The 114,927-nt window shown below is 42.7% G+C and overlaps 1 protein-coding gene and 1 non-coding gene across 2 annotated transcripts; both read right to left on the bottom strand.

Annotated features, from left to right (window-relative positions):
- Positions 1-53,689: 53,689 nt before the first annotated feature.
- ETV5 (ETS variant transcription factor 5) lies at positions 53,690-114,552 on the bottom strand. The gene is made up of 13 exons (XM_045502672.1): positions 114,256-114,552; positions 111,025-111,143; positions 110,800-110,887; positions 110,595-110,642; positions 110,450-110,500; positions 86,051-86,180; positions 84,847-85,134; positions 72,743-73,002; positions 70,648-70,707; positions 66,034-66,102; positions 65,701-65,870; positions 61,251-61,352; positions 53,690-56,240 (listed from the first exon to the last, which is right to left on the bottom strand). The coding sequence occupies exons 1-13, from the start codon at positions 114,473-114,475 to the stop codon at positions 56,019-56,021; spliced, it is 1,827 nt and encodes a 608-aa protein (XP_045358628.1). The 5' UTR covers positions 114,476-114,552; the 3' UTR covers positions 53,690-56,018.
- Positions 92,787-92,889, bottom strand: LOC123576222. The gene has a single exon (XR_006701243.1). It is a non-coding gene; the product is annotated as a U6 spliceosomal RNA (small nuclear RNA).
- Positions 114,553-114,927: the final 375 nt, after the last annotated feature.

Here is a 114,927-nt window from a genome sequence, read left to right as displayed (position 1 = left end):
TAAGAAAAAGAGGGGGTGAAAAAGAGGGGGTAAGAAAAAGAGAGGACCCAGCACCCATCCTCTTGTCTCTATGCAACTCTATATAAAAAATTTACCTTTGTCCCTTAGGAAAAGCTGATGGCAGAGGCTGCCAAATGCCTGGGTCTGAAGCATGTGATACGGTGGCCTGGAGATTGTCAACTGCCTGAGTATGTGGCAGGTTGGAGATACCACACACTGATGGGAAGGGAAAGGTAGAGGAGTATTTCTGGTCCATTGGTGTCCCCATGACACTGGTCCCCACGACCAGCATCTGCATGCAGCCTCTTTGAAAACTTTCTCACCACGTGGAAGCCCATGATTACTACACCTTGGGCAAATGGAAGGTTGTAGTGTAAGTTACCCCTTCTCTCCTCCCTCTTTCCTCGGCTTCCTCTCTTCAGTGGACACATGTCATTTGAATGCCTTCCATGTGCTTAGCTCTATGTGAATTTCAGAGGGACACCAGGTTGTCCTGGACTTCACAGAGAACGGGATCTTGGACTGGAAACACAAGGGGTTACACTTCTTACTGATGCTTCTTATATAAGTAGTCAACTTTGTGACCTCAAGCCTTAGATTTTTCATGTCTAATGGGAAAGTTGGACAAGATGACTTCTCCTCCTAGCTCATCCACCTGACCTTCTGTGGCAGCAGGGAATGCATTCTCCTCTTGACCTGGGTCCCATGGTCAGAATCCCTCAAGGGATGCTGAATCCTCAGGGACAGGTTCCCAGTCCTGCCTCCAGAGCCTGATTCAATCCATCTGGGCTGGGGCCCCAAAGACTGTAGTTTAATGAGGACTTCTGGTAATTCCAGTGCTGCCAGTCACTGACCAGCATCCCCCTACCCTTTGGGAGACATTTTCTTTGTCCACAGTCCTAAGTGGCTCTGGCACAGAGAGAATACCACACTGTAGTATCAGTGCAACAACGCAGTCTTTCTTTCTTGTCACATACTGGGGACACTTCAGAGGCATAACTAGCAGCAGGCAAAGTAGACTGGAGCTAGAGCCAGGAGCACCTCCCTGAACCATAGACAACTCAGGTGATAGTTCAACAAATGACTAGATAAATGTGTAAATGTGGCCCATCCCTTCACCTCCGTTTCTTCCCATGCCTCCTCTACCAGCTTTCAGAACCCAGCTTATGCAGCACTTCCCAGATCGACCCTCGGTGAAAAGATGATGCCTTTAACTTCTGATGGTACCCAGTCCCATTAGGGGCCCCAAAGTCTGTAAAACACAGCCTCATGTATCCCCAAATCTCATCTTCCACTATAGGAATAACTGACATTTACTAATGTAAATGTAATGACACTTACTAGGTACCTGACGCTGTGCTAATTGCCTCCATTTTACAGATAAGGAAACTGAGGGACAGATACACTAAGTAACTTTCCCAAGAACCAGGACTAAGGCAGAACCAGGGCCTGAACCCAGGCACTTTGGCTCCAGAGCCATATTCTTTACCACTGTAAATATAGCTGCTTTTGTTTTTATTAAAGTTTGTTTATTTTTGAGAGAGAGAGAGCAAGTGAGAGAGAGAAAGTGGGGGAAGGGCAGAGAGAGAGAGAGGCAGAGAAAGAGGGAGAGAGAGAATCCCAAGCAGGCTCTGTGCTGTCATTGCAGAGCCCCACCTGCAGCTTGAACTCAGGAACCATGAGATCATGACCTAAGTGGAAATCAAGAGTCAGATCCTTAATGAACTGAGCCATCCAGGCCAGAGCCATATTCTTTACCACTGTCCCACAGCTGCTTTTAAACTCAGCCCAAGAACATCAATTCTGAAGTAAAAACAAACCTCAAAGTCAGAACAGACTTGACTCTGAGTGCCTCAAATAGAGAGACTTTACAAATAGAAAATTTAATTTAATCTAAGGAATAAGCAGACGTTTTGCCTATAAGATATTCAGTCAGGAAGCTAATTTTGTTACAAAAGACAAAATATGGTATTTAGTCCCTGGCCGCTAAACCTGAAGTCACTTTTACGCTGGAATGACATTCGGAGGCCTTGATTCTTGCTTGAGCCGGCTGCCTTCTGGCTGTGAGGCATTGGGCAAGTTAATAGATTTAGTTTCTTCATTTAAAAAATAAGCATGCTAGGGGCGCCTGGGTGGCGCAGTCGGTTAAGCATCCGACTTCAGCTCAGGTCACGATCTCACGGTCCGTGAGTTCGAGCCCCGCGTCGGGCTCTGGGCTGATGGCTCAGGGCCTGGAGCCTGCTTCCGATTCTGTGTCTCCTTCTCTCTCTGCCCCTCCCCCCTTCATGCTCTGTCTCTCTCTGTCTCAAAAATAAATAAAAACGTTAAAAAATAAATTAAAAAAAATAAATAAAAAATAAGCATCCTGGGTTAGGTCATGTCTACGCTGGGTTCTGGCCTGGGATTCTGGGAATCTATGAGAAACCATATCACCCCAGAAGCAGGGCACAGGCTTTGGAGTGACAGATGAGGGTGTGAATCTCCTTCTGCTGCTTGCTGGCTGAGTAACCTCAGGTAAGTACCTAATATTCCTGTGTTTCAAGGTTGTCTTGAGGATTAAACCAGCCAATATGTTTGTCTGTTCGTTCATTCATTCATTCATTCATTCAATAAATATTTGAGGGCCTATTTGCTAATCACTCATTGGGGAATCAGCAATAAAGAGTTCAAGACAGACAAAGCGCTGCCCTCATGAAGCTCATATTCTGGTGCAGGAGACAGATAATAAACATAAAACAGGTAAGTAAAATATATTGTACATTAGAAGGTGATAGTGCTATAGAAAAACCAGGGCGGGGAAAGTATCTGTGAAGAGAGAGCAGTAAGGATGGGATGTAAGGTTTAAAGATGACTGGCAAGCCTCCTCAAGAAGGTGACATCTAAGGGGTGCCTGGGTGGCTCAGTTGGTTAAGCGTGCTAAGACAGTTGGTTAAGCGTCCGACTTCAGCTCAGGTCATGATCTCACAGTTTGTGGGTTCGAGCCCTGCAATGGGCTCTGTGCTGACAGCTCAGAGCCTGGAGCCTGCTTCAGATTCTGTGTCTCCCTCTCTCTCTCTGCCCCCCCCCCCACTCACACTCTGTCTCTGTCTCTGTGTGTCTCTCTCTCTCAAAAATAAATAAACATTAAAAAACATTAAAAAAAAAAGAAGGTGGCATCTAAGCACCTTCTGATGGAGGTAAATAATGAGCTCTGTGAATATTCAGGGCAAGGAGAACAGTCAGTGTCGTTGGAACAGAGCAAGTGTGGGGGGAAGTAGGAGGCGAGGACAGAGCTAACAGAGGGTCTGGTCCTGTAAGCCACTGGTTTTTCTTCTGAGAGACACAGAGAACCATTGCCAGTATGGACAGACATGACATGAGCCGACTTCGGTTTTTACAGAATCATTCTGACTTTTGTGTGGGAAAGAGACTATGGAAGGCAAGAGTGAAAACAAGGAGACCAACTTTGTAATAATTCAAGTCAGAGAGAATGGTGGCTTGGACCAGTGTGGTAGCAATGAAGAAGGTGAAGAGTGTCTGGCATGCAATAAATATGTATCATGTCCTTATTATGTCCTGGGGGTTTCTTTGAGCAATTTACAGCAGAGGTGGGGTAAAAATCCTAATGCAGATGAAGTCACCATGATCAATACAAAACAGGATGCCATCGGTTGTGTTGGCCACACTATCTGTGCTACAGGTGACCAAAGAAGGGTAGGAGAAGGCTTCATGGAGAAGTGGCCTTGAGGTGGTCCTTGAGGGTGGGCAAGACTGTGTATGGGTGGAGGGAGTGACGTGCTGGTCTGGCTAAAATCTAGAATCAACATGAATGAACCAGAGGCTCTTTGGGGGAAGTAAGGAAATCCTGGTTCTCCCCTCATCTATCCGTGGAATTTTGGCAAGTTATGTAACCTCTCCAGCCTCAGTTTATTCATATGTTTAAAAAGGTTGTCACATCCCTCTCCTGAGACTGTTGCACGGATGAAATGAGTTACGCATGGGAGGTGCCTGGCACTGGGTGTGGCATTTAGTGAGCCCTCAGTAGCTGATCAGGCTGGAATGGCCTGGACGAGGGTGTGGCTAGCACAGAGCTTTTACAGACCAGCAAGAGGAGCTGATAACATTAAGCACCACCAGCCATTTCTCCAAGGAAAGGGAAAGAGAACAGAGTTTCTCAGAAGGAAGTGTGTGTTTGTGGGTGCCTCACACAGAGTCTGTCAGAGCTGAAAGGAGGGCCCATGACTTCTCTCAAGCTGGCAGGCGTTAACTAATGCGCTCTTTGCCTCTCTTGGCTGCAGTTCTCCCAGCTGTGAAAAGAGTGTTTTCTCATGATTTCTAAGGTCCTATCCAGCACCACGGTCTCTCCAGAGTAGGGGGTCCCTTCTTCTTTACAGAGTTCAGGGCTGCTTTTGTAAATACCGATTTATTGGAACACAGACACACCATTGTTTATGTATTGCCTGTGGCTGTGTTCATGATACAATGCCAGAGCTGAATATTTAGAGACCATATGGCCCACAAAGACTAAAATATTTATATCTAGCCCTTTAAGAAAAAGCTTGCTGATCCCTGTGGTAGAATGTTGCCTAGAGTTGGGGATAGAAGGTTGGTTTTGTTTTGATCTGTAACTCTTGGTCCAAGTGAGTCTTGAGGGGGTATCAATATTCCCAATTCTGCCTCAGGTACTGGAAATATAAGGAGACCAAGACATTTTTTTTTTTTGAGGTGGGGAGCTATTACAGCTGTCGATCCAGCTACAAAACCACGTCTGGGAATCTCACTAAAAACCACACACAGTTTCGTGGAGAAAATATGTTACTCCCTGACCCATGCAAAAAAAAAAAAAAAAAAAAAAAAGGACTTCTGAGAAGGTCTGCCAAGTCACTTATTTGTACCTGGGTACAAATTTGCTTCTCAGTGACTGACCCCATTCCCAAGGTATTTGCATTTGGGTATTATACTCATTTTGTCTTGTGGGGTTTGAATTCCTCAAGGGAGAAGGGGAGAAAAGTGAAGGAGTGTGAGCGTATGTGTGTGTGTGTGTGTGTGTGTGTGTGTGTGTGTGTGTGTGTTCATTCTCAGAGGACTGGCTAGACATTATTTTGGATGGCTCAGAACCTTCCAAGCATCTTTCAATCGTATACCTGGTCCCTGACTATTCTTAGCACATCAGGTTGTTTTAGAATGCAGCAGAAACTTCCCTGATACCGAAAGTTTGAGGGCATTAGAGGCTGGGAGTTCTACAGCGTGGTTAATGCCGTTCTTAGTTATATGTCAGACTTGATGCTCTCCACTGTCTGGCTAGAGTGGGGAAGCCCTTCTGCACCACGCTACTCTGGGAAAGGATGCGTGTGGCCACAAGGTGGAGCTCCAGCCCTGGAAGTCTGCCTTTCCCCCAGTCGGGTCGGAAGGAGGCTGTTTGCTTCATAATTTCAGTGAATGCACACTCCAAAGTAAACTCCCGTCAGCAACTCTGGTCTGGCTGAAATGGTCTAATCCCAAAAGAAACATTGTTCTCTCAGAAAGTGAGACACAATAGAACAAATCTCTTTCCTTCAAAAATCTACAGAAAATAATCTTTTATGTGACTGAAGGATGTTAATCAAAATTGCAGGATAGGAGGATGACCCGGGGAGACAGAAGTTATCTTTCATGCCTCTCTTGAAGTGTTCTATTTTCAAACTCACTAAAAATTTAATTTTTTTCTGATTTCAAAAATAACAAATGCTCTACTGTAGACAACTCAGAAAATTATAAGAAAGAAAATAACGATCACGTAATGCAATTTTTCAGAGATAGTAACTGTTAAGATTTGGCACATTTTCTTCTAATGTTGTTTTTAGGGTATTTATGTAATGAAATTAAAATAACACTATATGTACCATTATGTATCTGGCTTTTTCACTAAAAGTATGCATTTTTCTGTTTTGTTACATTTCTTCAAAAACTTTAATTGTAATAGTTGCACAATATCCTTAGAGTAAATGTATCAAAATTTATTTTACCATTCCTTTGTTTTTGGACACGTAATTTGTGTTTGATTTTTCATTATTATAAATGGCACTTGACAATCACTGTTTCAAAGAAGTTGCTTGTGTTGGTCACATTTTTTTTTTTTAATTTTTTTTTTTCAACGTTTATTTATTTTTGGGACAGAGAGAGACAGAGCATGAATGGGGGAGGGGCAGAGAGAGAGGGAGACACAGAATCGGAAACAGGCTCCAGGCTCTGAGCCATCAGCCCAGAGCCTGACATGGGGCTCGAACTCACGGACCGCGAGATCGTGACCTGGCTGAAGTCGGACGCTTAACCGACTGCGCCACCCAGGCGCCCCTGTTGGTCACATTTTTTAAAGCCAAGTGGAATTGCAAGGTTAGAGTTTATCTTTGGGGACTAAAGACAGATTACACTGGATCCAATAGCTAGAAATGGTCTTTGGTGACTTAGATGGGGCAACTACTGGTCTAGTTAGTGTCAGAAGGGACTCAGGGAGTGGATTTTGTGGAAGGTGACAGTTAGTGTGTGATCAGCAGCATTTGTTTGGGCCTGGTCTTGGCAGAGGCTGGGATGGTCAAAATGCCCATTTATAACCAAGAAGGGGAGTGATGATGGAAGAAACATCGGCCAGAAAGGAAGGATAGAGAGCCCAGTGGCAGAGTGAGAGAGCCTAGATGCTGCATGGAGAGATGAATGGGTAGAATACCGCAGAGGGCGGCCTGATGAAGGCCATGAGGAAATGTAGCTGGAAGGTGGGGAGGTGAAGGCGGGTGGGTACAGATCCACAGTACCTTATCCAGTACCTTGGTCCCCCTTGGCCCCCCCTTCTCTGGGGCCAGAAAAGATTTAGCTTTCAGAATCTTCCTGCTTTTAGATAGGTTATGGTCTACACGTATTATGTAACATCACCAGCAGGGGCTGGGGCAGGAACCTGTAATCAACACGTCAACATCTCCGCAGAAAAATAGGTGACTATTTCTATTAAATGGGATAACTGAACACCATAAATAGCTTCACATAAGTTCAGATCAGGTTTTGCCACCAAATTAGCTCAGAGAAGTCAGCGGGCTGCAAAGTTGCTTATAAAAAAATGTTCAGACTTTCTTGAGTTTTCAAGTTAGGCTAAAGAGTTGTGGACCTATATCATCACTAAGGTGAATACTTCCTTTTCAAACTATTTTAAATGTGGGCTATGGCATTCCCCGTCTTTTAACTTGTTCTTAAAAGATCACCCCAGAAGCTTGAGGGAAGCCGGGGTTTCCTGAATATGAGGAAATGGCCAACATGTGTCATTTCTATCAAATGAAGCCAGATTGTGATGTCAAGCTGACTGACCGATTAAATAAGTCCAAAGCTTCAGCCAGTTTATCTCGGAGAACCAGGGAGCCTTGAGGGGCATTTAAACTGTTCAGACAGGCCCCAGACCACACAACCCCCTTTCTTCCGGATCCTGGTTCTCTTTACCACACAACATCCACATTTACAGAACAGATGTGTTAGAACCAATTGTTGGAAGGCCAAAGGTTCCCCTGATGCTCTCTTCTCACTAGAACACTGCAGTGGTGACCTGACATAGTAATTTGACTCACACACAACCTTCCAGCTAGCATTCAGGGTGGTACCCCTGTTTGGTTAAGCGAGAAGCCCCAAACCTACACCCTTTGTAGCTCTCCCTCCCTCGTAGTCAAATTTGCCTCAAAAGGCTCTAGCCTGAGGAATTTGAAGCTTCTTCCCTAACATGAGTTGGGGGCCATTCAGCATTCTTGTTTGCCTGCATAACTGACCCTGAACCCTGGTTTTGAAACTCCTCCATGCAGCTCCAGTGTTTCCAAGTGCATTGTCACATTCCCAATAGACTTTTAAGTAATTTTAATTTCTTTTAAAAAATGTTTTTAATGTTTGTTTATTTTTGGAAGAGACAGACAGATCCTGAGCGGAGGAGGGGTAGAGAGAGAGAGAGCGAGGGAGGCAGAGAATCCGATGCAGGTTCTAGGCTCTGAGCTGTCAGCACAGAGCCTGATGTGGGGCTCAAACTTGTGAACTGCAAGATCATGACCTGAGCTGAAGTCGGACGCTTAACTGACTGAGCCACCCAGGTACCCCAGTAATCTTAATTTCTTAAATTAAAAATCTTTGTACAGGATTTTCTCAGGAACATGGTGTTCAATGAGCAAACACAAATGTTGGAAACTCTAAAGTTCAGTTTTGCTTCAAGGATGGAAGTGCATTCTCTGATTCATTCATCAAATCATCTATTGAATCATTCAATTATTCATCTGTTCACTCATCTACCCTTTATTTATGCGTCCACAAGCTTTATTTTTAGCACCAGCACTGATGAAACATTTGTGGACTTCTCTCGTCTCCTATGTGTTTTCCTATTGGGGTGGTGCGCACTCCAAAGGCTGCCATTGCTCCTTTCCTCTTTGTGGTTGGGTTTGTGTCATGCCAGGGCAATGGGTGCCATCTAACCATTTAACTAAAGTGAACCCCAGAAGCTCTGTAGTAGGTGAAAGCAAGGAGCTTGAGGTGGGGCCTGGGCAAAGGTAGGAAAGTGGAAAGAGAAGATGAGGGAAGGGACTCCATAATATCTTTGTATATTTCTGGCTTAGCATATCCTATGCCATGCTGTAATTGTCTTACTTACTAGTTTCCTCTTGGCTGTGAGAGACTTGCACTCATCTTTATCCCGGCGTCTGACACGTGTTAGGTGATCAATAAGTAGTGATTGACTAAATGAGTGAATAAAGGTAATTGGTGACATCATTATAAGAAAAGGGAAATAAACATGTGCATAGTTGGAGAGTGGTAAGAACCAGCAAGTGGTGCTTAGTGGATGAGAAGTTGTCCACTTCTCGGAGAGGTGAGGCAGGATGGCACGAGTGCCTGTGTGAGAGCCTGCAGTGGCCTAGGATTTGACCCGGAGGAGAAAGAGCCAGGGCAGTGCTGAACAGCAGCCGTTTTTGTCTCTTAAGGCATCAAGTGGCAAGTATTTATTATGATGCAGGAGTTATTGCAATGAATGAATGATATTGAAGTTACTGCAGATACTTTTGGCTCTTGGGGGGAAGTCACAGTGCATCTGAGGACCACTCTCCTTTTCAAAGGGCACTTTCCTTATCCCCTGAGCAATAAACTCAATGCAGCTCAAACTCTCAACCCTGGGAAATGGGTCTGGATAAATTTCTAAAAAGGGAAAAGAAAAACAAAACCTTAAACTAAAAATAGGCAGTTTATTACTCATCTGGGTGGGCCGGGCAGGAAAAATGGCTGTTCTTTCCTAAATAAACCTCAACATCCCCTACATGGGGAGTGTCTGCAGGCTGGTGTATTCCCTGGCCGCCTTGTGTATTCACTGGGGTGGCAGGTGGGTCCTTTCAGCCCGTGGGACAAAGGTAGCCCTGGGGCAGCCCCGCCATTGTTCTTAGAAGGCACATGAAGCCCTTTTTGGGCTTTGAAGCAAACTTTACAGAGGCTCATCTGAAATGGGACTGTTTCTTTAAGGGCTAGTTTGCGTCTTCGTCTCCCATAACCAGTAAGGGAAAAGGACTGTGACAGAAAGTCTACAATATTTTAATATTTGTTGACAGTAGACACGGGAGTCCACTACCACCTTGTCCTCCCCCTCAACAATCTCCAGGCTTAGGGAGAGGATAGCTTCCCTTTGGAGCTGCTCAGAGTAGAGACATGGGGACCCAAGAGAGGCATGGAAGGTGGAAGCGGGGCTATGTACCACAGTGAACAAAACCATTCTCCGTTGTCCAGGGAGTGGGTTGGGTGAGGGTGGGGCTGGGGGTGATGAAACAGAAGGCGGGCAGGAGATCTCTCTGTGATTTTAGAAAGGTCCCTAGAAACCCGAACTATCAAGTCAGATGATGGTGTATTTAATTCCTGCCTGTGGCACTGACTAGTGTGGGAAGTTGGGCAAGTCACTTGACTTCTCTGGGCTTTAGTTCCCATCCTCACAAGGGCCCACTGGGAGGACCAAAAGATTGAAAGCACGAAGAGCACTTGGACAGTCTTTGGCAGACAGTAAGTGCTCAATAAACAGTAGCTGTAAATATTTTTGGGAATAATTCCTGCCCTTGCCTCCTTCCTATGGCACGCTGAGTTCTGTTGGTGCCCACGGGGTGCTCTGGGTCTCCCCACCCACTGGTGGGCTGCTCCCAGATTGCAGGTTCATTGTACCCAATTGCCATCTATGGGGGTCTTGTCCCTGCCCAGCTCCCTTTGCCCACCACTAGATGGCAGGATGAGTCCTCTGTTTAGAAAGGGTGACACCAGCCTTGCCCCACATGAATTCCTTCAGGGGCTTTCTCTGAGGACAAGGCTCCAGCGGACAGTTATATGGTGTGTATGACAGCCCTTTGGTCTCTCTCTGTTAGGCTCTCTCAGTCCCCCTCCAAGGTCATTTCAACAAACATGTGCTGGATACTGTCTCTGCACCTGGCGCTGTGGGATTAAGTGCCTTCTCTGTGCCTAGTTTAGGATTAAGGAAAGGAAGAGCCAGGGTATTATCTGAAGGCTCCCGCACTGGCCTGACCCGCCACGGAGAGAGGCTCTTGGGTGGAGGGGGAACCTACCATGGATAGAGGGCCCTGAGGCCCCTGCCCCAGGAGCATGGAACACTGCTCTCCAGCCCAGTAGTGAGGGGGCAGAGCCCGGGTATGGGTGCTCCTGGAGCTGGCCTCAGTGTTATTCTGTCTCCTGCCCACAGGACACTTCCAGCTCTGAAGTCCTACCAAAACCGTACAAGGAGGAGAGACACTTCCCCCAATGGAATTCAGGGCATTGTTAGGAAAAGGAAGTGCTTGCCAGGCAGACCCCAAACAAACACCATGTACTCTCCAAAGTAACTGTCCCCTGGCAATAGAGTCAACTCCTGGGCTCGGTGCAGGAGTGAATAGAACAGCAACAGCATGAATTTTAAAACACTCCAGAGAATAAGTTGTAATAGAATTTCTGAAGGAAATGCTCAGCTGGCTCTTGCAAGAGGATTAGAAATGTGCAATCCTTTGACTTGGCAGTATTATTGCTAGGAAGCTGTTTTAAGTAAATAAACACCAATATAGACAAAAATAAAGTTTGCAGGATTTTATAGGGAGGTGTTGTTCATGACAGTAAAAAAAAAAAAAAGTGGAAATCATCTGAATGCTCAGCACGAAAGGAATGGGTAAATAAATTATTGAATTGTGAAAAAATGTCCTTGAATTTAAAATTCTTTAAAACTGGCATTCGTGAAGAACTTTTACTGACAAAAAGCTTATTATGTGTTAAGTGGAAAATGTTGGATGCGAAATCACATTATAGTTAGCTGAATTCCAACGATGTAAAACATGGACATAGTAAAATACTGAGAGGAAAAATCACCAAGATGGTATAATAGTGGTTTTCATTGAATAGTGCAATTTTGGTTGATTTCTATTTTCTCCTCTTTAGGTTTCTCCTTTCCCCTAGTTTTCCATGGTAAAAATATGTTAATTATATGTTGAGATTTTATGTAAAAAAAAAAAGTTTACTTTAAAATTTTAACAATCTAAAAAACAAAACAAACGCGCAAGCAAAACAAAACAGAAACAGACTCATAAATACACAGAATTGGTGGTTGCTGGGGTGGGGTGGGGGTGGGGGTGGGAATTGGTGAAATAGGTGAAAGGGATCAAGAGGTACAAACTTCGAGTTATAAACTAAATAAGTCACAGGGATGCAAAGTGCAGCATAGGGATCACAGTCAATGGCGTCATAATGACTACGTACGGCGACAGATGGTAATTACACTTATCGTGGGGGATCATTTTGTAAGACATAGAAATGTCAAATCACTATGTTGCACACCTAAAACTAATAGAACATTGTATGTCAATTATACTTTAATAAAAAATGAGTAAACGATTAAATGTAATGAACAGCATTGATCAACCTAATTCTTCCTTACGTTATGGCAAACTGTAATAAATTGCTATTTATGAGTGTTTACTTGGTATTGTCACTATGCTCTGAGCTATGTATACATATTTTCATTAAATGTTTGTACCAACACTCTAAACAAGACTATCTCCTAACGCTTTCGCCCAGATGCACACCCAGGAAAATAATGAAACCAATGCTAAGGAGGACAAGGCAGTACTTGGGGAGGTCAAAAGGAGGGCATCCCCGAAGCCACGTATGGATACAGAAAGAGAAAGCAGAGCCAAGGAGTGACTCAGGGTACAGGCAAAACCCACGAGGTCTGAATGGCTGACTGGCAATGCTTCCAAGAAAAGGGTGCTGGGGTTGAGAGTGGAAGCCCCGCAAGGAGACCTAGGGAGCCCCCAGGAGGTTTTGGGGGGAGGGTATCAAATCCAAACGTTTCCAAGAACCACAGAGGTAAATGCATGAAGCCGGCCGGTTGTAATCCACAGGAAATAGTGGGGACCACGGCAAGGAGAGACTATGTGACCTACCTACAGGCGTTAATAAAATTTAACAGAAACCCGGTAATGCTAAACGTAACTTACCTCAACTGTTCCTTAAGAGATGGCTTTCTGACCCTGAGTTTAACTGCCGAAATTTCAGATTTTGTGGAAGGGTAGGGACCTGCTGAAGCTGTAAGGACTGGGCTTGAAAATGAGGGGAAGGAGCAAGAACAAGATTTCAGGGTGCCCTGCTTTGGCAATAGGGAATATCGGACGGGGGCGGCGGGGATCCTGAGCCTGTTGACAGCAGCTGCTCCTATTTGTGCGTCATTACAAATGAAGCATTCTCTCATTGCTTCTAGCAAAAGTTTGGCCGTGGGGAAAGAGAAAGAGGGAAGGAAACAACATGTCTTGAAAGCTGCACTGTTTCATAGTCATTATTTCACTTAACCCTGTTATTGCCCTGAAAAGTTGGTGTATGTGGCAAAGACTAGGTAGATGTTTACCAAACATCTGTTTCCTCATCTTCCTGGGCACACACCTGGACCTTAGTTCTAAGTGTTCTTTGCAATTAATTGCAGCCTCACGCCTGTGATACAGACCCTAGCCCGTGAGTGGAAGTGCTGTGTGATGTTTCTAGGCTTAGTAGAAAACTTTTCCACTTGCCACAGTCCTCCATCACCTTCCTCCTGTTGGATTGACATCTATAAGCCTGATGACCTTGGGAGCCATGTTTAGAAAATGGCGAAGCCAGACAGAGAAAGGACCCAGCATGTAACTCCCCTCTTGGAGGAGGGCAGCCGGCAGATTAGAGACACCTGTTCTGGACTTTATGCGAATCAGAAATGAACTTCCACAACGTTAGAGCCAATTAACTTTTTTTGGTGTGTGTTTATTACAGCAGCTAGCATTGCTTTAACCAATATGGTGTTTTTAGATCCATGTTATTGAGAGGCAAACTGAGGCTCAGAGAGGTCAAGTAATTTTCCCAAGGTCACACAACTGAAACTAAATGAATTTGAACCCAGGATTATCCAGCTCCCAAGCCCAGGCTCTTTCTGTAACAATCGTACTGCTTCCAAGGTAACCGGTAAATTCTGTAGTGCCTAATTTGTGATTTCTCATTCTGTTTTAACCCACCCACCCACCCCCAAATTTGATGGGTGCCTCCAAAATGCAAGCAAGTGGGAAGCAAAACAGGGGCTGGGGGAGGGCTGAATCTCCACCTCCCTCTATTATGTAGTTGCAGAGGGGGAAGAGCACAGGCAGCTCCCGTGTCTTTCTCCTGAGAGCCGGGAGGGGCCGCTGATGGCGCAGAGTGTGGCCTGATAATCCTGGGGAAGGTTTTTGATTCCCAGTGGCACTCTTGCTTGGTCCCCTTGTTCATTAACATCTGTGTCCCTCCAATTTGGGCTCTCGCTTGAACTCTGTGAACTGCTCAAAGAGGCTCTTGCTACCTCTTTGTTCAAACAGACAATGGTTGCAATCACAAAGAGGAAAATCAGATGCAGGTGAAAGTTTATTTTTAACATTTCCAAGGCCAAATGGGGATTTAACATGAAAATCAGAGCCCTCACTTCCGCCTGCCCTGTCCAAAAGTGGCTTGGGTGCTTTTGGCTGGCCAGGACTCCAACACATTTGGACCCCTTCCAAGCAAGTGCACCACTCGATGAAGTAGATAGTTCAGGCTTTCTAGGGCCTTCTTTTGGCCAGAAATAGATGTTTTCTCTGGAGGTGGTGTCAAACTTGGGCCCGCAGAGCGCGAGAAGCTTAGGAAGCGTGCTGCTCTAGCTACCCCAAATTTGTGAGGTCTCTTTATATTTTAGTCAAATTAGGATGAAGTCTGAAAAAAATGTGTCATAAAGTGACAATTCTTGGAAACCACCAGGTAGAAGAGTGTGCCCCTAAGCTTGTGCCTCCTATGTGGCTCCACGGGCAGCTGGCAGATAGCAGAGCCTAGGAGGTTCGTGTGAGAAGCAGCAGGGACCGCGGGGCCAGTGTTCCGGGAGCCCCTGTGCCGGGAAAAGGACCTGACCACGTTGTGCCACGATCATATCCTCTCCAGAGGGCAGAGTCATTCTTGCTGTGTTTGATCAGTGAGGAACCGGCAGTTTGAAAGATGAGTCAGCCCACCAGTGACAGAGCATACCTGAGAATATTTGATTCCAGAGTCTGTTTTTTCCCCGATTGTCCCATAGTGCAGACAAGCATTAGCTTTCTTTACTTGGATTTTCCACCTACCACGGGGAGGCAGAAACGTGCAGAAATGGCTCTGTGCTTTCTCTCTCCTGAGGCCACAGCGCTGCAGTTTTCCTGCAGAAATGAAGAAATGAGAAGTTGTGGGTTCACAGCAGCCACGGTCAGAATACAATGTTTCAAGAAAACAGAACAAAAGTGAAATTCTTTCTGTACTTACTTGAAGCTAAATTGCTTTTCTGACATAGATGGCTTTCCTTTCTGATTCAGTTCTTCCATCGGCAGGGTCTTGGGCAAGTGTGGATGGAGGAGAAAAGAAAGAGGGGAGTAAGTGGTCGCAAGAGCTAAGCACTGCCTTTATTTAGGACACTTGGTGAATGTGCCTTCCTCTTGCCTGTATTTTATGCTTTTTCTTAGCAAATCAGAGAAAAGATGGGGTGACTGCTGGAGGGAAGGGAAGAGTGGAGAAGGCCAGGGTGAGGAGGTAGAGTGAAATAGGATGTCTGCGCAGGGCCAAGGGTTGGCTTTAAAGCCAGCTCCACCAGGTGGATTGGGGGTGTCTGAGGCAAAAATGAGGCAATACAGGCTGCAAATGATGGTCCTATCGTTCCATCCAATTTTCCTTGTCATCTGCCTGTTTCCTCTCTGCTCTAGCCTCTTTAGACTTGGCAAGTCCCTACCCACTCCTGCTGCCGTCCCTTTCCTAGAAGAAGAGGCACTCATTGAAGATTACTGAACAGGTTCTTCCCAACCCCCATCCCCAGCCAGTACCTCTTATCCCACACTGCCCTATATTACTCCATTTGCATCACCAGCAACTTCTATGAAGCTCAACAAAGGCAAAGTTATGGCCAGATCTTCTCTCACAAGCCAACGCCTCCTTCTTCCTTCCCATTTTTGAAGGGTCATTGCCAGTGTCCAGGACCTTGGGGCTGGAGTCACCTTTGATCTTCCTTTTCCCATGAACTCCCATAGTCCATCACTCATAAAGACCTATCTGTGCTTTCTTTCGCATGCCTCTTGCATTTCTTATTTTTTTCTAACTCCCTCTCCCATCCTAACCCAGTCTTGCATCTGCCTCTTGCACCTGCTTCTTGGCTGGTCTCCATATAGATTCTTTCCTCTCCAAACTGTCGTTCCATTCCATCCATTTATTATTTGTTCATCAGAAGGGTATTCACTGAGTACCCGGTAGGTGCCAGACGATGTACTAGGCACCAGATGCACCAGTGAGGAAGACCAACATGGTCCAGTTGGGGAGGCAGGCAATTATCGGGCACTTACAGTGCCTTGGGGTGAATGGGGGTGATGGAAGGAGCACAGGCAGCTTAGGAAGCCTGCAGGTGGGGTCCTGGTCCAGATGGGGAAAAGTGACAGGGGACGCCTGTGTACGCGGGCCAGACGCATCATCCTCCAACAATGCTCTTATCCTGTTTTAACTAAGATCGCCCTCCTATTTATTACTTTTGCTTCTTCAGGTTTGCAATGAGCTGAATGTGTTCCACCAAAAGCCGTATGTTGAAACCCTAAACCCTAATGTGATGTTATTAGGTGGTGGGAGCTTTTGAGAGGTGATGAGGTCATGGGGGTGGAGCCCTCAGTCATGGGATTAGTGCCCTTGTAGAAGGTACCCCAGACAGCTCTCTCACCCTCTTTCTGCCATGTGAGAACACAATGAGAAGTCAGCAGTCTGCAACCCAGAAGATGATCCTCACCAGAACCCGACCGTGCCAGCACCCTGATCCCAGACTTCTAGTCTCCAGAAGCGTGAGGAGTACATTTCTGTTGTTTATAAGCCACTCAGTCTGTGCTGCCTTGTTATAGCTGCCTGAACAGGCTAAGACGAGGTTCAAACTTTGCCACCTGAGATTCCAACCTTTCTCTCTTCAGGCCAGGCTCATCCCCAGGACTCACCCATGGTAGTAGTAGTGGTAATAACGATAACAGTGGCAATAATAGCAAAACTGCATTAAGATTATACATGCCCCAGGCCCTCTACTCGGTGCTTCTCTCCTGCTCACTCTTCACAACATTCTCTATGAAGGATGGACTGTTACTGTCAGCACTGACAGATGAGGAAACTGAGGCAGGGGGGCTAAATGGCAGGATCTGTGTTCAAATCCTGGTGGCGTGGATCCAGGCCTGACACATAGGACCACAACACCAGTGAACATCAGTGTAACCTGGCCGTGTGGACCTTAGACTCCATATCAAACACCTAAGTCTCCCCGAGGGCCTTTTCCCCCCTGTCCTCTCTCTCTTGGGAATGCTTCTCTCCTTCTTATCACACCCTAGGTCTTTTACAGAGCCTCCCTCTTTGGAAGAGGAACTGGGTCTGGACTCAGTTCTGTGTTCAACTCTGTTCAACTGACCTTCTCCCTGACCCTCAGTTCCCCCATCTCTACAATGGGAATATCACTGTCCTCCTCACAGGGTCTTGCCGAGCGTGACATGAGAACAATGTATGTGAGTACACTCTGCTAGCCCTGGAGTGGTACCCAAAGGTAAGGGAGTCAACGTAATTTTTCCCCTTTTGTTTCCCAAAGTCAGAACATTTCTTTACAGTCCGTACTTGACCATGATGGAGTTTGCTTACACGCTGCCTTGCGCACACAACTCTATCTTTCTAAACCTCAGCTCTGTCATCTGTGAAATGGGCATAAAACCATCTGCCATGTAGAGCGATTTGTGGGGATTAAACGTCATAGTATTTCTAAAGGATTATGCGCATAATAGACACACAGAATGTGCATTGGATGCCTCCCAAACCTTGACTTTTTTCTCAAGCGGCCGGGGATGAATCTTTTTTGTTTCTCCTGAGAAGGTCATCTAGAATCGTGCCTTCTCTGCCTCCATTCTTTTAATAAATGAATCACACCTGTCTTGTTAGAGCCTCTGCTGTAACTCGGCATCAACAGTGGAACATTTACTTACCAAAGAAAAGTATTTTTCATGCTCCTTTTGACCGTGTGACACCATGGACCCCACCACCAGCCGCCCATGGCCTGTTCTACGGCGGCAGGACATTTTGTGAGCACAGCAGCACTCTGTGGCGCTCGGAGTGCTTGTTCAGCTGGAATTACTTGCGTCTGGCACAGACCTTCTCTTTTGATTTTGGCAGAACTTCAGGGAGTGAAAAAGCTGGGTTAGTGTGAGGGCTGGGATTAGAATTTGAGACTCAACAGATCATACTGTTAACACTTCTTCTCTTTGCTAACTTTATGAAGTTCAAGAAAAGCTTTCTGGGGAACGGCACCAATTTATTTGCCAAAAGCTGAGATGGGCCAAGGAAGATGTAGTCAGCATTTGGAATCTCCTCGCCTTAGAATGTAACAGCCAAGGAGGGAAGAAGGATATGCTAGGGAGCCGGGGAGCTGGGGGGCTGTGGGGGTAGGTGTGTGTAAAAGGGATTTGGAAGGATTCACAACGCTGAACAGGCTTGGCTTCTTGGGATTCCACCCCCACAACATCTCTCAAGCCGTCCCTTCCTGTCCTTCCCTAGTACAACCCCCTGTCCTGGTCCTCGTCATCCTCACCAATGACAGCGATACTTTCTGATATGCCTTCCTGTCCCTCTTGTTCTTCCTAAAAGCTGCTGTCAGTTTTTATTCCTCTGCTTAAAAACAGCCAAGGCTCCCCAGTACTTATCAGATAAAAGCCTCACCTTTAGTACAGTGTTCAGGTGACCCTAAACTACCATCTGTCCGCACCTCCTCCCTCCCTTCCTCTCCATCAACCTCGCACACCTCCAGGTAGGTACGTGCTATCACACAGGTGGGACGGTATGCCTGGTCTGTGAGCCTTTGCCCAGGCTGGTCCTTCTACCTGGATTGCTCTCACCTGGTTCCCAACTTTGCCGGTGGGATTCCTCCTTATCCTCGAGGACCCAGTCCAAATATGGTTCATTCTGAGAAGACTTCCTCCCCTCCTCCAGGCAAAGCTGATGCCACCTCATTTCTGCTCCATGGGACCGTGTCCTGCATTTGTTTGTGTGTGCCACTGGTGACGTTGGGGACAGGACTAAGCTTTATTTTGTCTTCCCCATTCCCACCTGGTGCCTTGTCCAGAGTATGTTTATTTGAACCTTTGAAAGCTGATGGGACAAACTCCCATGATGCTAGGGAGGAGCCAGAGCAGTAGACTGAGTTTTTGTCTGGGTCGGGCTCACTGATTCCGCCTTCCCTAATCTCCAGAGAAGTGCAGCACACTGGGTAAATGCCTCCTCGTTTACCACGGGTAACTGCTCCCTGAGAATGTGTCTGTCTCTGAAGAGGTGTTCCAACTGGCAGGCGTTCTCTGGGGGTGGGGTTGGGGGTGGGATCCTACTATGTCTGCATCTACTCCTATGATGGTTTTCAAAGTGTGGTCCCCAGACTAGCAGTATATGCATCCCAGGAAAATTGCCAGAAATGCACATTTTTAGACCCCACCCCAGATCTCCTGAATCAGAAACCCTGAGGGTGAGACCCAGTAATGACCACCAGGTGTTCTGATGCACAATGAAGTTTGGGAACTACTGGGCCACATTCATACAAGAATGAAAAAGAAATGCCATGGTGGCTCAAAGAAGAAGCAATAATGTTTGATCAGAAGATGAGGAAAGCCCTAAGAGAAGAAGTCTTTCAAGAAATAACAAGTGTTGAAAATGTGGAGAAAAGGAAACGCTTGTGCACTATTGGTGGGAATGCAGTGTCTTGGGGCATTTGGGTGGCTCAGTTGGTTAAGCAACCGACTTTGGCTCAGGTCATGATCTCACAGTTCGTGGGTTTTAGTCCCGCATCGGGCTCTGTGCTGACAGATCAGAGCCTGGAGCCTGCTTCAGATTTTGTGTCTCCCTCCCTCTCTGCCCCTTCCTCTCTCTCTCTCTCTCTCTCTCTCTCTCTCTCTCTCTCAAAAATAAACATTAAAAAAAAAAAAAGAAAATGAAAACACAAATTCAAAAAGATAAATGTACCCCTATGTTTATTGTAGCATTAGTTACACTGACCAAAATATGGAAGCAAACTAAGTGTCCATCAATAGATAAATGGATAAAGAAGAGGTGGTTTATATCTACAATGGAATATTATTCAGCCATAGAAAATAAGGAAATCTGACCATCTGTGACAACATGGATGAACCAAGAAGGTATTATGCTAAGTGAAATATAGTAGACAGAGAGAGTATGATATGATTTCACTTATATGTGGAATCTAAAAAACAAAAGAAGCAAACAAGCAAAAAAAAAAAAAAAGCAGAAACAGACTCATAAATACAGAGAACAAACTGGTGGTTGCCAGAGAGAAAGTGGGTGGGGGGATGGGCAATTTAGATGAAGGGGATTAAGAGGTACAAATTTCCATTTATAAAATAAACAAGTCACAGAGATGAGATCAGGAATAGGAAATGTAGTCAATATATAGTTAACAGTGTAGGGAATATGGTCAATAATATTGTAATAACATTGTATGGTGACAGATGGTGCCTATACTTATTGTGGTGAGCACTGTGTAATGTACAGAATCGCCAAATTACTATGCTGTATGCCTGTAACTAATATAGCATTTCATGCCAATTATACTTCAATAATAAAAAAAAGAAGGGGGCACCTGGGTGGCTCAGTTGGTTAAGCATCCGACTCTTGATTTCTGCTCAGATCATGATCTCATGGTTCATGAGATGGAGCCCCACATGGAGCTCTGCACTGACAGCACAGAGCCTGCTTGGGATTCTTTCTCTCCCTCTCTGCCCCTCCCCTGCTCAAGCTGGCTCTCCTTCTCTCTCTCAAAATAAATAAATGAACTTAGAAAAAAACCTTTAGAAACGATCTATGGACTCATCACTGTAACCCAATCATCACGACCATTTCCTTCTTGTCTTTCTTCTGTGGCCATTGCTTACCCAAGCGGGATGAAAGCAGAGATGTGTTCTCCACAGACACTTCACACTCCAGCACAAGCGTTCTTCATTACTGAGCAGCTCCATTCTGCACAAGAGGCCAGCAAATCAATGTCTCATGACTTATTCAACCCATCTCCTACTATTGAACATTCTGGCTGTTTCCAGGTTCTGCTGTGATAAACATCTTTGTGTATGAAATGCTTCCTTCCACATTTTGAGTTATTTCCTTAGAATAGATTTCCAGAAGTGGAATTACAGGGTCACAGGAACAAACTCTTTTATGGTTCTTGATTTGTCTTGCCAAACTTCTTCCAAAAAGGTTTGTACCAATTTACATTGCCACCAGCAACGTGTGACAGTGCCAGTTTTCCCATATCCTTGGCAGTTTGGGCATTTTAATTAAAAAAATTTTTTTTTGCCAATTTAACAGGGGAAGAGCTTTACCTTGTTTTAATTTGCATTTTTATTACTTTACCTAACATTACTTAATAAATATTTTTCCATGTTGTTTTAGTGTTCTTAATATGCACTTTTATGGTTGCAATGTCTTTTTTATGGTTTAGATTTGATGAGTGTGGGCATTCCAGTTTAGAGACCACCATGAGCCATAAGGCAGAGTCAGGAAGTTCAAATACAGCCTATCAGGAATTGGACTCATTGTTTTCAGCACCCTCCTCCTTCTGAGCTCCCCATCTTAGTAACTGGCACCACTAGCCATGTAGTCGTTCTAGCCAAAGCCTGGTGTCATTGGTGACTTCTCCTTGCTCTTCATCACATACATTCGATCAATAACCAAGTGCTCTAAATTTCTCTGAAACCCTACTGCTACTATGTGAGTTCAGACCATATCATCTCTTTCCAAAATTATTGAAGAAGCCTCCCAATGAGTCTTTTTCCCCTCTCGACCATACTCCACATTGCAGGCAAACACATTGTTCTCATATCCAAATACAACTCAAGTTTAACGACTTCCCATTACTTTCAGGATTAACAACTTCCCATTACTTCCCAATATTTCTTAGTTCATTTGCATGGCCTCCATGATCTGGACCCTGCCCTACTCTTTTCCAAGTGGTGCAGTTAGAAGGTGGTCTACATCTTTTTCCTGCTGAGCTGTGCAGAGACCATGCCCCAGACCTTTAAGGACCACAGCCACATTCTCAAAATGGATGGCTGGACTGGGAACAAAAGGTGGGAAGCATTACCTGGTTCATATGAGCAGACTCACTCTCATACCCTGTATCTAGACCAACCACCTGGATTGTGCTTTATCTGGAGCTTCTCAAAGTAGCCCCACAATTTGTTCATGAAGTGTGTTGCTGGCTCACAATGGGGTGAGGACAGGAACAGAAAATAGGTAGTTAACAACTGTTATAGCAATTTGATAGAGTAATTTTATGTTTAGAATCTAATAATAACAAAATAGTTGTATTTTGTGAGTCTTTTAAAAATTCGATTGGATTTTATTGTATTTTACAAATTATTGGTCTCTCATAAGATTAGTTCGAAATTTTAATTTTTTGTAATGTTTATTTTTGAGAGAGAGAGAGAGAGTGGGGGAGGGGCCGAGAGAGAGGGGGACAGAAGATCCCAAGCGGGCTCTGTGCTGACAGCAGAGAACCCAATGCGGGGCTCAAACTCACAAACTGTGAGATCATGACCTGAGCTGAAGTCAGACGCTTAACCTACTGAGCCACCCAGGCGCCTTGTTAGAAATTTTAAAATAAAAGCTCTTGACCACAGATGGTTTGACTTGAATTCTCCTGCAAAGTTTAGTCTGAAACAATCTTCCCATAAGTGTGGAAATACACTTTCTGGAGTAAAGAGATGTTTGAATGTCCCACAGGGAAAGTGTATTTCAAAGATTGAAGAAAATCACAAAGAGAAACCACAACTTTAATTTGTATCTTAACTTCATGAGTTTCTTTTCTTTAAAATTTTTATTTATTTATTTTGAGACAGAGAGAGAGAGAGAGAGAACGCATGTGTGTGCCTGAGCAGGAAAGGGGCAGAGAGAGAGGGAGGGAGAGAATACCAAGCAAGCCCGCTTGCTGGTAGCATGCTGCCAGCATGGAGTCTGACTCTGGGCTGGAACTCAAGAACTGTGAGATCATAACCTGAGCCAAAATCAAGAGTTGGATGCTTAACCCACTGAGCCACCCAAGCGCCCCAAACTCATGATTTTCATGGAGAAACTGGTTAAAATAGAAAGCTCTTGTTTCTGACATCAAGACGTAACAGTACTTGATGTATTGAATGGGACAGTAACTGGGAACACCTATGAAGGGAAATTGGTTCAGTAATTCCTAGTTTTCCTGGCCTATTAAAATGAAGGGGTGGGATGAAAAAACTTCAGATATTCCTTTCTGCTCTAAGACCATGTGATTTGATAATTCTATGCCTGCCTATTTAGTACAACAAAATTTAAAACTTTTCTAATAAAGGTATGTAACGTGGAATAACGAGAGCTTGAAAAAAGACACAGAGAATCATTATTCTTACTCAAAATTTTTCTTTTCCTTTCTACAAATTCAACAACTTTTTAAAAAAAAATTTTTTTTCAACGTTTATTTATTTTTGGGACAGAGAGAGACAGAGCATGAACGGGGGAGGGGCAGAGAGAGAGGGAGACACAGAATCGGAAACAGGCTCCAGGCTCTGAGCCATCAGCCCAGAGCCCGATGCGGGGCTCGAACTCACGGACCGCGAGATCGTGACCTGGCTGAAGTCGGACGCTTAACCGACTGCGCCACCCAGGCGCCCAACAACTTTTTAATGGAAGAAGCTGCCAAACATTTATCATTTATCAGAGACCTGGGTTCCCCACCACTAACCAGCTGTGTGATTGAGGACAGATGCCTTCTGCTGTGGAATTAGAAGATTGGACTGTTGCCAGCACCCCTGAAGTGTCGAGGGGTCTCACAGAGGGGGTAAGGGAGGAGGATAGAGAGTAGAAGATTGAGTACTTCTTGGGGTTTTCCCCACTCTCAGCCAGATCAGCTTCTCTTTGTATTTAGAGATCAGTCCTTGTGTAAGATTTCATTAGAGGAAATACTCCACTGCTATAAAAAGTTGGGAAAAACTATCTGTCTACATGATTGCCAATTTTAGATTTAGGTCTACCTGTTGGCATTGTACCACTTAGTGGCAGATGCCTGACTTACAGTCATGGTTCTAGGTGGAGGGGTTGAAAATTCAGGTGTATAGGAGACAAGCAAGCAATGAAGAAGGCTGGATGTAAGTCTGATAGGGAGCAAAGAGGATTGTGGGGAAGCAGGAAGTGCATGCCTTATCTAAAGAGAACCTCAGAAATTCATTTCCTGCCCATAGTTGCCAAGTGGTGATGTGGACACTCCTCTAGGGCCTGTGCATCCAATATGCACCCTGGAAGCAAAATGTGACTCATTTGCCTTCAGACTGTGGCCACCTGAAATTCTTAGAATTTTTGATGCTAAATAACTAGCCCACATGAAGTAGCGGTCTAGTAGGTAGTGGGCCTGATCATCTTCCTATCTGTTTAGCACTGTAACTGGCACATGGTAAACGGATGCTATCATTATCATCATCATCTTTTCTTACCTAATAATGATGAAGAAGACTTGTATCTGTTAATAATTGCAACTGAATTATAACATAATTATACAATTTTGTGCTATTCGAGTTTAATTCCTTTAAGAGTCATATCATAAAACGAACATTTTGGAGAATTACTGACAAGAGGAGGAAGGAAATAAAGGATCCCTCACTCTGAACTTGAGTCATGTCCAAGGTAGGCCCTATGCTGTTCTGCCAAGTGTGGTCCTTCAGATGCATCATGGCTCACAATGAAAAATGTGTGGGAGACCAGCATTATTAAATACTTGGAAGTACCTGCTCTGTGTGTGTTTTAAAGTCAGACCTATTCCAGTAGTAATAACACAGTCACACTCAGTTAAGGGTGTGGGTTGTTGGCTTCTCTCTCACTCACATATAGATTTAAAAGAAGTTATAATATCTATAGAATAAGGCCCTCTTTCTTACTTTTTTTCAAAAACGTCTTGGCTTGTCTATAAATTTATTTTTATAAATTACTTTTCCAGATAAACTTGCTTACTCATATGGGACATAAATACCCAAAGCCTGATTTCAGATAGCACAGTGAAATCCTGTCTGGGCATTTAAGATTCAACCTTAAAAAAAAAATTGTAAAATAAAACATAAAAGAAAAACATTAAAAAAAAATGTACTCTCAGTTTCAGCAGCCTACTACGATTATTGTCATTTCCCTGTATTCCCTCTCATCACATACTTGTACATTGTCAAGTAAATTAAAGAATCATGACTTTATTGAGTTTGTGAGTGGCTGGTAAAGAGGGTAGGTGATTACAAAAATGAGTAGGATATAATTTCTACCTCAAAGGAAGGGAGATAAAGAGGTAAAAAAATCTTAAGATAGAATAAATAAAGCAAAGGATGGCAAGGTTGGGAGGTGGCTAGGGAGAAGGAAGCATAAAGGAGAAGAGCTGATTAACTCTGCCTATGGAATTATCTAGCCTAACGTTTGCCAAATTACTCTGAAACCTGCTCTAGCTGAAGATTTCTGATGCTGAAGTCCCACCTGGATCCAGGGACTAGAGTTATATTTATTATTATGTACAGTTTTGTGTTTTCCTCTTATTAAATTTTATATTAAGAAGTAAATCATTTCTCATATTGCTACACAGACTTTCTAATTATTTTTGTAATCTACTGAAACATCCCTTTGTATTAGGTATGTATGTCACAATCAATTTATCACTAATATAAATAACAGTGACAGTCATATATAATAATAATATAAATAACAGTGACAAATATCTTTATACATTTGGTTTTTTCTTCATTATAATTATTTCCTTAAGATAAATTCTGTGGAATTGGGATCTTGGGTTCAGAAAGATAACTATTGCTTTGAATTGTGTCATATTGCCCAATTGCCTTCCTAGAGGCTTGTATAAATTTACATTACTAATGGATTAAGAGGGTTGTTGTTTTTTTCTGTAGACTCCTGGGGATTTGATTTTATAAATTTTTGTTTTCATTGTTTTAACTTTTGTGTCTTTGAAGACCAGTAAAATAGAGGATCTTTGAAAACCTCTTGTTTGTTATTCTTTCTTCTTGTACTCATACTCCATGTCCCTCACCATTTGTCTAATGGGATTGAGGTGACGTTCTTGTATATATTTTTCCCACTTTCTCTCCCTCTCTCTCTCTCTCTTTTTTAAAGTAGGCTTCATGCCCAGTGTGGAACCCAGCTTGGGGCCTGAACTCACAACCCTGAGATCAAGACCTGAGCTGAGATCAAGAGTCGGATGCTCAACCAACTGAGCTACCGAGGCTCCCCTTTACCCGCTTTTATATGGATAAATAATAGCTCTTTGATAATTATTTTTACAAATAGTTATACTTTTTAAATCTTAGTTTGACTGATCTTGTGCCAAATACATCCCGGGCTTACATGTCCTTTGTTTCTGTCTCATCAGGTTGTGCTACAATTATTGGTTTACATCTCTCTCTCTCCTAGTGAGCCACAAGTTCCTTTCTATATGCCCACTGTACATAGAATCTGGCACATAATAAATAGTTGCTCAAAATTACTTGTTCGGTTTGGAAGAAAAAGAACACTTGATTGAAAGAAGTAAATGGGGAATGCTTTGCAGTGATACTACCATTTTGAATTTCTAGAACTACAAGGAGACCCGGGTTTTCTTCCTTTGGTCAGGAAGATGAAAGGAAAACGCTGGCTGACCCTGTGGGGAGGGCTAGTGGTTGGAGAGCAAGTCTTCCTCTCTCCCCTGGGGCCTCACCCAAGACTCAGGTCTTGCTTGGAGAGTCCCTGGGGGGTCCGGGTGGGCAGCTGCTTTCCTTTGGCGCCACTTTCTGGGCAAAAGGTTCCAGTGTTTGGATTTTATTAGCCAGTAAAATTAAGGGAAAATGCTGGAAAAAAAATCACAGCATACTGTTGTTACTTTTGTGAATGAATAACATAACTCGCAACTAGACTATTAATGTCTAAATGGATTTTCTGTGCTCCAAGCCAAAACACATTTCATAAAGTTGCACAGAGATGGACGGTGTCCCAGTTAATAAAAACACTTGTGGGCGAAGGATGCGTGGTCTGATGGAAGGGAAGCTGATTGATGCTAGGTTGCGGGGATTGTTTCATTTCACAGGGATTTTATTTATTTTTAAATAAAAAATAAACTTTATTAAATAGTTGAACTTAAACACTGTTACCAAAACTTAACTCAAAAACGTGAATTTACTGAGCAAGTGTTTGGAGATATAAATACGTAGATGAGATTTTATGAGTTATCTTGAATAATTTTCAACATTGCATGATCAACCACTTTAATCCAATCCTAGTTTGTTTCTAGTCATAAGAAGGGATATTTCTTTTAAATTTACATTTAATTCATTTGTTGGAATAATATCCCTTCCAGAATTGATGTGTAACTCCGGAATTTTAGTCTATATTTAAAAATTAAAATAAACAGAGGCACTGGGTGGCTCAGTCCGTTAAACTTCCAACTTTGGCTCAGGTCATCATCTCTTGGTTCGTGAGTTCAAGCCCCTCCTTGGGCTCTGTGCTGACAGCTTACAGCCTGGAACCTGCTTTGGATTCTGTGTCTCCTTCTCTTTTTGCCCCTCCCCCGCTCACATTCTGTCTCTGTCTCTGTCTCTCAAAAATAAATAAACATTAAAAAAATAAATAATGCTACAGATTCTGACAGCTACAGATATCTTAGCTCAAATAATTATTTTTGTGATTATCTTTCTTTACAATCTATTGTGATAATATATTTCAGAGTGTGATTTCCTTAGAGCCTCCTTTAGTCCGCTAAAGAAGAAAAGAAAGAATGCAAGTCACTGTACAGAAAGCCTAAAAACCCCAGGACTTCCATCTGAAAAGGTAACTTTTCATTCTAAGAAAACTTCCCCATTCCAGTGGATCTCTGTGGTAATTGGTGGCTGGTGGCTGGCTATCACCTCAAATTGCAATGGCTTCTTCCAACATAGCTATTTGTAATATGGCTAATTTTACAATTAGTATGTGGTATCGAGGTATGGGTATGGGTGTGTGGTATGGGAGACTGAGTAGACAGAATCATATAAGTATATTATTATATATAAATATACATTTATATTTATATACAATATACATTATTTTCCTTTTTAATATTTATGAGATAAACGTAAAAAAGTGATAGAATATAAAAAAATAAAATGAGGCATATGTGGATATGCACCAAATGTGAACAGTGGGTTACTTCTGTGTCATGGAATTACGAGTGATAGTTATTGCTTGTTTGTATTTTTTTCTGCATTAAGGCTGCAGTTCTTGTATTATGGAAAAGGGAGCTATTTTTCCTTTTCTTTAATTTTGGAAAAATTTAAGTAAATATAAAAACAGCAAGACTAGATGAATAAAGCTAGACTATCACCTAGATTTGTGCACTGGATTTCAGACTTGCTTGGGACCCATGGCCCCTTTTTGCCTTCCTCTTTTTCCCTTTTGGACTGGGACTACCTACCCCATGCATGTCCTACCATTGTATTTTGGAAACAGATAAATTGTTTTCCAGTTTCACAGGTCCTCACATAGAGCAGAATTTTGTGTCAGGATGTACCATATCTCAAATCTCACCCCATAAAATGACTTAGATAATGAAATTTGGGCCTTTTGGAGTGGATGATATTTATTTATTTTAAATTTCATTATTATTTTTTTAATTTTTAAATATAAATTATTATCAAATTGGTTTCCATACAACACCTAGTGCTCATCCCAACAAGTGCCCCCTCAATACCCATCACCCACTTTCCCCTCTCCCCCACCCCCTATCAACCCTCAGTTTATTCTCAGTATCCAAGAGTCTCTTATGGTTTGCCTCCCTCCCTCTCTGTAACTTTTTTTTTCCCCCTTCCCCTCCCTCATGGTCTTCTGTTAAGTTTCTCTGGTGAATGGATAAAGAAGATGTGGTTTATTTTTTATTTGAGAGAGAGAGAGCATATGTACAAGGGGAGGAGAGAGAGAGAGAGAGAGAGAGAGAGAGAGAGAGAATTCCAAGTAGGCTCTGTGATGACAGCGCAGAGATGGGGCTTGATTCCACAGCCTTGGGATCATGATCTGATCTGAAATCAATTGTTGGACACTCAACTAACTGAGCCAACCAGGTGCCCCTGGAGTTGATGATATTTAGATGAGATTTTGGATGTAGAGCTGATGCTGGAATAACTTAAAACTTTTGGGGATGTTGGGCTCAGGTGAATATATTTTGTACATGGGACAGATGTGAATTTTGGGGGGGTCAGAAGGCAGACTATATTAGGTTGGCTAGTGTCCCCCTGAATTCATGTCCTTCCCTGGAACCACAGAATCTGACCTTATTTGGAAATAGGGTCATTGCAGATGTCGTTAAGATGTAAGTTAAGATAAAGTTATGTTCGAGCAGGGTGGGCCCATAATCCAATTATGTTTGGTGTCCTGATAAGAAGGGAATATGCATATAGAGAGACACAGGGAGAAGGCCACATGACAAGGGGCAGAAAAAGTAACTTCAAGGACTGCCATTAATACCAGAAGCCAAGACAATGGCGGTGGAACCGATTCTCCCCCAGAGCCTTTGTAGAGAGAGATCTTGCCCACACCTTGCCCTCAGACTTCCAACCTTCAGAACTGTGAGACAATCGATTTCTGTGATTTTTAAGCCATTCAGTAAGTGGTACTTTGTCACTATAGCCCTAAGAAATGAATATAATTTGTTCATAGGCTCCTGTATTGGTATATTATGCACATTCCAAAACATACACAGAAACAGATATTGAAAAATGTATAAAGATGAAAAAGCTAACATTTAAAAAATAATTTAAGCTTATTTATTGTTTGCAAAGAGTTTCGTCTAAGAGAGCAATGGTACTGAATATTTGCCATGTTTAAATAAACTTACCTTGGAATAATTCTGCATGTACAGAAAAGTTGCAAAGACAGTACAGAGAATTTGCCAGAGACTTTCCTGGTGTGGATGGGGGTGGGGGCAGCAGACAGTGCCTGTGACACAATAGGCAGCTGTGATACTTAGGAGAGAGCCCTGACTTTGGTGGAGGAGACCACCGTGAAAGCCTCACTCTGCCACCCACTATCTTCCTGCTTGCCTCAGTTTCCTCACTGGGGAACGAGGACGATAAAGCTACCTCATAGAGTTGTGAAGGTGAAGTAAATTCTCACTCTGCCCTGTGCTAGCTAAATGAGCCTAGAGAAGATATTTGACTCTAAGCTCTGTAAAGTTGGGAGGGTCCTGTCTTCTCTATCAGGTTGGAAGGGGGTGAGGGGTTGTTCAACTCTACGCCACCAGGTCATCCGTTCTCCCTTTCTTAGGGCCTCTTCCATGTTTTCTAGGCTTTTCCTTAAACAGAGTTCTTGGTTGTGTTTGCAAAAAATGCCAAAAGGCAGCCCAAATATCTGCATGGAATGTTCAGACGCACCATGAAAACTTGCTCTGAAACATACAGCGTGTGGCACTAACATGATTGAAATGTTGGGGGGGCGGGGAAGGGGGTGGACCTTCCAGTCTCAGGATTCTTTGTATCAAGAGAAGCAGAATCTAGGCTTGGTGCTTTTATGCTGGGAGTAGTCCTCAGCTCTGTCTGGAAAATTCCAGGAGGAGGCTTCTTCAGTACATATGTCGGAGAAGAGCTGATTTGTTCTAAAACTAGCAAGTGCGTGGGTTGCTACGCACCACTGCTCCTCAGCACCCGCCCCTCGCCCCCACTTCTGCGACGCCCGCCTTGCCCTCCGCGGAGGAACCTCTGCCACCCCCGCTCCTTTCTCCCCAGACTCCCTCAGGGAGAGGGGGCACTCTCCGGGGTCTGGACTTCAGCCCTTTTCTCCTCTTTCCCCTTGATGGCAAAGATCACGGAACAGGGATTTTAGAGCAAGTTGCTCTTTGATCATGTAGCCTCTGTTTCTCAATCCTGGCTTCTCTTTAGAATCTCTTGGTGGAGATTTTAAAGCATACAGATTCCTGGGTCCCACCCTCAGAGATTCTGAGGAGAAGCCCAGATACTGGTATTTTTTACAAAGCTTCTCAGATGATGGGGCACCTGGCTGGCTCTGTTGGTGGAGCGTGTGACTCTTGATCTTGGGATTGTGGGTTCCAGCCCTACTTTGGGTGTAAAGATTACTTAAAAGTAAAATCTTAAAAAAAAAAAAAAAAAACAAAAAAAACAATAATAAAATGCTTCTCAGGTGATTCCAAAGTCCAGCCAGGATTGAGAGCCAATCCAGGGTTTTCCAACCACCTCTTTCTGAAAGCAGAGATCTTGTCTCTCTTGCATTCTACCAGCACAAATATTTGTTGAATGAATGAATGAAACATATTCCTCAGAGCTGTGGGCAGTTTCTTGGATGCCCCAGAGTGTTGGGGACAGGAAGGCCAGTCTGTTAGGCTCCAGGCCTCCATCCTTACTTCAACTGGACCCCTCACATTTATCTGTTAATTTTTTGGTATATACTTCCAGGTAAGACATGGAAACCCTTCATTTACTGATAAATTGTTCTAGATAAAAGAACAGAGAAAATTTCTCCTGATGCAACAAAATGGCCTAAGAACAAGTGTTCTCATGATAAAACTGCAATCCATGTTCATTAACAAGTTTTGTAATTTAGGAATAATTTAAGAACACATTTGTGGAGTTCAATACAAACTTATACCCATTTTTCCTAACAGACTTGAGGTTTTAGAACAGTTTTAGATTTACAGAAAAGTTGTGGAGACAGTACAGAGTTCCCATATACCCTGTACCCACTTTTCCCTTACTACTAATATGTTAGTAATGTACATTTGTTACAATTAATGAACAAACATTGATACATTATCATTAACTAAGGCTCATACTTTATTCTGATTTCCTTGGTATTTACCAACGTCCTTTATCTGTTTCAGGATCCCATCCAGGATACCACCCTGCCCTTAGTTATCGTGCCTCCTTACACTTTGTCTCGGTTGTGACAATTTCTCAAATTTTCCAGTTTTGGAAGATTCTGACCAGTTTGAGGACCAATGCTGGTCGGGTTTTTTAGAGTAGCCCTCTATTGGGATTTGTCTGTTTTCCTCATGGTTACATTGGGGTTATAGGTTTAGGGGAGGAAGGCCACAGAGGTAGAGTGCCATTCTGATTTCATCATATCATGGGTACATACTCTCAACATGACTTATCACTGTTGATGTTGACCTCCATCACCTGGTGGACATGGTGTTTGTCCAGCTTCTCCACTTAATTATTCTTCCTATCCCTGCCCTTTCTCCACTGTTTTCTTTGGAAGGAAATCATTTTGTGCAGCCCACACTTGAGGGGTGGGGAGTTACGTAACCCTCCTTGAGGGGGCAGTATCTACATAAATTATTTGGAATTCTACTTGGGAGATTTCTCTTTTTCTTTTCATGCTTCCTTTCTTTTTATTCGATCATTTATCTATATCAGTGTAGATTCTGGATATTTACTTTATATTCTGGATTATAATGAAATACTTTTTAAATTTTGTGTCTCAAAATGTTCCAGCTTTGGCCATTGGGAGCTCTTTCAGTTGGCTGTAGTGTCCCTCTGACATATGACCATCAGTTGTTTTTTTTTTTCAAGACTTCCTTACTTTCTGGCACTACAACATGCTACAGGCTCATCGTGCATATATCCTGCCCTAGAATGTAGCCATTTAAAAATGTATTAATATTGTTCTGTGTACTCGTTAATTTCAGACAAATGTATATTTAAAAAAAAATTTTTTTTAGCATTTATTTATTTTTGAGAGACAGAGAGACACAGAGCATGAGCAGAGGAGGGGGAGAGAGAGGGAGACACAGAATCCAAAGCGGGCTCCAGGCTCTGAGCTGTCTGTTAGCACAGAGCCCGATGTGGGGCTTGAACTCACCAACTGCGAGACCATGACCTGAGCCGAAGTTGGACGCTCAACTGACTGAGCCACCCAGGCGCCCCGAGACTAATGTATATTTTTATCAGAATTGAAAAATTTAAAAAGTATTAGACAAGTGTGTCAGGCTGTGAGGGATTTTACAACATTGGTCAGCTTTTAAATTTTGTAATTTGCTATGATTTCTTTTCTTGGTCAAAATTAATATTATTTTTATACCTAATTCAGTATTCATGATTTTGTTTTTCTTTAAAACAATTTTTTTAATGTTTATTTATATTTGAGAGAGAGAGAGAGAGAGATAGTGCAAGCGGGGGAGGAGCAGAGAGAGATGGAGACAGAATCTGAAGCAGGCTCCAGGCTCCAAGCTGTCAGCACAGAGCCTGACATGGGGCTCACTCGAACTCACGAGCTGTGAGATCATGACCTGAGCCCAAGTTGGACGCTTCACCAACTGAGCCACCCCAGTGCTCCAGAGTTTTCTTTAAAAAATCCCTCCAATTATAAAAGTTTTAGGCCCTAGTGAGCCCTTTTATGCCCCTTGCTTGTTCAAGTGAGCCAAGACATTTAGGAATGAAGTCTAATTCTTCAATAGTCAGGGTCAAAAGAGAGAATGACAGAATAGGAACACGGGAAAAACTGGCCCAGCCCATGGGCCAGGCCAGCTGAGGCTCCTTTCAACTGGTTGTTGACCATGGGCCTTTGCTAAGAGCACTTCTTTGCCAGTAATGTAACTTCAGTTGTTATTTTACTAAGCACATGGTACCGGTGACTCATTCAGTAAGTGCTCAGTGAGAACGTCTATGTGTTAGGCATCTTTCTGGGCTTAGTTGGAGATAATGATAAGACAAAGTCTCCAACTCCAATGTACAGTGCAGAGAAAGAGAAAAGATGGAAGGAATATGAATAATTACAAATGCAGTGTGACAGGTGCCATGAAATTCTCCAGGAGAGACTTATTCTATCTTGAGGGGCTAGGGAAGGCTCCATAGAGCAAGGGATATTTGGATTGGGTCTTGACTAATAGATGGAAGTTTGCCAGGCAAAGAAAGGGTCATTTCAGGTTAGGGAGTAGGGTAGCTGCACAAATAAGACTTAGGGCTGTGGAAGGGCCTGCCAGGCACACTAGGAACCTTAGGGAGTCTAGTGAGCCCAAGGGGTAATGAATGATTCTTTTAGTATCCTTTCCTAGATTGACAGTTCCTGTGCCAGATTCATCTTTGTTGTTGTTGGGTTTTTTAGATAATTTTTTAAAGATTTAATTAACTAATTAATTAAAATGTTTATTTATTTTTGAGAGACAGAGGGCAGCGAGACAGAGAGTATCCTAAGCAGGCTCTGCAACACAGGGCTCGAACCCACGAACCGTGAGATCATGACCTGAGCTGAATCCAAGAGTCAGACACTTAACTGACTGAGCTACCCAGGTGCCCCTAAATGCATCTTTATAACTCTAACACCTAGATGGTTCATGGTGAAGTGTAGGTGCTCAAGAGCAGTTGTTTAATGCATAAAAGAAAACATACAGCATTCGTTCAAAATTGACTTCTTTAATGTATGTGAGTATTTGGCTATAAAGATGTCCAGTATAGCATTATATATAATATTAAAAATCTCAAAAGAACTCAGATTTCCAACAAAAGTGGATTGGCTAGACCAAGTATGGTATATTCACTAATGCAATAAAATTCTATATAACCATTAATAACAATAAAGATAATATTTGTGAATATGGAACAGGATTTATACTATATTGTTGAGTGGGAATAGGAGATTACAAAAACAAAATAAACAATATGAACCCAGTTTTGTAAATTATATGTGTGTGTATATGTGTGTGCACGTGCGTCAACACACATATATGTGTATAATATGAAAGCTGGGCAAGGAGTTTTGCAAATTATAGATTATTTCAATTTCCCCCTTTTTGTTTATTCACTCTTCCTAATTTCTCTATAATGCATAGATGTTAAATATGTAACAAGAAAAATGTTTTCAGAAGACTCAAATTTTGAGAAAAAAGTGTTTATTGAGAAACCATAAAGCAGTAACCAAAAAGAATTCTTGTCAAATTGCAAATACTTGAGAAGCACCTGCGTGGCTCAGTCAGTTAAGCGTGGGACTTCAGCTCAGGTCACGACCTCATGTTTCGTGGTTCAATCCTTGCACTGGGCTCTCCGCTGTCAGGGCAGACCCTGCTTTGGGTTCTCTGTCTCCTTCTGTCTCTGTCCCTCCCCTGCTCGCTTGCTCTCTCTCAAAAATAAATAAACATTAAAAAAATGCAAATACTTGTGTGTGCATGGATGGATGGATGCTTGTATACATGGTGTAGCTGTATCAATATTTTAACACCTTGTTGCCCCACAATGAATGGTCTTTTCCTAACCACTGTCTCATTTGATCTTTACTGCAGTCCTGGGTTAGAGAGGCCAGGTTGGCATTACTGTGGATGAGAAGATGTAGATATTTCAAACTGACTCTCACAGCCTAAGTCCTGCCTGCGGGCACACAGCTGGTAACAAACTGGCTGAGTTGAAACTCATTCATAGGCCTTTTGACGCCAGGGGCTAAAGCATTCTTCTTTCCTTGTCCAGACATTATCTGATTGGGAGAGGGACAAAACCTAGGCATATTAGTACCCTAGAGCTTTTTCCTGACATCAATACCCTTTAAAAATCATACCAGAGGGGCTCCTGGGTAGCTTGGTCAGTTGAGCGTCCGACTTCAGCTCAGGTCATGATCTCCTGGTTCATGAGTTTGAGCCCCACGTCCGGCTGTGTGCTGACAGCTCAGAGCCTGGAACCTGTTTTGGATTCTGTGTCTCCCTCTCTCTCTCTCTCTGTTTCTTCCCTGCTCGGGCTCTGTCTCTCTCTGTCTCTCAAAAATGAATAAACATTTAAAAAAATTTTTAAATATCATACCATAGACGGGCACCTTGGTGGCTCAGTTAAGTGTCTGACATAGGCTCACGTCATGATCTCGCGTTTGTGGGTTCAGGCCCCCCTTGGGCTCTGTGCTGACAGCTCAAAACCTGGAGCCTGCTTCCGTGTCTCCTGATCTCTCTCTCTGCCCCTCCCCCACTCATGCTCTGTCTCTCTCACTCTCAAAAATAAACATAAAAAAAATTAAAAACCATACCATAGACTCTTTGATCATATACAAACAGGTCCGTAAAACATTCTTGAGTGATGAAGCTACTTACAAAAGTGTGATCCCATTTTAGTAAGTGTTTGCATAAACACAGGAAAAAATCTGAACTATGATATATTATCAAGAGCAAAAAGTTAGATGCACTATATGTGGTAGGCTGCCTCTTGTAGTTTGAGCCCCACGTTGGGTAAGGAATGTGTCAAACACGAAGTTTTGTTTGTACTTGTAATTTGCATTAAGGAGTGCTACAAGGATACACAAACAACCAAAAAGATTTCACCTAACAGGATGGGAGTGGGTGGGAAACAGATAGATGGAGGTGGGGTGGGGACAACACTCTCAAGGAATATCTTTTCAATACTACTTTGTTTTGAACCATTCAAAAAAACTAAAAATCACGTTAAAAAAAATTGAGTAGACATACCAAAATGCTTATTTTGGGTGGTGGAGAAACATGCCATGTTTATTTCCTTCTTTTAGTGCATCTGCATTTTCTCAATGTTTTACACGTGTAAGAAAAGGAGTTGTTTTAAAACCCTTTTTCTAAACTTATTAAAGTCTTTGTACCCTTTGTTGAAAGAGATGTTGAACGAGATTTCTAACGGATTTTGGGGAAAAGTGGTTCTGTCAGATACTGTAAACGTGGATCCTTCTTTCACCTGAAGCTTTTATTACTTCAGGCTGCCAGGTTGCAAGGGAACATTCTGGACCTGGTTTCCATTGTAAGAAGAGCAGTAGTCCCCAGAATTCTCTCTGCAATTGCATTTAAAATCCCGCTCTGGCTAAAAGATGAAATGCAGATTTCCCACTACAGGCCAGTCCTTCCCACTCTCCGCCCTCAAACGTTGATTCAGATAATACTTTAAAAAGAATCTCACACCACTTACTTTCAGGGAAATGGAAGAAGTCTAGTCCAGAGGCATTCTCTGGGCCTTTAGCATTTTTGATTGATTGTGAATTCAATATATTTTTAACTCAATTCAAGTGCTTCTCTCTCAAGAGACTGCTCCTCTTTTTCTTGTCTGTGTTGCCTGAGTGGTAGTCGGTGAAGTTTGGCTGCGTGTTTGTTGACACATTTTCTGGGCAAGGCTATTTGAGAAATACTGACATTTCCTCTGACTTTCTCTTTAGGCACCAACCCAGTTTGTCTCCCCATCCCTGTTGGGGCTCCAGTTTCTTTCTTGGAAGAGAAGAGTCCGCTTTCGTTTTCACAATTGCTTTCAGATTTTTTTTTCTCTTTCTTTCTTTCCTTCTTCAGACTTGTCTCTATTCCACAGCCTGGGCCTCTGCCCAGCCGGCTTCCGAACCATGCTGTCTTCCTAAGCACGGAGTCCTCTGCTCTCAAATTTGGAAGGGACCTCAGAGATCTTTTTAACTTGCACATTAGGAATCTCCTCTACTACATCTTTGCCAGGTAGTCATTCAGTGTCTTCTTAAACACCCCTAGTGACAGAGAGCTCACTACCTTTCAGACCAGTTGGCTGTCTATTGTTGGTGTTAGGAAGTTGTTTCCTCAGGAAGCTGAGAGCAAGTCTGGGGTTATCTTTCCTGCTCTTTGGTTGATTTCTGATCCTAGCAAAAAGAATGGCCTAAAACAGGAGGGTGGGGGAGAGAGGAGATTATTGCCCAGCCTTGACCAAAGGGACCAGAAGACTGGCATTTGTCCCGAGGGCAATGGTGGGAGTAGGGGTGGGAAGGAGGGGGTCCGAACTTGGCCTCAGAAGACAGGATTTCATCCCTGCTCCATCTTTCACTTACTGACCCGTTATCTAGGGAAGTCATTTTTACTCTGAATCTAATTTCTCTCCTTTATAAAATTGGAGCTGTAATAACTTCTTCCCTGGGCTAATGGAACGACTGAATGAAATAATCCAGGTGAAAATACTTTGTAACTGTGGAGTTTTACAGAAAGCACAGTTATCATCTAAATTCCAGATGTCTAGCTTAGGAAGTCTGTGAACCAGCCCAGCCCAAGGAGGTTACAAAGTGGAGGCTTTGGGGATTTACTCGGCCGACACCTGTGTATCATTGGCAGAATCAGCCTGGTCTCCTCTGAGGGGCTGTTGGTCTCCTCTGAGGGGCCCACCCAATGTGATGACAGAATCTGGGCATGTCAGAGGCTGAAGGATGTGAGTTCCCATTTGGAACAAAATGCTCATTTTCAAGATGAATGAGAAGAATTGGTGCCTTGCCCAGTCACATGGCTCAGTAATGGTGGGCTGGTTGACTGTAGACCCCAGAAGACTGATTTTTAGGCACAGTTTTTCTGACAAAGGTGCAGTGGTATTTTGGATAGTACCATCTTCATTGTGTAGGACTTCTTGGATCACGGTAACAAGTTTAACATTTCAGCTCCCCATCCACTAAATGGCAGTAGTATTCCCTTGTCTTACGATGATCAAAAAGGATCTCCCACATCTGCCATTGCTTCTGGGGGCAGAGCCTCCCCTGGCTGACAACTATTGGGGGCTTTCCTCTAAAGTGGAAAGAGCACTGGGTGGGGAATTAGAAAGTGATGTTTGCCCTCAACCAGTTCCGTAATCTAAAGGAGAGAATTTGTGTCTCTGAGCCTTAGTTCCCGCATCTATGAAATGAGAGCCCTGTGCCTCCTTCTGGCCTGCCTGTGCCAAAACAAGTCCATCAGTGAGCCTTCGTGTTAGGTCTTGTTATGATGAGTGATTTGTGTTCTTTTATACATACCTTTCCATGTTTACCACATTTTCAGCTTTGAATATTTATTCTTTTTTATGGTCTCAAGCATTTCCTCATCTTCTGTTCTCTCACTCGTTTGCTCTTCCTCTCTCTCATGAACACTCTCTCCCCGTTTACCATGTGCTTCCCACTACTGCTATCTTTATTTAAGTATGCTCAAGTTTCTCTCATTGAAAATACCCCAGGGGCACCTGGCTGGCTCAATCTGTGGAGCAAGATGACTCTTGATCTCGGGGTTGTGAGTTCAAGGCTCATGTTCGGTGTAGAGCTTACTTAAAATTTTAAAAAGTCTTACAAGAATACCCCAAACCCTCCAAACGTTTGACCAACTTCTCTCTCCTTCCTTATCATAATCAAGGCTGTTTAAGAAGCAATACAAAGAATTCCCACATAGGTTTTGCCAAGATTTCCCAAATGTTTCCAGCTTACCACCTTTGCTTTCTCCCTATCAATCTAATTTCATTTAAACAAATAAATATATGTTTATATTTATATATTTTATTATTTTCCCTTAATTTATTCATTATGCTTTGATTTATTCTTTTTTTTTAAGTTTATTTGTTTTAAGAATGAGAGAGAGAGTAGTGGAGGGGCAGAGAGAGACGATCCTAAGCAGGCCCCGTGCTGTCAGCACAGAGTCCAATGTGGGGCTTGAACTCACAAACCTTGAGATCATGACCTGAGCTGAAACCAAGAATCAGATGTTTAACTGACTGAGCCACCCAGGCACCCCTATTTGATTTATTCTTAATTCTACTATTTTTCTGTTTTCTTTTTTTTTTTTAATTTTTTTTTTCCAACGTTTATTTATTTTTGGGACAGAGAGAGACAGAGCATGAACGGGGGAGGGGCAGAGAGAGAGGGAGACACAGAATCGGAAACAGGCTCCAGGCTCAGAGCCATCAGCCCAGAGTCTGACGCGGGGCTCGAACTCACGGGACTGCGAGATCGTGACCTGGCTGAAGGACGCTTAACCGACTGTGCCACCCAGGCGCCCCTGTTTTCTAACACATTGATTTATTCTTATACATTTTTTCCTGAACCGCTGCACACAGGATGCTACTTTACCCCTATATACTTCAGTATATATTTTGTATAAGCGTAAGTCAATGATAAAAATCAGGAAGTTAACATTAATATGTTATCTGATCTATTAGACCTTATTCAGATCTATCCATTGTCCCAATAATGTCCTTCATAGCAAAGGAAAATTTTGGATTGTTTTGGATTCGTCATGTTTTTTTAGGTTGTTGTTGTTGTTTATCTGAACATATTTCCTCAGCTTTTTCTTTCTGTTTCACGATACTGACGTTTTTAAAGAATAGAGACTGTTTTTTTAGTAGAAAGTCCCTTAGTTTAAGTTTGTCTTATGTTTCCTCATGATTAGGATAAGGTTCTACTGCTGTGAAGGAATACTACTGAAGGGATGCTGTGTTTTTTCATTGTGTCATATCACGGGGTGCTGATTTGTCTTGTTATTGGTGACATTAACTTTCACCGCTTGACAGTGTTAACCATCTGTTAACAGATGGTTTTCCTCTGTAAGGTTACTATGTTTTCCATTGCAATTAATAAATATCTTTGGGGAGATACTCTGAGACTATGCAAATATCCTGTTAGTCCTCAAACTTTTCACCTACTAATTTCAGCATCCACCCATGGTTCTTAGCTTGCATCAAATATATTATTGTAATGGTTGCTGAATTATGAGTTTCTAATTCCTTGACTCCTTGTATATTTATTAGTGACTTAAATGCATGCTCTTTAAATTTTGTCAAATGCCTTTTCAGTGTCTGTGGGAACGGTCATATTCTTTTTCTTCCTAGATCTGGTAATATGAATTATACTGGTTGATTTTCTAGTATTGAACCATCCATGCATTCATAGTCTATTCTCATGTAGTCTTTTTTTCTTAATTCTGTTGTGGTCTGTTAATATTTCACTTAGGATTTTTGTATCTATATTTATAAATTTGATTGACCTGTAGCTTTTGTGTATGTAATCTTTGTTATTTATCTGTATTGGTGTTAATTCTCACTATAAAAAAACATTTATAAGGTTTTAATTTTTTTCTGAAGCTGTGGAACAGTTTAGATAACATTGACATTGTCAACTCTCAAGAAGTCTGGTAAAAAAATTCCCTGTGGGGGTGTGTGTGTGGGCGGTGGGGGGGACTCCCTGTGAAATTCTCTGAGTTTGCTGCTTTTGGAGGGAGTAGCTCTCTGATACATTTCTCACCTCCTTTTATGGAAATTGGTCTACTTTTCTTTTCTACCTGTTCTGGGGTTGATTTTAGGGATTTATATTTTCCTACAAGTTTATCAATTTCATTCAGTTTTTCAAAGTTATTTGCATTGATTTAGCAAATTAGCCTCCTGATTTTTAAATTTCCTCTAATTCTAAGGTATAGTTCTGCCCTGTCAGTTTTTGTTTGTGAAGTTGAACTTCCTCATTGTTTTTTAGTTTTCTTTTGTTGCTGTAACAAATTACCACAAGCATAGTGGCCTATTATCTCACATTTCAGTAGGTAGGAAGTCTGACTTGGGTACCACCAGGTTAAAATGAGGTTGTTGACAGGGCTTTGTTCCTTTCTGGAGGCTCTAGGAGAGAAACCCTTTCTCTGTCTTTTCCAGTTTCCATAGATCACCTGCATTCCTTGGCTTATGGTCTCCTATTTCCATCTTCAAGCCAGTAATAGCATACCAAATTCTCTCATACATCTCTCTGACCCTTCACCCATTGTTACATCCCTCAACAGGGAAAGGTTCTCTGATTTTAAGGGCTCATAGGATTAGGTTGAACCCACTTGGATAATCCAGGATACTCCTTCCATCTCAAGGTCTTTCACCTTAATCACATCTGCAAAGTCCCTTTTGCCATGTAAAGTAAAATATTCATAGGTCCTGGGGATTAGAGTGTAGACATCTTTGGTTGGGCCATTATTCTGCCTACCGTACCTGCTTTTTTACTTAATAGATTGGCAAATTTAATCTATTTTATTATTTTCCCCTTAATTTATTCATTATGTCTTAATTCATTCTTATTTCTATTATTTTTTCTCTTTTCCAACATTGATTTCTTTTTCTTTCTAGTTTCCTATAGTTTCTGTTGTTCTTTTTCTAATTTTGAAATCAGATGCTCAATTGTTTTTTTCTGTCTTCTTTATCAGTATAAACAAAGTTATGGAATTTTCACTGAACACTGCTTTAAATCTAGCCCATAGGTTCTGGTATGTTGTTTTCATTATTGCTGCTTCTAGATAGACTAGAAATTCAGTTGTCATTTTCCCTTAAGCCCAAGAAATGTTTAAGACAGAATTTTAACATTAAAAAAAAAATTCTGAAGGTGGAAGAGTCTTTTTATCTTCTGACTATATTATTACGGGTATTTTTTTACATCGGTCTGAGAATGCTTTCTGATGGTCCAATACCTGATCAAGTTTCATGAATGTTTCATGGACCCTTGGGGGAAGGGGAATGTATTCTTTATTTTCAGGGTACAGAGTTGAAATTTTATCTATCAGAACTTCTTTACTAATAATTATATATGTAAGGTCTTATCTATCATTGCTCATCTATCATCATTTATCCACTTGAACTGTCATGGACTAAGAGAGGTGAATTAAAGTCTCCTTCTAATGTATTTGTGTTTATTTCTTCTTGTATCTTTTCTAACTTATGCTACATGATGGTCATTATTACATTTCTTGGTGTATAGATTTTCAAACTATTATATCTTCATTGCAGATCTTCCTTACCTCACTCAGTGTGGTATTTCTGATGTACAAAAGCTTTTAAGGCTTTATGTACTCAACTTTTATCAATATTATCCTTTTTGATTTCTGTGTTTTGTGTCATGCCTAAACAGTCTATCTCTATTCCCAACATTTAAAATTATTCAGTCATGCTTTCTTCCAGTCCTTTTGTGGTTTTGTTTTTTACATAAAGAATTTTAAAATCATTTGGAATTTGTTTTGATGTGAAGAGTGAATAGGTGCCTTGCTTTACTCCCTATTCCCCCACGTTGGTCTTTTCAGATGGCTTATCAGATGTCTAAACATCTTTATTGAATAATCAGTTATAGGAGACATCTGTTGTTTCTGCCTCCTGCCCAGCACCCTTTGCCTCTCCCTTTAATAACAGCCCCTCTGTTTTCCTTGGGGAACCACCTCTCAGTCCATATGGTCTGTTTGGAACTGAGACACTAGCTCCTGCTCCAGGACTGGGTATGTAAATCAAATGATGTCATCACCCTGGCCACAGGCATTGGCTCAGAGATGGGGTATGACCCAAGCTAAGACAATCAGAGTCAAGAAGACTTCGCTCTAAGACTTTTATTGGTATTATTTCAGAAGAGGTAGTCTTTTTCTATTGGACTTGAAGCTGTAAAGTGTAAGCCTGGGCTTTCAGGGACCACCATGATGTGTAACCCATGAATGAAACCAACAAAATGAAAAGCAGAGCCTTGTGTGGTAGAAAGAGACTAGGTGCTGGGGAAATTATCTGAGCTTCTGGATTCAACTATGTGTTACCCCTGGATTTTTCTGTGATATGAGCCAAGAGGTCTACTTACCTTTCAAGATATACCAGGAAATTGACATTGGACAACATCCAATGTGTATACTTATTTACTCAGGCAAGATCATCAGAGGATGATAAAATCATCAGGCAAAATTTAATTGGGGAATGGGCTACTTGTTAATCACATAGGGGAAAGAGTAATTTTATAATAGAAAGAACTGGCATCATCACCTTAATCAAGCGATCAGATTCAGTGTCAGTATTATCAGGGCAAACTGACATCATGTGCCTCTCGAGGTGATGTGATAGGCAGTACACTAACACTTAAGTAGTATTCCTGCCAAGAATGTCTAACCTGAATCTAATTATGAGAAAATGTCAGACGAATCCAGCTTGTGACACATTTTCCTAGACAATAGGCTTGGTATAGTCCTTGCAGCTCAGGAGCTTTCATTTTATATACCTTTATGAAAAGGTAGAAGGTTAGATGAATTTAATTGAAATGTTTACCAGTGTTTATTGTATTATTCTTCCCACTTTTCATAGGTTTGAGATAAAAAAAAAGAAATTTGCAAACAAAGTATCCTTCATGCAAGCACACAAAATAGGTGCTATATAAAAATCTTATGTGTTTCAAATTTGCTATGCCTAGTTCAATAAAATAGTTCAAACCTATTTTGTCAAATCATATTATGAAATGTGCATTGCAATTATAGCCAATACTCATCTTATTTCAGCTTATAATAAGATTTTCCAGCTCTTATTAACAAAAAATAAGATTATATGGTAGCTGCTGGACCAATTAGTTTTAGCAATATATACCTTTCTTTTTCATTAAATACATGTGAAATTTAATCATAATGTCTAATGAAATTAATGGAGCTATTTTGGCCTTTATAATGCATCATTTTATTGCATTATCCCCAGAAGCTGTCCACCAGGGTTCAGTACCCACATGGATATACACTTACTGAAGGAGTACCTTGCCTTCAGTAATTCTCATCACATTAATAATAACTGGTAGCTTTAGTCACATATCATGCTGAATAATTATAAAGTAATGAGTACTACCCTTATCATCTTGTTCTGGTAACTTAGATGTGATCAATTATATTAGATATGCATCCATTTAATTTTGACGTGACTGCTTTTAGTAATCTATCTTACCATATGTGCTATAGAATGTATTATTCCAAGTTGTTATGTTATTTCTTAAATTTCAGATTAACAAACTTATTTGAACTGAAAAATGACACCTGACCTTTTCTGACAGAAAGTAAGTCATAGTCAGGGTTGGCTGATTGGATTGACCATGAGGCCCAGCTTTGCAAAGATTATTCTAGTCAATATTTTTCAGAATGTTTATTATTGAATGACCTAAACGGTACCTCAGAAGTTTGGTAAAATAGAGTTAAAGCATGTGATGAAACAAAGGCACTTAAACAAAAAGTACTGAGTGATGTAGCAGACAGGCGATCCCTACTTCCTGGTATTCTTGCCCCCATGTAATATCCTCCCCTTCAGTGTGGGTGCAACCTAGAATTTGCTTTTAAGTAAGAGAATAGGGCAAAGGTGATGGGATGTTTATATGATTTTGTTACATGAAAGTGTGACTCCAGTTTTGTTAGGAGAGACTGCCTTGCTGGTTTTGTAAGGCAAATGGCCATATTAGGAAGACCTCAAAGTGGCAAGGAGCTGAGGGTGGTCTCTAGCTGGTAGACAGAAGAGAACTGCTCCAACAATGATGTGAATTTAGAAGCAGATCCTATCCCAGCTGTGCCTCTGATGAGACTGCCGTCCCAGCTGGCACTTTGCAGCCATATGAGACGCTGAAGGAGGGGACCCGGTTAAGTCATGCCTGGACTCCTGAACTACAGAAATCGGGAGACAATAAATAGGTGTTGTTTGAAGCCACCAAGTTTGTGGTAACATTGTTATGCACTAACAGATAACTAATACAAGTGGCAAAGATATGTTAAAATGAATATTTCAATATTTGAATGCTTTTGGAAACTATCAGATTACATACAAGTCCAGGAGAAAGAATCACAGGTATAGCATATGGTAGGGATTCTTAAACTTCAGCAACAGAATCGCTGAGAGAGCTTGTTTGGTAAAACACAGACTACTGGTTTCATCCCCAGAATTTCCGATTCAGTAGGTCTGGGTGGGGCCTAAAAATATGCATTTCTAACCAGTTGCCAGATGATACTGATGCACTTGTCTGGAATCCACACTTGGAGAACAATTGATGTAGAAGCATTTGGTAGCTAAGTCTTGTTAAGAACTTTTTTGGTATACTTATCAGAAATTGAGGAAATGATTAGATTCTAGTGACTGGTAACTTCTGGTTTTATAAGTTAAATTGATTCTAATCTTTTGTTTTCAATGAAGTTGAAGGAGGACCTAATAGAATTGTCAATTGGTAGGTCATTTAAAATAATTTCTGATGAATAACAGTATGTGAAATTTTGGCATGTAACATGGGAGGACTTCTAATAATGGAGTGATATTTCTACTAAAAACACACAAAGCTTGGACTTCTAGGTGGCTCAGTCACTTAAGCATCTGACTCTTCAGTTTGGCTCAGGTCGTGGTCTCATAGTTCATGGGATTGAGACCCACATCAGGCTCTGCGCTGACAGTGTGGAACCTGCTTGGGATTCTCTCTCTCCTGATCTCTCTGTGCCCCACCCGTCCCCCACTCATGCTTGCATGTGCACGATCTCTCTCACTCTCACAATAAATAAAAATTTTTAAATATTTTATATTTGAGAGAGAAAGAGAGAGACAGACAGAGCATGCGAGAGGGAGGGGCAGAGAGAGAGGGAGACACAGAATCCAAAGCAGGCTCCAGGCTCTGAGCTGTCAGCATGGGCCTGGATGTGGGGTTTGAAGCCACGAACCCGTGAGATCATGACTTAAGCCAAAGTCAGATGCTTAAGTGACTGAGCCACCCAGGTGCCCTTCAATATAAATAAATAAACATTAAAAACAAAGAAACAAAAGCATTCTCAGCTTATTCCATTCCTAAGTACTTGTTTAAATGAACAAGGCATATTAGTTAGGGTAAGTTAAGCTGCTGTTACAAATAGATTTAAACATGGTTCAAACATAACCAGTGTGAGTTTAGACAAGTTTTAAAAGTCCCCTAAGCTTTGGGACACCTAAGTGGCTCAGTCAGTTAGGCGTCTGACTTTGGCTTAGGTCACGATCTCATGGTTTGTGGGTCTGAGCCCCGCATTGGGCTCTGTGCTGACAGCTCAGAGCCTGGAGCCTGCTTCGGATTCTGTGCCTCCCTCTCTTTCTCTGTCCCTCCCCTGCTTGTGCTTCGTCTCTCTCTCTCAAAAATAAATAAATGCTTTAAAAATTTTTAAATAAATAAATAAATAAATAAAATCTAAAAAAAAAAGAAACTTTGATTATGTTTGAATCATCTTTAAATCTATTTGTCAGATTTGGACATATATTTATGTTGTTTTGATAAATTGTGAACTATTAATTTAGTAATCACTCAATACAGAATAATTTTTAACATCTAAAGCCTTATTGCCAAAGGAAATTATTTAAAACAATTTGTTGTAATAGGTATGATAGAGTAAGATTAAAAGGCGGATAAAAACTTCCAAGCATAGGGGCGCCTGGGTGACTCAGTCAGTTAAGTGTCTGACTTCGGTTCAGGTCATGATCTCACAGCTTGTGGGTTCGAGCCCCACGTCGGGCCCTGTGCTGACAGCTCAGAGCCTGGAGCCTGCTTCAGATTCTGTGTCCTCCTCTCCCTCTCTCTGCCCCTCCCCCACTCACACTCTGTCTCTCTCTCAAAAAATAAATAAACATTAAAAAACAACAACAACAACTTCCAAACATAAAAATATATTGTATCAGGATAAAATTCTTTTGGGGGGGTACATGGAAATATGGATTTAAGGATAAAAAAGAATGACATGGGATGCCTGGGTGGCTTAGTTGGTTAAGCCTCTGACTTCAGCTCAGGTCATGATTTTGTGGTTCGTGAGTTCGAGCCCACATAGGGCTCTGTGCTGACAGCTCAGAGCCTGGAGCCTACTTTGGATTCTGTGTCTCCCTCTCTCTCTGCCCCTCCCCTGCTCATACTCTGTCTCTTTCTCTCTCTCAAAAATAAGTAAACATTAAAAAATTTATATGAGTAAATAAATAAACAAATAAAAGAATGACATAATAGTCTGTGAAAGAAGAGATTGTGTAATTTGGTGATAATGAATGATGAAAATTTAGTGATGGTGGTAATTAAATTGCTAGCATATATAGAATCCATTGTTAAATTGGAATAATAATATTATAAAATGTAAGAATTTACAATAAATTAGAGATTATATCCTTTTCAACCTTTCATAATATAATAGAAAGTATTAAATGAGTTATTAATTTTAGCCATTCTAATCAGTGTGAGGTGGTATCTCATTGTGGTTTTGATTTGTATTTCCCTGATAATGAGTCATGTTGAGCTTCTCTTCATGCGTCTGTTGGCCATCTGGATGTCTTCTTTGGAAAAGTCCACAACCTGTTTTTCCCATCTTCTCTTCATGGACATTTGTGTTGCTTTTGGTGGCTGTTGCGAATAAAGCTTCTCTAAATGTTCTCACAGAGGTCTTTTTATGAATACATGTCTATATCTCTCTTGAGTAAATACCTAAGACTAAAATTGCTAGATCACAAAGTGGATGTATGTTTACCTTTACAAGAAACCACCAGTTTTCTGAAGGAGTCATACCATTTTACACACCCTCCTCAGTGTATTCTTGCCAACATTTGGTGGTGGTAGTCTTTTTAAATTTTAGGTGTTCTAGTAGGTGTCATTGAAAAGGCTTAAATGAAGGAATGGCTTGGGCTTACAAATCATCACTCTGACTAGAGTAAGGAGAAGGGTCGGAGGAGGTAAGCATGGATGTGGTGAGATGTGTTAGTTGGTGATGGTAATAGTCTGTGAGTGGTGATTGCGGATGAGTTATGACAGGTGACAGAGCTGGATTTGAGAGATATCTAGAAGGTAAAATTAGTACTTAGTTATTAATTGGGAACACAAGAAAAAGCCCCAATTCTTATTTTTTGTTTGTTTGTTTGATTTTTGAGGATGGAGAACACTTGGATTGGTTTTGGATGTATGTTTATGGTACCTTAATTCCCAGCAAAGGGGACTGCTCAAAAATGCTGTAATACTTATGTACTATGGAACACCATGCAGGCATTAAAAATGATTAAATACTCCCAGATTTGGAAAGATGTTCAAACTACAGTGTGGAAAAATAAGTGACAAAACTGTGTTCACTGTATAGCATGACCTTATTTTTATAATTAAATAACAGTACCGAGAAAAGCCATGTGGAAAGATGTACAATAAAGTTTTAACTGTGATTTCTAGGTGGAGTTCTCAGAATAGTTTTAAATTTGGGCTAAGGTCTTTTTTTTCTGTTTTTCTACAAAGAACATATGCTAATTGTGTAATATGAAAAAAAGGTTATTTAAAAACAGTTAACATTTCAAAAAAAGAAATTTAAGAGCACAAAACAAGAATAGGGTCCCATAGGGATGGTAAAAATGGTGGTAACAGCATAGTAATCTTTCCTCCTTTATCCTTGAATGGCTTACCCAGGACCTTCTGGTCAAGACACCTGAGAGGGATGCCCACCCAGGGCTCTTTCAGACTTTGAGAGTCAAGGAATGGAAAGAAAGACTAGGGAGAGAGGCTGAGCTGAACTCAAGCCCAGGATTCTGAATCCATGGAGACTTCTCTGATCTCTGCCTCCAACCGAGAATAAACTTAACCCCCCTTGTATTATTGTATTATTCAGTTCTGTCTCTTTCTTTCACTCTGCGGAAATGCACAAGTAACCTATGACCTCCAGGTTGCCAATTCAGTCCCCGTCCTCACCCTACTGACACATCAGAAGCATCAGCCATGTTAATTTCTTTTTTCTCCTGGAAATACCGTTCTGATCATCACTATTTGACTAGTCACGTTTTTCCCTTCTCCTCTGATGGTTCTTTTTCATCGCCTCAGCCTCTTCATCCTGAACTTTTCTTGTGAATTTTTCTTTTTCTTTTAATCTAGGTATATTCCCTTAGTGATCTCATCAGCTCAGCTTTATATACTCTCTTACACACTGATGACTCTTTCCCTAGTTTGGATCTCTCTTCTGAACTTTAGACTCGTATTTCCAAACCAATGGTCCCATCTGGATTTCTAATAGGCACCTCAAAGTTAATATGTTCAAAACAGGATACCTGTTCTTCCCCCCACTCCCACCCCCGATTTCTCCTCCTCTATCTCAATAAATAGCTGTAAATGGCAACCTCACACTTCCTTAATGCTCGGACCAAGAAACTTTGAAGCCATAACCGACTCCTCTTTTTCTCCCACTCTATACATCTAAAACCTATTGGCTCTACGTGAAAAATATATCTAGACTATGGCCTCTTTGTGCCCTGGACCAAATCACCATGTCACCTCATCTGGATTACTGTCTAGCCTACTACTTGGCTGTTCTTCCTCCCCTGTTCTCCTACCATCTATTTTCAACTCAGCAGCCAGAGCGAGCCTTTAAAACAGAAGTCCGATTATGTCAAGGCTCTGCTCAAAACCTCTAACAGCTAAACACGAATAGAGCAAATGTCAGAGTCCTTAAAAAGCCTACATGGCCTGGGGCGCCTGGGTGGCGCAGTGGGTTGGGCGTCCGACTTCAGCCAGGTCACGATCTCGCGGTCCGTGAGTTCGAGCCCCGCGTCAGGCTCTGGGCTGATGGCTCAGAGCCTGGAGCCTGTTTCCGATTCTGTGTCTCCCTCTCTCTCTGCCCCTCCCCTGTTCATGCTCTGTCTCTCTCTGTCCCAAAAATAAATAAACATTGAAAAAAAATTAAAAAAAAAAAAAAAGCCTACATGGCCCTTGATAATACAACCACAATTTATTCTTGCTGCCTTTGTTTCTTTTTTTTTTTTTAACGTTTATTTATTTTTGAGACAGAGAGAGAGCATGAATGGGGGAGGGTCAGAGAGAGGAAGACACAGAATCTGAAACAGGCTCCAGGCTCCGAGCTGTCAGCACAGAGCCCGACGCAGGGCTCGAACTCACGGACCGCGAGATCATGACCTGAGCTGAAGTCGGCCGTTTACCCGACTGAGCCACCCAGGTGCCCCTTGCTGCCTTTGTTTCTTACTATACACCCCATCACTGTGACTCTGATCTGGAGTCACAGGCCTTGCTATTTTCCATAAATATTCCACGTATATTCAAGTTTCAAGTCCTTTCACTTGCTCTTCCCTCTGTCTACAAGCTTTTGCTTCAGATGTGCATCTGGCTACTTTACTTTTCTCAAGTCTTTGCTCAACTGTGAGGTCTTCCCTGATATCTCTATAAGCGCAACCCATGCACCTTACCATTCACTATTTCCCTCTCACGCTTTATTTTTTTCCATAGTACTTACCACTGTCTAATGCATGTCATCACTTACTTGCTTCATTTGTTTTTACCCTCTTCCCCAAATGTAAGATCCCTGAGAGCAGAGACTTGTCCCTATTTTTTTCCTTCCACTAGTCCTAGAGTGATGCCTGGCATAGAATAGGCACTATTTATTGGATGAGTAATAGTAACTTATAACTTGTATTCTAGTTTCATGTAGAAAAATGTTTTCCCCATTTGCCTGTGAGCCGTTTAAGGGGAGGGTGGGTTTCACTGTGGGACCCCCACCCCCACCTCAAAGCGTCTATTGCAGTATACAAAAAAGATGCTTGATATATGCTTGTTAACGGAATGATGAAAGCAAAGAATCACTCACCTTCAGTATGGAGACAAAGAAACAAGGTCATCCAGGAGAGTCCTGCTAATGTGGAAGATAGGTATAGCAACCATCACGACACCTGCTTCAGGTCCCCGCAGCCCACCTGCATTACTGCATCTGCGAACAGCTCCCAGCTCATTGACATCTGGGCTTACCCTCTTCTCTTCCTGGTAGGAGGTACACCAAGGACTTAACATCCCTGGGAACAACCCTCCACCAGCAGTGGCAGTAGATAAATGCCCAACCTCAGCCTCTGGTCAATGTGGTCAGAGTAAGATGGTGTCAGTTGTGTTTAAGTATGAGCAGCTGTGAGCTGGTGAGTAGGGCATTTAAGGAGTCATTGCATGTATCATCGTTGTCAAGAACAGGGCTTTATATAAAAATGCCACCTTCAGTCATTTATTTTCAGTATCCAGCAGTGCCTGGCATCTAGTAGGTATTCAGTGGATGCCTGGGAAATGAACAAACATATACCTTTAATGGTGGACTCAGCAGTCTTCAGAGCTTCCTTAATGACTGGAGAATGTCTTTAACTGTTAAACCTGTGCACCTGTGTTTCCCAGGCATCCTTTGGCCTTGAATTCCCAAAGGAACTCCTTCTCCCATATCTCCTAAGAGCTCTGGAAGTAGCAGCTCATCAGTGCCCTCCCTGACCTGGGAGGTTAGGCCAGGATGCCCCTGAGATCATCTGGTTAATCCAGCCAATCCCAGAACTGGGGCCAGAACCCCTGTGTGTAGCCCTCTTCCCACAGTAGCCACTGTGGACAATCCAAGAAAGTACTTGGGGAGGCTAACAGCCGTATTTTCAGATTCAATTTCAACAAAGCGTTACCATTTAGGAAAGCCTGCCAAAAAGATAATGGGGATGAAAGAGTGCTCTGTAAACTGTAAAGTGCCATTCAAAGGTTAGCTATCTGAGGTTCACTGCCAAGGTCAATAAACCAAGGCCTGGGTGTAGAGCCAGGTTTTAAACTGGAGGAGCTAAAGAAAGGCTGGTCGGTCGCTCACTGACCAGTGTATGGGACAGGAGTGTATCTGCTGGGACGGGGACACAGTGGCTTGTCTGTATGCCACGCCCACCCCCACCACCTATTTTAAGTACAGTGCGCTTAGGCTAAATAAAACCAATGCTTCCATATATATGTATTATTAAAACTGATGATTTTTATGGCTTTTTTTCCTTTTGCTTGTGTTTCAGAGGCTGCACACTGAGCTCCAGCCACCTGCACCACTGGGCAACGGATTGTCTAAGGTTTCCAACCGTCTGGGTACATGAGTGTTTTTCCTCCACATTAGTTTACATTTGTCCCAGCTGCATTAGAATTTAGATTCTGCACATACTCTGGCTCCCATAACCACATTCTTTTGCCCTCACACTACCTCTTTGTCATCTAACGACTGAGTGAGCATTGTTTGCCTGGCTTGGCTCATGAAAGGGGACCTCGACGAAGAGTAAACTTCACATTTTCTGGGCTTCCTTATCCTCGCGCTCGACACTGGAAGGGCGGCCCAGTGTTTGGTGACCTCCCACATTAGGTTAACGATCTGGGTCTGGGCCCGGGCTGGATAATGAGCCCGTGAATAACGGGGAGCTGATCGTCAGAGCCTTATCTTGGTGAAGCTGAGAGGCAGAGCTCCCTTTGTCCTGGGCTCCCCTGCCTTCTCCCCAAGCATCTTTTCTTAATCTGTCGAAGCTAATGGGTTTATGTGGCAGGCATTCATTCCTCACAAGCTCCGATTCAAGCGGCTATGCACCGATTCAGTCTCAGATGTTTCTCCGCTTAAGGGCTTGTAAAACAGTGGAAGAAAGATAGTAGATAAACTTACAGAAAGGCTTCTGTTATAGGCCTGGAAAAAGGCTCTACTTATTCCTCTACGGTAACAGGAGTCTTGAAAAGCCCACATGAAGGTACAGAAAAGAGAGGGAAACAAGAACACCACGGGGCCTAGCACTGCACACAGTCTGCAGACTCTATTTTTCTTCCACACTTTCCCCAAGCGATATATGCCCACAAGAAGGAGACAAACTTGGAAGAAAAATTCTTACTGCTGCACGGCTAAAAACAAACAATAACAGAAAAAAAAAAAAAAAAAAAAAAAACAGGCTAGAAAAAAACTTCCTAAGTTTTTGTTGTAATTTTCAAGGGAACAGCCTGATTTTAAAATTAGGAACAATTTCACTTCTTAAGATCAAAGCTTGTTGGGGGAAAATTAGTATGTAAGAACTTCTTAGGTTCTTACTGTTTTTTCAAGTATGTATCCAAGGGGCTGAGCTAGAATCACTCTGGAACCCCTAGTCCTAGTCCAAACATGAGCTACACTTTAAAAAATTGTTACTAAGAGGGGTGTCTGGGTGGCTCAGTCAGGTAAGCGTCCGACTTGCGCTCAGGTCATGACCTCATGGTTTGTGGGTTCAAGCCCCGTGCAGGCTCTGTGCGGACAGCTCGGAGCCTGGAGCCTGCTTCGGATTCTGTGTCTCCCTCTCTCTGTGCCCCTCTCCCAGTCACACTCTGTCTGTCTCTCTCTCAAAAGTAAATAAACATTAAAAAAAATTGTTACTAAGAGTTGGCAGGTAGGTGGGCTTGAGGGGGTGGGGTGGTCTCAGCTCACCACTGGCTGGGAAGAGGACTTCTCTACCTCCTACTCCTTCAGCTCGAATTTTTAGCCACAGTTTAAGAGGGGAGGTGAGGCCAAAGAGCACTGTGCACTAGTTCCAGGTAACTGTTCCTTTAATTCCTCTCTAAATATCTGAGGGGGGGGGTAATGGATGGAAGAGAGAGGGGGCGGGGGGAGAGAGAGAGAGAGAGAGAGAGAGAGAAAGAGAGGAAGCCAGGTGGCTTCTGCTTGCTTTAAAACTAGAAGACTGAGGGGCACCTGGGTGGCCCAGTCGGTTCAGAATCCAACTCTTGGTTTTGGCTCAGGTCATGATCTCCCAGTTCTCGTGTTTGAGTCCTATGTCAGGCTCAGTGCTGCTGGTGTGGAGCCTGCTTGGGATTCTCTCTCTACCCCTTCACTGAACTCTCAAAATAAGTAAATGAACTTAAAAAAAAAAAAAAAATTAGACCACCGAGGGCAAGAAAGAGGCAGGTTTCAGGCACTCGGTAAACTGAAAGCAAACTTCTTTATTGTACACAGTACAGAATATAACGCAGCTTGGCAGGATGCATACGGCCCTGCGCAGGGGAAAGTATTTCAAATCAACTGGCAGGTTAAAGCCTTTCTGCACTGTAGACTTTCCACACTCTGGAAAAGAAGCAAAAATAAAACAACAAAACAAATAAAAAAACCAAAACCATCCGGGAGGTGCATGAGTCCGATGGGAATGCAACGGTGATGCCGCCATCCTAGGTCCCGTGACAGCACAGGCCACGCAGTTACAGCCGGGGAGAGGGGAGCTCGGGCTACAGAGGGTTATTTTCATACTTGCTAAGACAGCGTAAATTCATCAAAAAAAGAAAACCCAAACCAGGATAAGTAAAGAAAGAAAAAAACAAATCCTATACAGCATTTACAACAAATAAATCTCTAGCCAGCTGGGGGTAAAATATGCATCTATATATAGACTATGTGGAGGTTAGAGAGCTATAAATATGGTTTGGAAAGAGTCCTTTGATTAGAGTACAATGCTAATTAAGGCCCAAGCTAGAGGTTCAATACCTTTGTGGGCTAATTAGCTTCCAATAGAGGAAAACCTCCTGTTTTCAGAGCTGTAAAACGCACCCCCTTATCCCTAGGACCCTCTTCACAGACATGCTGCTGGTCTTAAGGGGGACTGTTTGAGACGGTAGCGCACCCCATTTGTAGGAAAACAAATCAAAGCCCGTTTCTTCCGCTCACCGTGTCGGCACGGTCTTCCCCGTATGAAGAACAGCAGTCGTTCCTGACGTGCTGAGTGCCGCGGGGAGCACGGAATCCTACCAGCAGGGCAGGTAGCAAGGTACCACCACCTCCTAAGAACTTTTCCTCTACTTCGAGGCCAACTTTCACATAGCTTTAGCTGGGTTGTTTAAAACTTTTCCAATATAATACAGCAATCAGAATAGCTTTTTTTTTTTTTTTTTGAAGGTGGCAAGAAACTAAAACGCTAGCACTGTTTTTACCTGTCAGTGTCACACGTACATCTGAAACCCTATTGAATCATATGCAGGGTTTAAAGTCCAAGGATTAAAGGAAAAAAAAAAAAAAGAAGGAAACAAAACAGACGAATGAAATGGAAATTGTCATCAGTCACGCCCAGGGAGAAACCCCCCAGGGTTCCCACCAGGTGGCCAGGTTTCAAATGGACATGATATGTATTATGTACATATGCTTTCCAGAGAGGGCGTGTTAGAGAACGCGGGGAACTATACACATAGAATCTCAGCGGGGTGTCCAGGCTGCCCTGCACACCTCAAAAATGTACAACTCAGGTGCAAATGTTCTGTCAGGCTGTCTGGTGCAGAAAGCACAAAGCAGGCAATAAAGTGGGCTTGGACACTGCTAAGGGCAAGCCCCCAGCAAAGCCCCTTTCAAGCTGCAGCGTCTTCATCGGTCGGCACCGCCCTGCTAAAGGACGCAGTGCGCAGTTACCAAAAGGTTTGTTTTTTTTTTTTGCTTTAAATACCAAAACTACAAAAATCAGTTTATAAACTGTTTTTCCAAAACAACCACCAAAACAAAACAATCCCCCGAATCAAAGCAAAACAAAATACTGTCAAAAGTGTAAATCACCCTTCTGAAATGAAAGCCATCCACACACGGCCGTGTGACTGGGAAGAGAAAGGGGGCTTGTTCTACTTGGTGACCACATGGCTAGAAGGTTCCCAAGAGTAGCAATGGTTTATTATTTGAGAACCATGGAGTGGGTAACAGCTGTTCTGACTTCCCCCCCACCCCCATCCTTCTTTCTAGACCAAGGGGGAAACATTTCAGATTGAGCTAGAAGAACTCTCCAGATTTTAAGATTTTTAACCCTTCATGGTTTGAGCCTCCCTGACTTCGTAGCCTACCTACTCTTCTACAGGTTTGTCATTTCTTGTTCAATAAATTGTGCAAATCAGAGCCCTTCTACGTAAAGGCAATTAGTAGTCCGTGATCAATGCAGATTGTCACACACTCCGTCCTGGTTTGTGGGCACTAACCTGAACAAGGTATTGCTTTGCATATATTGTCCATGGGAAGGAGGCTCCATTTCAATCTCTTCCCAGAAACCTTGTCAGGGTCAGAGCTGAGGCACCAGCCTTTTGGTGGTTTCTCTGCCCGTCCCTGTCCCCACTCCCCAGCCAAGGTATCGGTCTTTAAGGGTGCCAATCCAGAGACAGCTTGAGTTCTCCAGATAATACTCAAAGGGCAAGCTTTAGGAACAGCCAAAAACACAAACAAAACCACTGCCCTCATTTGCCTGAATGGGAACTGCTAGCTCTAGGGTTTGGCCGCTTAGCCGCTCAGAAACTTAGTAAGCAAAGCCCTCGGCATAGGGGAGGCTGCTGCAGCGATCCACGTCCAGGAGGTAAGCCGGGTTGTCTTCAAAGTGGGTCAGTGGCAGGGTATCCTCCTCGTTGAGGTGACACTCAGACTCTGCCTTCAGGAACGGACGCTGGTTGTCAGGGAAGGCCATGGAGAAAAGGGCATCCGGGTCACAGACAAATTTATAGACGTATCGCTCCCCAGCCACCTGAGAGAGAAAACATGCTTTATAAGGCCCAGCTGGAACAGGGCGTGGGGCGGGGTGGGGAGGATGGGAACCAAGGGTAGGATAATGAGATAATTGAATGTCATCAAGTTCTTAAGGAGCCAGGGACCAAAGGAGGCTCATTAGTAGTTGATTGTCCAAATCATTCAGATTTACTTTGATAAATCTTGGGGACCTGTTAGCTGCCAAGCGGGGTTGACACCACAGCTCGGAACTTGAAAAAGAACGTATCCGAATTTCAAGATCACGCTAGATAGGCTATTTTATTTATTTGATAGGCTCTTTTATTTTAATTTTTTAAATGCTTTTTAATTTGTTTTTGAGAGAGGGAGAGGGAGAGAGAGAATCCCAAGCAGGCTCTGCACTGCAGAGCCTGGTGTGAGGCTGGATCCCATGAACCTGTGAGATCATGACCCGAGCCGAAATCCAGAGTCGGATGCTTAACTGAGCCACCCAGGAACCCCAAGGCTTTTATTTAAACAATTTTTAAAGTTTATTTATTTATTTTAAGAGAGAGGGAGACACTGAGTGTGTGTGAGTTGGGAAGGGACAGAGAGAGAATCCCAAGTGGGCTCCATGCTGTTGTGCAGAGCCGGACATGAGGCTCTAAATCAGGAACCATGATATCGAGACCTGAGCCAAAATCAAGAGTCGGACGCTTAACTGACGCAGCCACCTAGGCTCCCCTAGATAAGTTCTTTTAGAGAACTCTCACTGTGTTCTACTCATTACCTAGGAAGAAAGCTTACGATGAGGCTGGTGCTTAGTGTTACAAGGGGGATTGAAAGGTTAAATGCAGCACAGGGACCACGTTTTCCGTTACCTCCAAGGCTCACAGTCTTCACCCTACAGCTTTGTTATTCTGAAGGGCTAGGAATTTGATCAGAGAGCCTTCGTGGGAACTTAAATTTGTCCTAAAGCCAAGTAGAGTTGCTTTTTGGCTTACCTGTGGTTTTTACATTATGCATTCCATGGTTCTGCTACACTGAAGAACTGCTAAACTACCTTTTAATGAATTTTATGCATGATAAGATTATTAGAACCAAAAGGTCTTGATTCAAAGGCCTCACAATGCAGTTCGAGGAGCCATCTAGGTCAATGGGATCACCTGTTCTCTGCTGGTTGTTTAGCATCAGCACAAGAAGACACATACCACTCAAAATCAAACCTGATAATGCGCTTCACTTCGGTAATGCAAAGGGGCAAGGGAAGGCAGCTAAAATTACTGATAAAATAAACATTTTAGGCTCAAAAATTCAAAAGATTGAGTTTAACCCTGCCCTTCAGTCATTCTGTTGTGATTGTAAAATCTTTTTTTGAATTTTTTAAAATCTTTATTTATTTTTGAGAGAGTGGAGGAAGGGCAGAGAGAGGGGAGACACAGAATCCGAAGCAGGCATTAGGCTTTAACCTGTCAGCACAGAGCCCAGTGTGGGGCTGGAACCCATGAACTGTGAGATCGTGACCTGAGCCGAAGTCGGACGCTTAACCAACTAAGCCACCAGGCGCCCCATAAAATCTCTTTTTAATTGCAGAGATATGCCTTTGCTTCCAAATCTTGGGTTTAACAAATCTGTGGCTACAGAGGCAGGTTGTAGAGGTAATAGAATTATCCTAATAGGTCTCGGGTGCCTGGGTGGCTCAGGTGGTAAAGTGTCCGACTCTTGATTCTGGCTTAGGTCACGAGCTCACGGTTGTGAGATCGAGCCCTGCATTGAGCCACACGTTGGGCTCAACGCTGGGCATGGAACCTGCCTAAGATTCTCTCTTTCCCTTTCTGTCTCTCCCACACTCACGCTGTCTCTCTTTCTTACTGAAAATAAATAAATAAAACTAAAAAAAAAAAAAAAGAATTATCCTAATAAGGCCTAAAAGCTTATTTTATGGTGATACTTCTGTCTAGTCACCAGAACATGGCCGTCTGCACCAACGTTCTTTGGAACTTAAACACTAGGAGTTAGGGGCTATGTATGAAACTGGACAGTTAGGATCTTCACCAAAGCAAGACTTAAGGGTGGCAGATGTACACAATTAATCATCCCTATTTAGATTTTTTAAGCTATAGATTTACACTAAATCTTGGATTCCCTCCCTCAAAAGCCAGTACATGTATGTAGAAGAGTGAGGCAGGAGGGCATAGTGGAAACAACATAATATCAGGGGCCAGGACTTGATAGCTTCCTATCCTGGTTCAGTTACTAATGAGTCTTAACCTCTGTGAACCTCAATTTTCCCTTTCAAAAATTGAGGGTATGGGACTATAGCTTTTTAAAATTTCTCCCCACATGGGCATGCTATCATTCATCTTTAATTAGTTCTCATTTACTCATGGGTCATGTGACCAATACAACAAAAATCCCTTACACTGACTGGATAGTGCATTACCATCTCTGGAACATTTTCCCATAAATTACCCTGTGAAATTGCTGCAACATTTTTCATCTCCATTTTTATTGGGAATAGAGTCTTTGGGAGGTTAATACAAAGCATACAACTAATAAATGGGAGTGTTAGGATCTGAACCCATCCAAGTTCATTCCTGTGCCTTCCTTTACTCTTTGCCTGTTTTATTCTCAGAAATGAAGTTCTCTTCTACTTCCTTAAAAAACAAGGACCTAGTCATAGGGACAACTAGTTCAAGTTCCAGATTGGATCTGGAGTTGGAAACAGCAAAGGAATAACAGCTCTTCTTCCTGAATTTAGGATTCCACCTAATAGTATTAACATTAAAATGGTGGCGGGGGAGAGGAGTATGTGTATGTGTAAAGTTTGGGGGAAAGCGGAAAGTGATTGCTAATGGGTTTAGGGTTTCTTTCTGGGGTGATAAAATGTTCTAAAATTGATTGTGGTGATGGTTGCACAACTGTGAATATATTAAAAAACCACTGAATTGCACACTTTACAAAAAGGGGAAGTAGAATAGAGTGATTGCCCATCCTAGAGTCTCTATCAACGCTGTGCCAAGCACTGAAGTGAAACCCTCAGCCCTGTCCCAAAGGAGCTTGCACTCCTGTGAGGGATACTGACAAGTAATGAGTAACTTACAAAAGAGAGACAAGGGCCATGATAGAGATACATGTAGGTGCTACTGGAAGCAGGAAAGGGACCCAACCCGAGGACTTCAGATTCTTGGAGTGTTAAGGTGATTATTGGCTGGCCAGGCAATGAAGGGACTAGGAATGTTCTAATTCTTAAATAGGATGATAGTTTAATGTGGTTTTTTTTCATTTTTAATATGTTTGATGACTTACATGCATGTGATCTGTATTCTTTGGTAAACAAATACTACATTAATTAAAAGAAGATGTCTGTGCAAGTGACAGAGGTCAAATGCAGGTAAGGAAACAGATGTTAGGTGATGGTGCCCAGACTGGGAATAGCCTTATAGTCTATATGAAGCACTAAAATACCGTAAGACTTTATTTTTATCTTTACCTTACGTCTTTATCCAGAAGACAATGAAAAGCTGTTTAATATTTGTTAAGCTGGTGAGAGGAATATGGAGTCACATTACCACCTGCCCATGAGAAAGATAAACCTGGCTTCAGCATAGCCAGGTTCTCAACAGCAATGGCCATATGCTTCTGCCAAGTGCATCTTATCGGCCACCACCAGACTGCCGCAATGTGTAAGTGTTAGAGTCTGGGTTATAGCACAGCATAAAATATGGTGGCTACGAATGATGAACCAGTGATCTGCCATTGCCATCTTCTGCCTATCCACAGGATTTTCAGACTGTGGTCCTCTCACCGGCCACCCCAGTAAGTATTTTGTGCTGGCTTCCTCAAATTACACTTCATCCTTTATTCTGCAAACAACCTGCTACCAGGTGATTCTGCTGCCATTTTATAAACCTTGGGTTTTTAACTTGAGTTCCAGTTTCTATAGGTTCGGAGAGAGAAACAGGATTTCCTTATTCCTCTAACACTATTGAGAATATTAAACCTGCAGCTGCTCTGGAAAACAGTGTGGAGGTTCCTCAAAAAATTAAAAATAGAACTACCCTATGATCCAGCAATAGCAATGCTAGGATTTTACCCAAGGGATACAGGAGTGCTGATGCATAGGGGCACATGTACCCCAATGTTTACAGCAGCGCTTTCAACAATATCCAAATTATGGAAAGAGCCTAAATGTCCATCAATTGATGAATGGATAAAGAAGATGTGGTTTATATTACAACAGAATACTACTTGGCAAAGAGAAAAAATGAAATCATGCCATTGGCAGCAATGTGGATGGAACTGGAAGGTAGTATGCTGAGTGAAATCAGTCAGAGAAAGACAGATACCATATGTTTTCATTCATATGTGGATCTTGAGAAACTTAACAGAAGACCATGGGGGAGGGGAAGGGGAAGGGGAAAAAGAGAGTTACAAACAGAGAGGGAGGGAGGGAGGCAAATCACAAGAGACTCTTAAATACAGAGAACAAACTGAAGGTCAATGGGGGAGTGGGGGAGAGAGGAAAATGAGTGATGGGCATTGAGGAGGGCACTTGTTGGGATGAGCACTGGGTGTTGTATGTAAGCCAATTTGACAATAAATTATATTAAAAAAAGAATTAAATCAAGATCTTTAGAAGTCTAGGTGTTTTGACAACTAAAGATTTCAACTCAGCACTTATGGGAGTAAAGACCTTCAAGTTGATTCCCTGATGTACTCATGTACTATGGATGTAATAGTTGGCCTAAGTTTCTGGACATTTTTGTAATTAGAGGCAGTTTAAATAAAGCAGAGGAGCCTAATTTTCCCATAGTGTGCTCCACATGCAACCTCTGATTTCTGTGTACCCAAGAGCATTAAGAGTGCTCTTTATATCTCATTTGACTCTCATCTTAAGTTTGTTTTTCCAAGATTTTTTTCCTACAGCAGAATCACTTATGAGGCTGACATTTTCTCCCAGCCATTATAAACAGTCTTATTATGGAAGCCCTTGGCATTTTCTTTGAAAGTGGTCAGAGCGGTCTAGGTGTCTCTCATCATTGCTCACCTTCTGCATGATGCCCTTTTCGTAGTAATAGCGTAGAGAACGGCTGAGCTTGTCATAGTTCATGGCTGGCCGGTTCTTCTGGATGCCCCAACGCCGAGCAACCTAAAGAGACAGGAAGACAGAGAGCAATGGAAACTCATTCCCTGGGCCTGGTGGTTTTCTCCCAATCCCAGGAGAGCCAGTTCTGTAATCTGACTGCTTTGGTCAATGATCCATTTCCCTGACCTGGAAGCAAAATCACCTAATTCCCTCAAGACCAGATGTTCAACAAAGGTGATGATTTAGTCACAACTGCTAAGAGGTGAGATCTAGAGGTGGAAGAATCCTAGCACTTTAAGATTGCAGAGGGCTTGGCTAAGGTCCCAGAGGAAGCAGGCTCTCTAGTGTTTCTCCACATATGAATTATTGACCAATACCCATAGACCATTAACATGTTGCCATTAAGTGCTATGGCTTCTGTAGCAGTCAATAAGGAATAATTAGAGTGGTCATTCTTGAAACATTAGAAACACACTAGTGAGTTGCTAATGGGCCAGCAGAGCAAAAGTTCAATTCTAATAAGATTGGCGAGGGGCTGGGAGCTGTTTACTTACTGCAGCTCATGGAGTAAGGGGGAACCGGATCATTCCAGCCCACTGCCATCCAATCCCCTGCTCCCAGCAGACTTACAGAATGGACATTAAGACATGCAGCACCATTATCCACTTAATGAAAAATTAACAGGGCTTCCCAAACAGTTATGAAGTGCATTATACCCAACCCAGGCCACCTGAGGTGCAGTGATGGGGATGTAACCAGAGCTTTGGGCGAAGAAGCCTTACAGCAAGAAAACTTCCTAGTAGGCTTTCCCAATCATCAGGACAGCCAAGCAACTTCTGTTCTCAAGTATCTCAACATCCAAACCCTACCTGTAAGGATGACTGTCCAAGGAGAAGAATAACTCCAGAAACATGAGTCTCCTCAGAGGTCTTTAAGTGTATGTAAACCAGGGGTTCATGTTTTGAAAATCTGAGATTGCTTTTGGAAACTTAAAAAAACAAACAAACAAAATAACTGTATTCCTTTGATCTTTAAAAAACCAGATGTTACACACAAAATGGGAAGTAGGAAGACTGCGAACAAGCTGCTTTTCACTTAAAGTTATTTCCTTAAAGTATTTGGGCAGAATGAAAGCAACATCTTCTGAAGTCAGGATTCTAAGCTGACCTTTAAAAAAATATCAGAAATGATCTGATAAGCAAGGAAGAATGCGTCTGTCCTAATTACATTAGAATAATTCAATAGCCATGATTCCCCTCTGCCTTGCAACAGACCATGTGAAAGTTAACTTTCCATTTGTTTGCCTCACGCCCCTATGGCAAACACGATGTCCCTGGCTCTCCCTTCCCCATACTGCACCCATTCAACTCCATCTTTGAAATAGCCAAAAAGGCACAATTAAGCAAAAATCCATCCCTTGGTTAGAGAAGATACAACATTTTAAGCCGGAAGAAATAGTGGTAAAAGGGAAACCTGCTAAACCAATTCAGGTCTTTCTACCCTGTTCAAAAGCAATGACACCATAAAGCTGTCCTTGAAGTACTATGAGCCGTCAAGTGACACAGGGGGCCTTACAAAAGAAGCCCAGCCTCAACGTCTTACTGTATTCGGTGGTGGAAACCAACTCTTGAACATTCTCCAACTTCAGCCTTGGCCTCTCCTTGCAGTCACTTGCATATGCAATAGCTTACTGGAGAGAGGTTGTGCATATGCGCTGACTTTGAAGCAGCTCTGGTAGCCATAGTTACTGACTCATCCTCTTGGGCCAGGGCCCTGTGATTCAATAGCCCTCCCCAGGGCTGCTCCTTCCACAGTAAGGCATGATACGGCACACTGAAGGCTGCTGGAAATGAGGGCTGCCCCATTTCTGGGGGAAGGGGAGCAGGCAATAGCTTGTCAGCAGCTCTTTCTTTCATTTTTTCCATTCATTACTTCGATAACATGCCTCTTGAGGACGGAGGCTGAAAGAGTTAAAAGACTCACATTTCTTTTCCTCCCTTTTCAAGAGAGAGCAAGCCACAGCACAAGGAGCGGCTCTTTCTAGCAGCCCATCCTTTTAAACCTCCCCATGGCATCAGTTATCTGCCACATGTTCAACAAACAACCCTACCCCCCAAAATATTCATTAATGCAGATTCACAGTTAAAATGGCTCCAGATTAAAGCCGAGTCAGTCATAATTGAGAGGGTGCTAAGCTGGATGACTATCAAAAGACATTTGATTAGGGGGCCTGCCAAAACGCAGTTCTAAAACCACAATTTCCATGCACAGTGTAATGGATATTATGGATAATTACCCAGAGTGCACTACTCAGCCACACAGCTGCCTACAATTACGTCCCAAACAGCTTCCTCCTCCGCTTCACCCTTCAAGCTCCCCCCATGACAACGTCTTACATGCCTTTTCGAGGAGTTGGTATCTTCCTGACTTTAACAAAGAGTAGGGATGGCCAAAGTTATACAACCAGTAGGTTAAGAAAACCAAGGCTGCAGGCTGTGTGTCCTGAGGCCCAGTGCACACACAGAACAGAATCGGTCCCAGAACATCAGAGAATAGAACATTCAGAGTTCAGGGAATGCTGGGGGATTTCTAGGTGGAGTGGAAGGAAGTACTTCCTGAAGAAACAAAGCTGTCCAGTCAGCCGAGGGAGGCTCAAGGCCACCACAGGCCTCTGGTGCGACCTGGCTACTTGACATTTATGAGCATTTTGGATTAATATTAGTTTCTCTATTAAGTACGAAAGCAGGGGCCCTTTACCATCTGTTCATCGTTGTCTTTACCACTGGTAGGAGAGCAGAAGATTCAATAACAGCTTTATAAAGGGTCATAACCAGGTTTACCTGCAGCTGCACAGCCTGTGCTTAGGCCTGAGGCAGTGGCAATAAAGTAATAAAAGCTCCTGCTTGTGAAATGAGATAAATCAATAAGGGCTGCCCACATGACAGATTTGCTTTCGAAAAGCCTCAGTGAGTCTAGGCAACATGCTTTCCTCAAGCGTCATATAAACCTGGCTGTGATATCAGGAAAAGGATGTGGGGTGGGGGGCTCTCCAGTAGGGCTCCATTTGTACATGACTTAGCCCAGAAGAAACCTTAGAAAAACACAGTAGTACTAAACTCTGGCTTTGAAGGGAGACTGAGTCTTAACCGAAACTGTTTACGATAGATGTCAACGCATTTCCATTTTCATGAATGATACAAGACAGGGAACGCCGTACAGCTTCTTTTTATAACTGCCTTCAATGAGGCCTTTCTTATCAGTCCTATCAGACAGGATTCTTTATAAATTCCCAATCCACATAGTCTCCTTTTCTCATCTTAACTTTCAGATCATTTTCTTTTTCTAAACCAAGTGCCAAGTGGTTACTTCCTGCTGTTAACTCCCAGACCAACTATCCCCTTGGTGTGCTGAGTGAGCCTTGGTGTTAATCAAACAACATCTAAAACTGTAGTTTTTGCTCAAATACCTTCCAATAGGACTGTTCCCATTTCGATTAAACCCAACCCAAAGACAACTTCTGCTCTGCTGGTTTAATACATAATGCCTAGGTATATGCTACCAAAAGAAGCATATGTCAAGATCTTCAGGGCAGGGTATTTTTCCCCCCATTTATGATCTCTTTAGATTTTAAATCAAATAGAAATTTAAAATCAGCTCTTTTGGAATATGCCAAACTGAAACCATGATTTAATTCACTTTGTTATGTGATATTCAGGAAAGGCATCTTGTGTATTTTCTCCATTGAAGAAATGGTATTGGTATTATCTGTAGGCCTATCTGTCAACAGTTCTGGGCAAAGGACAGTAATAATGTTTCTTTGTCTATTAAAATAATGAAGGTTTGGGGTCACCTCTCAACTATTGTGATGCCACGTGATAAGCTTAAAAAAAAAACTAAGCTCATAAGACTGACCCATTTCTGATCACTTTATTTGTCTAGGTTAGAGCCATTTGAAATATGCTGTGGGGAAGTTGCATCTTATGTTACCAAAATGTCACACAGTGTGTCCGCGTAGCCTCAAATGTAGCCTGACACATACGAGGACCAACACCAAAACAAGCTGGTATCACGAGACAACACTTGAGAAAGACTTTCCAAGACGGAAAACAGACGTTATCTAAATGCAAGTCTTTGTGGCCTCACTCTATAGATTATGCAGATATTTAACTAATACTTTTTGTGTTTTCTCCAGTGGAGAACCCTGCGTGTCCCTGAACTGTAAATTGTCCTATCGATAGGAAAAGAACTGCCGAGCCCATTGGCCAGGTCAGAGCGTGAATGAGAAGGAAGAGTGTATTTCATACAGTGAAAAGCCTCAATGGAGAACTAAACGAGCACCCGTCACCATCACCATCATCTTCATCATCATCATCAGTGGGTCAAGTATTACCCAAGTCTAGCCAGTGCTTACCTCCTCAGGTTCAATCAGCTTAAACTCCATGCCACGACCCGTCCAGGCAATGAAGTGGGCATTGGCTGGGTCATCAAGCAGGGTAACCAGGAACTGCCACAGCTGAAGGGAACCTCGTCTCTGATAAGGGGGCCCCTCCCGATACATGGTGGGCTCTTGTTTGACTTTGCCTATTTGGGACAAGGATATACACGCAATACTTTAGTCTTAAGTTTCTCAGGCGTCTCAGGCATGAAGGAGTTGTTCTTGCCGACTCGGTGTTAACAACACTGACTGAGGCGCTCTGACATCTCCAACACTCTGGCTTAGCAACAAACTGGAGAGGCTACTTACCTTCCAGTCTCTCAGGAACAACACAAGTGTCGTCAAAGTACAACCGGGGATCTTTTTCATATGAAAAGCCTGAAGGAAAAGTTAAAAAGAAAAACCATGTTGCTTGACAAACTCTATCTGTATTCTACTAACACTCTGGATTTAAGGACTAAAACGGAATTCTACTATTTCAGGTCCGAAGGCGTATTAATTGCGGTATGCGTGCGAGTCTGAATTTGGGGGGCTTCAAAAGGACTTAGGCATTTGTGTTCTGATGTCTTAGTCAGAGAGGCATCGATTCCTGCTATTCGAGCTAAGACTGCAGGGAAGCGCTGAGTCACGGGTGAGTTCCTTCACATCTTGTTATGAGGTCGGTGTGGGTCATTGTTGCTGTGGCTAAGCTTTTATATCTGAAAAGGCATCTCATCTATTTCCATTGGCCTAGCTGGGAGGATTTGGTTGATCTGCACGTAGTCTTGTCATTTTCCTTCTAGCAAATATTAATTTCAACCTTTCCTACGAATCGTCAAGGCTGCCACTGTACCCCATTCAATTATGAAGGAGCTTAGAGGGTAGACAATGTTGCCAAAATGAGTGAAGACATGGGCCTGGGGAGGACTGTGACCAGCAATAAGTTTAAAAGCAAGTTGGCGGTATTATCACCAGACAGAATGGAGGAAATCCGAAGAGATTTCTTCTAGCAAGAAAACTTATTCATTGTCTAGACAATAAAACAGAGGTCAAAAAAGGGGAGCTGATGGGCTCAACACATGGAAATGGAAATGAAAGGAAGGTAGGGCAAAAAATGAAAGGGGTCAAGGAGAAGGAAGGATAGCCAGCATTCTCAGTCCACAAACCCTTAATAGGCACTCGGTGCTGACCACCACGTCACATCACCAGGCACCCTGACAAGATCAGTGTTCAGTTCAAAGCCGGTTAATAGACAGGCTTGATGGGGACCACATCCTTCCCTGTGGCCTAGCCTGGGTCTGACGTGTAAGCATTCCCGCGCACTGTCCTCTACCAGCACACCCCTCAGGAGAGAGCCCTAGCAGCTCCTGTGTGCTAAACCATGCGCCCCGTTCCATTCATCTGGCTGCAGGGTACAGGCTATGTGTGTTGGGTATGTCATGGGGAGAGGCCGGGGGAGCTGCTCTGCAGTGAAGGACTGGCATTAGATGCTGAGAGGGATTTGCTAGGACTTGAAAAACCCGGGGGGAAAGACGCCAAGAAATAAATAATCTGCTGTTCTTTAAGATCAAGTTCTCGGCAGGACCAGCACCATTTTTAAGAGGCCTGGGACGGGAAAGCACTGCCCAGCTTGGAGGAAACTGAGATTATTTTGAGGTTTGTATTATTCTCAGCCCCAAGCGCTATTTCTGTTTATTTAACAACATCAAAGGAAGCATATTTTATTAGCATTTATTTATTATTTAATCCAATAAATATTTATGCCAGGCACTGTGCTAGAAGGGGGTAGATAAGAAGAATACAGACTCGGTGCTTGCTCTCATGGAGCTTGTATCCCGACTGGGGGACACACACCAAAAAGGCGGGGGGAAAAGTGAGACACAGGGTAGTGTGGAGCATTAAGGAGTGTGGGCCCTGGAGCCAGACTGATGGACCTAGATTAGCTGCATGACCTCTCTGTGCTTGTTTCCTTATCTGCTGACAGGGGAAGATAGCCATTCCTACAGTGTTGTGTGAGAATACAATGAGTCAATATATATTCTGTTACATTGATCTGTTTTATCTTTACGCCAGGGTGCCAAGAGTAGTTCCTGGCACATAAATGTACAATAAGTGATAGTTTAAAAAAATGAAGAGAGTAGTTGTACATTGTGATAAGTACTATTAAGAAATTAATTGGATAATGTGAGAGCTTTCTTTTATAATTCTCTGTCATGGATTCTAAATTCCTTGAGGATAAGGACCATGTCCTGAATATCTTAGTATCCTCATATCACCTTGTATATAAGTGCTCAACAAATCTTTGAATAAGTATGAAAGAATCCATTACAAAAAGATTTAAAAATACAATACTAACTTTTTTGAGAGTGAGAAAGAGCGCACACATGCTCGTGACAGTGGGAAAGGGGCAGAGGGAGAGGGGCAGCATATTAAGCAGGCTCGATGCTCAGCCCTCCATGCAGGGCTCGATCCAACAACCCCGGGATCATGACCTGAGCTGAAATTAACAGTCGGACGCTCAACAAACTGAGCCACCCAGGCGCCCCTACAATGTTAACTTTTAAGTCAGGGATTCAGTGACTCCTATGATATATTTATTTTCCAATCTGGTACTAGGAAACTGACTTTATGACAAACTGTTATACTTTATATTAGCAACAAGAATTACATAACCCCTCATGTTTCTTTCTTCTTTTTTTTTTTTTTTTTTTTTTTTTTTTTTGGCCTTGGCTGCTAGGAAGCTATATATTTCCTGACTTTCCACATGGATTTTAACACTCCAGTGATGTCTTAATGGCCTTTATTGTCAAGTCATCATGAATAAACTCCTTCAACGTTTACACATCTGTCAAACTTGCCATGCTATTTTTGGCACTCTTCTTCCTCTAGGTAAGGATACTACATTCACAGAAAACAGGGAAAAAAAAAATGTACATCTAGATGAAATCCTAGGTTTGGCTTTCAAACCAATCAGATGAAGGTCTGCCGGTGAGAGTCGTTTTGGTGTCTCTGTGGTCACTAGTCCCTGCCACGCGAGGTTCTCTAAAACATCTGCAAGATGCTCTTGATTTAAGTGAAATTTAAGTCCGTTAAATTTGCACCAGCAGTTACATCAGTTGTGGCCACAACCACCAACCACTCCACTGAAGGTGGCAGGAAGGAAGGACCTGTGTGAAGAGCCAAGTGGAAATGAAAGATTCACGCGCTCTGCAGAGATTCCAGGTGAACGCTAAGGCGGGCTGGCTATCTTAGTAATCACAGATGCCAATCAGAAACACTTGTTCCACTAACTGGCGCCTGTGGTCAAGCATATATAAATAAGGAGGAGAAAAAAACCCACGTCACAGTAATTTAGAGCAATTAAGAATGCAGGTCTCTTTGCAAGTAGCTTCCCCGATGTGTGTGGGGTCAGGGAAAGGAACGGGAAAGAGGAGGGGGAAAACACATAAACTCGCCAGATATTCTGTGTGTAGTAAGCAGCCCAAAGCTTTACTAAAAATATTTCCTTTAAGAGCATGCTCCTTCCTAAATGTTGTAATTATGCAAAATGTTTTCCTCCCTCTCTTCCCCCACTCCCTCCCAGTCTGCCTGCTGCAGACATCAATTGCTGCTGCAGAAACATTCGGGAACCTGGAAGAGAGCCCCACACAGCTGTGCCGGTCGCAGTCAGAGGTCCGGTAGACAGCCCTTCCTTCCCAGGGCTGGACACGCACTCAGAATATTCTCAGGCACCCAATGCAACCACACTGGGTCTTCTCTCTCACCAGGACAGTGGGAAGCAGCTACCCATAGAAATCATGCTTGTAAACCGGTAGCTTACAAAAATGAGCAGATGCTTCCTAGTGCTGTTTTATTAGCTTTTTCAAACCTCCTCAAAACCTCTAGAGAACAGTGGTTGTCAACCTTGGATACACATTGGAGTCACCTGGAGAACTTTAAAAACTAATGCCTAAGCTCCACCCCAGAATTTCTGAGTTACTTGTTCTGGGTGAAGCCTGAACACCAAAAGTTTTAAAAGCTCCCTAGCTGGGGGGCACCTGGGTGGCTCAGTTGGTTAAACGTCTGATTTTTGGCTCAGGTCATGATCTTGCAGTTCGTGGGTTCGAGCCCCGTGTTGGGCTCTGTGCTGACAGCTCAGAGCCCGATTTGGATTCTGTGTCTCCTTGGCTCTCTGCCCCTCCCCCAGGTGGGCATGCGTGTGTGTGCTCTCTCTCTTTCTCAAAAGTAAATAAACATTAAAAAAAATTTTAAAAGCTCCCTAGCTGATTCTGACATGCAGCCAAAGCTGCAACTCATGACACTATAGTAGTTCTAAAACTTGAGAGCCCATCAGGATCACCAGGAGGGCCTGTCACAACACAGACTCCTGGACTCCAGCCCTGAAGCCTCTGATTCCATTTTGGGAGGGAGGGGGGAGCAGGTCCTGAGAACCTGCATTTCTAACAAATCCCAGGTGAAGCTCATGCTATGGGTTTGGGGAATCACACTGCTCTAGGTATTTGAAGACAGATATATATGACAAAAAACAAGACAAACTTCTGTGGAAAATGTTCTAAGAAAAAAACCCATTTCCTGTTTAAGTGTCCAGAGAAGAAGTCCTAAACCCACCATCTCAAGTTGTGATGTAGTTCTCCAGTTCCAGTTTAGGCCAATAATGTTATATACAGCCATATAAAACCTCCTTGAATGGAAACGTGGAAACCAGCTTGGTTTACTTTTTCTTCATGTTATTCCATAAACTCTTAAAAGTTAGAGTCCTTACTATTGAAACTGATGGTGGCGCTCACTGTGTTCAGGAGCGTGCCTCAAGATAACTGAAGATTACCATCAATTAGCTCCCATTTTCATGACTTAAGAAAGGCTTAACCTCTGATCTCACATCTGAGCCTGGAAGCTGAGCATGTTAAGCTTCCTTGAATATTATTTTAAAAAAGCATTACTTGCCTTCATGGTTGCTGGAGAAATACCCCCCTCTGATATAGGACGACTGGCAGTTAGGCACTTCTGAAAGAGAAACAGACACACACGTTGTCAATAGTTTCTGCAGGTGAATCAGCATATGGGTTGAACTGCAGCTCTCCAGTAAGGCCCCCTAAAGCTTCCCCTACCCCAAGGTCATGTCTTTCTGGTCCTGTCCTAGGAAAGAGGTACCACCCTAATAAGTAACATGGGGAACACTGTCACCCACCATTTGAAAGTAGGACTCTTGACTCCTAATCAAGAGAACTAGGAGGGAAAAACGATGCTTCATTCTCATAACATTTTGGAAATTTGCTAACACAGTTAATGGTAGAAAAAGAAACTGGCTTTCAAAAGGCCAAGCTTGGCCTTCTGTTTCTAACTGACTTGGGAGCTTTGGGGTTTGGAGAGGGAGGAGGGGTGCTTTAGATCTTCCCCAATTTGCCCCCCCCCCCCCCCCCCCCCCCCGCTTTACAGCGGATGGTCACATTCAATTCTACTCTAATGGGTGAAGGTGCTTTTTAGGCCCAAGAGATGAGGGGATTTGAGGTTAGGAAGCTAGGACAAGAGCTGGCAGGAGGGAGGGGATTGTTGTTTGCAAGTACATTTCCCCATGTTGGAGCTGGTAGAATCAAACCCATGCTCAAGTGAACTCTTCTTCAAGCATTACATTATCAAGGTGTCTATGGAGAGGAAAGCTGGTGAGCTGAGTTGTGCCCAGTTGGGACACACAAATTACAGATAGGGTAACATCTGCTGAATGTCTTGAATTCAGGGATAGTCTGGGGTGAAAAACTCATCAGGACAGATTCAAATGTCAATCCCAAAGGAAAAATGTTGCTGGTCATGCCTGCTCCTGAGAAAAATACATCAAAGCCTTCAGAAGGAAAGCCCAGTGGGAATTTTATAAGCTATCAATACCTATACACTTGATTTTTTTTTATCATAAAGCAACAGATGTCTGCCTTCTGTCTACCTCCCCAGGCTTTCTCATAACCCAATTCTGCCTGAATTAATCAATCTACATATTATCTCCCAGAAGGCCAAGAGCAAATTCTATATCCTATTCCATTTGCAAAAACCATTCAAATACATACTGCCCCACCCCTCTCCAGAGCCTTCAAGAAAAACACCCATGGAAAAGGCTGAAAACCCACACACCACCCTCAAATTCCCTTAGCACCAACTGCAAGAAAAGAGTGAAAAAGTTTAAGCAATTTCTGAAAGAAGAGGAAAAGAGGAGGAAACAGTTTCTAAATGTGCAAACTGTAGAATTCCCACCCTCCTCTCCCCTAATGACCTCATTTAATGTGTCTGGCCTGTAAGGTATGTAGTTAGTGAGTAGTGTGGGGGGTGGCAGGGGGAAAGCTCCCAAGTACAGCTTCAACTTCCTGAAATGCTTCCATTTCTAGACGAGAGGTCCCATAACCAGGCAACAGGTGCCCTAAGTGCCCTAACATGTTACCTCTCCCCATGTACACCAGCAGCCTCTGAAGGTTACCAGGAACTTCCCCCAATGAAAGCATTACAACAGGGCAGTGAATCCTACGAAGCAATCAACAAGACCACCTTTTCCACGGTGTGCCCAGCACTCTGTACTGCTATGTCACCCCAGGTGTGTTCTCAGAGTACCATTCATTCCAAGAACAGAAAGAATCCCACCCTCCACGTGGACCCTTTTCCTTATGCTCACACTGGGAGTTTATGAGTCTACTGTATTCAAAAAGAAATCCATGAAGCTAGGGGCAGGACTAAAATGCAGAAATGGTATTTCCTTTGTCCAGTGACCCTAAGATAAAGGGTCTTAAAAAGGGCATTGCCAAGACGGGAGCTTCAGTCTTGGACTCGGACGAGTACTCCCCACCACTTTTGAATGCCTGCTGCACTTCCTACCATCCGAAGGCTTTTCTGTTTTGTTCTGTATTTGGTTATGCATCAACAAGTCTGCTTCACTAGCTCCTAAGTTCTTAGAGGGTGATTTTTATAAAATGATTCCCTACAGCCCTGCACACAGAAGACAATACCGACCAGACAGATAAATGAGAGAATGAAGAAAGGAATGGCATGATTTTATGCTAACCTGAATCAACGCAGTAATCCCGGGGCTCCTGCTTGATGCCCATTGGTGACTGGAACCCATGTGTTGGGGGGCCTGGCATGCCTGGGACCCCATGTTCATAGAGTGGATCATGGTATTCTTGTTTGAATCCCTGAGGGGGTGGGGGAGCTGCAGGGACAATAGGTTCGGACATTTGCCGGTGGTAATTGGGGCGATTATCTCCAGGAACTCCTGACTGAGGAGGGAAGGGGTGGCAGGGTTCAGACAGTTGTCTCTGAAATCTGTAAGAAGAAAGTAGTTACAGTTTTTAACTAAGAACATGATAAATACCTACTATGATTTAGCACTGGGAATTAGAAGTTCAGACACCCTCTTCCCAAAATTATACGGCATATTTCAGACTTCTTGAGTAAGGGAGTGGCAAAAAAGCAATCAAAGCAATGACATGGTAGCCTCTTATCTCCCATGCATGTTTATTTCATGCACAGTCTATCTGTACAGTTGGGCCAGATTATGTACCTAAATATATCAGACCACTTATCTGCAAATAGTACTAACATATACATATGTTTACTAGTTCATCCATTCTTTCCCCTGTAGACAGAACTCAATTTTAAAGACCAAAGAGTACAAATTCACCACTTAGAAAATGTAATTTAAAAATCCCATTCATAATAGCAATCAAAAACATAAAACCTCAGGGATAATCAGGAAATGTGTAAGCCATATAAGAATAAAAACCTTAAACCTGGGGGTACCTGGGTGGCTCAATCAGTTAACCATCTACCTTTGGCTCAGGTCAGGATCTCACAGTTCGTGATTTTGAACCCTGTTTCGGATTCTCTGCCCCTCCCCTGCTTGCATGTTCTCTCTCTCTCTCTCTCTCTCTCTCTCTCTCTCTCTTTCTCTCTCTCAAAAATAAATAATAAAAACCTTTAAAAAAAACCCTTAAAACTATTTTTGGAGGAAAAGAAAGAAAATTTAATTAAAGAGGAAATATTTAGGATTTTGAAGCCATTGGTTCCCTGAAAATTATTCTGTAAAAGCAATGCCTTCCTAAAATCAACCTGACAAAATGATTCTAAACTTTATTTAAAATATTAAATAATTGTTGAAAAGAAATAATGATTTTCTATTTCTATTAGATATTCACAACTTTTGTAAAATTGCAATAATTAAAACAGTAATACAAGGAATGAAAGATAGGCATATCAAAGGAACTGAATGTGAAGTCATAAAATGTTGAGTGTATTCTAAAATCTAGTACTTGCTAAAGTTTTAGCATTTCAAATTAATGGTGGAAAAGTTAGATCCTGTTTTATACCATATGTCAAAACCAATTTCATATGGATTCAAGATTTCAATGTGAAACCTTACTGGTAGAGTAAATATATATATGAAAATATATGATCTTGGAGTGAGGGAAAACCTTTCTACACATCATACCAACAGCAGAAATCATCAAGATAAATATGGATATTCCTCACTGTATAAATCTCTATAGTTCAAAAAACACCAGAAACAAAATAAAAAGAAAACAAACTGAAGAAAACATCTGTAACAGTCAGAAAATATCAGAAAAAATAAACAAAACCCAAACTAAAACAAGCTGGGGAAAAGTCTCTAACAGATACAGCACTGTTAAATTTGTTGACAGAAGCAGCCTTTATTTATTTATTTTTTTATTTATTTTTTCAACGTTTATTTATTTTTGGGACAGAGAGAGACAGAGCATGAACGGGGGAGGGGCAGAGAGAGAGGGAGACACAGAATCGGAAACAGGCTCCAGGCTCTGAGCCATCAGCCCAGAGCCTGACGCGGGGCTCGAACTCACGGACCGCAAGATCGTGACCTGGCTGAAGTCAGACGCTTAACCGACTGTGCCACCCAGGCGCCCCAATCAAATATAAATGAACGTTAAAAAAAAATTATGAATATCCTGGTAGAAAAAAATGGGTTAAGAATACAAATAGGAAAATCAGTAAAGAAGAAATACTAATGATCATAAACAAACAAAAGGTTCAAGTTCATTAGTAACTGGAAAAGTACTAAGAGAGAACAGGTTTGTCCTGGTTACTTGGAGGATGAACAGCAGCTAATAAATCTGTGCCTGGCACATAAAAAGCGCTGTAGCTACAAGGATGGGCACCAGTGTGGCTCAGTACATTATGATATGGCTACTCAGTTGAAAGCAACAAATATGATGTAACATACAAATACGTAAGAACCTGGAAAGGTATTTTTGATATATTGTGAAAAAGTACGAAGAACATCAAATTTCTGCAAAAATAAAAAGTACTTATGAAAAAAAAAGTATTTGTGGTGTCATACAAAATCCTGGGAAGAGCTGCACCTAAATGTGAATACTGCTTATGTTTGGTTGATTATGATTTTAGGTGATTTTTTTTTGGTTCATCTACAATTTAATAAATATGCATTATTATTTTATAAGACAGAACCATAAAACGCTTTTATTCTTAATTGAATATCATAACATCCTTTAGCTGTCGGAGGGACGCCTGGGTGGCTCAGGTCGGTTAAGCATCTGACTTTGGCCCAGGTCATGACCTCACGGTTTGTGGGTCGGAGCCCTGCGTCTGGCTCTGTGCTCACAGTGCAGAGCCTGCTTCAGATTCTGTGTCTCCCTCTCTCTCTGCCCCTGCCCCGCTTGTGCTCTCTCTCTCTCTCTCAAAAATAAACAAACATTCAAAAATTAGAAAAATTATTAAGAAAATACCCGTTAGCTGTCAGAAAAATCTGAAACTGTGCCAACTGGCCTTTGTTGGAAAGGCAGTGCAGTAAAAAGGAAAGTGACAGAGGGCAGATTTTCTTGGCTTCAGTTTCCTCCTCTGTAACATGGGGGTGTATCAGCCACCAAAATGCTGCTGGAACGATGAAATAAAATCATGTCTACAGAGCCTGGTTTCTGCCACAGCCATACGCACTGACACACTGGTGTAGACTTCAGCGGGGCTGGTGTAGAAGTCAGAGAGTGTAACCCTCGAAGAGAGATGTCAGTCCATGAAATATGTATAAGGCACTCATCCATGTGTTTAAGGAAAAGCATTTCTGAATATATGCCCTCAGGTAGAAAGCAGGAGCCAAGGTTCAGGGAAAAATAAAAAACTGAGCACCAATTTCACTGGTATTTTAAAAATCAACAATAGAATCCTGTCATATTAAGGCCTCCCTCCAAATTTAGCTTGAACCCTATTAATAGTTTTCCTGAGATAATTTAAACTTGATTTGAATCAATCTGTGGCAACAGGTGGCCAACAGATTTGTAGAACATCAAGATTTGAAATCCTTAACTGAAGAGATCAGGATGCATATAAAACATCGTTTAGATCGGGGTTTAGCATGGCACTCACTCTGTGTGACTCCTTACTACCTTACCAAAAGCAGCACCGGAAGATCATGTCACAACACGAAGACCACCAAACAATTTTACAAATACCTATCCTTTCATCCCAGACACCAAAGGCATCAGGATTTGTCTGGCCAATATATGAAGCAAGCTTTACAAACTACGGAAGCTTCGGCGGGCTGAGAGCCTTTCACCGGGGCGCCGACTGCATTGCGGTGCAACTTCATCAGGAATGCGGATTTTCAAGGTTGCTGTTATTTAAGGAAACCTTCCATGGTCTTTGAAGAAGTGCAAATTTGAAACCCGGGTTTAGGCTTGACATTTAGAACACAGGGCCCAGCAGCACACTGCAAACCTGAAATTTCTGAAGCAAATTCTGAAGAAGTGGGCAGAAGAGAAAGACGAAGATACTCTCAAGGCCTTATTTTTATCAGGTACTAAACCTACTGCTAGCAGGAAGGAACAGTAACGGGCACGTCTTCCACATTCTCTCCTCTCTGCCGCCGTCTTCGCACCTCCAAAGGTGACCTCCACAAGTCACTTCCTTTGATGGCGCCGAGAGGGCACAGAACCGCTTAGTTCTGTAACCAGAGCCTCTGCTGGCAGGCCCAAGCCCTTCCCTTCCTCTCGGTGCCTATTTTCTCAGCTTCCAGAATGAAACTTTAGAGTCGGCCTGGTGTGGTCCCTTCAGGAAAAGGTACTTCCATATGGGCACCAGCCAGCAGCCCCTGTCCCTCCCCCAAGCTGCACTTGAATGGTGCACGGTACTTAAGGGCCTGGGATCTGCAGAACAGAGTCTATAATTGGGATGGTTCAGGCCGGGTTTGTTTTGAGGGAGTGGCAGTGGCAAAGGGGATCTTAAGGGTAGGTCACGGAACCAACATACTTGGAGAAAGATTCTCTCAGAGCTTGCTGTTGATAATGGCTTTTATTTGCAAAGATGAGTAAAGTAATTCCGTTCTTGTCCTTAAAATATATCCCGTGAACTTTACTCACTGCCCTTCATTTGAACCCCTTCCCCTTTCCGCAATCCCTTTGAAGTATCTAAGAATGTGTTGTATATATAATACAGCAATGACAAAGATGCCTCTTGTTTACTGAGGCAGGCAATCATTTTCAATGGAGAGGCAGCTTGGTTCCTAACAAACCCCTTCTCCTGCTCACCCCCCTCTCCCCCCTTCCTCCCCCAACCCGTCATCCCAAGAGAACTCCCCAGGCTGTGGTGAACTCACAGTTGGTGAGCAAAAGGAGATTTCTGACTATTGGGTGAGCTTAAATTCAATAGGTTACGGATTAAGGCTTTTTCAGTGCCAGTTTATTTAAAGAAACAGTTATTTATTTATTTGTCAGATTTATATAGCGCCTTTCCTCCCAAGAGCTCACCCACGCTACCAACATTTGGTTTACGTTATGAAAACCGTTAGATGCTTTTTCTGCATTTCCTTTTCGGTTTCTGCTGCCAACACACAGAGTAAACACAATGCTTAGAGGAAGAAAGGAGAAAAGTGTGGATCTGATGAAGGCTACACAGTGGCTATGGGTGCCAGGTAAAGTAGCCATGGTTCAGAGGCCAGCTGGGAGAGGATACATAAAATCGGCCAAGAAACCAATACCATGTACTTAACGTTTCCATTTAGGCTAAGAGGCTGTGGCTGTGAAGGCAGAAGATCCTGGGCTGAAATCCAATCTTTACCACTTATTGGCTGTGTGACCTTGGGTGAGTTACATAACCGCTCTGAGCCTCATTTTCCTTGTCAATAAAGTAAGGACAACCCGGATACCTCTCCGAAGGTCTGTTGTAAAGATTACATAAACCAATGCATGAACCCACCCCTGGCACACTGTTAAGTTCTCAATATACACTACCTTCAAACACCACCATCAACTGCCCCATCTCATCCCCCAACCACCAATAAACTAAATTCAGAAGCTATACAAATGTAAGAGAAGATCTTAAGGAACTGGGAGAAAACTATCACACGCACATAACAGAGTCCACTAGCTGCCTACCCAAAATCCATTCTCCTTTTTCACAATGAAAGTGCTGATTTTCATTCACATTTATTTCACACTAATGTTTATTTTCCTGCCATAAACCAAGAGCCAGACACTGTTGCGAAACAAAACTCAAACACTCCCTAAAAGCACAGCACAGAACTCTGCAAAAGCTCTCAGGGCTCTGTGAGGTCTGTCAGCACTGTGTACATGCAAACTGGACCATCTAAACTGTGATAAAACATTGATAGAGGAGGAACAAAATATGCCCTTTAAAGGCCTGGATGTTTGTCTGGTTTCCCAACATCAAACATGCAAGAAGGAAGGTGATGGAAATACAAGATGTCCCCAGAGTATCAGCTGCCGAAAGTATTAGTTTTATATGTACAACACTAATAAGTCTGACGATGAAAAGATTATAGATAAAGGGAGTTTCACCCGTTAAAAACCTAGCATCGACTGATGAAGCATCAGAAGTTCCTAAATTGTGGTATCTGTATCATTTTAGGAAGATTCCTTTAATAGCTTTCTTTATGGATTATAAAAGCAATCTTTAAAAAGTAAAAGTGTCATAGAAGCTAGCATTTATTGAGTACCTTCTCTGTGCCAGTATGATTTCATTTAACCCACCCAATGTTTCTATGTGGGAAGTTATCTACTCTTCTTCCATTTTCACATGAAGAAACCCAAGCTTAGACAATTTAAGTGCCTGCCTGAGGTCATACAGATAGGAAACAGCAGAGCTCCTGGGACTCAATCCCAGGCCTAACTCCGGAGCCCATACTGTTTCTATAACTGCTTTTAAATACTCCCTTTATGGTATTTAAACAAAAATCATATAGTCCAGACAGCTAGAAAACTCCCATGTTTGGAAATTAAGAAATATATTTTTAAAGAACTACAGGATTGAGAGAAAAAAAATAGAAAACACTTAGAACTGAGCTTTTAAATCAAATCAGAATTAATTTAAGTCAGGACTTGTGGTATGCAGCTGAAGCAGGACTTGGGTAGGGAAATCAAATAACTGGTTATCCAAATCAGGACATTTTGGGGAGTAAAAAGGAAAGGTATGAGTAGTGACTTCCAGATAAGGCATAAACCATATTGACCTGGGAAAAACTGAATGTATGGTCACCCCAGCCTTAGGAGAAGTTTATTTGGTTATGTGTTTATACTATAAAGACAAAAAGCTAAAAAATTAACGAGTGAATCATCCAACCAAAGCAGTTAGGAAAAGAAAAACAGTAAACTGAAAGAAAGTAGAAATAATAAAATTATTTTCGTAAGAGCCGAGAGAAATCAATGAAATAGAAAACATCTAATAGAGAGGATGAGCAAAACTGAGGCTGATTTGTTGAAAAGACAAATGATATTGTCTGCCAAGGACTAACTAGAGATTTCACGGCAATTAATTTTAAAACTCACACCAAATGGAAAATTTCCCAGAAAAAGTAATTTATTAAATTCACTCAACTAAATAGAAATTCAGAGCAGGACTAGAAAAGTGAAGACGCTTAACCAGTAATTAAAAATCTTCCCACAAAGAAAATACCAGGCCCAAATGGTTTACTGGTAAATTCTTCCAAAAATTCAAGGAATAAAAAATTCCAATTTCACATGCGCTATTCTAGTATACATTAAACGGGGGACACCCTCTATTTATCTGATGAAAATTACTTTAATGTTAAAACCCAACAAGGATAATACAAGAAAGGAAAATTGTACATTATCCTCAATCATAGATAGTGATGCACAAGTCCTAAATACAGGGGCACCTAGCTCAGTCAGTTGAGCGTCTGACTTCAGCTCAGGTCATGATCTCGCGGTTCTCGAGGTTAAGCCCCGTGTCAGGTTCTGTGCTGGCAGGAGCCTGGAACCTGCTTTGGATTCTCTGTCTCCCTTACTCTCTGTCCCTCTCCGATTTGCACTCTGTCTCTATCAAAAATAGATAAAACATTAAAAAATTTTTAAGAAGTCCTAAATACCATACTGGAATACAAAGTCCAGCGATGTTAAAAAAGGTAACCCATAACCAGTAAGTTGGGTTTATCACACGAATACAATGCTGGTTGCATATAAACCAGTGTAACTCACCACATTAAGAAATGGAAGGAGAAAATTCATTTGATCAGGTCAACAGAGGCAGAAAAAATGATCAAATTCAATATCCATTCATATTAAAAACTCTGAGTAAAGGAAGAATACAAGGAAATTTCCTTTAGCTTGACAAAAGGTAACAACAACAACAACAACAACAACAAAACCTATAGTAAACACGGCGAATGCTACAAACAAGCCCTCTTAAGATTCAGAACTACAAACACCCCACACTGTAACCATCAGAAGTACATTATTCAGCCTGTCAAAGAAGGTTCCATTAAGCATCTCAGAGACTCAGTTTCGGATCCCAAAGTGAATGTGTGCTGCCATACATAACATGCTATTAACAGCCGTGCGTGGAGAGGAGATGCGTCAGACACATTCACTTCATTCCAGGCCAGGCTACAAATATGACTCACAGTCAAGTTCCTCCCTCTCTAAAAACTACAAAATCTAAAGGACAAAAATGAATGGCAATTTATTGGGGATGGACTTTAAGAGAGGAAGTACAAACAGCAGAAAGACTTGAGTATATTAAACATAGCATCTTCAGGGAATGAATAGTTATCTATCAAATCACAATTCCAGAACACTTAAGCTCATTCCTTTAAGCTTTGAAACCTTGATCAGAACCACTGAGGGAGAGAACTCTCTCAAACGGGTTAGGCGATTTGCTCTTCTAGAAGATGCTGTGCCTAACTGACCCTTTCTTGAGGACTTGGGAGCACTCTATCAATTTCAGCAGGACAGCCTATTACAACACTGATGCCTCTGGGGAACATCAAGAAGTGGGGGATTCTTCCACTAGCAGCACTCTCTTAAATGTTGTGCTTCTTGATGCTGGGTGAGAGAGCAGGGTATCCCAAAATTCTTCGATGATAAATTTCCTAGTGGAGCCCTTTCAATGGAATTGTGGGGACTCCTTCACCTTGAGTTGTAATGAGAAATGGTATATAACGAAGGACAAAATCATACCTGACCGGTACAATGGGTATATAAGGTAGGAACATTTTCTAAATTCTTCCACCTAGCCCATGTAAACATCATAAACAGTATGATGAAAAAACTTTTGAGATCAGGATGGCTGAACGAAAAACACACCCACTCTTTAAGGAGCGGCTGGTCTTTAAGGATAAATGGAACATGTCTCAACATGCCAAATTACATGGTTTGTTTTTTTTTCCCCCCTCCTTGTGGGGGAGGAAATCACAAATATAAATCATGGCTTCCAAACACAGTATTTATCTTCTAAAAATAACTTATGAGTTGTGAAGAATTATATACTAAGATCATTCAGAAAATTAAGAATATACTTTTGCCTAGATTATGTTGTTTAAAGTATAATCCTAGCAAACTGCTATCACTATCAATAAACATACACTGAGGACAAGTAAGATACCAGGCCAAGAAGGGTCTAAAGCATGGTTTTTTTTTTTTTTTTTTTTTTTTTTTTTTTTTTTTTTTTTTTTAAGATTTTTTTTTTTTTTAACGTTTATTTATTTTTGAGACAGAGAGAGACAGAGCATGAACGGGGGAGGGGCAGAGAGAGAGGGAGACACAGAATCGGAAACAGGCTCCAGGCTCTGAGCCATCAGCCCAGAGCCCGACGCGGGGCTCGAACTCACGGACCGCGAGATCGTGACCTGGCTGAAGTCGGACGCTTAACCGACTGCGCCACCCAGGCGCCCCATAAAGCATGGTTTTTAAACCTCAAAAAGTTTATTCAACTGCAGAGATAAGGCATACTGTGAGCAAAACAAAAAAGATACCTGTCACAACATGAGTTTAGATAAGTGAAGTAGGAATGTAGTAGGATTTTGTAATTTAAGACATGGATAAAGTTCTGGCAGTTAGCAACGCTCCCTGCCCCCCCCCCCCCCCCCGCACCCCCCTGCCATCAAAACCAAAACAAATGGTGCAGTTATGAATTAATGTTTTGGTTTCTAAATGTAGGCCCTTGTATTTGGCTATGTGACCATTAGGAAGTCCCTTAGCTGCTCTGAGGCCTAATATTCTTATCTATGAAATAGTGTATTTCACTCTGCTCTGTTACAGGACTGTTAATAAAAAGCTCAAATAAGGCCGTAGTTCCTTCTATCCTGCAAAATGCCATATATTTTTGTTAGGGGGTTACTTTTGAAGTAATATTGCTTAAATAAAAAGCTAGCAAAGAGCAAACTACAAAAAAACGTAATCTACCCCATTTCAGGCAGGTGTAACAATTATTAGAGGTGGGATTATTAAGCTTGTTCTCACACACACGCAATTATTGTTACTTTTACAAAATCAGACCAGAGATTTTAGTTTGCCTCATTTTCTGTGTGCTCTCCAGTATCTACAAGCAAAATCATTTGCCACGTTTCTGATGTATTTTGCACCACACAAATATCACATGGACACCCCCGTTAATAACAGACAAGGGCAAGAGAACAAAATTCAGAGTACTGGGTACTTGACGCTTAAGGAAAAGGTGGGGTGGAGTAAGGATGGGGGCAGAAGAGACAGCCGGATAGTGATTTCTCCAAGTGGGACAGTGAAGTATCCAGGCCATGCCCCAGACACACCAAACTCAAAATCAAGGGTGGAGTGAGGAATTTGCATCTTGAGTAATTCCACGGGAACTCCTGTACCCTTGCAACTTTGCAACTATAGTGCCCTGGGGTAGAAGACTAACTGCCTCAGTGGTGCTTTTACTTCATCGATTTAGGACTTTGCCCTTCACCCCAGTTCTCTCAAGGATCTCTGTACCCGCCCAGTGTGTGCAAGGTCTTTTTATTCTAGACCCATATTCCCAATGGCAGCGTGTAGGGGAGGTAAATCCAAGACGGACAGGCAAAGTTCAGGGAGGAATCCCCCCTAAAAAGAAACACCTGGTTTCTGGTCCCTGCCTCTGTCTCTTTGGACCCCTGAGGGAAGACACTCCTACATCTCAGGGACCAAACCTCCCCCTTGTGGGAGGGGGCCGGGTAGCCTGGTGACAAACCTGTCTGCCGGGGCTGTGGGAGGACAAACATTGTCTTTACACAAGCCCCCTGGATAAGAAACAGGGATTGAGGGGGGACTATGAATCAAAGAGATTTAACATGAAATAATTTCCCCTTACACGTGGTAGAACGTTTGTTTAAGTATTTCAAATACCAAATCTAATGCTCCACCTCATCCCTCCTCCTTACTTAATAATCCCTGCAGACACACCAGGAAGATACTGTTTAAAAACACAACACCAAAAAAAACTATTGAAATAAAAATGGTGTCCAGGCCTGAGTTTACCAACTGGCAGGCCAGCAGAGTGATTCTGCCCACAGGGAGGTTTTGTTTAGTCTGCAGAGAGTTGCTGTTGTTTTTAATTTGAGTTAGTTGCCAACCTAAAAAGAAAAACCACACAACCTGGGGTTTTTACACAAAAATCCACATTTCCAAATTCTCCTGAAGAAGTGCAAGGCTGTTAACAAGGTAATAAACTGGCAACACTTCGTGGCGGCTGTCTCCTTCAGATGGGCTCTCTACTGAAACCAGGGCCCTCTGCTGAGCCAGTCCCCCAGTCAGCGCTCGCCCCCTGGGGCCCTATGTATCATCAGCGTTCACGGCTCTTGGCCTCACGAGGGGACTAAAGACTAACCAGGCAAATTATGTAGTTCTTTAGGGTGACTTTCACAGCAGGGGCGGGGAAGGGGATCAGAACCAAACAAGAACGCTTGCTTTTTTTCTGTATTTCATCTAGAAATAAAGTGACCCTCAAACAAATTTTGGGAGGCATTTGGGTTGGACCAGGCCTGGGGAAGGTATACTCTTCCCTCCTCCCTCTCCTGCCCCTCACCTCCACACCCACACGAGGCAGAACAAGAAAGACAGAAAGGAAAGGCAATGGTCACCATCTTGCAACCCCTGGTAACATCCTCACTGATGACTCTTCACCTATATACATCCCAGAGAGACTTGAAAGAAAAAGACAGGTCCCGGAACACCCTATGTAAAGGAGGGCCGCACGCATCCACAAAATTCTAGAATACCCCAATAAAGGACTTACAAGGCTGGGACCTAAAACATTAAGTTTGATGTTTGCAGGTAGGCTACCTTCCTACTGGAGTTTGTTCGACAAATGAATGACTCTGATGCCTCAATTTTCTTATTAGGAATGTAGAACTACCTACCTGGAATGAAACCAGGAGATTTCTATCTCAAAAGTAGGTAATTACAGATAAGGTCTTTAGCTAATTCCCTGTTAAAATGTGTTAAAATCAGATGAGTGATAATACCTTTTATAATTCAGCAACCTTCTGTAATATGCAAGTAAAATGTTAATAAAGTATTTATGGGTAGCATAAACCAAGGCTCAATTCTAGTAGGCAGGATCCAATGAGGAGCCAGGAGACTTGCCCTCAGGGAGGTTCAGCAGGTTGTGTATCCTGGTCAAGCCACTCTGTTTCTACCTCCATAATGGGGGGATAGTACTAATGATCTCTCCCTCATCTACTTCATAAATCATTCGGAGTGCCTCAAGAACAGGTCATATTCATATCATCATTCATCTTACCTCACAAGGGGCTTCGATGCACTGAGATCTTTATAGGGACCTGGTAAATATGACTATTTGCTTCCTCTCTCCCCACAGGGCAAAGGGGAGGCGATGGAGGCGGTGAAAGCAGCTCAGATCAGTACCCACCTCTGTTCCGACGGATACTGGTTTTCAGGCATCATCTTTGGCATCTGCAGGGGCTGATGGGGTGGCCGGGGGACCGCAAAGGTTTGCTGCTGTGGTCCAGGTTCAGGAAGCGAATGAGGGGCGGGGGCGGGGCCCACACCTTGTACCGGGCCAGCTGCAGGGGCATGTGCAGAGGTGGGCAGAGTTGCCTGAGGTGGGGGAAATAGGGAGTTCTGATGGGTGGGTGACAGGGGGGTGGTGGGAGGGGTTAATGGCTTGAACCCAGAGGGAGGCTTCCTATCATAGGCACTGTAAACAGAAAAAGAGAAGGAACCGTTAAGCTGCAATGAAGCCATTAGCATGGTCACCAGATCCAGCAGAACAGCTAGGCTAGGTTGCAGTCCATGTTGCCAGGAAATGACAGCATTAACATAGTTAAATTGCTGGCAGCCCCGAGGGAATATTTGTACCTCTGAAAAGTGACAAACACACTGCGTCACAGGGACTTGTTTAACACTTCTAGTGATTCTTCTCAAAGATAATTTTAGCCTCTGTTTCCGGTTTCCTTTTTCCCCCTTCTAACAGAATTCTCCATGTATGCGTGTGTAGGGATGGATGGGTGGGACAGGGGAGAGTTTATGCCCTGGGAGGTTTCTGGCCCACTCTCCCAAGTATTCCAGGGTTCCCAGGAACTAGTCAGAATCTCTGTTGCAGATAAATTTCTGCTGTAACATCACTTGAATTAACGACTCTTCTCCCTGTTTCAGGCAGATCTATGTTTATCTTCTAGAGCAAAGAATGATTTAAAATTAAAGCCTCATTCCTGGGGCCTGGATATTCCTAAGTAAAGGGCACAAGCCTTGGGACTTTTTCATATATTCTGATTTGAAGATTACTTCTTTGGTGCTTAAAGTTCACATTAACATATGATAGACATGAAAAAGTATATATTCCCTCCCTAGAAGCCACAGATCAAATATCCCAGTATTCAAGGTTCTTTCCCTTAGGAGGGCTCAGTACCCCATGAACTCAGTTCCCCCATGGAGCCAGTTTAGCAGTTTTGCTTTTTATGTGCAGCACAAAGGCCCCATTTGGACTGGCCTACACTAGGGGATTACGTTGCCATGAAAGACCAGGAACGCTACGCTGAGTGTCTGCTGAATAGTACTTGAAACAGTCGGCCCGACGGCTCCTTTCTGGCCAGCCTCGCTCTGGCTCCACTTACCAATAGCTGTAGAGGCACTTTTCTCCATAGTTAGCACCGAGAGCCTGCTCATGGCTACAGGACGACAGCTCACAGGAGGGGCTGTGCAGCTCCCGTTTGATCTTGGTTGGAGGTGGGGCATGAAGCACCACTGCAATCAGAAGAGGGACGAGGGGGGAACGGAGAGAGGACAGCCGATTAACAGGGAGCACAATGCTTCCTTCTGCAAACCCTGGAACTAGCTGATTGTTCTTGGGAGTCAGGTCAAGTCTCATGCCAGAGAAAGCCAAACACTTAAACACAGAGCCTTCCATCTAAAACCAATGAAAAGTTCTGTAAAGTCACAATTCAACACCATTTTGAATAGCCATGTCTTTCCCCCCAATTTCTTTGGTGTTGGGTCTGCTTCCCAGAGGCTTTGAAATCCTTAAAAATTCCTGCAGGTGATGGTTCGTCAAGAAAAATGCAGGTGTGAGAGAATACCAAGAGTTGCAGACAGGAAGAATTTTGTTTCCAAAAAGGGCAAAAGAGCCAAAAATACATCGGTGGACATTCCACATTAGCTTATCAGAGGCTTGAGACTCCCTGGCAAACACATTTCTTACTCAGAGGCATATAAATTAAATATATGACTTTTTAAAAGTCCTTCCTAGAGCAGCTTTAAATATCAGCTCTGAGTAAGAAATACTCAACTTTAAGGGCATTTCAAAAAATTTAAAAGCAAAGGAAGACAACAATGGACTAAACCACGATCTAGGAAAGGCTAACTGCATAAGGACAAGTCCTGGAAACCTTCATGCTTTGTGCTCATGTCTGCTCTGTGCCTTTCCTACCGACCAACCAGGAAGGGCAGGTTTCATAACCAATCCTTTGAGATAAGTGCCAATTACTTTTCCAAAACTGATGAAATAATACACAGAGCTCTTGCGTAATGTTTGGAAGTCAAGGGCATGTTCCATATGTGATTCTGAGAGGGCAAATTTTTTAAAATCAAGATGACTTACATGGTAGCAAAATGACACAAAATAAAACCAGGTTTTCCCTTTCTGTCTTATCTAGGAGCGAAGTCATTTTACAGAGGGCATTTTACCCAAGGTAGAAGGACAAACTCTAAAAGACGCTACACCATGGGGGATGCCTTCTACCGAGGAGTTAGAATTGCTGTTCTCTGTCCAGCTATCTTGAAGGGTGGGGGAGGAGTTAAGTTTTGTGCCGGCTACTCTCCAGTGTATCAAAGGTCTCATTAGATAGCTAACCACAGTCAGTGCCCTGGTGACCCACTTAAATTTCTGTATGACTCAGTGCTTACTCCTAATATACTTTCAGGTGTTTGGTTAATTCTTAGTGATTATATTAGGCAGAATGAGCATAGTGATCATCTGTTTTCTTCTGCTAAGACTGAACAATCTTCTGGCCAACTGATTTCTCAGGTGCCTCTCCAACCCCAAATTTGGGTCTCAGAAGTAAGCAAATGAGACAGATGACTATCACAGATGATAAATTTATAAAGCAAAGTCCTGCCAATGACTGACTGGAAAGGATAGGTTTTTATCTTTCCTTTCCTACAAAATGCCAACTGCTTTTCCTAAATACATGAAATAAGATCCGAACTGTAAGATTATATTTAGAAGTCATAAGAGTCTCATGATTTTTTGATGGTGACATCATGGCAGCTACCCCTCAATTGTTATCAAATGTTTTTGGACATTTTAGACAGAAAATGACTAAGCTTATTGTTGTTAGAATGTTGTTAGTAAATGAAAAGGGAGAGTCAGACAACTTGACATAGAAAGCACTTCTTCCGGGTGCCTGGGTGGCTCAGTCGGTTAAGTGTCTCTTGATTTCAGCTTAGGTCATGATCCGGTTCATGAGTTTGAGCCCTGTGTTAAGCTCCACACTGACAGCACGGAGCCTGCTTGGGATTCTCTCTCTCCCTTTCTCATTGGCCCTCCCACCCGCACACTCTCTCTCTCAAAATAAATAAACATTAAAAAAAAAAGAGAAAAGACTATGTTAAAAAAAAAAAACAACAAAGCACTTCTCCAATGCAGTGCATATTCCGGTGGTTCTCAGCACTGTCCCTTTGTCATTCGTCACCTTTCCTCTCATAAAGTTTTGGAAAAGTAATAAGGAAAGGTGTTGATACCCCAGTGTAAACAAAAGTTACATGTCCTTGAAAAGTCTACTTTTCTTTATCTAAAGAAAATCATTTATAATCACTATTTTACCTAAGTTTAGAAAGTAAGCAATTATGGTATCACTCAATTTTCCTATTTAAGCTTTTGGAAATGTCTTGACATTTTCACAATGTTATTTAAAAAGTTACCAGTTCTGCTGACAAGACTAACACCAGAGGATAAACCAGAGTTGTCCAGAAAGAAAAATTTTATAATGGCTTCAGGAACCATATATACCCATTTTAAAAGAGAATCTAAACTGCCAGCTAGGTCTAATGTCTTGATTTCTTCAAATCCAGTGTGTATCGTATCATTTTGTCTGCAAAATATATGATACTTTTTACTACCCTCAAATTGTCTTTTACCTGAAATCTTATGTTCTCTACACAAAGGCGGAGTTCAAGAAATATTTGATGAGTGCTCTGGTCTGAATGTTTGTGTCCCCCCCTCCCCACCCCAAGTTCCTATGTTGAAATCCTAATTCCCAATATGGTGGTATTAGGAAGAGAGCTTTGGGGAGATGATTAGGTCATGAGGGTAGAGCCATGTGAGGACAAAACGAGAAGAGAGCCTTCACCCCACCATGCCGGCACCCTGATCTCAAACTTCCTGCCTCCAGAACTTGAGAAATAAATTTATGTTGTTTATGTTACCCTGTCCGTGGTGTTTCATTACAGCGGCCTGAATGGACTAAGACATTGAGTGACTGAATGGATTATGTTTCCAATGAATTCTTAACCTTGAAGGCTGGGACTCCATTTCCCCTACAAGGCAAAGCAGTGTTAGTCATAAATATTTTTTCCCCAGGAATGAACCATTCGAAAGAGAGAAAAGAATGTGGAACACGGCCAGAGTGAGATTTAAAGTTTCTCAGATCCCTGACAAGAAAATCATTAGGGGCCGTTGGAGTGGTAAGGAAGAAGGCTCAGCTCTCTACAGAGACCAAGGGATGTGTGAAGGAACCTAATTATGGCATGCATTAGTCAGAGATAGTGGTGTATTTAAAGCAGGAACTTAGAAGCCCAAGCAATGCTCCTTGCTTTCAGTCTGTTCCCTCCTTTGTAAAATGAGATATGTGATGCTGCCTTGAGAAATAAAATGGCACAGCACCTTGCAGATGGTGCAATGATGTTGTGTATTAATACACTGTGCTTTCAAAAATAGAGTATTTAACTTCACACAGGCAACTTACTAAATGATGACAGAGACCCAGGACTACAAAGCATGGAAATGAATTGGAATTTAAAAAGATCATGAACTCCTGAGGAAATTGGAAAAGAAATGCCAAAAAAGTTGAGTATGTAAGTTGATAAACATTTTCTACAATTAAAAACCCTGAGTTTAAGCTCAGAGTTATAGAAGATGGGCCCATAAAGCCAATGGTGCCCTGACAAATATTCCTGGTGAGTATGGAACACATTCATTGTTGTAAATATTTCATTATTCATTCATTCATTCATTCATTCATTCATCCATCCATTCATCCATTCACTGAGCATATTCTATGGGTCAAGCATCCTGGAGATGCTGAGGACAGGACGGTATGCCCAACAAACATGGCCCTTTCTTCATGGCATGTACAATTTTGTGAGGAATCTGAATTTTAGCATCATCTCATAGATGCACGTATAGTTAGACCTCACAGGGCCTCACAGTTCACTTCATTCAGGCCCCTACATTTATAAGGACACTGAGACCCAAAGGAATTACAGTAATTGTTCAAGGTCTTGGAGCTTCTGCTATTAGAGAAGAGAGGAAGCAAGAGCTTCTGTCATTTCAGTAATCTACTGCACTGACAGAAATGGGAGACATTTCACTCCTCCACTTTGTACATTAAAAATAGAGTACATAAACCTTTTTTCAACAAAAACAAAAATATCACATTACACCTGGTTGAGAGAAAGTATTCTAGAACAAAGAAAAAAATGAATAAGAACGAACCTCTGGAAAAGAACAAGGTAGACAGATCAAGACAGAGGCAGCCACATAGACTCCTTAGGATTTACTTTGCACCGAACTGCTCCTACATACATTATTTTATTCGATCTTCCCAACCCAGTGAGAAAGCTACTTCCAGTGTCCCCTCTTTATAGATGGGAAAACCAAGACTCAAAAGGGGAAGTAATCTGTCACAGTCTCGTAGCTTTAAGTGGTCAGAATTCCTACCTAAACACTGCTTAGCGTTTGGGGCGCCTGGGTGGCGCAGTCGGTTAAGCGTCCGACTTCAGCCAGGTCACGATCTCGCGGTCCGTGAGTTCGAGCCCCGCGTCAGGCTCTGGGCTGATGGCTCAGAGCCTGGAGCCTGTTTCCGATTCTGTGTCTCCTTCTCTCTCTCTGCCCCTCCCCCGTTCATGCTCTGTCTCTCTCTGTCCCAAAAATAAATAAACGTTGAAAAAAAAATTTTTTTTAATAAATTAAAAAATAAATAAATAAATAAATAAACAAACACTGCTTAGTGTTCTATCACATTGCCTCCTAGAGGGAATCTGAGAGAAAAAGACTAAATCAAAAAGGAATTAAAAGGAATAGGGAAAGAGATGGAGAAGAAAGACAACACCAGAGAAGAGAGTGGAAGAATACTTTCTGCCAACTCTCAGGGTCTGTATCCTCATGTTTACTCTGCATTCTTCAGCTGGAGAATACAGCTGATACACCTGCATCCACTCGATTCACACCTTCCCTCTCCCTAGGCCACTAAAATGCCCAGAATCCCTCCCCCACTCCTACTGGCAACCAACATTTCTTGACTCCAGTAGCCTTTACTTATTATCAGTCCTTGCCTCCCACTCTACCTAAAAGATCTCATTCTCCCTTCTATATTCCAGTTGGCCAATATCTTCTGCTTATTTAGACAACTGCAGGAACTTTGGAGACCTGGTATCTTCCACAGTCAGTAACTGACTGGCCAGATAACACATTGCTACCATGGATACCATTTCTCTCCCCAAATGTCTTGTCCCTCCTGAAACTGACTCTAGACAATGCCCTCTCAATGCCACGGGTGAGGCAAGAACACTTTGGACTATCTGTACTCCTACTGGAGTATAAGAACTCTGTTAAGGATCCATGCACAAATATATACGGAATATTTATATATCCCATATAAATATGGGATTTATACCTCTGCTTGTCAGGGGTAGGAAAGACAAGGACGGCTATCTGATTAGATTTAAGCCCACATCTGTGGATATGCACCATAAAGTACAGTGTATTGCTTTGTAGACTAGCATAACACCATTTTAAATTTAGATATTATAGTTCACAGATCAACCAACTTATTAGAAAACTCCTTGGGACATTTTTCTGACACAGTGATCAAAAATCAGGCCTGATCCTGGGGCACCTGAGTGGCTCAGTCGGTTAAGCATCTGACTTCAGCTCAGGTCATGATCTTGGAGTTCATGAGTTCTTGCCCCACATTGGGCTCTGTGCTGAGAGCTCAGAGCCTGGATGGAGCTTGCTTTGGTTTCTGTGTCTCCCTCTCTCTCTTCCCCTCCCCCATTCTTTCTCTCTCTCTCTCTCTGTCAAAAATAAACAAACATTAAAAATTTAAAAAAAAGGGGCGCCTGGGTGGCGCAGTCGGTTAAGCGTCCGACTTCAGCCAGGTCACGATCTCGCAGTCCGTGAGTTCGAGCCCCGCATCGGGCTCTGGGCTGATGGCTCAGAGCGTGGAGCCTGTTTCTGATTCTGTGTCTCCCTCTCTCTCTGCCTCTCCCCCGTTCATGCTCTGTCTCTCTCTGTCCCAAAAATAAATAAACGTTGAAAAAAAAAAAAATCTGGCCTGATCCTAGCCAATGCAATAAGTTAAGAAAAATAAATAAAAGGCAAAAGGATTAGAAAGGAAAAATATAGCTGTCATTATTCACAGATGGCCTAATTGGGTATGTAGAAAATATAAAAGTATCCACAAAATAGAAGAATCAATAGGCTAATTTATGAAGATGATTGGCAACAAGGCTAATATGAAAAAGAACTATTTCTGTAGACCTATGAAATCTAAAAAGTAAATTTATAATAGCAACAAATAACATCAAATACCTGGGAACACATCTAATAAAAGACATGTAGGATGCCTCAGCTGAAAACTACAAAACCCAAGAAAATCACAGAATTCTCAATAAATGGAGGACTATATCATGTTCATGGGTTGGAAAGCGTAATATTATAGAGGTATCAATTCTTCCCAAATTTATCTATAGGCTCAATGTAACCCCAAACTTAACCTCAGCACTACCCAAAAATGAGAATAAAGAAATTACAACTACATGGACAACATGGAATCTCACAAATATGTTGAGTGAGAGCCAGACACAAAAGATTTAGGCACCATTCAAAAGGAGATGGAACCAATATACGGTGTTTAAAATCAGGATCGAGGATACTCTGAGGGTAGTGCCTGTTCAGGGGCCACAAGGGGTCTTGTATTCTGAGAAGCTTTCTGGGTCCTGATCCAAATGCTTGTACAGCTTGTCAAACTGTACTCTTACGATTGCTCTACATTATTTCAAGTCAGTTTCTTTTTTTTAATTAAGTATTAGAATTTTAATACCAGGATTGTTCACATACAGTGTTATTTTAGGAAAAATATGGAATGCTTCATGAGTTTGTGTGTCATCCTTGCACAGGGGCTGTGCTGATCTTCTCTGTATCGTTCCAAGTTTAGTATGTGTGTTGAAGTGAGACCAAATTTCTCGTTCTTAAAGAGAGCAGCCCTGTTAAACAGCATCATTGAGTTAATACTTATGAAGATTTCTCAAATTTTAAAAAAATCTTTATTCTGTGAGGGTAGAGAAGCAGTCTTCCAAAGAAATAGCCCAATTGTTTTAAAATAGAAAAAAATAGACAAACTGGCCCATTCAAGAGAAATAATAATTCCCTCTGCTGACAAAATCTGTTTCCTGCCCACAAGTACAGGCTTGTGGACTCTGTCCAAGGGAGCTACCCCATGCCAGTGCTGGCAGTGAACTTCACTATTACAGCACATACGATCAAAACAAAGGAAAACACTTTTGTTGAATGTTATGATGAACGACAGTTTGATTCAAAATGAATTTCTTTTTTTAAGAAAGACAAAACCCACCTCGTCTAATAAGCCTTTTCTCTAGTGTTTCATAATCATCCAAGTTTCAATTTGCCACTGACTTTGTTGTGAATACATGTAACATTTAGGTAGTTGCTGAGTGTTAAAGAAATTGCCAATCAGTTACACTGCAGTCTGGGTGGGGTGGGGCGAAGACTAGTTGTTTCTCCTGCTTCACACACAGGCTTTGCCCACCGTCCCCTGGTAATCGTCATTCAGGTTTTGCTTTGGGGTTTTCCTCCTCCCTTCTTCAGTTTCAATACCTTCATCTGGGGCAGACTAATCTTTCCCAAATCAGCTGTGCAGGCCTGCCCTTGGGGGAGGACCTTATTTGGTCACACTCGACAGCCACGATCTTCTTACTTCACATGGAAAGTTGTGTCTCATGACGGAAGTTGACCAGAATACCAACACCTGCCTCCAAATGGCATGTCCACGAGGCTGTGTCTGAGGTGGCTAGCCTATGTCTCTCGAGCCTCTCAGAGCCCTTCTGAACAAACGTGATGTGGAATATAGTCGTGGTCAGAGACTTCTCGAGATTCCAGAGTCATAATCCTAAAGTGAAGGTCTATTCTTAAGCTTACTACTCTCTTTGCCGCTGGCTTTAGGTCACTGTTCCTCACTTAGACCACTACCATCCCACTTCACTTCCCTCCATAGAAAGGAAATATGTACTGTTTAGTTCAAGAATGGGGGCGGGGGGTGGAGAGAGCCCAAGACGTCTGCCCATACTGTTCTTCGGTTACGGCAGTGAGTGGAGCATGAGGAAAGAAGGCAGAGGGAAAGACCATCAAGCAGAAGGACATGTGAGTATGAAAAGGACACTGGTCAAATAGAACCAAAGAAGGCACCCAGAAAGAGCAAGTGTGATCTCTTCTCTTCTCATTTACCCTCTACTTGTCAGAGTACCCTACTGGCAAAGACTGGAGGGCTTTAAGTCACCAGATGTAGTGTCCCTTGGGACCTCTGGTTTGAACAGCGCAACAAAGCCAACAGGCCTACTTTCCAATATACCGCTGCCTTTCCTTAGCTCTCGCCTTTTCTGGACAAATTTTGAGACAAAGCGCAAACAGCTAGTTCTAAGAAAAAAAGATTAGATACAATTAGGCTTAGTTTTTATATTCTACCATATTACCAGAAGAGGTCAGAAAGAAGTCTTTATTTTAGGGCTGAGTAGATTAAAAATTCATTTCAAGCATAAAATATATTCCTAATGTCTCAATATTCTTTGTAATTGCTATCGCAGTCCTGGTGAATGACAAGGACAGGAGATAATACCCTGTTCTGGGAACCGAGAAGGTTTAAGGAAGATAAAGTAAGTGGATAAGTTCTGGCACTTCAAAAGAGCATCTGGAAAAGGAGATGCCTTTTGGATTTCCAAACCAAATAAGAAACATACTCAAACCCATTGTAATAGTTAATGTTAATTTTGCCCAGCAACAGTTTCCAAAAATAAAAATTTGAAATGTTATCAAATGCAGTTAGGGGGCACAAGATCCAAAAGCAGAATTGGAGGAGGTATGGGAGAATGTGCTGTTTTCTTTAATATCTAACACAGCTAACCTTGGTAAGCATAAATTTAAAAACTGAATATAGTGAAAAATCATCCATAAATAGTAAAGTCAACTATTTGGTAAACTGTGCTAAAAAATTTCAATGATTCCCTCAAAAGCCCTCTCCTCCAACACGCACAAACTATCTCTGACCCAAGTATCTCCATCTGACTTGCTCTGTTCTTTTACCAGTATTTTAAAGTCAACACAATAACATGGATATAAGAGTGAGAGAATCAGCACCCTATAGGACATTTCTGTGCCTCAGGCCAGCATTTCTATATGTTTGCATTTCTACATATCCTTTAAATGCACCCCCAAAAGTCAACAGCTAAAAAACAACTGTCTAGGGCCCTTCAAAAAAGGGTCAATGTTATGGGGGAAAAAGGGATAGATTGTTGTAAAGAAGATAAAAAAGACATAACAGTAAATACAATATATGATTCTTACTTGAATCCGAGAACAAAGCCAATGATAGTATCAGCTAGAAAAGACATTTAAGGGACAACTGGGGAATTCTGAATATTACTGAATAAAAGTTAATTTTCTTAGGTTATGTAGAATATGCTTAATCTTTGAAGATGTACACTAAAGTATTTGGGGGTGAAATATTATGTCTACAACTTGCTTTTGAATGGTTCAGAAAGAAAAAAAAATCTATACACAGAGAAATGAAGCAAATACAGGAATATGTTTTAAAAATCAATCAATAAGACAGATATTATACCCCATCTCCTCTGAGATACTCAGAGGAAAAAAACGCCTTTCTTATGGTTGACTAACAGGTCAAAAGTAGATGTGCTAAGAACTTCAAAACCATGCATTCACACATGAAGAAAGCTACCCTGGGCCCACTACCAAATTGGAAGGATACTATCCTGTTTATCCCTGACCATGTTTAGGTGATGCAGCCCAGGGAATCTAATATTACACAAAGACAAATGTTGGTTACATTCTAACATCTAAGCCAGCAGTTCTCAAATACTTTTTTTGGCCTTGGTCTACTCAGGAGAAGAGAACACCCAAGAGAGGGTAAAATGAAAAGTGCCACTGCTATCATCATGACTATGGTCCATGGCCACCTCTACCATTGCCTGCGTAAAAAAGACAGTAATTACACAAGTACAAAATATTAACGAAAGTAAAATCTATCAGTAATTCCACATACACATTAATACATACATAATGGGAACTAAAACATATGCCCAACTCAAGACCACAAAGCATTCTTACTCCTTGTAAACACATGTAAATACATACGCACAACAGGTTTAGAACATTACCAGAACAGGTGGACAACTCCTTAGATTTTATCCCTAGAGTCCTCAAAAGGACACAATGTAGTCACCACCTATCTGTGAAGGTTGGGAGAATGAAAAAGAATTAAAGTTCTCTTCCTTGAGGTTCCTTCATTCTCTTCCCTTCTAAGCAGCTAATTTGGCTCCTTCTGTCCATAAAGGGTGGGCAGGGCCAGGAGAAGCAGCTTGAAATGGGCAGCCTTGGCCTTTGGTGCTCTGAGCCTTAGAGAGAAAAGGCACAAGAGTTTCTGGAGGCTCCAACTGGTCTAACTTAGCCTACCAGGCTAGATCAGAAAGGTATGTGGACTAAAGACCCAAGTTGTATTTTAAAAGTATGTTGGCTTAGAGAATCCCCTGTGCATTTACGTTTTGGGAATCAAGGATGGCAGTAGGACTCTGCTGTGGAATCAAAGCTCTCTATATAACTCATGGGAAATATGACAAACATCTGGTGCAGCCAACATCTAGGTCAGCATACACATGCACGGACTAAGATTTCAGGACAGACTCATTCTGCAGTCCCAAACCGTAAGAATGGCTGCATTTGTCCTCAGCAAAATCCCACATTAAGAAAGCAAGGCTTCCTCTCCGAGATTGAATGCGGTATCAGTAGGTACAGGGAAAGTTCTCTTCAGGATTAGCACAGTGGCAGTATTCAGGGTTTCATATTGGTGATTAATCATGGTGGTGGTTACAGTGTTGATTACTCTAGGTTATATTTTCCTACTTGTCAAGTTGCTTGTTGGGGACCAAAGGACTGAGTATCATCACCCTGGTGGTCTATTTCTGGGCCCCAAGGTATAGAACCATCCATGAGGTAGCAGAATTCATCAATTAGCAATTATAGAAGCCCTTCTTATATGACCAATATTATCTTCTGTACGATAAATAACGCAAGAGCCAAATTAGGATCTGATAAAGCTAGTTCCCGGAACATCTGGCTTCAGGAATCAGATTTCTTCTATGCAGTGGGGAAAACGTACAGTCAGCAAAAGAGAGGCTTCAGGAATTGGGTGTGTGGACAACAAACAAACAAAAAACCCACTCTATTTTTTCATGATTTAGAGCTAAAAACTTGGGGTAACACAATAAACCGAAGGAAAAAAAAAAAGACTTTGACCTTACTATCATGACATGAATTATGGAAAAGGCAGATCCAAAAAGTAGGGTTAGGGTTACACTGCTATTTGAAAAGGGCTAACCTAAGAGTGAGATTCAAGTCTTATGACCCTGCATGAACATGGCTGGGGAATACTAGAGTGAAATAACAACAACAACAACAACAACAACAACAAAACCCCAAAAATGACGACAAAACAAAACAAAACCCCAAACAAACAAACAAACAAAAAAACTCTGGAGCCAGGTCTTGCTCAAGGAAAAGGGTGAGGGAAGAAGATACATTTCTTTGCCCATAAGAGTGGATGAAGTTATATCAAATATTTGGAAATTCAAGACCTGGAAACTTTTTGGGGATGCAAGCTTAGGAATCCCATTGGTGAGCTCTTATTAAAGATGATAGGTACTTACTTGAAAGACAGGGTGGAGATTTGGTCTCTGGAGAACTCACTCCCAATTCACAAATGGGGTGGCAGAAAAACAGGGTTAGCGGGGACATCAAAAGATTACTTCAGAATTCTGAAAATGGAAACCCAGAGGCCTTGCATACAAGAGTTAGAAATTAAAGGGAGGAAAAGGAGCTTAGAAAAGAACTGGCCCAACTTTGAAAATGTATAAATAGCTTTAGTGGAGAGTGGTATCTGAAATATCTCTAAGTGGCCACCTGCAAAGGCAGTAGAATTCCTCCCAGGGTACAGGAATTAGAGTTATTGATAGAACTTCTTCCACCTGGGTTTCAAATCAGACAACAGAATTGATACCACGAGGCAGTTAAAACCATGAAGCCAGGCTGTGTAAGCCCCTCTTCCATTTTCTGTTTACCTTGGATATCCCTAAATCTCTAGGGACTGGAGCTGACGGCAACATGGGTCTAGGCCGTGCCATGGATACACGTGGAGATTGCAGAACATTGCTTTCTCTGGGGAAAGGCTGGCTGTACACAGGATTGGCATCGGATCAGTGACAGGATGCTGCAGTGCTCACACTGGCTCTGGAAAGCGAAGGGTTTCTAAATTTTGTTTTGTATAGGGCCGGCGTTATGGCATTTTATGCCCTCACTACTCCCTGGAATGTGGAATGTATGATACGAGACAGATTCAACTACAGAGAAATCTAGTTCCAAGGATGCTGAACCACATCTGCAGTTCCAGCTCAAGGGGCCCCCCACCCTGTAGCTTCTGTTAGACCCTCACACAAAGCCCTTCTGGCTAGGGTAAAAGCAGGAAAAGACAAAAAAAAAAAAAAAAAAGAAGAAGAAGAAGAGAAAAAAACCACGGTGGTTTTACACTTACAAGAGGTTTTAAGTTTCTCTGTAGGAAAGGGGGATTGACTTGACAGGGATTATGCTTCACAGGAAAGGGCTTTATTGGGGTGTTTTCTACTGTTGGGATCATATTATTTGAACTATAATGTTTATATCATCTAGTGACTTCATATAACGGGGAGGGGAAGGGGGTGGTTTGGAGGTTTGCCTCTGCTAGGCTCAGCTCAACGATTACAACATCCCACAAATAAATGGCCTCCCTCCCCTCCCCCTTCTTCCACGGTCTCTTCCAGCAATGGCAGCAGCTGGCTGGCAGAACTAGCACATGGTATCTCAGAATCAAATCACCAACCGAAATACTACTCGCCATAAGATGAAAAACTAAATTTCGCCCACGAAAGTCAGTTTGGGAGGTCACTGTGTAACGTACAACTATATTACCTCTCAGGCCAACCACTCAGAATATGGGGGCGGGAGGCACCCTAGCCTCCAGGCGGGGCTCAAGGCTTCCCCTGCCTCTTTACTCCCCCTCCAGAGAGGAGAAAATGTGATCCAAGTTAAGGATGACACCCAAGTTCTATAGGAGAGACAGCGAGGGGGACAGCTTTGGCTCAGAAGAGCAGAAGTGATCCTCAGAGCTATTTGTCTTCTCTTGCAAGGGGCTGGAAGCTACTCTCCACCGGCAAAGGCTGAGTGGGCCCCGGGAAGAGCTCAGGTCGATAATGGCCTGTTATAGGCCTTAGGAGCAAGAGTCCTCACGGCTGACCTGCGGTCCTGAGGAGAGTTTGCCAGGGTAAAAAGTTGGCTTGTCATGTCTTTCTCTGGTCATCTAGGAGGACCGGTTGCTAAACGGAATTTGGGATACTGATCTTGTCCTTTCTTTACCTCTGTCAGTATAACCATAACGACACAGGTGATTTTTAAAGGTTTCTATTCTAAATCTGGCTGAAACACAAGGAAATCGATTCCATATATGAATCCTCCTTAAAAGAAGTGGTGGTGTTAGGAGGAGGAACCCACTTTGGAGGTAGGTACTGAATCAGGAACGTCCTGATTCACAGATGGGAAACTGTGGGTAAGAACAGGTGTCTATCACGGAACAGCTCCCTCTTGTCCTCAGCACAAAATTGCAAATCTTCCGAATGGTCATTTCCAAACAGAAAACCTGCTATCAAAGAAGGAAGATAATTTAATGCCAACGGTAGCAGAGTTGTTGTTGTTGTTTTGACACAGATGAATTAGTTGCAGGTTTATTTCAGGGTCACATTCTCCATACCACAGTATTATTTTTGTAACAGCCTGGATCTGGGTAGTTCCTTCTCTTCAAAGGACGCATTTATCCCAACAATTTAGAATTGTTACTTTAGAATTTGAAAATGGAAACCCAGAGGCCTTGAATAGAAGAGTTAGAAATTAGACGACAAGGAGATTCGAAAAGAACTGGCCCAACTTTGAAGGAGGGCTTGTATATTAACAGATATGAGGCTCTTTCACAGAACGAATATATCTAATTGCATAAATGTGTCACATCCCCAAATTTGTGGGCCGTGGAGAAACCAAAGCATCTGACAGTCAAGTAAAAGGTTTATGCGAGTGTACAGAGCTGACTCAGAGGAGAGTCAGGATAAAAATAAGCGGTTCTTCTGGCTTTAAATGCACCACCCCATTACAACTACCATGGGGTGGGGCTTTTTTAGACCCACAGCCTGGAGAACTGGCTTCCACCTGGGGCATTTGGTTACTTTCAAGCTTAAGAGACCAGCAGGAAGGAGCACCTGGGTGGCTCAGTCGGTTGAGCATCTAACGCTTGATTTCAGCTCGGGTCATGATCCCAGGGTCGTGGGAGCGAGCCCTGCATTGGGGCTCCGTGCTGAGTGTGGAGCCTGCTTAAGATTCTCTTCCTCCCTCCCTCAGTCCCTCTCCCCCACTCAAGCTCTCTCTTTCTCAAATTAAAAAACAAAAAACGAAACACAGACAGAGGGTAGTAGGATAAAAAGGTAGCTGACTGGCCTCCTTGCCCCAAAAGGAAAATTTGAACATTGTTCTTATTAATTCCTTTCCTGGGGCAGCTGTTCAAAGAATTTTAATATTCGACTTTTGCCAATATGACAGACAACTCATTTATTTACTTTTCATTTGTGAGAAATAGGTCTAAAGAGAGACTTTGTGGGGTGCCCGGGTGGCTCAGTTGGTTACGCATCCTACTCTTGATATGAGATCAGGTCCCAATCTCCAGGTCGTGAGTTCAAGCCCCATATTGGGCTCCACACTGGGTGTGGAACCTACTTAAATAAATAAATGAAAATACTTAAAAAAATTTTTTAAGTAAATAAATACTGAGAGCCTTTGCAGCAGAGATGACAGGATGGCTTCCTCTACTGTGGGCCTTATGTCAACCACAGCAGATTTTACCACGGAGAGCTGCTCATCGGGCAACACACCAGCAAGAAAAGGGGAAACAGGGCATTTTTCCTGAATGGTGAAAAAAATGCAAAACTAAACCTTCTTCAACATCCCTCTTATAATTTATTCCCAATTTACATGATTCTTCTCTAAGCCGGCATTAAAGAAAAGTGCTAATAATACTTTTACTATCATTAAAAAGTCTTTTAAGTGGGACCTAGGCACTGTGAACAATTTCATCTTTGACTTCAAACCTAAAATCTGACAGGAGAAAATCCCAACTCTAGAGAAATTAGGAAATCAGCTTCTCCGAGAACTGTTCTATCTATGGCCCTCCTCCTAAAAGCAGAAACTGGGCAAGTGCGTCAAGGGTGCCTACACTGTGACTTGTTCTCTAGCACATGCAGTTTTAACTGGGAAACATAGCATTAGCTGCACAAAGTCTAAATGCAGTCTGGGAAGAGTTGGCTTGAGGATGTGTTTGAAGGAGGAATCAGAAAATGAGAACTAGTCCTAACTAGTTTTTTTCCTATTTATCTCTGAGGTCATCCCAAGGACTCTCAGAACTGGGGTTTTGAGATCCTCTACTGCTCTAAGCGGTTAGAGGCTGGTGTTGGGGGCTGTTGAAAGACGGGAGTGGGAAGGGTTCATAACAGAGAGCGGGCTGGTGTGCAAAATGCATTCACCAAGTAGTGGCTGTGTGCAGTGCTCAGTGCTATGGCTCCAGCAGTTATAAAGAAACGTAACACAGGGATTCTCTGCTTTTGGAGACACTTAGAGCCTAAGAGAAATTGTTTCCTGTTTCAACAAGAATGTGAGTCGGGAAGCAGGGACTAAGTTTAATATTCATCAAAATACAGAAGACATTAAAACCCTATGCTGCTTTTTCCTTATTCCTCAAGAAAGATTCCTTGGAGAGGGAAAGGAATTGAGGGGCAGAAATCTTCTGATTTGAGCAGCCCTCGTCACTGTGATGTCATCACCACTAAATTATTCTCTATTAAGATTCAGATTTCAACACTTGGGGTAGGCACTCCAGGATCTGGTCTTTACTGTGGGCCTGGAGCCACGTAGAAGACACAGCCTCCTCGTCTATTCTACCTTTTCTATGGGAAAAGTATAAAGGACCCTCATTAAGTGCCCTTTCAGGCAGTCACAAAGCATTTCCAGGCACTCAGCTGAAAAGTGTTTATGTAAGCTGAAGTCCTCCTCAGCCCCTCCGGAGAAGCACGGATATCAGCATCCTCTTACACAGCTGATATCTAGGGTTACCTCCTGAGAGGTTTCAAAGTCTCTCACAAAAGAACAATCTGCCCAGGCCTGTTCTTTTTTTAATGGGGAAAGGAAGACATTCCTGCAGGCCCAATTTATAGTGAGGGAAATATTTCAGGGGGAAAAAAAAAACACCATGTTATAGCAAAACACAAATGCAACAGTCTCATCTCAGTGGTGAGGATAAGGGATAGGAACTCAGAAGAGCTCTTTAAAACCCTGAGGCAGCTGCACTGAATCACTACTACTAAGTTTTGGGTTGCTTTTTCACGGATTGTCCTTTTCATGCTTATCCGGTGGCCCTGGTTTAGCCCGCACGGCCCTTGTCCTGACCGCACGTGTCTGTGAGCTGTTGGCCAAGATGGTGGAGGATGTCTCAGGTGGGTGCAGTGGAGGCAAGCAGACCCCTAGAACCTGGCCTCACTTCAGGGGAGAAGGCCTCTCGGGTTTTGAGGTTGCACAGAGGCTGGGTTCTTTCTGGTACTTCCTGTGATGTTCATTTGAGGAGACAAGGCATTTGATGAGTGCCCAGCGGAAGGGTCACAGCCGGAGTGAAGCTCCCCCGTAGCTGAGTAACAGTCTGGGAAGTATCATTTTAAAATGACATGTATCCGACCACAGTGGCAAATGAAACAGGACAGAGAAGGCCAAGGAGTAGGGAAATTACAGCTTTGTGATTCCCAAGTCCAAATGTAAGCCTGAGCAGGAGACCTCTGCTGCGCTGTGGCAGGCAAACACCTGAGCTTCAGTCCCGGAGGCCGGGAGGCAAGGCTGGAGCTTGGAGGGGAAGAGCAAGCAGCAATCTTCACTGGGAGCTAAAGCCACAGCCCCACGGCAAGCGGGAGATAAAAGGGTAATATCCTTGGATCAAGTCTGAACACCTCTCTCTCCAGGGAAGCTAAACCACCCTCTCCTATTAGCACCCCCTTTAGACAGCTACAGAGACAAACAGAGACAAAGAGAGGCAGGCGGCCTCATTGGGCAGTAGCAGCCCTACCCCAGAAGCCCAGGCCGGCAGCCTGGCAGTGGCGGGGTTAAAGCCAGCACTTAAAAGAAAACTGGAACCCCATTAAGCCCGGGCTCATTAAGCCCAGGCTCGGAGAACAGGGAGCAGCGGGGAAGCCAAAGGAAACTAATTTTGGAGGTTCTCCAAGCTGCCAATCACAAGCATATTTCTAACAGTCCCAGTGTTGTTTGAGTTGGTTGTTTTTCCACAGGCTGCACAATAGGGTCTGGTTATTCATTGAAAAAGTCTGCAAGGGAGCCCCGCCCTCCATTCACAACCAATTTGGAATGCTCCATTCAGGCAAGAGGGGGACTCAGCAGCTCAGCTCGCTGGGGCAGACGGAACAGAGCCCAGCTGTCGCCACAGGGACGCTTGCTCGCCCAGTGCGCTGTGTTTATGTAAGAAATTCAGACACTGCAGGCGCCTGCCTGCTCTGCACCCTCCCTAAGATTCAGATGGCCAAGACCCTGGCTGAAATCTGAAATCTGCAAGGATGTGCAAGTCAGCTGTAAGGTCAGCAAGTGCCCTCTGGCAAAAGAAAACTATCCAGTGCTGCCCTGTTCAGAATCTGACTATAGCTACCAGCTGAGAGAAACAGACTTCACAGGTATTTCTCCTGCCTCCCGGGGGCAAGCTGGTTTGTATTAGAGGACAGCTCTCTATGGAACTCAGCCTTTCCAGACTCCCTGCTTTTCCATTCACTGCCAATAGCTACATCAGGAGCCACCTGGCATCCTCCCCAAGGGAGAGGGTCTCTGGAGACACTACTAGATTCTCTGGCTGCAGAGGGGGGAGGGTGCAAGCCACCTATTACGAACAGCTTCACAGTTCTTTTACTGGATTCACATCGGGCTTGGAAGGTTTATAATCTGTGCGTGCTCACACACACACACCATGCCCAAGAGACATCAAAAGGGAAGAGCATGAGTATCTGGGGTTGGCGGGTGAAAACTACTCCAAGGACAACGCAAAGTACAAGGCTAAAAACTGGTTAGGTTTCTTCGAGAATTTTTCCCAACTTTTCAATAATTACCCTGAAGGAGATCTGATAAAACCAGTCTGACAGCCAGAGTTTATTGCAAGAAAAGCATACTACTTTATGAAAATCAAATCCAGGAGGTAAATTAGCTCATGGGTTGTTTCCTTTTTTCCATAACACATTTGGCTATTTTCAAATACCTTCTGTTTACCTCTTCTCATTGCCTGCCCCCATTACCAACACTAGTGAACCCAGATGGAGACATGGGAAGCATTCCTCTATACTTTTTCTGACCACAGAATCCCCATTTGGTGCCTTGGCTGCTCTGCAGACCAGTGGCAAACTCCTGGCCTCTTGATAGCTAGATCTTACCTTTCTCCCTGGAGTCTTTGCACCCTACACTGCCGCTTTCCCCCAGACGCTTCCTCCTCCTGTGCAGGGGAGCCCCCTTTATTTGCTATAGAGGGGCTCTTCTCCTTGAGAGGAGCTGCTACTCCATTGTCATCTACCTGCCAAGCCTAAAGGTGTTCTTATATTGTGGTTACACACACACACACACACACACACACGCGCGCGCACGCGTGCGCACACACACACATTCACACGCGCCCACCAGTATCTACACTAGGGGCCAGCATCTACACTATGGCCCCTCCTTTAAGCTGAGCCTCTCAGAAGGCTGGGACAATGACAGAAACCGACGACCAAAGCCTCTGTTAAATGAGCTTGATGAGTTCACAAAATGAATTTTTAAAAAAGCAACCTAATCCGGTACTGGCATCAGCATGCCTGGCACTTGTCCAAGAGCTGGGAGCTGCAACATGACAAGACTCTGAGCTCCTTGGATTCCAAGAGGAGAAGCACTGTGTGCCAGGGCACAGATGGGGCCCAAGCTGCCTCAAGGGCAGCCATGTGCCTGAGAGGGGGCTGTCAGCCTCTGAGCCTGGAGGTACTTTACCACCACTGAAACTGGAGAAACATGTGGAGGGTACAGTCTCTGGGTAGAGAATCCCACACCCCACCCAACCCCACCACCACCAACGTTTTTTCCTGGGACTGAAATTAAAACAATGATACTCTTAGATGGTAGAAATGGCAGATAATACAAATTCTCAGCTTTATCATGCTATCTACGTCTTAATCTTACAAAAGTAAAGAATGCTGAAAACTGGGGATAGATGGTAATTTCTCAATTGCTACCAGGATTTTGTTACCTCTGGAATCTACATAAGCGATCTGCCTGGGGCAGACACACATGTAATTCCCCATCCCAAGTCTTTCTTGCCAAGCACAAAGGACTGGGAAGGTTACTGGGTCTTATTAGAGGGCTAAGAGCTGTAAGACATCGAAGAGGAAGAGAAAAATTCACTGGTTTCAGTACGCCTGACTGAATTAAAATGAGATAAAATGGATTCTCTGTGAACATATGGCTCTCTTAGGTAACCGGGAACTCTAGGTCTTGGATCCTTAAGAGTCCTGGTCTAAGGATCTTGGAGGCTGGCTATCAAAACAGGAAGGATTTCAAGTCACTTAGCACCCTCTCAGTGGTAAGGTAGTGGGCTAGCTAACAAAGACTTTGAAAGTTACACTGTAGCCTGGAGTCAAATAACCTCTCCCCCCCACATATCCCTCTGGCTTCCTGGATGTAGCCCTCTTCTGTCTTCTACCTTCAGAACTCTCCAGAGCTCTTGAAAAAGACAAACTGATAGCCTTGACTCCTTCAAATCTCTTATTTTCAAAGGGCCTACTGTTGTTTTCTTACTTTCCATAACAAAAAGAATTTGGGATGATCTTTTCAAATAAAAATGGCCCAAGGCCACACAGAAAGTAAACCCAGAGTTTTGTTACAAACTGGGTCCAAAATGATGTGCCCTTTACAAAAGGAAGGCACTGCCTCTACTATGTCAATTTCATATGTAGTAAAAAAAAAAAAAAAAAAAAATCCAGTTGAATAATCTCATATTGAAACAAGATTAAGATCAATGTGTTTTAGGATCAAGGGCTGCCATAACAGTTCATTCTATTTTCCCAGCCACCTATTACAATGTATTTATGAAAAGTCGATTTTATCAGTTAATTAGCCAATCCTTAGGAAATTACTAGTACTTCCTTCAGTCGGTCCAAATTCTTTTTGAAACACAGATCTAAAAAAGAACACTTCAAGGGGAAAATAAGGTCATTTGGGTTTTCCAACAATTCTCTTAAATTATATTTGCTATGGAAGCCATGGTTTTATTTATTTAAAAAATTTTTTTTAGTGTTTATTTATTTTTGAGAGAGGCAGAGACAGAATGCGAGTGGGTTAGGGGCGGAGAGAGAGGGAGACACAGAATCTGAAGCAGGCTCCAGGCTCTGAGCTGTCAGCACAGAGACCGACTCGGGGCTTGAACTCACGAGCTGTGAGATCATGACCTGAGCCGAAGTCGGTTGCTCAACTGACTGAGCCACCCAGGTGCCTCCAGAGGCCATGGTTTTAAAATAAGATTTTTATCATGCTTTTTTCCCCAGTGTAAAATATTTTTGTTGTTCAAGATGCTGACAGTTAAATATTCACAATATCACAATTGAAACAAATGCATGAGATTAAAAATAAAATTAGAACTGAAATCTGCATTTAAAAAATACTACTATGAATATATGCTAAAATCTAGTAATATCCTTAAATGCCCAAGCATTTAGCCCAGAAAAATTAATGTAAGCCCCCCACAAATCTAAGCTCTTTGAGTTCCAATCTTATCCATGGCTTTGATTTATAGTTAATTCTATGAAAGTGTGTGGTAAAAATGTACACACATCTAACTGCTGACCCAGATTTCCTGGTTTGTAACTCTGTGTGTTAATATACATATCTAGCTACACACACATTTATATAGATATACATGCATTCACACACTTATTTATATAAGATATATACACACAGCTTTATCTGTATGCACATTAAGGTGTCTTGCAGAAAAGATGTCAGTTTTATAATTTTTCTGTTTTATAGGTCTCTTTCTTCCAAATCCTAGATAGAAATACTCAAAGCACCAAGATATTTAATCCGTCTCTCAGCATCATGGAATGAAGAAATCTGAGGTGTCAGACTGGGTAGCCGGCAGTCTCCCTAAGTCTTTCCTGAGTGCTGGCTCTAGGTCTTTGAAATAATGAGGGAGAGCCCAGAACTCACCTGTACATGCCAGTACCCCCTGGGTCTGCAGCTTTGTGACAGTTTCTTTAAGGATCTTATTGTATAACTTTTTCCTCTTCATTTCACCTAACCTCTCCATTTGCCTCAAACCACCAGTCAGTCTCTCCAGTTACCTGGACCTTATATTAGCCCCTCTATAAAATGAAGGAGTTGGGCAAGACTGTCTCTACAAGGGACTTGCAGCACAAACAATCCAGAATCTTCAAGGTTACTTCTCAGGACCAAGGAACAATGGGGGACACTGGTAGAACTCCTACGGTCTACAGGCTGTCCTTTCTGTTCCCTTGAATTTGACCTTTAAGAGTTTCCAATGGGGGATGCTTTACTAATGTCTGTATTTGTGACGTAAAGTGAAATCTATACAGCTAGAAGTAAGCTGAACATTTCTAGAAGACAACAATGGTTTCATTTATTCAAATAACACTTATGGATGGATGCCTATGGGTAGGAACCCAAATCTGGAAAACTTACAAAATATAATCTCTTTAGAAGCTGAGCTCATAGCACTTATTGAAAAAAGTAAGCTATAATCTTCAAAATTGACATTCTGAAATAAAAACAATTACCCAGATTACTTAGTATTTCTTTTTCTCTCATACATACATACACACAGACTCTCACTGCCTCTCTCTCTCTCTTACACACACACACACACACACACACACACACACACACACAGTAATCAAATGATCGTTAAAAGGAAAGGTAGACTATAATCAGTGGCAGGCCACAGAAACATACTTGTTACAAATGCTTTTGAAACTACAGGGAAAAGGTTTGTTTTACTGGGCAAGTGCAAGTTTGGTTTATAGTTCATTGATTGGCTGATTCAAATCAACTCATAAGATTTTATTAAATTTGAGTGAGTTTCTCCCCCCTCCCCTGGCATAGTCATGGGCTCTTCCAGAAGGTGACTACAGTGAAAGTTAATCCACAATCCAAGGCTGTGACATGTGCTACCGGGAGTAAGCCCAGCCCAAGGCTCTGCCAGCTCCCATGCATCTACACTGGCCATCCACAACTGAAGGCAAACCAGTCGCACTTAACAGTAAGGATGAACAGCTCAAAGACATCCCACCCCACACTTGTATTTTTACCTAACGTCTAAGGCCAGGTGATCTATTTGAAGCTATCCTTCTTAAGGCTCTATCTCCCAAAATAAGAGTCAGAGAGGGGGAAAGAATTATTAACAGACTTTTTGAGGCTTCTCAACCATCTGTTTTATCCTTAAAGTCCAGAAAAGCTCAACCTGAAGAAGTTAAAGCAAAATGCAAACAAAGTAAAAAACACATCACACTTGGTAAGCAGAAATATCTCCCAAAGCATGTCCATTTTAGGTAGGTATGGCAATTTAATTAGAGTTTAGCACATTCTATTCGTTGAGCAGGAATTACTTCTAAGGAGCCAAACAAAACACATTTATTGATTCCTTCTCTTTAGCCTAACATCTCTCCAAATATAAATCTTGTTTATGGACATCTTTCTCTCAAGAGTCTACCTTTGCTTCAGTTACATAAAATAAATTTGAATGCAGTCACCTCATCTCCCTTTTAACTCTTTGGGTTACGGAGAAACAAACAGAAGTGTCATAAAAGCATTTCAAAGAACTTCTGCCAAGAAAGCTCCCAGGCTGCAGTTTCTGCTGCTCTGAGCAGAAACGGGAAAGGCTGGGCCAAATTGTCAACACAGAACAAAGTGGGATTACAAATCCTGTCTTTTATCTTGCAACACACACACACACACACACACACACACACATCTGGGTTATCTTTAGCCTTTTAGTGGCAAGCTTCCCAATCACTTGAAAGCAATCAAAGGGCAATAATTAACATGCACTTACTTTCCTATAGAAAACAACTATAGCAAGCTGTGACAACGCTAAGGTAACTATGCATCTGTGGGTTATAGTTTATCCCCTTTAAAGGTTTCATGGCATTGTGCCTTGAAAAGGAGGTCTATCATTAAAGAATGTTTAGATGGTCCATCTGGTCTTTCATCTAATGACTCAGAACACCCAGCTTTTACTTCGATACAAAGATACCCCCTCTTTCCAGTGGCATTTACACACACACACACACACACACACACACACGATAAAACAAAAAAACAAAGCCAGGAAGAAATTTGTTGGTGCAAAATTAGAAATCGAATCCTTGCCTGGCTCAGGTGTTTGCTATTATAAACTATGACTAAGAGACATGAATTTCTCTATGATGCAACTCTCAAGAGAGGCAACGTTTTCTCCAGGCCTCTCTTAAACCTGCTCACTCGCCAGTGACTAATGCTCTCTAGAGCTGCCCTGTGCCACTCACATTTCATCAGCCGGCTTTGTCCTTGATAGCTCTGCCTAGACCATAAAGGCTCCCAAACCTGTTGAGGACAGCCCCGAAAGATCAGTGCAAAGCTAACCATGTCCTTACCAGTGCCCAGAGCCATCTTTTGAGCTTCCTGCTGCATTTGGTATCTCAATGATAGGAGCACTTAATGACCATTTGAAGAAAAAGTTTTCACTCCCCTCTGAAAGATAAAGTCCTGACAACTGTATGAAAAATAAGGGTAAATCAGGTCACGCCGTGACCACCCTCTGTCAACCCAGAAGTAGAAACAAAATTGACAACATGTGGGGAAGCTACAATTAACTGGAATCTTCCATTAACTATTTTCTGCACCTTTTAAAAGAGAAAGAATGTCAGGTTCATGATCTGCATCAAGGACTTAATTTATAAAACAAACAAAAAACACCATATAATGTCTGGTTAATGGATGCTAAGGCCAACATCTTATATATATAATGTCAATCGATTTATAAAAAGCCTTGCAATACTCTTAGGCAAAAAGAAATTCAGGATGAAACTGTGTTCAGTAAATCTCACCTGCAATAGAATAAAAGCAGTTTAGAAATAACTCCAACAAAGAATGAAACAAAAGTTTTGGGGGTTAACTTTGAATTACTAAAAGAAACTAAATGCATTCCACTGTCCGAATATGCTGGCGACGGCCGACAAGAGTTTTCCACGCATGGATGTTCCAAAACCAAACATTTTCAGAACAAATGTGCCGCCACCAGAAAGGTACTTACAGTTATCAGACTGGAAATCTGGGACAAACTGTTCATCATCAGGAACTTGTGCTGGAAAAGAGATTTTTTATTTTAGACCTTGAAGTTTTATTAAAAAGCACAGGAAAATGTTTTCTATGGAAACTCAGACAGCCAAGAAACTTGCCTTCAGCTAACCAAGCCTCTTGAAGTTGACTGAGATCCTGAAACAACTCTGGAATTGAAAACAGAAGACACCAGCATGAGAACTCCTGGGGGTGGGGGCGGGGGTGGGGGCAGAAGACTGAGGGCGAGTCTGCTCTCCGTTCACAGAGGGCTGTGCACAGAGGGCCTTTGGAGGAAGCCACAGCCCCAAGGGAAAGCTTCACTACCTTCAGAATCATGGGCCAGATCTGTGTCCAAAAACTTCCTCTTTCTGTCAATCACAGGCCGCCCTCTACATTCCTCTGACCGAGATTTCTGAAAGAGGCCAAAAGACAGTGAAGGCTCAAGGGTAAGAAAGGGGTCAAAAAAGGGGGTTGTGCCACTAACCCAATAAGGAGAAGATTCATATTCGAAGAGGGGGAACAAAACAAACCAAAGCCACATAAACTTACCCCTGGGACCATAAAAGGGACTTGCTGATCATAAAACCCATCCATGGTGCTTCCAACGCCTCTAATATCACTTTGAAAGGTTTCAGCATTGAGTAATTTCTGGGAGGAAAGGGGTCCTCCTGTAATATGAATTTGGGAGATTTTAACTGAGAGGGGGGATGGGAAGAGAAATGAAGTAATTACTATTGCTTTCTTTAGGGGTTGTGCAAAATCACTGCCTTTCTCTGAGGTACTTAAAGCCTGCTCAAGGTGTGAGCTTTACAGACTAAAAGTTCTCTTGGTTAAGGGCATCAAAGGTTCTTCATGTACTTCGAGTCACATCGATTTACCTAGCTATTGTTCCCTCTCTCTCTTATCATTAACATGGTAAGTTACCTGCTACTAACTGCTCCCTATATAAACAAAGCCCCAAACCCCTTATTTTCATTATAAAAGGGTGATTTCAAGATTCTCTCCAATAGAAGATTCTCCTGGGCATTGGTAATGTTAGGTCTTTTTTTTTTTTTTTTAAATAAGTTCATTCTTGACAGTACAGTGACAGGAAGTAGAGAAAATGGGTTTAAGCATTCCAAATTATTGGCAATTAAGAATCTGACATACATAGTGTTTCTAAAAGTAGTTTGTAGGTCAGTGGTAAAACACCGCATATAGTTCCAGGGATATATCGATCAGAAGTATACTTAATCTTCACACAACACTCTTTTAAAACCTAAATCTTCTGTGCAAACAGATATAGTGTCTGTCATGTCACAAATACTCCTATGGCAACTTACAGAAATATCTATGACACCACCAATTTCTAAAATAAATAAGATAGCTACGAAAACTAAGGGATAAAGGAAACTAAATTCCACCACACATATTTTAAATACATCTTTACCACAGGTCTTTAAAAACAAACATTAAAAGCAAAAGATCCATGTAAAGAAAATTCAGTGTGTTTCTTATCGTGAAGTCAATTTTCCTCAAACTTGCCAAAAAAAAAAAAAAATTAAACTTGTTTCAGCACTGTCCAGTCTTGCAGCTAGGAAAACAGGTTGAAGGTCAAAATGGAAAGGAGGGAACTATTTTCTAATTTGAGAGGAATCAAGTAACAATTTTAGGAAGGTACCATCTTCCCAAACACTTTGTTTCATTCTCCAAATAAAGATGCAGTTAAATAAAAAAAAAAAAAAATGGAGAAAACAGGAATTTCATTTACCCCATCTCTAAACAATGCAAAATGCTTAAGGATAATTCCTTTGTTTGCCTTGTATACAAATTTTTAAAAGGGAACTTTCTCTCCGTGGGCAATTCCATCCAGTGTGTTTTTCACTTTGTGGACAACATCAATTTTTTTAAGTGAGCAGGGTACAAGAAAACCCTTCACGGCCAACGTCCTCTCAGCACTGGGGCCCAAGTAATCAGGTATTTTCAAAGTCAAAGAGAAAGAAGGAGAGGAGCAAAACTGCATACAGTCCATAATTTCCTAGAAAAACACTCCCGTTAGCCTGCCTGCGTGCCTTCCAAACAGCGCTAAACGTTCAGAATAAAGCCTCTTTCTCAAATGTCACCAACCCGTAGAGAAAATCTGAGAAACATCGGCAGTGAGTTCAGGGCCATGAAAGTGAGTCCTCTGTAGCTTTCAAAATCTGTCAGATTAAATCGTGACCTTAGAAATTTTGTAAATGTCTATGGGGAAAGGGGACAACGGGGAAAAGATCGGAAGGGGGACATGTTTTCAGAGCCTCACGATGAAATCAATTGCAAAATACTTCACCAGGAAGAGCAAAAATACCTTTTCAAAAATCAAGTAAAAGAGAGAAGCTTCCATAAGCGAACCCAAAAGAGGCATCGAGGATGTTTAAGGCAGCTCTCAGAGTTCAAGGGCTAGGAAAATCGTGTTCAAAGTATAATTTTTTTAAAAACCCTTAAGGGAGTTTAAGCCACTTCCTTTGTGGTCCCCCCTTCCCGGTGCCCCCAGGAAAACTTTAACGCGGCGCAGCGGCGCGATCGAGGCCCCTCCCCCGCGGCGCGCAGCGGGCCTGGTTTTATGAATGGGAGAGCGAGCCGCGGCCGCCACATCAGGTAAAGGCTGTAACTGGATCCTTCGCGCTGGGCCCCATTCACAAAACAAGACACACTTCCACCCAATTCCCAGCCTTCCCCATTCATGAAAACTCCTTCAGATGCACCCCCGCCCCCACTCCCAACGCACGCCCAGCCTCCGACGCAGGCCCCTCACCCCAGCGATTTAGGAAGAAAGCTCAATGCTTCATTCACAAAAAGGGATAGAAAAAAAAAAAAAAAAAAAAGCCGCAGGGAGCAACGAGCCAACGAAAGAAACCCGCTTCATTCATAAAGTCATCCACATTCATAAAACCGAGCTGCGGCGCGGGGCGCTACCAACCTCTTCCAATGTCCCCAGCCCCCCAAACCTCCAAACATCTCTCCTTGGCACTGCTCCTCAATAGGAGTTCGGCACCCCCCAGAGGTATCCTTTCTGAAAATGCGGACAGATCCCTAATCCAGTGCGAGGCTCCAGCATCTCTCCATCCCCCCCCCCACTCCGCACCCGTTTTCCCCACTATTCCCAGGCCGCTGCTCCGATGCTCCCCGATTTCTCGAGAACCGCGGTGCAGCCTGACGCCCTCAAGCTGCTGGGGGTGGGAGTTGGGGGATTGAGTGTCCACTTTCCACAATTTGAAACTTGCAAGGCCTGCCTAAGTTCCTGGCCAACCCCCAACCCCTCAGGCTGCACATGCCTGTGTCACTTAACCCCTCCCGGTGCTTTGGGGGACATCACCTCTCAAGTATTCCACCTTCAAGCTGCTTCCCGCCCCCTCCTCTCCACTGCAAAGCTCCGCCGGGCGTCTCTTCTCGCGAGCCTCCAAGTCTCCCCCGGGTTCTCAGACCTCCAGAGATGGTAAAGCCCCGCAACTCTGCACCGCCCCCCCCCCATCCGCACCCAGGAGCCCCCGCATCTTGCACCCGGACGCGCCTCGGGGCGACGTGCGGAAACCCGCTCTCTGCGCGCTCCGGAACCGTTGGCCCCCTCACCTCCTCCCAGAAACCGAACCGGACCGGGCCACGAGAGGAGGGGGCGCCCGGCTCGGGGGGTGGCTCAGTTGAGATGGAAAGTGCACCCCGACTTTGAGGATTCTGAATCAGCCAGTGAACTCTCGCCGGCTGGGCCCTTCGGACCCGTTCCAGGACACCCGATGCCCCCCTGCCTCCTCGACGCCCCCTCACCTGAGGCAGCCGCTTTCCTCCCGTTGCAGCGGCCCCGGGGCGCAGGCGCGCTCACGCACGCGCGCACCGGGCCTGGGCGCCTGGGCGAATGGCTGGGCCGAACCGCTCCGGGGACGCTGAACCGCTCCGCGCACCAGCGGCTGGACTCTGCGCCGCAGCTGCCAACCAGGCTGGAGCGCTGGCCCGGCCCCCTGGGGCCTGCTGCTCCGCCCGTCACCATTGGCCCGCAGTCCTAGCTCAGCCTGGTTCTCATTGGTCCGAGGCCGCCCCAGCGCCTGTCCATCACGTCTTGTTTACCCTGTCTGCGGGCAAATCCAGCCAAGCCGCCCCATCAACTCCAATTCCCATTGGTTAATATTGCCTCCCTTCCCACCCCCTCAGGGGTCTGTTTTACATAATTTATGCACCGGGGGCCATTGGCCAATCAGCACAGGCTTGTTTATATAATGAATGTAAGGACGTTTTTCATTCATAAAAAACGCGACCTGAGGGGGAAGCTTAGCTGAGTCAGTGAAGCACTTAAAGGGGCCGAAGCCAATAAGAGTCACGTTTACTTTCCTATCAGCTCTCCCAACTTTTCACCGAGGGATGGCTCTTCCCCGTCCCCATTTACCCCTACTTCTCCACCCCCCCCAACCCCCACCCCCCGCAACGCCACCGCCTGGATGGGTC

This window comes from Leopardus geoffroyi, chromosome C2 (assembly GCF_018350155.1).
Source record: "Leopardus geoffroyi isolate Oge1 chromosome C2, O.geoffroyi_Oge1_pat1.0, whole genome shotgun sequence".
NCBI lineage: Eukaryota > Metazoa > Chordata > Mammalia > Carnivora > Felidae > Leopardus > Leopardus geoffroyi.
The sequence above is the reverse complement of the archived record's forward strand: the minus strand, read 5'-3'. Positions and strand labels throughout refer to the sequence as shown.

Coding starts and splice junctions, on each gene's coding strand:
- ETV5 (XM_045502672.1), bottom strand. CDS start 114,475: ATGGTGACGGGCGGAGCAGCAGGCCCCAGGGGGCCGGGCCAGCGCTCC. Junction 110,643..110,799: donor TCTGGCCCATGATTCTGAAG/GTAGTGAAGCTT, acceptor TTTCAATTCCAG/AGTTGTTTCAGGATCTCAGT. Junction 61,353..65,700: donor AGCTGATTGAACCTGAGGAG/GTAAGCACTGGC, acceptor CTGTCTCTTTAG/GTTGCTCGGCGTTGGGGCAT.